This window comes from Equus asinus, chromosome 1 (genome assembly GCF_041296235.1).
Source record: "Equus asinus isolate D_3611 breed Donkey chromosome 1, EquAss-T2T_v2, whole genome shotgun sequence".
NCBI lineage: Eukaryota > Metazoa > Chordata > Mammalia > Perissodactyla > Equidae > Equus > Equus asinus.
The window spans coordinates 121,651,895-121,773,790 of NC_091790.1; the positions used below are offsets into that span (position 1 = coordinate 121,651,895).

A 121,896-nucleotide genomic window follows, 5' to 3' on the forward strand; every position below is an offset into this window, starting at 1 on the left:
AGCAGACAGAGGAAGGCCGTGTCTAGGCTAGACACATAGTAGACATTGAGAAAACTTACACCTTCCTTATTGACTGAGATCGCCGTTAACCTCTTCTCTCTGAAGAAGGCTTGACGGTCCTTTGTGTATTTGTTCATCCATTTTCATGACACCCACACCTGTTTGCCTGCCTGCTCCCCCTACTAGAATGAGAGCTCCTTGAGGTTAGAAGCTGTGTCGTACTCCTCTCCCAATCCCCAGCACATCTCACCATACTAGTACATGGTTTTCAAAGTATGTTGAAGGAATAAATGAATGAGCAATAATGTTTATTAAGCATATCCTCAGCATAGCAAGAAGAAAAGATCATTGAGTGACTATTTCACGTATTTCATTGATCTAAAATTCAAGAGGTAAAAACATAGAAATAATTATTTACTACCAGGAATAAAATGTAAATAGAAATTATTCACCACAAATGGTATTTTGTTTTCATTTCCAAGAAGCAGGTTTACTTCGTTTGTCAAGAGCACTTAGTCTCAGGAGGATGTCTTGCATTTAAAGGGAAATAGCTTACACAAGAATTAAGTTCACTTTGTAAATGTCTGGCTATCTCTCTCTTTTTTTTTTTTTAAATCCTTTTTCTACCTATTTTTCTCTGAAAGAAAAATAAAAGCCAGGAAAGTTTTCTGGGATGGTAGGTTTCAAGTTTCTTCTTCAAGTGTCTTGTGTCATTGTCAGCCCATGTGCCAGCCCAGGAGGCTCTGTTTGGGGTTCAGATTTTCTGGCCCCTAGAGAGCCCCCTGGGGCAGTCAGTGTCTGGGCTCCATTCTGCTGCAAGATTGCCCCTGGGCTGCGCACAGTGGTGGCTACTGAGCACTAAGGATCTATCCTTGATCAAAAAGAGAAAGTACATTCTAGTGGTGAAGCATATTGCCATATCCTTTCAAGTAAGATTTACAAAAAATACTTTGCATTTCCAAGTTCCAGAAACTCTTTCCTGACAATTTTCTGATTTCCTGACCATAAATCAAGCACACACTCTCTTATTTAGGTCAGAAGCAGGAAGTCTGAATGAGTCAATGTAACCTTTACCTACCGTATTTATCTACATCTCTGGTCCAAGGAATGAATTGGTGTGATTATTTTCCTAGAAGTGGTATCATCCAAAATGTAGGTCAGGACACCTGGGCAAAAGCTTGAGAGAATTAATTTCTCTATCTTTTTTACTATTTTAGGAAAGAATTCTGCTCTGTGTTACTAATTTCAAATAATGCTCCATGGGTGTTTTCCTTTTCTTTACATTACAATATACTCTCTCAGGTACAGATGCTTTCCTGCCTCTGACTGTTGTTAATTGGGCTTTAAAGGCACAAACAAGACCAAAGTAGCATTACAAAGGGACAGCGACCGTGAGAGACAATACCATGTGTCCACTGGGCTGGGCCACGGTACCCAGAGAATCAGCCAAACATTATTCTAGATGTTTCTGTGAAGGCATTTTTTTAGATGAGATTGACATTTAAATCTGTAAACTTTGAGGAAAGCAGATTAACTCTCCTTAGTGTGGGTGGGCCTCACCCAATCAGTGGAAGGCCTTGGTAGAAAAAGACTGACTTCTCTGGAAGAAAAGGGAATTCTGCCAGCAAATAGCCTTTGGACCTGAACTGCAGCTCCTTCCTGAGTCTCCAGCCTGCTGGCCTACTGTTCAGGTTTTGGACTTGCCACCCTCCACAGTTACGTGAGCCATTCCTTAAAATAAATCTCTCTCTCTCTCTGAGATATATATATATATATATCAGAAGAGATTTTATATATACATAAAACTTTATATATTACATATATTTATAATAAAAGTTATCTATCTATCTATCTATCTCCTGTTGGTTCTGCTTCCCTGGAGAAGCCTGACTAATACAGTGGCCTTTTATTCTATTTGGTCGATGGAATCTGAACAACCTCAAGGGGTGATGCCAGGTGGGCTTCTTTGTTTTATTTATCTGCTTTCACAATGTGTTACAGTGTATTAAACACCAGGGGAAGTAGTTTATTTAAAGCCAGGAATAATTTTTAATCTACTTATTCAAAAAATTGCACATTTCTGCTACGGAGCAGGTAACTGCATGTATACTGACCACTGTTCTTTCTTTTAGGTTCACAAGTGTTTATTAATTGCATGCTTTTCTTTCCACACTGCAATTCAAGTGATGATTATGGTTTTAAAAGTTCTCAGGTTTGAGTGTGACTATTCGTGTCCAAGTGCAATTTAGACAACAGACCAGATGCGCTGACGTAGCCATCATTCTAGCAGGACTGTGTCCCAGCATTCTCACCTACACACTGCACTCCAGGTCCCTCTACTCTTGGAAGTAAACAAATGGAGGGAGCAAGCTGGGGGACGTGAGGGGAGGTTTGTCCTGAGCAGTTGGTGTGATGGTGGGCAGCTTCTATTCCGAGCCTGGCTGAGGCAATGCAAGCCCCTCACCACAGGGCATGACAAAAGGGCAGGAGCAGAGCTGGGCAAAGGCGACTTTTGATTTCTTATCACCCCTTCCCCGCCCCTCCCCACTTATTACTTTTCTAATGACCTCTGTGTTCCAGAACATGCGAGCTCCTTCCAGGGGCTGATACTCTCCCTGTTCCTCTGGTTGGTGCAAGCTTTCCCCCTGGTTCCCAAGCAGAACTGGCATGCCCGAGGTCCCCTGTAGGGGCTCCAGGGAGCGAACATGCAGGTTAAGTGGAAAATCTAGAACTGGACAAGATAATGGGTCTAATTATTTCATATTAAGTTTTCATACTCCCGATTCATTGCAAGTCCACTACTCGTATCATCAAGGAGCTTTTGCTGTGTCATGGTATCTAACCATGTCTGCATACTGCAACAGTGCCTTTAGAAGTATAGGCTCTTTGTAGGGTGACTATCTATTTTATCACCCACACTGGAACTCCTTTGAGAGTTAAAAGGGGCACTATTGATAATTATTTAAGGCAAACCAGCACATGCAGACATCCAGTTATTATGCTCTTAATTTGCCTGCTTTCTCCACAGTCAGCCAAATTTCTGTTGGTAATACCATTAGCTGCTCTGTGATTGAGAAGGTATTATGGTTCTTTTATATCCAAGCAGCCAACTGTCTTTTGCTCAGAACTGTTCAAATAAAAGACAAAATGTCATCATCAAAGCCTGTATGTGCCAAACATCCCCCAGAGGACGAGTGGTCCGCACAGACCATGCTTCTGACGAGAGAAGCTCAGGTGGAGGGAAACAGCACTGGAACATGCTGAGGTCTCCCCAGCGGAGGTGGTGCTGGTGGACGGGAAAACCACCTTGCCCGAGTGGGCTCCTCCCTGCCTGCTCTCGTCTCCCAGCTGGAGGAAACTCACTTTCTGTTTGGGGAGAGTCCACAGTGTAGCCCAATTTAATCAAACAATGGAAGAAAATGTGTTAAGAATAAAATTCCCTTTAATTTCATAAGAAATAAATTTTAATCACAGTTCTAGAAGGAATGGGGGTTGGAGAGGATGCCACAGAATCAAGCTCATGATGAGATTGAGATCCAGCTTCAAAGATATGGGAATCTCTGCCTTATCCGATACTGAAAGAAGAAAGACCGCTTTCCTTTTTAGTCTCTGTCTCTTTCGCAACCTTGACGGTCGGGAGAATGTTTAACTTATGAAAAGCCTTGTATACAATCAGCTCTGGAAGGTATTTCGTTTACAGTCTGATACTGTGCCAGCTTTTACAAATGCCGTTTCTTTTTCTTTCTTTCTCTGGTCTAACATGAAATACTGACTGCTCTCCATCTTTGCAGTCTTTTCTCCCTCCTCCCACCACCCCTGCTTCTCCCCTGCCTCCATTCTCAGAGTTGACTACAAGAACAATCGATTAAGTTAACATCTCTTTCTTTTCTTTTTTGGTGAGGAAGATTGGCCTTGAGCTAACATCCGTTGCCAATCTTCCTCTTTTTGCTTGAGGACGATTGTCCCTGAACTAACATCTATGCCAATCTTCCTCTATTTTGTATGTGGGACACTGCCACGGCATGGCTTGATGAGCAGTGTGTAGGTCCGCATCTGGGATCTGAACAGGCGAACCCGGGGCCACTAAAGCAGAGTGTTCAAACTTAACCATTATGCTACTGGGCCAGCTACTATTTATTTTTTAACAGTAAGGGAATAAAAGCTTTCTTTCCTAAGTTAGGTATAAAGATATATTTGTCAATACTTTATTAAAAGTATTTTATGTAAAGAAAGTTCTGAATGATCCTAAGAATTTTCAGCAGTAAGCTAGGGGATTTTGGTCATACAGCACAATGTGTAAGTTTCAGAAACAGAGACTAGTCGGTTCCCCAAATGTCATTCTGATTCTTCCTTGCTTTGTTTTCTTTGCGTGCTGTGTCAGCCAATTAACTTCCATTAAGATATATTCTGAGCAAAGTTTTGTTTTTGTTTTCGCTGCAAATAAATGTCAACTGATATTTTAAATTTAAATTAACTAAGTCAATTTTAAAATGTTTTAATACTTATAGTGTCCTGGGAAATTCTCTTGTGTCATTTAAACAGTCTTTGTGGGTAAAAGGGAGACAAAAATAATCTTTTTCCTTCTAACAGCATTATAACATATTCTTCAAATATATGGCAAGTATTATGGAAGATTATTTTCTTTTTTTTGAGGAAGATTAGCCCTGAGCTAACTACTGCCAATCCTCCTCTTTTTGCTGAGGGAGACTGGCCCTGAGCTAACGTCCATGCCCATCTTCCTCTACTTTATATGTGGGACGCCTACCACAGCATGGCGTTTGCCAAGCGTTGCCATGTCCGCACCCAGGATCCAAACCTGCGAACCCCGGGTCGCCAAAAAGCAGAACGTGGGAACTTAACTACTGCGCCAACGGGCTGGCCCCAGGAAGATCATTTTCTAAAGATACTTATATATTTTAGCTGTCAATAAAGAAAGTTTTTTTCAATTTGGGTGCCTGTGTAGAGGACATTTGCATTTATTTTTTTCTCACTCTGTACTTTTCCCTTCTGGAGAACCAACCCATTTCCCACTCCCTGTCTATCCAAGTCCAAGGTGGTGTGTACCTAGGCCAGATCAGTCAAGGGTCCTTCACTGCTCTGCACACTGCCATCAGTTCAGGGAGGGGCAGGCAATTCAGGCTGGGTTATTGATTGTAATTCTAATTGTCAGGGAGAGAGGTGCTCCCTTTTACTGGCATCTGTAGCCCTAAGGATAATGGAGCCTAGAGTGGCCAGGTGCCATCTTTGCCAGCACTTGGAAGGAGCCTAAGAATGAGGACAACACAAAGGAAAGCACAGCTAGAAATGAAGAAAAGAACCTGATGACACTGCATGGTCTCCTGAATCTGTTTACAACTGACCTATGAAGGACTGTCCAGTTACTTAAGACAATAAATAAATCCCTTCCTTTTGGTTTTTCGCTTAAAATGGTTTAAGATAGATTTCTAGCCTAACTTTGAGAAAGTTCCAATATGTCCATTAATTTTTTTGTGTGTGTGTGAGGAAAATCGGCCCTGAGCTAACATCTGCTGCCAATCTTCCTCTTTCTGCTTGAGGAAGATTGGCCCTGAGCTACTATCTGTCCCAATCTTCCTCTATTTTGTATGTAGGATGCCACCACAGCATGGCTTGAGCAGTGGTGTGTAGGTCTGTGCCCGGGACCTAAACCTGCAAACCCCGGGCCTCCGAAGCACTGCAAGTGAAATTAACCACTATGCCGCCAGGTCAGCCCCATGCTCATTAATTTCTGATTGAAATGCAGTGTCACAGAGTCATATTAGTTCTAAGACAGAATATGATTTTTATTTCTTTTTGCACGCCCAACCCTAAACCTTTTCTAGACGGGAAGCTTACCAGTTTGCTAATAGCAGAACTGTGGTATATTTGAACTATGATGTGGAGTACAGATCACTATCAGAAATCTCAACAAAACTGAACATCTGGATTTGTTTTCTAGAGTTTTTTATTCATTATTTTCAGTAGTGTTTTATCCTTCCCAACTTAAGGGAGGCTAGAAAGGATTGAGAGGACATAAAGCCATGGATTATGCTTGATCGAAGATCAAGAATCCTGCTGCTGTCACATACTAACTTACAGTGTCTTAAGCATTGTTTCGTAAGGTTGAAGCAAGGACCCTTGAACAAATGAACAATAAATGTAAAGACCCAGAGTCCATATTAAGTTTATATTACTTAAAAGCCTCTTTTGACTGGCTTTAGCTTAGCATATGTCACACCTGGTGACCAGTCACTCATGTGGAGAGGACACCCGGGTCACCACATTACTCAACCATTGTACAAGCTTTCTCCTTACCTTGCCAAGTCGTTGTGACTGTGCAATTTACACTCCAGGGAAAATCTGGTTTGTCATTCTCACTCAGTTAACTTACCCATGAAGTCTGTCGTTATAACGTGAATTCTCTGGATCTAATACCTTTAAAAATAGAAGCAAGAATCCCAGGATCCTAATTCTGTCCAATGAGTCACTTTTTATTTCTGCCAACGACCCCCTAGGGAATCAGTCTAAGGTCTAAATCCCACAAGAGTCATGGATGAACTTCCTAATGGGTTATGCAGAAGGGCGTGGAAATCTGTGGCTTGGGAACAACTTGTGAGTTGCAGAATGAAAAGCAAAAAACACCTGCTATCCACATTCCTCCCACCACCACCTGACATTGTGGCATCAAGAAGACAGTCCACGAACAGAATATAGAGCACGTTTGTTAAACACATGTTAGCAAAATACTTTACTCTGAGCCTTAATTTCTCTTTTATAAAAATGACAATACATTTTCTAAGCACGTTTGTTGTGGAGGATAAATGAAGATCCAGTAGATATGTGGAAAGTGTTTAGAAATTAAGGCTCAACACTCCTGTCCTTCCTTCATGATTTGGTCCCACTTCCCTCTCTAGTCTTATCATTCACCATTATCTGCCCGCATCCCTTCAAACTTTATGCTTAATCCTAAATACTATCTGATCTCTTTTTGCCTCTGGAAGCTGTTTATTCTGACTGAGGATTCTCTCCTTTCTCCCAGTCTCTGCCAAAACCTAATTCCCACTCGTCATTTAGGTTTCAATTCATATCCTACTTTCTTAATCTCCCCAAACTGGATTTAGGTATTTCTTCTATTACAGAGCTTCATGAAGTATGTGGTACTTGTCTGTTTTCTCATTTGTTTTCTTCGCTAACAGGGTTTTGCATATGATATCAAACCTGGCATTATGTGAAGGATACTCCAGCAGTTTTCACATTGAATAATTATAGACCTAAAATTTGACTAAAAGAAAGAAAGAAATATGACATGAAAGTTAGATGTTGAATTCTTCATAAATAATATTTCATATCCTCAACTCTTTCTTGTGTAATGATCTGAACCCAGAAGAAGAATTTAACTTGAAAATAAAGAATGTACCTGAGTAGATGCCATATCAACTAAGATAGTAATGTGTCTTCCAGATTAGGTAAGGAATGCTATTGATATGGTCTTAAAAACTGAAAATTTCCACCTCATGTGTTTAAAATAATGGCTCAGAAGACAATAGCTCCGTTTAGTCAAATGGGCTAAATTTCTTTGATCATCATGTACATAAAAGTGTGTTGTGGAGGAAAAACCAGTTTTCTGTTGTAATCCCCAAGCACCTGATGTGTTAAAGGGCAGATCAAAGATTAGAAATGGCCCAAAGAACCCCATTTTTTGTTTGGCCTCTTGCCTCCAGGGACTCCAGCATTTAACCACACTTGCAGATCTTATGCCTAGTTAAATATCTTTTGGGTTGCACTTGACAATTTTCTCTAAATCAACCTTCCATGTGAATGTGGAAAAAAACTGGTTAGATTTTCTTTGTGCTCCAACTTTACACATTGGCCATTTTTATTGTCACCTCTGGTGCCTCTTGTAGAAGGGAAGAAGGGAAGTGGCCTTGCTAATCCCAGAGTGGACCTTAGACATCCTTGAGAGCTGCCTACTCACAAGACAGGTAATGAAAACTGAGGCCCAGAGAGGTCAAGGGGCTCCTCCAAGATGGCGGAGTCAGGGTTAGTATCCAGGTGTCCTGGGATCTTTCCCCAGACCCCCACTTTGGGTCTTAGTCTTTCACCACTTGATCTCGTCAGCCTGTGGAACAGCATGTCATCCAGGTGTGTCTTTGAGTTACATGTACCTAACGCATCATTCCCAAGGCTATCTAACCCGACAGTATTTATTTACAGCCTCTCCAGGGCAATAAGGACGTGACTGATATTTGTTCTTTGAGGAGGGATTTTACTTTAAAAAATAAACTAGGAGTAATTTGGAGTTAATTTGTGAGCAATCCAGGTAACCCCATTTTTCACTTTTTCCATAAAATGCTAAGAAATAGCTATAAACCAGTGAAGTCAGTGTGGATGGTGTTTTAAAAAACAATCTTGAAAAGTGCTATCAAAAGAGAAGTTGTAACCAGTTTAGACCAACATATTATTTATTTCAATAAGTGAGGAGAATCTCATCTAGCTTTATAAATTTTGTAATATGTCCAAAGCATTATGGTTTATCACCAAATATAATCTAAATTTCCACAAGATGGTCTGATTTAATAGAGGTATAGTCATTCTAAGAAGTCAAACTTTGAATATCACAATGTTCCAGCTGTGTCTACAACAGGCAAAGGAATCAGGAGAATTCTGCATTAGACAGTGAATTTAAGATTAAATCAGTCTAAGTATAAATAGATCGTAAATCCTTCCACTAAAGGATCAATTCCAGAATACTTTTTTCCCCTCCACATTTGTGTTTGGGCAAATGGAAAGCATATATTCTAAGAGACAGAATCATAGATCTGTTTCAGGCAGTAGAGAAATCCCCATACATGTTTGTATAAATTTCTGTTTGTGTGTTCTCCTATGAAAAAAAAAAATTAGCCTAATCTGTTCTGGTTGGCTAACGTGGTAATCCCACTTTGTCATTTGCAGTGACAAATAGTGACCTATCCCTTATTTACTTTATGGATCTGGTGGGAAAAATGTTCTTGGCAGTAATTGAACCTATCTCTATTTCAGGAAAACAGTTCCGTGAAAGACCGACTTTTCTAGTAAAAACAAGTGAGAAATAGTAGACAACAGGGGTTGGCCAGCTGGTATAGTGGTTAAGTTCGCATGCTCCACTTTGGCCATCCCAGACTCGTGTGTTCGGATCCCAGGCGTGGAGCTACACAGTGCTCATCAAGCCATACTGTGGCGGTGTCCCACATACAAAACAGAAGAAGATTGGCACAAATGTTAGCTCAGCAAAAATCTTCCTCAAGCAAAAAGAGGATGTTTGGCAACAGATGTTGGCTCAGGGCCAATCTTCCTCGCCCCGCCTCCCCCCAAAAACAGCGGAGAAAATATTTCTGTTTCTCTTGTTATTTTAATGTAGTTGTGGATGGGGAGGCCATGGAGGCACGCCCTATGCTTAAATGGGCCTGATTCCTGTTTCTACATTTGGAAGTGACTTATCTAATGGTATTAGTTCAGGTCTCCTGGGAAGAGGCACCAAGATGTAGTTGGAAGTGCAAGAAATTCATCAGGAGTAATGTTAGTGAAAGATAAAGGGAAAGGGAGCCTCAGGTCTGACATCTGGTGTGTCTGACCCATGTGAAAGGAGAGTAGGAAGGAAAGAGGGTTGGGCAGGAACAGCTCAAACAACTTACAGCTCTGGGAAAATCTTGGCCAGCCCGAAAGGGAGCTCTGGAGCAAAGACTGACCGAAATGCAGTCTGGCATTGGGAAGAGATGGCGAGGCCCTAGTGTGGCATCCCGAGTAGTGGCTGGGAGCTGTCCAGGCTCCTGAAGGCACTAGGCTGTCAGCCAACTGCACTCCTCCAGCTGGAGGGCAAATTCTTTGTGTGAGTGGCACATCTTGGCTGTCCTATTAGGAATGAGATATAGCTTAAGTTTTATGTTTAAAGTCCTTCAAAAATGTCCTTAAAGATGTCTCTTGTAGTCTGCACTATCCTTACCAACTACGGAGCACCCTGGGCTTATTGAATAGTAAAAGAGTACGTGCAGTTAGGCTCCTGAACTCAACCCACTCATGGATGTCATATCTGAGTACTCTGTGGGTCCTAGTTGTCTAGTGAAAAGCTTCAAACTGGCATTTCTGTGCTCTATGCAAGATAATGAGGTACATTTATGACACAATTTCTTATTGCTCAACTGAAGGAAATATAGCAACGCTGTCCAAAACAATAACATGTACTAAACCATCTTATGGATAGCTGGGGCAAAGCTAAGATTGTTAGGGAAAAAAAAATGTTTGATGTAATACCAGGGGCCTTCCATGCCCCCCTGCAGTTATGTGACATCAGTTTGGATTCTGGTCTTCCTGACGCCGGTCTCTCTCTCTTCGTCTTCCTTCCTCATCCATCCAGTCTCTGTGCACGACTTGATAGATAGATACCCCCTGTTACATCACAGAGGTGATCTATACCTAGGGACACAGGAACAATCAATTCTGTCCAGGGGAGCCAGGGGAGCAAGAAAGCAGGGTGGCATGTCGAGAAGGAGGGAGACATTTGCAAGACAAGAGGGGAGGGGCACTTCGGGCAGATAAAACAATAACGACAACATGGTCTGGGTACGGGCAACGTGGAAGTGCGGGATATACTCAGGAAACAGCTATTTGTCTAGTGTGATAGCTAAAGAGAGATTGAGTGTGTGTGTGTTTTATCCGAAGGGGAAGAGGGATGAGATAGAGTGAGTGGAAGGAAACCACAGAGCGTGGCTGGAAGAGCTTTAATTAGTTCTCATAGATTTGAATTAATATCTTACAAAGATTTTTTATGCTACCTCATGTGATAAATGAAACTTCTCCATGATAGATCTGCACTGCCCAATACATTAGCCTGTAGCCACATGTGGTCGTTTAATTTAAATTTAAATTAACTAAAATTAAAATAAATTTAAACCCTTGTTTCTTAGTGATATTAGCCACATTTCAAGCATTAATAGCCACATTGAGCTAGTGGTTAGTGTATTGGATGGTGCAGACATAAAACATTTCGGTCACTGCAGAACGTTCTATTGGACAGCACTGAATGGAAAATGTACAACTCAGCTTTCACTATATTACTTCTGCCCTGAAGAAGACAAAGAACCTTGGCAAGGAACTTAATCAGAAAATATTGGCCTACGCTCAGTAACTGGACGTGGGCACTGCTGCAAAATAAGGCAGAGACTGGCTTTGTGTCTTCCGAATAAAATCAAACTCCTGCCATGCGGGGAGCTGTGACAGTGCCTGGCTTTCACTTTGAAAACAAATGTAAAGGCTAATTGAAAGACGTTATAAAAGAAAGACTGCGGAGTCACACTCCTGGGCTCAGATTTGGCCTCGCCACTTATGAGGTGGGATGGCTTGGAAAAATAACTGAACCTCCTAATGCCTTAATTATTCTATCTGTAAAAGGAATATTTTCAAGGAAAAATTTTTCATGATACTTGTTAAAACAGTAGCGCAGACTTTATTCAGGATTATCGTGACAGGTATAGGGGCTATTGAGATGGGGTTTTGCAGTAGGGGAGAGAAATTGGGTTCAACTCTAAATATAAGAAAAAAGTGGGGATTTATAGCCAAGGATAGGGGGGCGGGGAGACGGATGGTGTTGGTGGATGGAAATTTCCTAAGAGGAAACATGAAGGTAAGAGGGGATTCTGGCTAAACCAACCTAACAGGATTCTTGCTGAAGGCAGGCAGGTTAATCGGATGTTGCCTTGTAGTGGACGATGAGGAACCCGATCAGATATCGAGGGTGATTAGCGATTGAGGGTGGGGGATTCTGGCTAATGCAACTTAGCAGAATTCTTGCTAAAACTGGGGGATGCAAAGATGAACATGGAAGTCTTAAAGTTGAAGGCTAGTTGGGAAGAGGATTCAGAGGAGCCTGACAAAAGTTTGGTCAAGGAGAGAGTCAACAGTCCCTTCCCATAAGGCTGTTAAAAAGTTCATATAAATAAATATATATGAGGAATTACAACAGTGCCTGGTGGATAATACAAGATTTTGGTACTAGTTAATAATATTACTAATCAGCTTGCCTTTTTTGTCGAATTGGCACTATGCAGCACTGGCTCAGAATCGTTTCTGAGCCTGGTCTGAGCTGGTATCCTGTTACATAGGAAGTCTTTAGTACCCATTTATCATTATTGTTGTTGTTGTTATTTTTCAAATGGCAGTATTACCAGAGGCAATTAATAGTATTTGCAAAAGATTGGTAAGTCAATTTATGAAATGCAATTTTTTATACAGAGACGGGTGGTGCTGGAAACTTCCAGCCCCACAAATTGCCTTATTCCTCAATATATACAGCACCAAACTGTAGAATATCCTTTGACTTTTTGTCTTTTTTGAAACTTTTAGTACACAGATTCTACAAGGAAAGGCAACTATGTGCCAGCATCCTCTTAAGGACAAGTTTGGCCAGGCAGAGGTCATGAGTAGTTACTTTCTTGTGTCCCCTGAGAGTGAACTGATGCTGCCTGACGTCATCCACTTTTTCGGTCATAGTAGAACATGTTATGTACAAGAATAATTTGTTAGGTAGAAATGTTTAAAAAATCTAGAAAGGGATAAATAGGCCTTCAACAACAATCCTTTTCTGCTGCAAAACTCGGTGACAAAGACTTCTGCTTTCTGGCAAGTTAAGAAAATAAGGATTAGATTTATGCTCCTATATGAAACAAATTAAAAAATAAAATAAAATATATGAAACAATTGCTTTTTAGACAGGAGACATCAGGCTGTGTAGGAGAGTGATCCCACAGAGATGGGAAACAAAGTGAACCCTATGACTGCCTCAGTTTACTACCTTGAGAGCATCGACAGGTCATGGCACAAAGATGGGGATCATTGGTGGGGTCCCGGAAGACACCCTGAGTTGATGACAGGGAATTAAGGGTCTGGGAGGACCAAGGTGGCTAGAGTTCACAGGACAGAGTACCAAAGAGAGGAGCACTGCTCCAAGAAAAACCCCCAGAGATAAGCAGAGTACTCCTTGGGTATTAAGCAGAGTACAGATCAGTGCTTACATGTAGCAAACTACCTTAGGCCAGGAGAAAAGTCTGGAAGAATTAGTGAGAACAGTTCCTGATACTCACAAGGGCTGAGAGTGGTGCACATTCCAACCAGCCGGAGTAGAAATTCTTATAATTCATGAGGCCTTGGGTAGGATACTCAGGAAAGTCTTGCCTCAGTGGTGAGAAATAATTAGCCCTCAGCCTAGCACCGCTTCAGATCTGCTTAACAAATCTTAAAGGCAAGACCCAAAAGGATCAAATGATTTCAAAGTAATTTATCTGCATCTCAGAACAAAGCTCAAGAACATTTGTAGGAATAAAACTCTATATTCAGAATGTGTGAGGTGCTGCATTTCTCTCTGAAACAGTGTTTTCATGTCTGTAGAAAAGTGATGAAGTAGCATAGAACATTTTGCCTTTATTTTCCTATTTTTTCCATCAAACCATTTCCATGTCTTAGGAAACCCCCTCTCACGTGCAGCCCAGGTGTGAGATTGTTCCTTTCTCCTGGATTGGAGTGCTGAGCAGGGACCATGTTGTGTTTGTTTCTGTATTTCCGTGTCTGGCCCATACTAGATGCTCAGCTAATTTTGGTTGAATGAATGGACATGAGAATAAGACCAAACTCCGTGTCATGTTAAATCTCATTAGACTGGTGTCTGACCCTAAGGATAGCAGGTGTTGAGCATCAAGTATACGTCTGACTCTGTATTAGTGCTGAGGATAGAAAGGTGCATATGGCAGACCCACTCAGCCAGAAGGAGGCAAATATGCAAATAGATCAATTATAATACCACAGTGTAAGTGCAACAGCTAAAGTGTGAAATAAGATCTATGGAAGCAGCGGTAAAGGGGTGAAGGTTTTCGAGATGAAGTGCTACTTGTGTTGGGACTTAAAAATAAGAGAAATTATTGCAGAAGTTCTAATTAAAGTTAACCAAGGAAGAAATCTTAAGAATACGTGTTTGAAATAACTTAACCAAGACTAGCTATACAAAAGTAGACACAGATAAGACCAAATTTCCAAAGAAATGCATGGATAAATGCAAATATATTGTAATGGATCTCCTGAGTTTAAATTGTGTAGCTCCTCCATAAGCAACGAATATTTTAAGGCACCTGGATGAAAATGACAGTCGGGAGTTTCATTTTGCAACAGTTGCCTGCTGTTACACAGACAGGGAAGGCAAAGGAGAGCATGCTGGCAAAGACAGCAGTATATGCAAAGGCACTCATGGGTTGAGTGAATAGGAGCTTAGTGTGACTAGAGTTTTGTCAGGAGAAAGTGGCTGTCTGGGTTGACTTGGGCTGCCATAACAACATGCCATAGACTGGTGGCTGGAACAACAGAAATTTATTTCTCAAAGTTCTGGAAGCTGGGAACTGCCTGATCAAGTTGGCAGCTGATTCAAGTTGTGGTGAGAGCTCTCTTCCTGCTTTGTGGGTGGCAGCCTTCTCACTATGTCCTCACCTGGCCTTTCCTCAGTGCAGGCTTTAGTGGGGTGGGGGCGGGTAGCAAGCCCCCTGGTGTCTCTTCTTATAAGGAAACTAATCCCATCATGAGAGCCTCAACCTTCTGACCTCATCTAACTCTACCTGCCTCCCAAAGGCTCCGTCTCCAAATGCCCTCGCACTGGAGGGGTTAGGGCTTCAATATATGTGAATTGGGGAGGGGGGCACAATTCCGTTCATAGCAGTGGCTGAGATGGGACTAGACATGTAGAGCTGGGCCAGCTAGTAAAGGACAAATTTTGTCTTGTTCAGGACATCTCCAATGTCACAAGGAGCCAGTAAAGGTCTTTAAGTAGCGAAGTGACATGATCAAAGTATTTTTAGAAAGGTTACTGACAAGCAGCATCTTCTGGCTGTTGCTGTCTGCTGCCTTTAGTGACTCATAAGTGGCTGGTTGTCAGGAAGCAGGACCCACACTCAGCAGGATGCAGGGTATTGAGGACTTACAGTTATTTGTGATGTATTATTGGAAAATTGTTGCTGAATGGATTGTGTTAAAATCTTCTGTGATAATCTTTTTTACCTGGTATTTATCCACATGAGTCATTTGAATCATAAGAGTGTCGGGCAGTGGTTCCACGAGTTACAAAGCATTGTTTACATGAGTGGTTTATCCTTTCATCTTGTGGACAAATAGATTGCTTCTCCTCTCCTTGTTGTGTGACTATAGTTTAAGACAAGCCCCTCTGGGCTATCTCCTCTAGTCTCATCTCCTTGTTTCACTACTCTCTTCATTTTTCATCTTTCCTTGCTTTGGACCTTAACTTGGGGGTCTTCACATTTATTCCTTAAGGATATTCATTACTGAATAACCTCCACTATTTTTACTCATGCCAAACATCGTAAGGCTGAAAAAGATCCTTGAAAAAGAAGTGGAAGATTTTTTTTAAGTAAAACCAACAGCAATAACACGAACAAAACAAAAACCAGAACAAACAACAAAGCCTCTTGCAAAGAGGTAGCATTTTGCTATCTGGTGCAAAGATAGGTGTGGGTTTTTAAAAATCATTTAGCTTATAAACAAGATTTTAAAAGGCTTGGAGCATAAAGGCAAGTATAAAAGAAAAAAGCACAGCTTTCTTTCCAAGTGAAAAGCCCAAAAGGAGCAAGGTTTGATGTGATGTCCTAGATTTTGGGGACAGTCTGCACTGAAATGATTGTTTGTTTCTTTTTGAGTTGCCACATTTTTTTAGGTCATTAGTGGTAGGCAAAGTTGTTAATGCCACTGTCTTTTTTTGTTAATGCCCTTTTGTTTAGCCTCATGAATCTAAAGAATCAAATAAAACTTAAAACACAAACACATATTTTGAGACTGTGGTGCCTTTCTATTTATTTCTAGGATGGAACGTTCAGAACAAGCTGTCGCATTTTCCTAAACTGAGATAGTTTTACTACCCTGGGCTGAATATTTTCTTCCCCGTGGTTCTGACCATCCCAGGCTTCCACGTAAGTCCCTGTTTGAGTTCACACGTTGAGGCTTTTGATCCCTCATGCTCTTCCCACCTGACTTTGGAAGGAAGCAGATGCTTATTTTTTATTCCAATTTAAGCTGCTGTTCCAACTGCAGTGAGAAGCAATACACACTAGAGCAAATCTCAAAGCTGGCTTCGTGTCAGGGGTTGCGCCTGGTACGAGGAGAGGTCTGGGCACTGTCCCCAAGAGCTGGGTTTGGCTGCATCTTGGTTTCTGGGCTGCTTCAATGAGCATTTCAAGACAAAGCAGAACTGACTGTGGAGAGCAGGCAGTCTTTAACTGGTTTACCTTTTATGATTTAATTTGCAATTTTTGGGGGGTATCTTTATTTCACCAAATCAAGGCGACAAAGGAGTACCTTGCCCAGAAGCTGGGACCACGCAGTAGAATAGAACAAACTCTGAATTTGGTGCCAGCGAGTCTAAGATTTCCCTTCAGGCCCTAAGTGGGAAGCCCTCTGTGTTGCCTCTGCATCTTCCCTTGAGTTCTTTGATTTTGATTCCATCAAGCCATTTTACAACTCTGTGCGCTGCAAGTAACAGGCACACAAATTGGGTCCTGCTTGGTGTGAGTTTTATTGCCAACCCTCTACCCCAACCTCCCTACCCCCCTGTGCCCAGTTTTGCTTCTATTTTCAATTCACTTCCTCCCTGAGTTTTGGGCATTGAATGAGTTATAATTAACTGGGTTGAAATGATGCCTCAGGGCTGAAAATGTATCTTATCTACTTTTGTATTCCTGTATCTGGGAAAGAGTCCTCTTTATTAGAAAATACTAGACTAATAGGAAGTATTGTTATTATTATGTATCAGGTATTATTATTATTGTCAGACATTACTGGGAGCACAGGAGCCGGCAACCTCTGACCTCATTCTGAAAGTGGCCAGCTGGTTCATCTTAGGTAGCATTCAAAGCGCCGAAAGCAAAACGGGGACATGGACACACCCAATGGTTTCTGATTCCGGTGAAGAGGCCCCTGGTGGCAGGAAGGGGTTAAAGGAGACTTTAAGAGTTGCCTCTTCCTCTCTGGGCCCCCTGCCACCAGGGATTCAGAGGTCAAAAGTGCTTTCTCTAGACAAACATCAGCTGCTCTAGCACACAATTACTTGTCACTTCTCCTGGCCTGTGCTTGTCCTGACTGAGGTGGGAGGATAGACAGAGAAGGGGTAGAGAGCAAGATTTCTGGTATGCAGAATCTTGCAGTGAATGTAACTGTTTGTTAAAACACTTAATGGTTGAATCCAAATCCTTCCTTTTACATTTAATTTACTTATTTCAGTTCCAAAATATAAAATCTAAAAGTTTAAAATAGGAAGCTAAAGCTCACAATAGAAGTCACTGGAGAAATAGGATTTTTAACAGTCTCTGCATTCTTAGCCTCACTTTTCCTCTCTTTGTCTCTCCCTGATCTCAAAGTAAATCGGTGTGCTGAAAATCTGGTTCATTAAACATTACTAACTCAAGGTGCACAGGAAGGCAACTTGTGTTCATGAGGTGAGTGTTCGAATGCACGGAATGCATCCGATACTGGAGTAGGCTGAAGGACAGCTCCCAAAGCCGTCAGGTCCAGATCCCTGGAATCTGTAAATGCTACCTTATATGGAAAAAGGGTCCTTATGAAAGTGATTAAGCGAAGGCTCATGACAAAGGGAGATTATCTGGATTAATCTGGTGGGCCTCGAATGCAATCACAGCATCATCGTAGAAGAGGCAGAGGGAGGTTTGACACAGAGAGAAGAGGAGAAGGCACTCTATCCACGTAGACCGGGAGTGATGTAGGCTTAGCCAGGAATGCTGGCAGCCCCAGAAGCTATAAGAGACAGGAAAGGATTTTCCCCTGAGCTTCCAGAGAGAGTGCAGCCCTGCTAGCACCTGACTTCACCCAGTGAAACTGACTTTGACCTTCTGGCCTCCAGACCGGAGAGAGTCAATTTCTTTTGTTTTAAGCCAATGAGTTTGTGGTCAGACTGGGTCACTTAACACAAATTTATTTTCTTGCAGGTTTAGAGGTTACAAATTCAAGATTGAGATGCTAACAGGGCTGATTTCTTCTGAGCCCTCTCTCCTTAGCTTATGGATGACTGTCTCTTCCCCACATCTTCATTTGGTCTTCCCTCTGTGTACACTCATGTCTCTGTCCTTTTTTGTTTTTTGAAGAAGAAGATTGTCTCTGAGCTAAAATCCATTGCCAGTCTTCCTCTTTTTTTTTTTTCTTGAGGAAGATTAGCCCTGAGCTAACATCTGTGCCAATCTTCCTCTATTTTGTATGTGGGATGCCACCACAGCATGGCTTGATGCGTGGTGTGTAGGTCCACGTCCTGGCTCCGAACCTGCAAAACCGGGGTCGCTGAAGCAGAGCATACAGGACTTAACTATTTATGCCACGGGGCCGGCCCCTCATGTCTGTGTCCTAATCTCCTCTTCTTATAAGGATGCCAGGCACATTGAATTAGGACCAACCCATATAACCTCATTGTACCTTAATTACCTCTTTAAAGATCCTGTCTCCAAATACAGTCACATTCTGAGATACTAGGGGTTAGCACTTTAACATATGAATTTTGAGGGGAAGACAATTCAGCCCAAAACACCAAGTAACACCATCGTTTCCATTTCTACTCATGAGGAAAGACTAAAGCCCAAAACTTTGCTTAATATAACACAACTGATAGGCTTGGACTTGAAATCAAGCCGCTTGATTTCATTACTGAGTTCTTAACAAGAAAAGAAAAACAGGAATAAATTATTTCAAGAAGAATTAACTTTTGCTGAATATTATTTCTTGTTAGAAAGTTTTGATAAGGTCACCCATTTTCAGTCAGGCTGAGATAAGGTCATCAGAGTTAAGTTAGGACACAGAGACAGTCAATGGAAATGAGAGAGCCCCCTGGTGTGTGTTATGAAATTAAAGGCAGACTGACATATCTGAACTTCTAATATTTGTACTTGAGAATATAAAGAGTAAATGAGAAGTAAAGAATCCGAAGGTAGGTGCCATAGCTGTCATAGAAGAGTCTTGCATTTTATCCCTTGTCCTAATTGTATGTAGATATGTGTGTCTAATTGGTTGACCATAACGGTTTGGAACCTCTTAGAGATTGATTGCTCTGGTTACACCTGTTAAAGAGGTGGTATCTACACAGGAGAAAAATCTGCACATTTATGTATTTCAAATAAGTCCATATTAATAAGACTGAGGAGTTTGTAAAAAACAAAAACAACAAACACTTCTTGGAATTTCTCCCTGAATCAAATCTTTGGTTCAGATGACGATTTCATGATTTCTGGGTGAGAGTTAACGTTGAAGGTCAGAATATGACCCACTAGTAAGTAGCGTGTGTTATTTTGCTGCTAATGTTATCAGAAATCTTTATACAAAATTATTAGGGCATAGCTAATTTTCTATCTTTCAACCATGTTTAAAGATTCAGTGTCATCCTGTTTCTTCTTACCCGGCTGTAAAGGAATTTGCATTAGGGCTCTCTGACATAAGTAGACTAACATCCACACTCAGTGTTTCTCCAGGCATGCCTTCACTTAAATTGCAAATGTATTTGCCCCAAGGCCTATGACAGTTATGTCACCCTTCCTTTCACTCCCTGTTTAAAGAGGGTTCCTCAGACCCTTTGAAGTTATACTTATTTCATTTGGTGGCAAGGGAAGATCAAAGCATTGATCCTTTTAAGTGGATGGTACACAAATGCAGCTTGTCTTTCTATTTCAATATCATTTAACATCATAGAGTATTAGAATGTTGACAAATCACAGTTCTGACCAACCTAAGGTCTTCACAATTAAAAAGGAGACACACCTTTGGAAGGTTTCTCTGCAGGCACTGTACTCACAGAGCAGGGGTTCTCCAAGCGTGATCCCTGGACCAGCAGGTTCAGCATCACCTGGGGACTTGTTAGAAATTATCAGGCCCCACCCAGAACTACTTAATCAGAAACTCTGGGGTGGGGCCCAGCAATCTGTGTGTTTTTTTTTTTAAGGAGGATTAGCCCTGAGCTAACATCTGCTGCCAATCCTCCTCTTTTTGCTGAGGAAGACTGGCCCTGAGCTAACAATCCAAGCCCAACTTCCTCTACTTTATATGTGGGATGCCTGCCACGGCATGGCTTGCCAAGCGGTGCCACGTCTGAACCTGCGAACCCCGGTGATTCATTTTGAGTTAATTTTTGTTAAGGGTATAAAGTCTGTGTTTAGATTTATTTTTTTGCATGTGAATGTCCAGTTGTTTTAGTATTGTTTTGTTGAAAAGACTATCTTTCCTCCGTTGTATTGCTTTTGCTCCTTTGTCAAAGATCAGTTGACTATATTATTTTTTAAATTTTAATTTACTTTAATTATTTTTATTTTGGTAACACTGGTTTATAACATTACATAAATTTCAGGTGTACATCATTATATTTTGATTTCGGTGTAGATTACATCATGTTCACCACCCAAAGACTAATTATAATCTGTCACCACACACATATGCCTAATCACCCCTTTTGCCCTTTGACTATATTATTTGAGTCTATTTCTGGGCCGTTTTCTGTTCCATTGATCTGTTTGTCTATTCTTTCACCAATACCACACTATCTTGATTGCTCTAGCTTTAGAGTAAGTTTTTTTTTTATTGCAGTAACATTGGATTATAACATATAGCTTTCAGATGTACATCACAATATATTTCAAATTCTGTATAGATTACATCATGTTCACCACCCAAAAACTAATTATAGTGCATCCCCTCACATGTGTGCCCAATCACCCCTTTTGTCCTCCCCCCTCCCCCCCTCCCCCATGGTAACCATCAGTCCAATCTCTGTTGCTATGTGTTTGTTTGTCATTGTTTTTATCTTCTACTTATGAGTGAGATCCTACGGTATTTGACTTTCTCCCTCTGACTTATTTCACTTCGCATAACACCCTCAAGGTCCATCCAGGTTGTCACAAATGGCCGGATTTCATCATTTCTTATGGCTGAGTAGTAGTCCATTGTGTATATATACCACATATTCTGTATCCATTTGTCCCTTGATGGGCACCTAGGTTGCTTCCAAGTCTTGGCTATCGTGAATAATGCTGCAATGAACATAGGGGTGCATGTACCCTTATGCCTTTGTGTTTTCAAGTTCTTTGGATAAATACCCAGCAGTGGGATAGCTGGATCATATGGTAGATCTATCCTTAATTTTCTGAGGATACTCCATACTGCTTTCCATAGTGGCTGCACCAGTTTGCACTCCTACCAGCAATGTACCAGGGTTCCCTTCTCTCCACATCCTCTCCAACACTTGTTGTTTCCTGTCTTGTTAATTATAGCCATTCTGACCGGAGTGAGGTGATACCTCATTGTAGTTTTGATTTGCATTTCCCTGATAGCTAATGATGTTGAGCGTCTTTTCATATGTCTGTTGGCCATCCGTATATCTTCTTTGGAGAAATCTCTGTTCAGACCTTTTGCCTACTTTTTGATTGGGTTGTTGGGTTTTTTGTTATTGAGATGTATGTGTTCTTTGTATAGTTTGGATATTAACCCCTTATCTGATATATGGTTTGCAAATATCTCCTCCCAATTGTTAGGTTGTCTTTTCATTTTGTTGATGGTTTCCTTTGCTGTGCAGAAGCTTTTTAGTTTGATGTAGTCCCATTTGTTCATTTTGTTTGTTTGTTTCCCTTGCCTGGTCAGACATGGTACTTGAAAATATGCTGCTCAGACCGATGTCAAAGAGCGTACTGCCTATGTTTTCTTCTAGAAGTTTCATGGTTTCGGGTCTTACATTCAAGTCTTTAATCCACTTTGAGTCGATTTTTGTGCATGGTGTAAGGAAATGGTCTACTTTCACTCTTTTGCGTGTGGCTGTTAGAGTATGTTTTGAAATTGAGTAACGTCAGTCCTCCAACTTTGTTCTCCTTCAACGTTATGTTGGCCGTTCTAGGCCCTTTACTTCTCCATTTAAACTTTAGAATTACTTTGTCAATATCCACAAAATAGCTTTCTGATGTTTTGATTGGGATTGCATTGAATCTACAGATCAAGTTGGAAAGAACTGAGATCTTGACAATACTGTGTCTTCCTATCTATGGACATGGAATATATTGCTACTTATTTAGTAGTTCTTCAATTTCATTCATCAGAGTTTTATAGTTTTCTTTATACATATAGATCTTTATTTCTATATATAGATCTTTAACATATTTTTTTTTGGATTTCTACCTAAATATGTATACATTTTTAACAAATTTTCTTGTCTTATTGCATTATCTAGGACTTCCAGTACGATGTTGAAAAGCAGTGGTGAGAGGGTATATCCTTGCCCTTGTTCCTGATCTTAGCAGCAAAGCTTTGAATTTCTCACTATTAAGTATGATGTTATCTTTAGGTTTTTTGTAGCTATTCTTCATCAAGTTGAAGAAGTTCCCTTCTGGTCCTAGTGTACTGAGAGTTTTTATCATGAGCGAGAGTTGGAATTTGTCAAATGCTTTTTATGCATCTCTTTATACAATCATGTGATTTTTCTTTAGCTTGTTGATGTGTTGGATTACATTAATTGATTTTTGAATGTTGAACCAGCCTTGCATACCTAGGATAATTCCCACTTGGTCATGGGCATAAGGATATTTTTACTCCATCTTAGGGAATGAACAGGGGCAAAGGTGCAAAGGCAGAGAGTGTTGCTTAGAGCTTGTTCCAGAAGAGCAGTCAGTTAAGCACCTAGAATGATCATGGTAGTTAAAATATAAGATGACAGAAAAGAACAGATAAGCGGATGCATCCCAGGGTCCCTGTAGGCACACTCAGACTGGGTAATCTGAGGAAGAATTAATAAAGGAGTGATTTAAAAATGGTTGGGCACAGTGGAGAGAAAGCACAAGGAATAATGAGCATTCTGATTCTAGTAAGAGCTGGGCAAGCTTACTACCTGAGGGGAGAGAAGAAGGAGCAGTTATAGGAAACTAGATAGAGCCATTGGATGAGAGATGTGATCGTTGGTAGAGGAAAGCAGCTAGTCCTTGTGGACTCTGCAGAGAGGCAGTTGGAGAAGAAATGTCTTGACCTCACTTCCTTCCTCCATCCAATCTCTTGTTCAGGCTCCCCATGGGCTAAGCCCAAAGTGAAATTAGAAGACCAGTGAGCTCTGATGAGAGTGGAGCTGGAGAATTAGATGGGATGTATTCAACACCACGGATTAACTGGTTGGAAGGGTAGCTTGGGAGCATATCACTGAGGACTTTGAACTCTAAACTGAGGAATTTTAACTTTATTCTACAGGCAAAGAGGAACTATTGATCATGTTTGGAGCTAAAATTCAGAAGGAGTCTGGTCATGGGAAGTTGAGATGAGAAGGAATGAAGATGTGTATTTGAATAATGATGATTATTTGAGAGACATCTTTTGTATACAAAATTAACAGAACTTATGTAGGAAGTGAGGAATAAAAAAGTTCATAAAGAGCCTTGGAGGCTTGATAAATGGTGAGAGAGGAAGAGAACTCTGAAAGCAAGCAGGATGAAGATTTTGTTTGGAAAGGAGGAGTCATGGAATGTTTGTGCTAGAATGGTTAGAGATGATCTACTCCAGTTACTTTTTTCCACTTGTGACTAATATTTGCACTCATCTGCAGCTTTAGACTGTCCAACTGGAGTATAGAAAATAAAGGCTTTGGTTAAGCATGATTCTCATCCCATCCCAGATCTCTCTCAAGTGATCAAAATACGCCAATATATTGTTGAGAGCTGCTGAGCTAACCCAATTCTCTATTTTACCCGTGAGGAAGCTGAGAGAATATATGTTTTGTTTGAGGAGACCCAGCTTGTTAGTGACAAATCAGATCAAGTCAAGAGCTCAGATGGCCTTACTCCAAACTTAGGTGCTGCTGGGTATATTCAAAGGTAAGTTAGAATGAAGGATCTGTGGCTGAAAAAAAGAGTTAAGGAGTGGAAATAAAAATTAGGGGATCATTTATAAATGTCATAGGTGACGCTGAAGCCAAGATTATGAGGCAAAGCCTCAAGTAGCAGCAACTAGTCCAAAAAACTGAAATCCATAGGTATCTAAAATATAGCCCACAGTCTACTTTATGGAAAATGAGAGAAATTATAAGCTTTTAATATTATTTTTTTTAAAGAAAAAACAATTTCTTTGGGAAGTTTTTAGAATAGTACTAGTTTTTACTCCATCTTATTCATTTATCCTTTCAACAGATATCTATTGAGCTCCTACTGTTTACCAGGTGTGGGGCTATAGCAGTAAAGAAAATAAAATTTCAGCTCTTATGGAGTTTGTTTTCATTGAGAAAGACAGAGAGAATTTTTTTTTTTTTTTTTGAGGAAGATTAGCCCTGAGCTAACTGCTGCCAATCTTCCTCTTTTTGCTGAGGAAGACTGGCCCTGAGCTAACATCTGTGACCATCTTCCTCTACTGTATATGTGGGACGCCTATCACAGCATGGCTTGACAAGCGGTGCCATGTCCACACCCGGGATCCGCACTGGCAAATCCTGGGCCGCCGAAGCGGAATGTGCGACCTTAACCGCTGTGCCCCCAGGCCGGCCCCAGAGAGAATTTTTTAAATGAATATACATCAAATGGCGATAAGAGCTTCGAGGAAATAATCGGGGATAGAACAACAGTGGTGGGAGGGAAGGGTGCAATCTTGAATAGATGCTCAAGAAGGCCTCACTGATAAGTTGACATTGGAGCAGAGGCTCAAAAGAAGCAGAGCAGTGGGCCACATGAGTATCTGGGGGATCCTGGAGCATACAGGCAGAGGGAACAGGCCCTGCGGAAGCATGCTTGGCATCTTCTAGTTACAGGAAGCTCCCTGAGAGGGGAACGGAGGGATAGTGGGGAGTGTGGATGATGAGGACACAGAAGCCACAGAGGCCCAGAATGGCCGGGGCCTTCCACCTTCTTGAGGATTTAGATTCAATTGTTCAATTCAATGTTTGAGTGCCTAAGGAAGATTGGCACTACAACACATTTCTAGGATGGAAAGAACATACTACTTTGAGGTTACATGTTATAGCTAGTCAATACTTGAGTTGGAAGACCCTTTGATTCTTTGTTAGAACCTGGGAAGTGTGCCTGATTAGGGCTTTGTGTAAGAATATCATGATTAATAAGTTTTTGAAAGAAAATTAGTCTCTTTTGTTTCACGACTAAGAACTTCATACATTATTTAGTACCCCTGTTGCATGGCTGTCTGTTCAACTGAGTGTCAATTACAGCCAGCAATTCTAGAAGCTACAACATTTTAACTGTGGATGCCAGATATCAATGAGATTCACAGGCCCCAAGTACAATATTCTTTACAATGTATGTCTCATATTTTGAAGACCATCTGTCTCATTTTAATCTAGAATAGGCTCTGCCAAAGCTTTGCATGCCAAATGACAAAAAAAATCTTTGTGCTATGTTAAAAATGTTTAAGAATATTTTTATTGATATAATTCACATACCACAAAATCTAGCCATTTAAAGTGTATGATTTAATGTTTTTTTTTAGCATGCTCACAGAACTGTGCAGCTATCACTACCATCTAAGTTTAGAACATTTTCATCATCCTATAAAGAAACCTCATACCCACTAGCAGTCACTCCACATACCCCAGCACCTCCCATAGGCCTAGGCAACTGTGAAATGTACTTTTTGACTCTATAGATTTTACTATTCTTGTGTAACACTTAATTACTGATATCAAAATCAACAAATAAGTACTTCTTACTATTAAATATGAAACATAGACATAGTGCAGTTAGAGGAGAAATGTTAAATGATTTCTTGGTGTTTATTAGCTGGGTCTCTACTGGGCGGGATGCTTGCAAATGTTTTAGTAACTCACAAAACTCTGATGTGAACCAAGTTTATCAGTTATGCCAACCAATCAAATTCAATGACTATTTACTGCACACCCAATGGAAGTGAATGCCTTTTCTACTGAACTCATTGAATTCCTTGATAATTTAAAAATAAATACTTGCATTTTCTATGTTTACTAACTTTGTAGAAAACGAAATCTTTTTTTTTTGTATTTATTATTCTTTTGGCTAAGGAGATTGTGGAACCTAACACCACACATTTTGGGAGAAAGAAAGAAACCCTAAAATGGGAAATACCATAGTTATTTCACTACAGGACTTAGCCTTAAAGTTCACTTGCACTTAAAAAAAATCCTGGCCTTTTCTTAAGATCTTTCAGAAACAATTTCACTATCTCCTTTGAGAACTCACTTTGCATTCTAAAATTGTTTTCTCATGGATAATTAAAATCGTACTGGATGCTTTAGGCCACTTCTGCTCTGCATTCAGTAGAAAAGGTGACTAGCTCCTCCCCACTGATGTCTTGATACAAGGATGAAATTCTTCAGCACGCCTTCTTTGCCTGATCCTACGAGTAGCTCCCAAATTCACTTATGAGTCACTGACATGTGACTGCCCTACAAAGTGGATGGGAATAAGGGTGTTAGTGTTGATCTGCATATGAAATAAGGGGAAGCTTAATTTCTGTCTTATAAATAATCCCCCACTCAATACAAGTTCCACTATCTTCTTTCCACACCTCAGTGATCTCCTTGCATTTCCTGGAATGTGTATATGCCAAACTGGAGGCCATAATGGACACCAGTGATATTTATTCCAAACGCTCTCTCTCTTTTTGTTGTTGTTGTTGCAACGTTTAGCCCACCGGGTTATCTAGGATAATCTCCCTTAAAGGCAGCTCATGGACTTTAATCATATCTACAAAACACTTCCACAAAGCACACAGGCTAGTGTTTGATTGAGTAACTGGCACTACAGCCTAGCCAATGTGACTCATAAAACTATCACAGGTGACAATTCTGTGGTCACAGAGCAGTCACAGACTATCACCATCTATTTTACATTCATATGGAGTGAGTGGTTTAAAAAGTCAGCTGCTATATGCAACGTCAACCATTTAATTTCTTTTTTAAACAAAGTGTAAGATGCAAAATGAAAAGGAACTTGTTATACAAAGTCCACCACGCCCGCAGATACTGTCGCTGCCGTGTGGGTAGATTCTCTCTAAACCAGGCCTTTGACAGTGGTCAATAAAAATGCACATACAGCAACTCACTAGGGCATGGCTAGGAAAAGTCTGCCCATTCCCTGCCTTGTTCTTGATGAGGAGACACTGAAGATAATTTACAAACAGGCTACTGTTGTTCTCAAAAATCTGGCCTCAGGACCTTTTTATGCATCAAAATTACTGAAGACCCTAAAGACCTTTTGTTTACAAGTTATGTCTTTGTCAGTTTGGGCTGCTAGAGACAGGCGGACCCTCTCCCGGGAGCGGCAGACTGTCCACAATCGGGGCGCTCACCTTCCGAGGCTCATCTGAGGAGCTGCGTCCTCCAGGGCCCACTGCCTCCAGGTTAGGAACATCTGTGCCCCTGCTGGCGCGGGGGTCTGAGACAACACTCCTTCGTGGAAAGGTGGATAAACTGCTTTTCCAATATCTAGACATACAGTTTAAAAAGCGAGGAGGAAAAGAACAGATAGGAAGAGAGAGAGAATTGAGAAGTGATTTACTGGGCCCGCCCGGTGGCACAGCAAAGTTTGCACGTTCTGCTTCTCAGCCACCCAGGGTTCGCCAGTTTGGATCCCTGCTGTGGACATGGCACTGCTTGGCACGCCATGCTGTGGTAGGCGTCCCACATATAAAGTAGAGGAAGACGGGCATGGATGTTAGCTCAGGGCCAGTCTTCCTCAGCAAAAAGAGGAGGATTGGCGGCAGATGTTAGCTCAGGGCTAATCTTTCTCAAAAAAAAAAAAAAAAGTGATTTAATCAGTAAAGATTTTTACCTTGATGCTTGAAAGGCCAAAGCCATCAAAGAAGGAAATGTGTTAATCTTTGCTGTGTGCATGGAGATTATGAGTAGAATAATCATCCCCTGGAAACTACTCGCTGCATTAATAGGCGTCTGCTCAACTGAGTTGTCCTTAACAACTTAAGAGGAAGACAGAAATGCCATGTGATGTCTTTACTTGAACCATCTCACGCGGGAGGCAATGCTCTGGGAAACTGAGCCTGAGTGCAGGGTAGAAATGGTCACCTGCAGATATAAGTAGTAATGTGATTATCAATTAAGGATTTAAAAAGTGAAAAGCGTTGAGGATGTGTAAAGGAAATACAATATTCTACAATGATGCTTTACCAGTTTAATAGCCAATCATTGATAAACATTCTGATACAATAAAGCAAGATCAGGAACTAAAATACATTCCCTTTTAAAACATAGGTTTGCATTTACCGAGAAAACATCATTCTGTGACAGTAAAAGGAAAAGCTATTCAACATGACCAAGAGGCAGCAATGCCCTCATCTTAGTCAATGGAAATTTTTATGAAGAGTCTGGAAAAACAACTGGATGTAGCACTGTGATTATGGGAAGCTGGGAAACAGAAGGGGCTTAGGGTGCCTTTACAGTTCTGAGTACAGAATTAGAGATGTGGTAAATACAAACTAAATTTAGGTCTTGAAAACAGCACAGGTAATCTCAGTAGATACACCCTAAATAAGTTATTAATGAAGTGAGGAGAAACTAGATTCCTAAGGAAATCTGGGTACAAATGTCAGCTCCTTAAGGCACTGGAGGGGTCAGGGGTCAGGGGTCAGAACTGTGAGGCACACAATTCACAGATCTGGAAGGATCCACACGTTGAAAACACATCCTTGGACACAACTGTTCCTTGAAGAGGCTCTGTGGGGGCATGGAGCATCAGGGCAGGTTTACAAAGACACCAAAGCGGTTTGGACAGGAAGACTTTTAAGAAAAGGCTGAAGGAATGGAATATCTGATAGGCAGAAAGAAAGTTAGTGAACAATTTCATAACAATAGCTACCTGTACAAAGGATTATGACAGAGAACGAAGGTTAAATCTGATTTCTCTTTTGCAACAAAAAAGCATAAGCTGCAGCACAAAGGGTTTGGTTTGAATATAACAAAGTCAGTTTTCACAAACAAACGAGTCACTGATATTAAACAATGGACTAGGATCCCAGGGATGGTGTGGGCCCTTCAAAGACTAGATATGCGTGGCTCTGAAAGGCTCACTGAAGGCCAGGGAAGGCTGGGGATGCCACCTTCGGTCCCTGCCAAGTTCTCATGCTGTTTTCTCTATGTGACATTATCTGTTCTATAACTCGGAGGCAACACCACAAACCTATTTATTGTGAGACCTGAATTCCCTTTGGGGTGATCAATTACTCACCCAGCCCTCCTCTAAAGGGAGGCTTGCAAGTGGGTCACATTCAACCCTATACGTGACAGCACTCATGTGGGCCTCACAACGTGACAGAGGTACACGGAGATTCTTGCAAATTTTATAAAACACAGAGTTAATTCATCTCGCTTTGAAGAAATATTATTGAAGATTTCCTTTATCAGAGTACATAGGCTTAAAATGCATTGCTTGTACTGTACTGTTTTAATGACTTCATTTTCACAGTGGTATGCCAGTTAAACCTTATGAAATGGCATATTATTGTGGGATTTTGTTTTAAATTCTAGAAAAATTGAAAGATTTTTTATTCAGTTTAACGAAGCCTGAGGTCCTTTAGCATAGGTGGTTTTGCATTTTCAAAGGTTATCCTGTAGTTTAATAAACATCAAGAACTCTAGCACACTAAATCTTGGGAGAACCAGCAAATGAGAGCAAGAGAAGTTTGTCCACTTGAAAGAGTAGCTTGAGTTGAGTAGCTTGAGTTGATGATGAACCTTGCATTGCTAAATTCAATTCCTAAGTATTTTGATAAGTATTACGTTTCATAATTATTTGTAAAGAATTTGTGGTTACATGTCGAATCATTTTGTCGAGAGTTTTTAGTTTGTTGTTATTAAGGTGATATGAAAGGGACTAAGGCTTGAAACTAAACGCATGGATCATTCTGTCTAGAGCACATCAAAGAGAAAAGCTGAAGCTGCAATTAGCATAGTAAAACTATCTGGGTTTGAGGCAAAAGACCATGGAGTTAGGTACATGTATTTTACATCGTCTATGAGTCAGTTCTCAGGCCAAGTAAGCTCACCTGGATTCATCAGCAGAGAGTGCGTCCCCAGGTCCAGACGAGCTCAAGCTCTCTAAGGACTGGGATTACGTCATTTTCCCTCGCTGGTTCGTCAGTCCAGCACCCACTGAAGAACAACTACTTGTGAGCACAGTGATATTTCAGAGAACATAAAGTGATGGAGGAAGAAAACAGAAAAGTTTTCTGTTTGCAGCCAAGGACATGTGGGGATTAGATCTGTATTTGTTTCCAACAATTATGTGGAAGAATAGTCACAACTGTTTTGAAGAAATAACAGAAGGCTGTGAAATATAAAATTCTGTAGAAACAATTTTTACATCTTTTGTTGAGAGACCAAAACAAAAAACCCACGCTGCACGTTCTACAGCTCAGAAATTAAATCAATCCCCAAATTTCAATTTCCACTAAAATATTTATTTAATTGATATCTTACAGAAATAAATAAGAACAGTTTTTCTCTAATACAGATAGCTATATTTTCATATTTATATATATACTTTTTTTTTTTACAAAATTGAAACATATCAAATTGTTTTCCCTAAAACTTGAGCTTAAAAAGGAATCCTAGGAAAAAAACAAAAAGAAATATTGAAATATGCTCATCATTAAATTATAACCATGGACCTTCTGAGTCTCAGCATGACATATGATTGAGAAAAGAACATGAGAGCTGGAGTCGGGGACCTGGGCTCCACCATTTACTTGCTACGTGTCAGAGGCACGTCTCTCAGTATTTCCGAACCTTAGTTCTCTACCTTTAAAACAGGAATGATATTAATTATACCAACTTCACAGGATTGTTAGGCAAATTAAACATGTGAATGTATAGGAAAGCTCTTTATAATATGTCAAGAGCTACAAAAATAATAGTTCTGTTTAATTTCCTATAAAAGAATCAATGCATATCTCCCTTTAACTGAAGAATAAGCACCAAAAAACATGTGTTTTCTTCAGTTGAATTATGTCACCCCATAAACCTAGATTAAGAAAATGCACCTTAACTGAGCACCAGAGCCTCTTGGACAGTGTGACCCAGGGATATTTCTACTACAGTGTTCTGGGCAGCTAAGTAGGAGCTAATGAGTCCTGAGGGCCATTTAAAACTCGGAAGCTCAAAGAGAACAAAACAAGCACATTTGTATTGCATCAAAGGGCTAGAACACAAGCTATTCCTTATTTAGCAATTTCAAAGTCCATTCATTCTTCACAGAAGAAGAAAACCTAGGTTATTATCATTTGCAATTATTTGCTTATGTGAATATGACATCTTCTGTTCCACACATCAAATACTAGGCCTTGAGGGAAGTCCTAGCGGAATAACATAACAAACCTCATCATCAACTTAGATGTTAGTAGTTTAAAGTCTAGTCACACAGGAATGTGGGAAAGGAAAAGAATCCAACACATCAGTATAATGATGACTAAAAACCCCCCGCCATATTTCCATGTTATAACGATAAGAACTAAAATTACAAAAATTGCAATATTTACAGATACGTCAATCTTAAGACATGTAAAAACTTAACAAAAGGAAAAATCAAAAGTAGAGGAAGCAGTTTAGATAATTTTAAGGTAAACATTAATACCCTTAAAAAAGCTACTTAAACTGCTTACATCAACACTCTTTACCATGTAATAGAAACAGGAAACTATTCAGTGGTTTGATTTTTAGTAGCAAGGTACAGAGAAAAGAACAAATTGCCTAATATGAACTTATTGTGAAGAGTTCTATTACTGTAAAGTTACTATGCGTGGAGCTACGGTCTAAACCTACTCAAATAACTAGGAGTTCATACAATTCACCATTTACTTAAAATATGACTAACGAAACATTGGTGAATCATGTGCTAAAGACACTGAAGGCCCTCCCCAAAGTGAGATCTATATTGGTTAAATATACCAGGTCATATAAAACTAGACTAGTTTACTTTCTTAGTCCAACCCTTTTAAAGACTGATCTTAGCAAAAGAAAAGTACACATTACCTCTCTTAATTCCCTCAGATATAGATATTCTTTGGAACAAAAATAAATGTTTTACTAGGAGAGTAAAATTAAAAATCTTTATAGATCTTTTGGAAACAGTATATTGAAAAGGACTCAACTACTAGAACATTATACAACTAAAAAAGAGAAATTCATTCAAATGAAAACGGCATTGACTCACATCTACTGGATTTTTTTCTTATAACTTTGCTCTAGAAGCTATGAATGTTTTGAGATACATAAAAGTCTGTGGATTGAATCAAGGGGACTTCATTCAAGTTCTTCAGTTTCTTTGGTAAACAGGTCTGCCAGATCAGCCACGGTCAAGACGGAGGCCTCCGAATGCTTCGCCGACGAGTTTGTGTGACTGCAGGATTTCCCAGGTGAGCAGAGTCAGAAAGAAACCCCAGGGAATAAATTACTATATTTGCCTTATCTATTGTTCTAGTCATATACCAATATAAGAATGCTATATTCTTATAAGAATGTAAGAACACATTTGTTCCTAAGTGGTGTGAGTGAGCCAGGAGAGACTCGCAGAAGAGAGGAGGGGATGGGATCATGATGACAGCCAGTTAAATTAGTGAAGACTTCTATGTATTATTTTTAGACTTTGTCGTAAAATGTTTTTTCTCTGCGCCATTAATGAAACAAAGAAACAAAACCCCTGCCAACTGCTACAAAGGCTCTCACCTTACAATTTACCTTCTTACTATCCAAAGTTAATTTGTTTCGAGAGAATTTCAACAGCTCTTCTGCTATTTTATCGAGGCAGTTTAAATATAATCACTGAATTCCATTACATATGGAAACATCAATAACAAAAAGCCTTCACGTTTGAGGCAAAAAGCTCTGTGGTAGCCTCCTTCCTTCCCAGACGCCACCCACGGAAGACAATTTCTGAATTCAAACTGCTTCTTGGCTGCGCGCAGTAGCTCTGCGGCAGCAGTCCCTTCTAAGGCCATGGTCCCCTGTGTGCATTTCCCAGTCGCATCCATCTCACAAGGAGGGAGTAAGACATTTGTTTATGTTTTCAAAATGACTTTAAAGAAAAATTATGGAATAAATACTAGGAAGTCTTATGATTCCAAAGTTAAGTTTTTAAAATAAATGCTGTTCTGGTCTCTCTGCTGCTCTTCTGCCTTTGGAATTAACACCAGGATGACCAGCCGAGTTTTACAGCCAGACCTTCCCATCCGCACGTGACTAAAAGAGTGATGTATAGAGCAGTGTAAGTTTGGTTTTATAGATATCAGACTAAGGCTTTTAGGTGGAGCATAAAGACAGACCTCATTTAAAAAGTAATTCAATGTGGCAAAGAAATGTAGGATAGTCTGGATACTTTTAAACATTACAATCCCTATTGATAAATTAACTCAAAAATTAAAATGTCCCGAGCACTGACTGGGAAGCACTGAATGGGTAAAATGTCATACCCTGCTTTCAGAAAGTACTGGTACTTATATCTATTGGTTTACTAAGTGGTGATGTGAGCGGAGAAGTTCCAAACGCTGACAGCATCTTACACACACTGAAAACCCCCCATGGACGTGCAGTCCCCTGCCACCTACCTCCTCTCAGCAGTTTTCAGCATGGCCTGCATTCTTTCTTCTATCGTTGCTTTAATTAAGAATCTGTGTACAATAGTAGGTCTAGAAGGTACGTAACAATGAGAAGTTTAAAAACATCGAGTTAGAACAAACAGACTTCATCTATTACATGCTGTATTTGTCAGTCAGGTGGTGCTCTCTGCGGCAGGTACTAATCAAGGTGCTGGGGGGCGATCAGCAGTGAATAAAACAAACTATTTAATCTCAATGAACTAACAGTCCAATGAGGGAGACACACAATGAACACATAAACAACTGAGACAGTGTCAGGTCCAGATAATGCCATGAGGAGGCTGACATGAGTTGAAACATGACTGATGGGAATGAGGACGCTAAGCAAGGTAGGAGTGGGAAGAGCACTGAAACAGAAGAAACAGTAAATACATGCCAAGTCCTGGGAAGGACTTGAAGAGAATATGCTGGGCACAAGCTGAAAATGGTCCGGGGACAGAAAGAAGGCGAGCATGGCAGCAGCCTATTGTAAATGAGGGGTAGAGAGGTGCCAATGAGAGTGGAGAGGGGGCAGAGGTCAGATCATGAGGATCTCGTAGGACACGGCAGGAATCTGGATTTTATTGTGGTTATAAGGGGAAGCCATCAGTGGGTTTTATGCATGACTGGAGCTGCACTTGGTTATACTTTCGAAATCCCTTTGGCTGCTGTGGGATGATGGACTGTGGGGCAGCAGGGGTGGAGGCAGAGAAGCCAGTTAGAAAGTTTCGTAGTCGTCCAGGCAAGAGGGTGGACTGCACCACGGCTGTCCCTGTGGAGACAGCAGGCAGTCAGCAGGTCTGGAATACCTTTTGGAGGTACAGCCAACAAGACTTAAATGATGGTTTGGATGTGACGTATGAAGAGAGAAACATGGAAGAGTCCTGGATTTCCGGTCTGAGAAACTATAGATGACAGTGCCACATTATAAGATGAGGAAGACTTGGGCTGCTCTTGTTAATCTCGAGTTTTCTATTAGATAGGTATGGAAAGGGAGGTGTAGAGTTCATAGATTCATGTGCAGAGACAGAACTGGATATATGAATCTGGGACAGGAGCTAAATGGGCATGTCTGGGCTGGGGGACATCCATTAGAGAAGCATCCACATATAAATGCTACTTAAAGCTCTGGACGTGGAGGAGTTCACCTAAAGAGTGTACAGAGGGAAAAAGAACCCTCAGGAACCACTGGCAAGAAGTAGGACATTAATAACACTGGGAGCCTCATTTTAGTGGCATGGTGGGGACAAAAACCCAACCAGAAAGGGTGAGAGAGAATGAGAGGTAAGGAAGTGGAGGTGGAGGCGGAATGGAGGGGAGTGACTTTATTTTAAAGATAGATATTAAGGCATATGAATATGGTAATGTATTACAAAAGGAACATCCTCGAGAAGATGAGAAGGGATGGGATCCAGGACAAGTGGAATGGCTGGCTTTTGAAAGAAAAGGGACACTTCTTCCACCACAATAAAAGGGAAGGAATACAGCGTGCCTTGCTGCCTATTGCTGCAGAAGGAAGATCCATGCTCCTGCCCAAAGCCAATCCCCAGCCCTGAGTTTCAGACCTCTCGCCTGCTCAAGGACACTGCGCCAGCATTCTCCCTCCTCTCTTGCTTCACTAGTTTCTCTGCCTCTAATGAATCATTCTCTTATTATTTCTCCCACATGAGAGGAAAAAAAGCCCCTCTCTTGATCCCACTCTCTTCCTTTCCTCTGTACTTTGCAGCAAAACTCCTCAAAATACTAGTCCTATAGTGACACAGAGGCAGCAGTGCATTGTGGGTAAAAGCATGGACTGTGGAGGCAGAATGGCTGTGTCTGAAGCCTGCCACGTTTACCAGCTATGTGACCTGGGGCAAGTTACTCTCTCTGTTACATAAGTGTCTGTTAATAAAGAAATAAAATCCTATTCTCTCTCACACTCAAATCAGGCTATCACCCCCACCACTCCACCAAAACTGGCTTTGACCCCCATGCTGCTAAATCTAATGATCACTTCTCAATTCTCACTTACTTGACATTTCGACAGGATGACACAGTGGATCACATCCTCCTCCTGAGTTACAGCCTTTACTTGGCTCCCGGGACACCTCTCTCTTCTGGTTTTCTTCCTAACTCACCGCATGATCTTTATCTGTCTCTTTTGCTGGTTCCTCCTCTTCTCCCAGAGCCTTTACCTTTGGTGGGCTCGGGAGTTTAGTCCTTGGTCCTCCTCTCTATCTACTCTCACTCTGCAGGAAATCTCATTCAGTCTCATGACTTAAAAATACCATTACTTGCTGGTGACTTCCAAATGCATCTCTATAGTCCAGATTTCTCTCCTGAACTCTGGACTTGTGTGTCCAATTACAGAAGAGAAATTTCCACTTGGACGTCTAATAAACATCTCAAACTTTTATCTAAAATAAACTCTGTTCTTCTCTCACCAAACCTGCTCCACCTTGCAGTCTTTCCCAGCTCAACTGAAAGCTACTTTATCCTCTAGTTGTCCAGGCCAAAAACCATGGTGTTAACCTTGACTCACACCCATGTCCAGCCTGTCAACAAATACTATTGGTTGTGTACCTTCAAACTCTATCCGGAACCTGACCACTTCTCACTCCATCCGCTGCTTCTAACGTGGTCCAGGTCACCTTCATCTCTCACCAGGACTACCGCAACAGCCTCCTAACCATTCTCCCTGCTTTTCCTCTTCCATGCTGCCCTTCCCCCAGGCCTCAACATCGCACTCAGAAGGATTCTTTCAGCACTTAGGTTAGATCACAGTCACCCCTCTGCTCCGAGCCTTCCAGGGACTCGCCATCTCACACGCAGCGAAAGCCTCCTGGGCCCATATAACAGCCCCATTCCAAGCCCTCTGACTTCACCTCCTACTTCTCCCCGCTTCGCTCACTCTCCTCCAGCGAGTCGGCGCTGTGCCAGTCCTCAGACACACCAGGCACACTCCTGCCTCAGGGCCTTTGCACCGAGCGTGCTGTCGACTTGAACGCTCTTCCCTAAGACCTCTGCGTGACTTCCTCTCTTTTCTTTATCTCATTTTTCATCTCCTTGTTCAGATGTCACCTTCCCCATACGACCTTCCATGCCTTCCTGCCCAGCCACCTGTGCTCTTAATCCCCTCACCTGCTCTACTTCTCCAACTCCTAACATGGCCTGTGTTTACTTATTATGTTTATTGTTTACCATCTGTCCGTCTTCCAACCCCTTACAACTAGAATTTGAGCTCCATGAAGGCATCTCAAGTACCTAGACCAGTGCCTGGCACACAGAAGCGCTCAACAAAAATGTACTGGATGAAGTACGTGAGCATTAATGCAGGCAGACTGTGCAAGGGGGTGATGAAAGATGAGGGCCTTCTAATCTGACGGCATGTTTCCCCGTATGAGGCAAGATCACCGTCAACGGGGAGGAGGAAGATACAAAGACTTCAGACAGTCTCCTCAGAAGGCAGAACAATCCACTGACTAGGGATGCACAGCGGTGCTGGGGGGCCGTGTGGAATGGCCTGTTTAGACTGTGGCCTCACAGCTGAGATCAGTCCAGTACATGCTTTAGAAACACTGATAAGACAAGAAGTCAGTGTTTAAAAATATAAGACAAAACAAACACACAAAAAACACAACCAGCTAAGACGTGACTGCATTTTCCATGACACTTGGCAATACTTTAGAACAAGCTTGCATTTACTACAATTATATTACTTTGCCATATGTGCTAAGGGTTTGTTTGAAGAACAGGTCTCTTTCCTGCTTAAAATGAAAACTCATCATTTGCTCTCCCGGCTATGGCTTACAGAGCAGTCTATATTGCTGATTAGGGCACACAAGACCTCATCTCCTGCCACTCCTCTCCTCATACTTTATACTCCAGCAGCTCCAAACTCCTCACAGCCCCTAGAAATACCACATTGCTCTCCCCGCTGTGTTTGTGCACATGCAACTCTCTTTGGCTGCATGAACCCCCTTCTCTAGCCCAACTTTGAAATAATTATTCCCTCAAGACTGAACCTAATGAAGCCCTTCTTGTTTCTCTGGCACACAACCCATCACTCCCTCCTTTTGTGACCACAGTACTTCTAGCCACATGTCTGAACACTCCGCAGTAACATGGTAAGTCATCTGTTTCCCATCCTACACACTAACCTCCTTGGGGCAACACATTACGTCTTATTCAGTTGAATGTTATCTAACATAATGCCTGTTATATAGGAGGTGCTCAGTCAATATTTATTTAATGAGTGCTCAGTATGGATGTATTTTTTTTTTAAACACTCAAGGTATCGCACATCCAGGAGGTAATACATCTGAAATGACTTATGAAAGATAATTGTCCATTCTGATACTTTAATAAAAGTAACATATACTATAAATACTCACCTTAGGTTTGCTCTGGGCCTTAAACTAAATCTAATTCTCTCTCAGAGTGGACCTGGGGGGCTGTCTTTTCCTAAAGGGAAGAATTTAAAATGGAGCTATTTGTTTCCAGTCGTGCCTGACATATGCCTTCTTGCAAATACGGGCTACGTTAGGTATTCAGACATCAACTCTTCTCAGAGTCATGATGGACGCCTTCCACCACACAGTTGTCTTAAGCATTTTAAGAACTGTTTTGATGAAGTGATCAGGGTAGTTTCTGAAGGAGGGAAGACAAAAATCTGGGAGAATGTGGGGTGTTTGCTGCTTGGAGGAGGGAGGGTTGGAGATCTCAAGATGTCTTTTGGTTATATAATACTTGAAAATTAAATAAGGAGGTAAGCAAAATGATTAGGTTATGATGAACATAAATGAAGAGTTTAAATGCTGATTCGTATCGGAGAAACGTGAAGCAAACGTGACTGACGTTAATTATAGTCCTTACTTTGTTTGTCCAATTCGGTGCACCCTTCCTATGGCCTGAAGCTCATGGGCAGGGTTCAGTATGGGCTCCACCAAGAGAACGTGAGTTGCTTCGATGATGGTTAATCCATTAGAACCTGTGTGCAGGGGCAGCAGCAAAATATTGATTTGGGGATCATATTTAAATGCTGAAAGGTTCTCCTAAAAAAGAAAGGTACATTTAAATTTTAGCTGGATCAGTTAAAAATAAGAGCAGTATATTATAGCTCATATTAAATATGCCTAATGGTATCCAGGTCATTGTGAAATGTAATAACTAAGAAAATAAAAAGTAAAATACCAATTTTATAAAATGTAAACTGTCTGCTGGACTTTATGAGGAAAAGTGTCACATAAGCTCTCTTGTCCTTTACAGTATATAGTGGCATCACAAGATATGTGTATGGGATGTATAAACATTAAACTATACAAGCTTAGAGGACAAAGAGAGCCAGAAAGCGAAAGAATGTGTTAGAATGAGTATGAGATAAAGACGTGGATCTGCTAAATTGTCACTTGGTCTTTCTGTGTTTGTCTCTTAGGGTGTGCACCTGTCACTGTGCTGGTGTCATGTAAGGACAACCTGAACTTAGGCAGTCTTGCCTGATACAGTGTCTTTAGAACCCAATCCCAGGGGCATGAGGCCCCTGTCCATTCAAAAGGCAGATCAGAGGCCATCTTTTCCTCTATTAAAGAAAAGCACCTCAAGTCAGGAGATCTTTAACAAATGGTCTTGCTGCTGGGTATAACCGAATAGAAGAAAATAACTACAGTTTCCCTACTTTGCTTTTGAATGTTAATTTTATAGTTACTCAAGAACTCAAATCCTGGAGTTTATGTCTATATATAACACAATACAATAAATTCAAGTAAGCTAGTTAACAGCAGCTTTAATCTGCAACTGAATCCACTCCGAAAATATGAGTAAAATCTCTGGACGTACCTGAAATGTCTTTACACGACTGATCTGTGCAAATTCCATGCTGTTGTCAGTGAGAGCTTTTGAAATAATATCTAATACATCTTGCCACTAAAAGCACAGAAAACAATAAGAAAACAAATATTTACACACAGCTTTCATATGAAGCGGATATGAAAAGGGATTAAATCAAAATGACTTTCTATCTCAGAACTAAACAAACACAAAAACAAAACCTTCAAATGAAGCACCATCAATATTATTTAGTTCAATCTTGAAACGGTTGTGGGTTTTTTTTTTGTTTTAAATTAAATGCTGGTTAAAGATAGAGTAAAAAACAGGACTGTCTTCAAGAAATGAATTAAGATAAACAAAAGTAGTAGAAAATAAATAATGAAGTGCTTAATGGATGTAGTTACTTATCTTTCAAAAATGAAAACTAGAATTTTTACTCAATACTTCATTCAGTAGATTTTCTTTTTTTTAAACAATCATGTTCATTTGTGAAATGAGACTTCCAAGGTTACAATTTTCAATTTTAAAAATATTAATATAAGAAAATCCCTAAGTAAAATTAATAGAAAAACATGAGATGCAGCTGTAGGAATTGCCTTGTGAAGCAGCATCAAATTTCTGTACAGATAATTCTGACCTATGAACATAGAAAAAAAGGTAACGTGGAAAAACCTATTAGTAATTCTGCGTCTCAAGTGTATTCTGGCAAACAGTAACAATTAGTTCTCAGATATAAACTGGTCAGAGACAGAAAGCCAGTCTGAGTTAAGACAGAATGCAAATGATTATACCGTTGAGAAAACGAGCGCTTTAGCCCCTGGATCTCTACGCTGGATTCTCTTCAGAGTTCTGACCACAGCTTCCACCTTGGTAGAATGGCTGCCCTTTGAACACAAGGGAGAAGACACATTACTATCAAATAAAATGTAGATAACAGTGGAATGGAAAACCAACATAAAACACTTTATTATCAAAAGTATAGGGCAGGTGCATATGTGTTTATCCTTTTTTATTTTGTATTTGCTGGAAATTTTCTTTTGTCTGAAATTGCAGAAGTTCCAAAATTTATACCCTGAGAGAATCAACTATAAAAGTACACCAGAAAGGCACACAGTGCTATGACCCTGAAGATATAATTTTTTAGTGAAGCGGTTAGGTTTTGTAGTTACAAAATTTCATTACTTTAGATAAGAAGATCTGATATTCAAAAACACTCTGTTCTTCAGCTATTATGGTGGTGGAAATGGTAAGAATACAATGAATCAAAACTCCTACATAAGCAAACAGCGCAGGATCTGATGCACAAAGAATCCTTTCTCACAGTGGCATGACAAAGGACAATGACAGAGGGACAAATGATGTCCCCGTGGACTGAAGCAGATGTATACAAAGCTAGATAAATATTTAAAGAGTGCTCTTGGCATTTTCAATAATCCATTTCCACTATGAGTGTGAAAATAAGAAAATGAATAAAGCTTTTTTTTTTTTTAAAGATTGGCACTTGAGCTAACATCTGTTGCTAATCTTTTTTGTTTTTCCCTTCTTCTTCCCCCTTAAAGGCCCCCAGTACACAGCTGTATATTCTGGTTGTAGGTCCTTCTGGTTGTGCTATGTGGGATGCCGCCTCAGCATGGCCTGACGAGTGGTGCCATGTCCGCTCCCAGGATCTGAACCGGCAAAACCCTGGGCCGCAGAAGCAGAGCGCATGAACTGAACCACTCGGCCACGGGCCGGCCCCAAGGCAAGCGTTTCTGTAGGCTTCACTGAGAAAGTGTCCCTCCTGGAAGGCTCTGGGAGATGGTATGACACGGAGATTAAGGCACGGACTTCTGAGTGAGACAAATCTGAATTCAACTGCCAGTTCTGCATCTCAAAGTCTTACAAATTCCAACTTTTTTAAGCCTTAGTTTCCGCAGCTGCCAAGCAGCATGATAATTATATTCATTTCCAACGGTTGTTGTGATGGTTAAATGAGAAAATGCATACAAACGTTGAGCCCAACACCCGGCAAATAGTAGAGAGCAACTTACAATCTTTCTGAGACCTTAAACATGAGCACTATAATGACACAGACTACTCACAAGGGGGCAGATCTAACCAGAAAGAAGCAGAAATATTCTCACAGCAGCACTACTCTTCTCCTCAAGCCCCAGCCCCATTACAGGAAGAGATACTCAAAGGTAAAAAGAGAAACAAACCAAGGAAGAGAGCTATACTAATTTTAAGTTCGCAAGATAGCATTATGGAAAAATTTAAAAATTCTCATACTAAAATCCTGAGTCTACACTTATTTCTCTGGATATGTAGACTTTCAATTATACTTGAAAAGTTAAAAAATATAAGGGACCTATTTCAGTCTAAAAATTACTTTAAATAAGAGCAAAACTGGGGCTGGCCCAGTGGTGCAGCGGTTAACTTCGCACGTTCCACTTCTTGGCGGCCTGGGGTTCGCCAGTTGGGATCCTGGGTGCGGACATGGCACCACTTGGCAAACGCCATGCTGTGGTGGGCGTCCCACATATAAAGTAGAGGAAGACGGGCATAGATGTTAGCTCAGGGCCAGTCTTCCTCAGCAAAAAGAGGAAGATTGCCAGTAGTTAGCTCAGGGCTAACCTTCCTCAAAAAAAAAAAAAAAAAAAAGAGCAAAACTATCTCAAGAGAAAACAGGAAATCATGGATAAAATGATCATTTAGGAGTTTAGACAGAAACATCCATGTTCTTTGCAAGGTCTCATTTTCAAAAATATTTTCAAGTGAAATACCAGGACAGCTATGAACCCTTCCATCTATTAAGCTACTTCTTACAAAAGTTGAAAAGAAAACAGAATAATCTTTTGTGGGGAAAATTCCCAGCTGGAATGCTAACTCTACAAAGAAAAAGACCAAAACATTCCCCTTTATCAAAGTCTGACCAGTTCAGTGGAAGTTCCCAATGATCTCATTTGGGCCCAGTCCAGTTACTTTCCACGATCACAGAAGAATAAGGAAGCCGAGGCACGGACAACTCTGCTTGGCAGGAGCTCTGTAAGGCAGTGAGCCGAGCTTAATACCCTTTTCTTCCAGATGGACAGAAAGTGGCTACTGAGAATGAGAACAATGGAGAAAGTGGGTGGCCCGTATATGTCCGTGGCTCTTGGTTTAAGCATGCATGCCCCGTACAATTTTTGAAAACAAAGCCAACAAATGCATAATCCTTATGTTAGACCAACGTGTTAAGGCAGTTTCTCCACGACAAAAGATTTCATGTTTTAGACTATTTGAAGACATTTAAATTATCATAAATTATCTTTAAAAATTGCTTCAAGTTACAAGATGCTATGTTGAAAATCCACTGCCTCTACGAGTCTATTTTAACAAGAATTCATAATTTGTTTCAAATGAAAAGAAAATGCTATAGACAACGAAGGATTATTGATCTAAAAAGGTAACACAGAAAGGTAGTAAACAGTAGGAAAAAAACTGAATAGAAGTTAGGTAAAGATCTGGTTTCTGTCCTATTTCCTAGATATATCACAAGAACTTTTTTGATAACTCTAAAAAAATTACAAAAAAAGCAATATATGTTTATTTGACAACGAAGCTAACAGAAGTATATAGGATTAAAAAATTTATATCTATTTTTTATGCCTTTCCTTATCTGAAAACCACTAAGAATTTGGCATTTATCCTGTTAGACCTTCTTATATATTTTAGAAGCCTACTACATAAAAATGCACACACACCCCACAAACATTCTTAAACATATTTTATAACGTGGCCTTTTCATTTAACCCTGTCTTTTAGCAATCTTTTCATGTAGGACCTTTTTATTTACCTCAGTTCAATGGTTGCACAATATTTAGGGTTCAACAATTTCATTAAATATTTGCTTATTAAAATATATCTAGATTGATTTCATTTTTTTTTTCTGAGGAAGATTTGCCCTCAGCTAACGTCTGTGCCAATCTTCCTGTATTTTGTATGTGGATCGCTTCCACAGCATGGCTGACAAGCAGTGTCGGTCCATACCAAGGATTTGAACCAGTGAACCTGGGCCACCAAAGCAGAGTGCATGGAACTTTAACCACTAGGCCACAGGTCTGGCCCCTGATTTCATTCTTTTTTGTGTACAAACAATACTTCGGTGACTATGGTTGTCCCTACAGCTTTGGGTACAAGTTGCAAATAGTTGTGTCGGATAGGCATGTCAAAATGGAATTGTTGGTCAAAGGTTAAAGGAACTTTTTAGATATCTGGATTTTGGTAGATTCCTTATCAAGCTGCCCTCTAAAAATGCTAGAACTTTTAACTATCAACAGTTAAATGTGCCTGCTTCTTTGCACACTTGTTGAAATTTAATTTTTTGCCAATCTGATAGGCAAAATGAGGAACCAAATTCTCTTTTAGTCTGCATTTTCCTGACAGTGAGTTTGAACATCATTTGTTGGCCATTTTCTATTCCTCTTCTGTGAACTGTCTATCCATATCCTTTGCCAATTAAAAAAAAAGGGGTTATTCTTTCTACTGATTTGTAGGACTTCTCATATACTGTTACATGTTAAATTTATGTTGTAAATATTTTCCTACCTCTCTGTATGTAGTTCACATTTAATTGTACTAAATGCAATAACGTAAGGAAAAGCGCTCTATTAATACATTATATTAGTTACAGAAATTCTCAACTGCTTAACAAATGACATCTGGATTTAAAAGTAAGTATTTTTTGACTTTACTATTTTATTAGATTTTTCTGTGCTTGAGATTTAACTTTGTCTTTCATAAGGGGAAAATCAAAGATTTTATTTGGAGAAGAACAGCTCTTTCCTCAATCAACTGCCCGGCCATAGTCCTGTCTAGTATGATTTCACATAATACCATACCTCAGAGTATAGTACACTTCTGTCACTCATCTGTCAATATAATGTTTGAAAACAAGGAGAAAATGGCATTTACTTTTATATCACCTAGAGCTTAGCATGGTCCTCTGTAAATAGTACACACACACTCAGTTTATTTAATGCAAAAAAATTTAATATTTACTTTTAGGCTTCTCAGTCCCAAACACACCTGAGTAAAACAAATGAATAAACAAAATAAAAATAAAAGAGGGTTAAAAGACAGTTTAAAATTCTCAACATATTTTTCATTCATTCAGAATGGTTAACAATAGATAAATCAAATCTTGTGATTAATCTCTAGCTTTCCCACTTATAAAAGCTGGAGAGACTCAGACAAGAGCAGCCATGAAAGACAACGGATGCGATCTAACACGAAGCAAGCTCCTGGTGGATTCTGTGCTGGGTAGTGTGTAAGGAAATCACTGGAACTGCTCTTAAAGGAAGCTGTCAGATGGAGGGCGGTGCCACCTCATTCATGCTGATCAACCATTTTGTCACCTACCCATCAGCAGCCATAGGACAGGTGAATAAAGTCAGCAGACTCGGTGGGCTTTTATTCTCAATCTTCAGAATCATGGATTCCTACCACGTAGGCCCTTACTCACGAAGTTTTTTTCTCTTTCCTGCTTGCGCTTTCTCACTTGCAAGTGAAAAGTGAGAGTCCCAAAATAATACTGAAAAGACCATGGTTGGTCTAAGGGCAGAGTCAATGAAAGTGAAGAGACGTAGGCAGACTTTCTTCCGCATTTCCCCCATCACTCAAGTCCCTCCAACGTCTCAGGAAGTTCATGTTTGATTATTCAAATCATTCATTTATCACTCAACAAAAACTTACTGTCCACCTAAATAACAAGAACTACATCAGGCACTGGACATCCAAAGATGAAAAGACACACCCCCTTGCTCCCAAACAGGTACAGCCGAATGCATGTTAGAGCACAGAAGAAAGCAAAGGATGGTTTGCACTGCTGGTTCGGCTTGGAAGCAATTGAAGTGCATGCTTGACTATACCATCTTAATGAGCACTACACACATTCTACAGCTTTTTCAACTGTTTCTCTCCATCTCAAATACATAAATGAACTTGGGCTCAAATCTGCCTGCTTCTGAGAAGACTATTCAATGTGGTCACTGCTACAGGAAAAAAATATTCACTTCATTAAAAAAGATTAAAACAGGAAGAAAGAGATGGGTTATATATAGACAGGCCTGGAGGGGATCACAGAAAAGGCAAACAAGAGAAGGATGAGGACATGTGGACATCAATTTATCCCTGTGCAAGGTGTTAGAGTAAGAATATTCTCAAGACAGGTAAATTGGTAGCCTCAGTCTAACTTAGCTTACTTTTTAGCTGTACCAGTAAAAACACAGATGCAAAGTTAAGCTGGAATGACATGTATCAGGAAGGAGGGTGCATGGGAATAGAAATCCCACAAAACTGCCAGATAATTTCACAATATATTAGGTTAATGAAGTTGCATTTAATTATAAGAACCTCTGTTCTCTTCTGAAGTTCTTGTCCCTTTCCTCATTCCCATCCTTTCTTGCGAATCTTATCAGTTCTTCCAGATATACATCCATCAACCCTGACTTCATGATCAACGCTTGGTTTTTCTTCATGTTTCTGAAACATCCATGACCAAGGCTCAGCTTTGCAGTGAAGACACATCGTCTGTCCTCTGCCCTGCCTTGACCATATCTTCGTAGATGTTCTCTCTGAGGCACTAGTTCTCTCTAAGGTCAACAAGGGAATCAGGAAGGGAGATACACAGTGTGACCACTCAGATCAAGTCAGTGCCTCTCCTGGTTTTCCACTCATGAGGTGAGCAGCCAAGAGCCCTATTATAGTCAACAAGGAAGAAAAAGGATGGAATGCTCCTTCCTTACAACAAAAGAATCACATAAAATTGTTCTTTATGAAGATCTTTGCTCCCTTGCTTTTAATTTAATCAACAAAAAACCAAACAAGGTTGTAAAGCTACACAAACCAGAGGTCTTTCACTTTCTGGAAAATTAAGTACAAACTTAAAAGCTCCAGACTTTTGGGTAGGAAGTCAAGACAATGAGAGAACAATTAAGAGCCATTAGCAACAAAGGCAAACAAAGAATATTACTCGTGAAGCTGGCCTAGAGGTTGTCCAGTAGCACAGCTAAAGATGAGAAATGTCATGTAAGCTCTTGTCTACTCTAAATAGGTAAACAAACTTATTTTCATCACCAAGTTAACCCTGATTGGAACAAGGCAGCTCTATAGTCTCAGGTTCCTGTTATAAAATTCTGAGAACCTAAACTTTGAGTGAAAAGTTGTTAAACATGTTAAAAGGATGGAAAACTCAGTTTTGTTTCCTTGACATATATTTAGTAGATTGGAAGAATTATAATAAAAAGCTATCAAGTAGTATCTAATTTAGACTTTATTCAACCCCTCCCCTCCAAATTGGGCCTAAACATTTTACCAATGCATTTTTAGAGTGAGGTACTGTTTTTCATTCCCTGAAGTCTTATTGGAGAAAGAGGAGAGAATAATATTGATAGGAAAAATCCTTGAGTAAGGCATAGAGGATACACCGTAGTTGACTTCACTCTATTCCTTTCCCTCCACCTCCTGTCTGCTGAGATTCCTCACTTAGGGAAGGAAGGAGAGGAAGGAGAGCAGATGTGAGATCTCCCTACTGCAAGAGCAAAGGCTACTTACACTTGATTTACACAAATAAAAGAAAAATGGTTCTCTACGACGGAAAAGCTATCGTTGCTTTGCATTTTTCTTTAATAACTTCTACAATAAAAGTGGAAACTAGGGCAGCTGGAAGGAGGGCGTGGCAGCCCATGAGCCTGAAGCTTGCTGCCGTACGTCCCTCATCCCTGGTCTAGTCCTTCGTCCTCCTTCCACCCCGTCTATCTTCCCTCTTTACCTAATGTGTCCACGCTCCCCTCCCAGCCCTTCCGCTTTGTAAAATCTGTGGATTCTGAGGGTCGTGCTTATTGAGCTCCACTGGTAGAATTAAGGGCGAAGGTGGCTGCTGTGTCCTGAGGAGCAGCAGAAAAAAGTCAACACAATGGAGTCCGTGAGTGTACTCAGTCACATTCTTCATCAAACATTGGAGAGACAGACGATTCATGCTCACAGACTATCTTACGTCAAGAGGCAGGCCATATCTTTAGAGAGTTTATGTATATTCCATACATATGAAATACACACACACTAATACACATATTCAACATGTCAAATAATGTCTTACATTAAGGGGGTTGTCAGTCACTTATGACTCCAAAATGAAGGCAGAAGGAAGTCATTTTCAGAAGTGTAAAAACTCTGAAATTTGCCATTTACATACTCAGCATGCTAAAATTTCTTGAAGCAGTATAACGTAGTGAAAAAAGAGCTGTAGAATGAGGATTACATGGATAACGGTGCCAGATGAAGCTGACACAGAAATGAGGGAAGCTGGCTAAAAAAATAACAAATTCTGTTAGACTGGGGGGCTTGGAAGAGTCTTCTTTGAAAAGCAAAGTTTAAATGACACAGGATTAGGATGACAGTCCCGTCTGCACGACTTCAATCACTTTACTTGGTTCTACAGTGAACAGTATTTATATTATAATGCTGTACACACCATTTACTGATGTTCTCTAGTCTGGAAGACACGTCTATAATTAGATAACCAAATGTGAATGTTATAAACATTATAATATAAAAATGATACTACAACACAGGTTAGGATGTGGAGGGGAGAAGAAAGAGTGAAGAAGGAACAGATGCATTAATTTCCTCATATTTTAAAGTGAGGCATCAGAAGATACTGTCTAAAGCTAGTATTTCAAGAAACAAAATTTACATATATTACTGAAAGTCATACACGATGTCTATAACTAAAAATAGAAATTGGTCACAGTGGCAAGGCAAAGAAGGGAGAACGGAGCAGAGCATTACTTTTGTGTGTTCTGTTTTATTTTGAATGAATTATTTCTACTAAAAAATAAACAATATGCTTTTTGTCTACCCTCATTTCTTATGGATAAACGAGGGTTTTAGGGGAATGGGTGGGAGGCCTGTAATTCTGGCCCCTTTTAAACTTATTATCTCAATGATACAATCGGAATTGTTCAGCACAAGTGAGCTGGTCTTCGGATTACGTCACTACCCTCGTGCTGCAAGCCATTGTACCTGCAGAGTCTCTCACTGCTCTAGGGTCAAACGGGTGCCTAATCTGTGCTACCTGTGCCACAGACGCCGAGTCTCAGCTTTGTCAGAGGTGGGGCAATCACATCTGAAACAGAGCACAAAGAATATTTGCATCTTTCCAGTTATTACTTGAGTTGATTTTTACAGTTTTTTAAACATACTATAAGAATCAAACGTTTTGAAGGGCCAGCCTGGTAGCATGAGCAGTTAAGTTCGTGCGCTCCACTTTAGCAGCCTGGGGTTTGTTGGTTTGGATCCCGGGTGCGGACCTATGCACTGCTTGTCAAGCCACACTGTGGCGGGCGTCCCACATGTAAAATGGAGGAAGATGGGTGTGGATGTTAGCTCAGGGCCAGTCTTCTTCAGCAAAAAGAGGAGGATTGGCAGCGGATGTTAGCTCAGGGCTAATCTTCCTTAAGAAAAGAATTAATTAAAAAAGAAAGAATCAAAGGTCTTGAGACTAGAGATTTTTTTGAAGATTCAGCTCACTGAGGACCAACACTTTAAAGAAGACAAAATTACACAACTTAGCTTTTCCCCTCCCCTCCCCCCAAAACAGACCCACGTTCTGTAATCAGTAATATGACCAACTGGGATTATAACTCGGTGATAGGTAGTAGATCTTTCTTTAGTTTTCCTTGGTGGTTTGTAACTTGCAAATAACTTGAATGTTTCCTATTATTGTTCGCCATAGAGGAAGTCATTTCCTGTCTTGGTATTTTCCCACTTTCACTACTTTTATTCTGGACATTTCTTTTTGAAGTAGAGCTAACTCTTTCAATGTGCCTGTGCTGTCCATAGTAGTTCCAGCTGAGTAAGATCAGTTAACATTGTTTTATTTCAGTCTGCACCTGTTCATCATGCTAAAAACCCATGTTGGTAGTGACAGATACAATTTAGCGCAGTGATGCAGCTTGTGTGATTGGTCTCACAAAGTAGGAATAATTTCCAAGCATACTCCTGGGGCAAGTGCTGGGTTTTTCAAGCATTCACATGTTACCTGAATAAAGTTCAATGGAAACTCTGCCTAGGGTGTGGGAAATCTTACGAGTGTGCTAGGCCACAAAATATTACCCTATTCTTTTAAACATTTTGCATATGATTTCAAAGAGATAAGCTAGCAATTGCAAAAAGGTTAAAAATTTTATTTGGACACAAAGCCCGTTAGGGATATTATATGGAAATACTATTCAATTATTTATGCATCCATCCATCATGCATCCACTTACTGAGTACCTGTTACATGCTACGCATTGTTCTAGATGCTGAGGATACAGTAGTGAATAAAACAAAGGCCCCATCTCATGAGTAATGTCCTTTCCACATTTTAATGGAATTTACACTCTACAAAGTATAAGTTTTCCACAAAGGTAATTTCATAAAGATAATTTATAGTTTTCATTTTAGAAGTCTCTATTGCAAGTTCAATTTATGGCAAGCTATTGCTAACTTCAACACAAGTTGACTCACTAAGTTCAGAATTACAAGTTTTGGCCAGTGAGTAGAAACTGTTTTCTACAATTATAATATTTACTCATGACATTTTCTGATAAAAACAATTGCATTCTAAATGTAGCAATGTTCACGTGCAAGCATCTTATATAAAAACATTTAGTTAAGTGTATTTAAATATAATTACTTGTGGGTTATATTTACCAAATTATTTTATGCCAACTTTAAACTCAGAATTTTGTAATCATTCTTTTTCCACCTAGAAGTTTATTTTAATTATATTTAGAAAGTACAAGACAGACTTCACAAGTCACCTTTGAATCAACTGAACAAAAACTTAAAAAAAAGAAAAGGAAGGAAACGATAGGATTCTATACATTGTAGAATTTGACACATGGCATTCCTAGGCTTCTCTGGGAACTTATAGAAGTAAATATAGAAATACAGTATTTTTTTTCTCTACAAAAGGACTGTATAAAACATCTCTATTATCAACAGATTTGCTCGTTAAAAATGCAGATTCCTGGACCAGATCCCAGATCTAATAAGTTAAAATTTATAGGAATGGGGCTTGAAAAAACTCTTTATTTTAAAAAGCATGCCAGTTATTAGTCACTCAAAAGTTTGAGAAGATGAAGCATTGCACTTGTGTGTGGCTGCTGTTTTGCTGTGGCTATAAATCCATATAGTCGATCTTCTCCTGGACAGAAACTTCTTATGACGTAACAATCTTGTCCATTATAGGGTCAGGGTTTCCAGTGACAAAAATGCTTTATATGAAACCCAGCCAACTTAGGACACAGAGAACATGCCACGTGGGGCCTATGTCCTGCCAGAAGGCCTACTTCACCATCCCAAATGCCTGGCAGTTGTCAGAACTTGCAAGGGGAATTTTGTTTACTTTGTGAAATGCCCAGTAGGTTCCAAGGGTCATTCAGGAATACTGTCACACTGCCGCTAGGCAGATACAGTCTGTAACGCAAATGTATCCACTGAAGGGCACACTGTGATCTCAGCATTCGGTTTATTTCTACGGTCAATCAGTAGGATTCCTCACATTGTGAAACACTAGCAGAAAAAAATGTCATATTATTTAATGCTATTTTTATGTTCTCCAAATAGCTTTTCTCTGAGATCAGCCATATGATGAAGCACTACGTATGATATTATATTATGCTGGTTGCTACGTCTGAGAGTCGACGTGACTGCTTAGAGTGAAATAAACATTTCAGATAAGACAAAAACTTTAATAAAATAAAAAATTACTTCTCAGGATTGTTTAATAAAGATCAGGGATTTGATAGTCAACCACAAAAGGAAAAACACCCTAAGTTTAGGAACAGTTTGAACTAATACATAAAACTTTCAAAGCTTTCATTATTCACACAGAGCTATCTTTACCTTACACATGATTACTCCCTCAGTTCTGAGATACATGATCTGACCATTTAGTGCGACAGTTTCAGAGAGTCAGAAGGGCGTCGTGAGACTCTGAGAAAACAACAAGCAGATGCTTCAAGGAGAAGGTGGCAGGTAGGGCAGAAATTTGACAGAAGTCAGAAAATGGAACAGGAGGCAGAAAGTAGAAGTGGCAGACACAAACAGTGACAGAAAAGGCAGTGAGAAGCAAAAGTAATGTGGCAAGAAGCACCATGAGAATGTGGAAGATGGATCAAACTTGCTTGCATAACAGGTGTAATATTCAGTCACGTATTTAATAAAAAGGAAATGCAAGTATATATGCATCTATGACAAAAGGGAAATTAACTTTAGTAATTCTGTACCTTACAAAATTTTTACAAGATGCTTCAATTAATTCATGTGTTCATCTATACCCATGAAAGACAGAAAGAAAGAGCATAATAAACAGATGACTGGTAATCCTGTCCCAACAGGACAACAAACGTAACTGTCCTGATCTCTCTCCTGGTGTCTAGGAAAGCTGCCATAAAATGAGCAGGTGTTTGGGTTTGATGGGCCCAGTGACTCAGTTTCACAGAGGCTGTGCTGTTTACCAGTAGCCAGAGCAATCGCTTCCTAAACCTCACTGCATCAACTGCATGAGCTGCATGAAGCCTGACACAGCAGTTCTTTCTTCTGCTCCGTCCCTGTGCGGGGATGAATGCTTTCACCTAAGGGTCAGCAGCCCTTCCTAGCCAAGGACGCCATCTGTGGTCCTTGGGGTGCCTGAGGACAGAGGAAGAGATAGAAGAGAAGGAAGAAAGGGCGAAGAAAGACTATTTTTGTGGGAAGGAAAGAGAGAAACTACAGAAGTGGGAAGAAAGGGGGAGGGGGCACTGAGAAGGAAAGCAGTTCTTCGTGTGGGGAGTAGCATAAAGTATAACTAACTCTGCACGTTATGCACTTGTCCACCTGGACAACCCATTCAACACGCAGGTCTCACCACTGCATCTGCCAGCATCTTTCCTCCTCCACCTTCACTGGACCACCCATTCCCACAGTCACATCTGGAGTCCTGAATACCTGTCCTCTCTGAAGAGGACTAATTAAGGTCTCCTGTTCTCTGGTACGGACGCCTACCCTTACAGTCTGTTTGCTCAACAGCCCAATCTGCACCTGCTCCTTGATTTCAATGAGATCTCGACTTTCTCTCTGTCCACCGACACCCTTCCCGTTTTCTCAAGAAAACTTTATTACAGATTATCTCTTCTCTCCCCTATATCTTCAGTCCATTCTTCTTTCCTGGAGATTAAACATACTCAAGAATTTTTTATTTTAAACAAAATAAAACTGAAAAAACAACACAGGGACTTTCTGCACTTCCTATCTCCTTCTGGCTACAATTCTCACTTTTCTACTTCACAGCTAAATTTATACAATAGTTGGGCATTTCTTCTCTCTGCTTATTCACTTTCTGGTCACTCCTCATTCCTTCCCAATCTGCTTTTTGCCTGTACATTTCCACTGAGAGCGGTCCTTCTGAAGTCACCAGTGACCCTCATTAGCCAAACCAGTCCACACTGTAGTGACACCACCTTCAGCCTCACTGGTCACAGCTGGTAAGTGGCCCCTGGCTGAAGCAGAGTTTTCTTGGGGCCTCTGTGGACAGCATGCCCTCCTGGGCTGCCTATGTCTCCAGCTGCACTTTCTTGGTCTGCTTTTGCAGCTCCTCTCCCTTTATTCCACCTTTAAAAACTGTGGACTTCAGCAGGACCTCATCTGAGCTAACTGCTATGTTTCTCTCCTTAAGTAATCTCATTCACTCTTATGGCTTCACAGACCACTTATGCAATGACTCTGAATTTTCTACCTCCAGCTCCACATATTAACACTTTGCTGGATTGTTCTACCGGGATGTTTGAGGCTCTTCAAATATAGTATGTCTAAATGTACCCTTCTTCCAAATACCTTATATCAGTAACTGCACCATGATCCATCCGGTTCTTCACGTCAGAAACCATGGGGTCATTCACGAAATCTCCTTCTTCCTCAAGCCCTCCAACCTTCTATCTTACTAATCAACTTTACTCCAAATATCTCTTGACTGCATCCACTTCTTTATATCTCCACCGCCACCAACCTAATCCAAGCCACCACTGCTACTGCTGTAGCCTCCTACACCGAGCTCTCCAATTGCTTCTACTCTATTCTTTTCTGTCCCTGCTAATCTCATTTCCACACTGCAGCAAGAGGGATCTTTTAAAAATCCCAATGTGATCACGAAGCTTCTCTGCTTCTAACATGTAACGGCTTTCTGTTTATCTGAAACAAAAATTCTCAAATATCCAGGTGGCCCTTTACCACGTGGCCCCTCTTCAGGTTCCAGGCTCATTTCATTCCTTTCTCCTCTGTGTTTTCTACACCACAGCCATTCCGTTCCATTTGAGTTCCTTCTTGTCTCAGACCTTTGCACATACTGAGCTCTTGTTTGTTTTTTTCTGCCTGGCAGCCTCCTCTCCATCAGATCACTTCTACCCTCTCCCCAGGCGGGATCATCCATTCATCCTTTGGACACCTGCTTAACTGTCATTCTCTCAGAGAGGCTAGGTCTGATTTTCTTTTGTAGTGCTTACAACCATCATACCACATTAATTATTTGTTTAATGTCTGTGCTTTCTGCCTCAACTCAAACTCTTTCCCTCCACTGCCAACCTGTAAAATCCATGAGAGCAGCAGTCATGTCTGTTTTATTCATGACTGTATGTTGCAGCCATGAGGCCTGAACACTGCCTGGCACACAGTGTGTGTCCAATAAACACGTATGCAAAGAATGAATGAATGAAAGTTCATTTCAACTTTGAGATTCTGTTTGTCTCAACACACTAAAGAGCAACGTGACTGAGATTTTCAGGTTTTATTAAAATAACAGCGAGAATAAACAGCAATTAGATATTCTTTAGTTCAACTGTAGTTTTCTTGGGAGAGGGGCATCCTAATAACTGCCTAACTCTTGGCAGTTTCAACTTGTAGTTAATTCTACTCATCAAATACAATCCTCAAAAATAAGTGAGAAGAGGGGCCAGCCCTATGGCCTAGTGGTTGAGTTCAGTGCACTCTGCTTCAGCAGCCTGAGTTTGTGGGTTTGGATCCAGGGCATGGCCCTACACCACTCGTCGGTGGCCATGCTGTGGCGGTGACCCACACACAAAATAGAGGAAGACTGGCACAGATGTTAGCTCAGGGCCAATCTTCCTCAAGCCAAAAAAAAAAAGAGGAAGACTGGCAACAGATGTTAGCTCAGGGTGATTCTTCCTCACCAAGGAAAAAATAAATAACTAAGTGAGAAGAGAGCATCAAGAAGCCAGAAGAAGAAATTAATGAAAAAGATTCTACTACCTATTGCTTAAGAGCCAGCTCCACCATTCTCTCAACTGCTCCTTACATTCCCTATGTTCCCTCTACATTCATATATCGATTTGTCCTTTGTCTAAGTTTGCTTAGAAAAAAGAGCATGTTTAAGGAAAACAAAGAACAAAAAATGTCTAGTAAAGGCTTTTCATTAAATAAATGGCCCTTAAATAGAAAGTCCAGTTACGGATCCTGTTTTGATTTCAAATTATAGTCACTTTCTTAACATTGTGAATGAAGCAGGGGAAAAAATTAGGAAAATCAAGCCAAGTTTGGGCTGTACCCTGAAACGTCCATCCACGCCATTACAAAGCGCACTACACCTTTCTTGTGTTGTTGAGGCCACCTTCACTAATTCAGGAACCCATCTGGCTGTGCACACCCTTTTCCCTTTACATCCAGGGCTGAATGAAAGAATGAGGAAGAAGCTTTCTTTACATACATCTCTAATTCAACCAGAGCTCTATGTATTTGTAGCGGACAGAGATGCTACAGAACGTGACAGGGAACTGGAATTCTAGGACGGCGCTTTTTACCACAGTGGGCCTGACTAGTGCTACCTATGTCTGAGAGAGTACCCTTGGGCTCCTCCCAGCGGAAAGGCAGATGGTGAAGCCAAGGCTTTCAGCTCAGATCTATGGACCGACCAGAGAGGTCTCTACACGTTCACCGTGCCAGCCTGTTCTGATGCCGATGCTCTCATTGCCAGATACCGACTCCTGTTACACTGCCCTGACTAGGTGTCTACACGTTCTTAACCTACTTTACCTTCACAGGGATGTCCTCTTCCTGGTTGGCTTTCTCTGAGGTGAAGACGTACGAGATTTCCTTGTGAGACGTGTTCTGGCGGCAGATGGCACACTTAATGGAGCTTCTGTGAGACCCCACGCTGTACTGCTCGATAATAATTGAGACGCACTCATTGCAGAAACAGTGCCCACATGTCAGGACTGCCCACTAAAAAAAAAAAAACACAGAGAACATGCCTCAGTGAGATGCGCTCAAAGATGCCTTCCAGTCTAGAAATATGCTAAAAGGAGAAGAGTGTCATAATTCCACTTCCCAAATATTTCATGACATTAATATTCTTTAAGTCATAAAAGCTTAAAAAGTCATAAGTTGTACTTTTAAATTAACTGTTTTTTAGCCCAATCAGAGTAAGCTCTCTTAGTCTTTAGCCCTGCTCACCCTCATAGTCAGTCAGTCACCATTATTTTGTAAGAAGCTGGTGTTCTCACTTCAGTATTTAGGAAAAATGCAAATTACTCCTCAGCACTCTAACAGCAAATACAACAGAGAGACTGAGAACAATATTAATTTGGAGATAATATCATATTCAATATATTCTATACAATTTATTAAACAGATTTACATTTTCACATGTTAAAGCATTTATGATATACAAAATGAGATGGGCTAATATCTCAGGTTTATTTTAAAAGTGGTTCTGAATACATTAAAAAACTCCCAAATAAACTGATAAAAATATATTTTAAAACCTCCTTGTCTTATTTCAAGAAAAGTCCAATAATCTTCTGAATCTCTGGAGCATATGACGGAGATGTCTCCCCTTTTTGGCAACAGAGGGGTGTAGAAGCATATTAGATTTAGTCTCCATGTCAGTTCTAAAAGCTATGGCATCTTATGCTCATAATTTAACCTTTTTTACGTGGTAAAAACCACCACCACCAACAAGAACTGAGTGGTGTTGTGAGTGACAAGTCTCCTAAGCTGTGAGCTATTGTTTTTTCTAGGATTTGGACATGCATGGACTTGCATGGAAAGAAGGTGTGCAGCTGGGCCTACCCGAGGTACTTCGCAGGACAGACTAAGAAGCCCCTTGGAAAAGAATTCACACTAAGGGAAGAGAAAGATATGCTTTTAGAACAATTATTGGGAAGGGGGAGGGTTATTTGGGGTTCTACTGGCTGATGTCGGTCAGGCTGTTCTCTAGCTGCATCTCTGCTCTCAAGGATTTGTGCCGGAGTCCTCATGAGTTGCAGCTGCAAGAGAAGTACCTCTGGCATTTTCGTAGCAGCACTGATCTGTACTCAGTGTACCTCTAGTGCTCCGGGGGAGGAGGGCACTTCCTCTACTTGAGAGGACTTGTGCAGCTCTCGAAAGCTCAGAATGGACAAGCTGAACAGCAAGATGGGTCCATCTACATCTGTGATGGAGGAGAAACCAAAGAGAAATTGGGCACCAGAGCGCACTAGAGTGACAGGAAGTTGAATAAAATGGCCTAAATAGAAGAAGAGACAAACGGCAATGCCTCCCAGGGCATTAGCCAGGATATGTGAGTTAACTCCGAGACAGTCTCTAAATTAGGAACAGAGGAGGAGAATTGGGAAGCTAAAGGGAAAGGATCTAGAGTTCCTACAGACTATAGTTATGAAGAGTTAGGGCCAGGCCCGTGGCCGAGTGGTTAAGTTCGCACGTTCCGCTTCCCGCGGCCCAGGGTTTCGCTGGTTTGGATCCTGGGCGCGGACATGGCACCGCTCGTCAAGCCACGCTGAGGCAGCATCCCACATGCCACAACTAGAAGGACCTACAACTAAAAACACACAACTATGTGCTGGGGGTATACGGGGAGAAAAAAGCAGGGAAAAACAAAAAGAAAAGAAGATAGGCAACAGTTGTTAGCTCAGGTGCCAATCTTTAAAAAAAAAAGAAAAAAAAGAGTTAGAAAAGTAAAATTTTGTTACTCTTATTGTAATCCATGTTCCCCTAAGTGTGGGAGACTTGGGTTATGCTAGAATTACATGAAATAATGTATATGAAAGAAATTTAAAAACAAAGTGTTTAAGACAAAAATTAGATAAAATTTCTGAGACAATCAATCCAGTTGCAGGCATCTCATCAAAACAAAAAGCAAATTAGAAACTACCTATATCATGATCTTTTCCACTTTTTCATAAGTTTTCTCACAAAATTTTTATCACTTTTATCAGAAATCACCAGTATCTGTACATTACTATTCTTCTGCTCGGTTTCCAATTTAATACCTATCCTTTTAATATTTATTACCAATAAAGTGTCCTTTAAAATCTCACCTTTTTCATAAACTGTGGAAACTAAAAGGTACTTTCTTTCTGATTATGAGAGGACAGAATGTGGAATTCATCTATTTAATTTTCTGTACTTGGTTCCATACAAAAAAAACAGCTGAGAAGATTCTTATTCATTTAACAGTAATAGGCTTATTTTTCAAATTTTGAAAAGCAATGAATATTCTGATATTGTATATATTTATCATATAAAGTAGGAATTTATAGTTTCATAAATCAGCTAGCAGGATAAAAATAAGAATCTCTTTGAGGAGAACTAATACCATCAAGCTCATAGACATTTGTATACTAATATTCACAAAGAAATATATGCAATTGATAAAATGGTCTTCTAAAAATCACATTTAAATTCCCTTAGAATTGCTGTTATTTGTACTTTACAGGCTGGTATTATTATTATTATTTTTTTTTTTTGAGGAAGATCAGCCCTGAGCTAACTCTTGCCAATCCTCCTCTTTTTGCTGAGGAAGACTAGCCCTGAGCTAACATCCATGCCCATCTTCCTCTACTTTATATGTGGGACGCCTACCACAGCATGGCTTTTTGCCAAGCGGTGCCATGTCCGCACCCGGGATCTGAACCGGTGAACCCCGGGCCGCCAAGAAGCGAAACATGCACACTTAACCGCTGCGCCACCGGGCCGGCCCCTACAGCCTGGTATTATTAGATATTAATAATGCTAAGTAAGAGCTATGTTACTGTACCTTTGTAATACTTTCTTAAGTAAATCCATGTGTACTGTATTATATTTCTGTACAATTACCAAATAAGCATGTTAAACCAACAAAGTTAAATTACTTAGACTCAATCTTACAACTACAAACAATATTCAAAACCATGCATCTTTAACGAAAAAAATACGATTATTCTAGAAATATGTTTCACCTATCACTTAAGGAAAAACACTGCTCAAACATATGTGGCACTAAGCATGTCAGCTAACCTTTGGCCCATCTTTAGGATGGAGATAATATTTGCCTTGCATACAAAGTTGTCGAGAGAGAGAAGGAAATATTGATTGATTGTCTATAGAAGCCTTTGAAAACTGTAAAGCGTTTTATAAATGCATGTGATGTTTATTCCAATCTCACCTGTTTTCCCAGCTGCCGAGCACAGATTGGACAAGGTTCTGGATTAACACCTCCTGATGTTTTGTCTTGAGACTATCCAAAAAAGAATTCAAGCGTACATTAGTTACATTTTAAAACCTGATGCATGTTTTATAACTCATTTATAGAAGTAAATGCTGGCAATTGCAATTTAAATAACCTAATAATTGAGATGATCGAATAATTTATCTATTATCTAATACTATCATTCCTGGGATTTAGAAATAACATTTATTCAAGAAGAGAACAAAAAAGTGGAAACAATTTTTATTACAGTTTGTTAAAGTTATCATATTACTGCATTTGTGATTATCACAGAAGGCAAAATGAAAAGCAAAATGTGATATAACTTAGATAAATTTTACTTTCAAGCTAGATTTTGTTGCAAAGAAATACATATTCTGCATGTCCCCTTGGCATGGGATTACGGACATGAGAAGAAGCAGCGTTTATCTACCGAACTCCTTATTAATACTGGTTTCTTCTCAGTATCCTTGGTCTAATCTCATTAAAGCAAAGCAAATAACTTGAAAGCAGAAATATTATTGATCTGAGACCTATCTATGCCCGGAAATTACAGTGAAGTATAACAGCTTTTCAAAATCTCTTTAAAACTATTTTAAAAATTGAAACAGCTTCAAAAAAGTCATCAAATAGGTTTTAAAACTGAAGAAAACGTAAAGAAAAGTAAATTAGACTTGTAGATCACTAAAGATTTTAAGCCTGTGGTTTCACTAACCAAACAGTTAAACATTAAAAAAAAATGGTTCTTGATTATCCTTTGACGTTTTTAAGTAGGAAAAAAAAAAGCTAAATTGTACATGGATTCAGCAACTCTAAGGGTTCAAAAACAATTCCATTAACTAAAATGTAAGTATGCAGGCATTTTAAAAAATTGGGGGCCAGCCCCATGGCCGAGTGGCTGAGTGTGTGCTCTCTGCTTTGGCGGCCCAGGGTTTCACAGGTTCGGATCCTGGACGTGGACCTATTGTCCACTTGTTCCTCTTTAATTATTGGTCACATTTTCCTGCCCTTCACATTTCTTATAATTTTTAAATTATATGCCAGATTTGCTAGTTTGTTTATACAAACAACTGCAGAGACAAAATTAGATGTTATTTTCTTCCCGAGAGGATTATCCTTACCCTTCACAGGCAGTTAGGTTAAGGTATGAGTGGCTGATCACCTCGTTCCAGTAAAAAATTGAGCTGGTTTTGGGGATTGTTGCAAATTTAGTTCAAAATTAGTCTACCTGTGCTTTCAAACGTCTTAAGGGTAAGACCTGTTATGTGTTTGTTGAGGTCCCTTGCTCTTGTGGGGAGAAACTGTCTCCTAAACGCTGCGCGAGACTGAGAAAAATTTCACTCTGTATTCCCAGTTCAGGCCCAGCTGTCAAGCAACCCTATCACTTAGCAACTGAGTAAAATTTGTTGTGCATTGAAGCTCCTCTAGGTCTCAAAATGTAACACCAACTCACCTGGCCATTAAAAGTTCTACTGATTTCTCTTTCCCCTATTTGAGTCCCTCTGCAAAGCCAGCCTTAATCTCAGCCCGCATTCACTCAGCAAATGCTTTCAGGCAGGACAATGGCCAGCAATCTCAGCTCACCTGGAAAGGGCTCTTCCTTCTCTGGAATGTCATTTCATCTCAACCTTTTGCTTGCACAAGTCTCCACTGTCTTTAAAAATAGGAGGCTTTTATAATCATTTTCCCTCCCTAGTTATTGGAGCAGTGATGGCTTGCCATTGCCTGCTGTTCCTATAAAGAAGCAGCAGTCCCCAGTAAGTGGTAGACTCTTTATGAAAGATCCTCTTGGTTGCCTAGTATTATTCAGAACATTTCTTCTGCAGACATTCTTTGTGCTTTGGACTCTCACTGGAAATTTATCAGCTTCTTGGCGCCTGACACTGAAAAATGCTGATCGACAATAGAACACGTTCATCTTTGAATTTCTGCAGCATTCTCAAATGATTAATTTACATTTAATCTGTCAAGTCTGGTTGAATCACTAACGTCTTATTAATCACTATTTGATCTAGTGCCTATGATATGTCCACATCAAATTACTCAAAGTTGCTTGAAGCCAGGGACCAAGTCTGCCTATTTCAAACTCCCAGTATAATGAGTGCACATAGGTGGTGCCCAATAAACATTTGTTGACTGTCAGAAAAATTAATTATTTAAAGAAGTTTAGTTCATTATCTTTTATTTATTTTGAATAAACATAATCACAAAAAATTGGGATAATATTCCACTTATAATTTTAGTTATTTCTTTCTCTGAACTTCCTAACATGAGCATTTTCTTAGCTCAATTTATTCACTGAAAACACCATTTAAAGTATTTATATCATAATCTCATTGTAATAACCCATAATTTATATAAACATTGTACTTTTTGTTGGACCTTTAGTATTTCCAGTTTATTATCAATATTATTATAAATACGACTGCAATAAATATCCTTAATACCTAATTCACTTCCCAAATCTCTATCTATTTAGAATATTTAGGAAAACTTCCAAGAATTACTGAGTCAAAGGATACAAAGTATATAAAATTGTTAATACATCGTTAAAGTGATTTCAGGGAAAGGCCATATAAATTTCTATTTTCTTCTTCTTTTTTGTCACTGAAGAAGATTTGCCCTGAGCTAACATCTGCTGCCAATCTTCCTCTCTTTGTAGGTGAGCCGTCACCACAGCATGGCCACTGATGGATGAGCGGTGTAGGTCCATACTCAGGAACCGAACCTGGGCCACCGAAGTGGAACACACCAAACTTAACCACTAGGCCACTAGGGCTGGCCCATATATTTTCATCATAATGCATAAAATACCATTCACTGCCCCTTCACCACTGTGGAGTGTTTTTAAAAAATCCTTGCCTACTTGTTGGCAGAAAATGACACCTGCTTAATTTGATTTTCCTTCATTTACAGATTAAACATTTTTTCTTATATTATTGGCCAAATTGGGTTTTCCTAGGCAGATATTTAGATCCTTAAAATTTTAATTTTTTAAAAAACAATTCAACATATAGAGAATATCAACTTCTGTCCTATAACTAAGACATGATTAACTATCTTAATTTTGACTCACATTTAAAGTATAAGAATCTTATATTTAAAAGCTCATGTTCAGGAATGTCAAGACTTTTTGTTTCCCAACTATTATTTTTCTTTCTTTTTTTATTGAGGAACATTGGCCCTGACCTAACATCCATTGCCAATTTTTCCTGTTTTTTTTTTCTCCCCAATGCCCCAGTACATAGCTGTATCTCCTAGCTGCGAGTCATTCTAGTTCCTCCATGTGGGATGCTGCCACAGCATGGCTTGATGAGCGGTGTGTAGGTCCACACCCAGGATCCAAACCTGTGAACCCTGGCCCGCCAAAGTGGAGCATGTGAACTTATCCACTCAGTCATGGGGCTGGCTCCTCAAATATTTTTCCAGTGCGAGCATTTTGCATGATACTGACTTCTAAAAAGTTTTTATTCTGCCAGAATAACAGTAGTAGTCATCATAGTAATAATACGATAATAATATTAATAGCGAACATCTAGAAAATGCTGAATAAGCCAGGAATTACTTCAGCACTTTACATATATTAATTCATATAAACCTCAAGAGAGCCTTGCCAAGACGTGTTATTATTCTCATTTTACAGATAGGGCAAGAGGTAAATAACTTGAATAAAGTCCTCTATCTAGAAAATAGTGGCATCACGATTCAAACTTGAACTGTCTGGGTCCAAAGTCGATCTTCTTAACCGCCACGCTATTTTACCTATGATGAACTGTAACCTTTGCATTTTGTCATCATTGGGATTTAATGATTCACTTCACTGTATTTTGGACCAGTGCTCAGGACAAACGCTAGTCTACCGCTTTCCTCTGTTTGCCCCATCCAAAGATCTACTATTACCTCTTGTTCTAATAAGGCATTCTGCCAACTGCCTCTTATTCTCACCATAAAATGGCACTAGATTCATCAATGTCCAATATAATACTTTGCTCACAACTCAGAAAATGTGTTGTGAATTACATTAAATAATTTATTACCATGTCCTGTGATTTAGTAACTTTCCAAATACCTTTTACGGTTTCAAGTAACAAATTAAAAAAAATCTATGTATGCATTAACGAATGCATGTATGTACATTAAATACTGCAGTCTTTGCCCAGAGGTAAGCTGTGATACTTCCACTATTCAAGGCTTTGAACTTTAGTCTATTGACACTGTTCTGTACTATATAGTGCACACCCTTTATATTATCTATGTAATATTTTCTAAACATACCATCTTCTTTTGTGATTTGTGTAGCTATTGCAGACGTAGCTAGTGTTCTGACTCATATAACTAACACATACAAATATAAGATTGATTAAAAAAAAAACCCCTGTAGCATTAATTATAGGACTAATAGATTAAATGGAAGGAGTCGCCAAAGTGGTTTACTGATAATATGGCATGGGAAAAAGTAGTATCTGTTAAAAATATTACCTTCTCTAGGTTAGTTAGGTAGAGAAGCTGCCCAAGCTTTTTCTGAAGCTGTGATGTGGCAACGGCTTTATCGTTCAGTAGTTTTATACGATTTTGTTCTACCTAAAAAACAAAACAAAATAATTTCTTTACTCTCTCAGAAAGATAAAATTATATTAAATATGCATAATTCTTCCTCAATAATATAAATGTGTCCTACTTTAAAAAAAACCCATCTACGTGTGAAAACTTAAATTTTCAAAATGGATACTAGAAAATATACTTTAAAGGAAATATATATATTTTTGCTTTATAAAAGATAAAATTCAACACAGAGTTCTCAAATAGGAAGCTTCTCTATACAGCTGAAGTCAAATAAAAATCAACCCACATTCTACTTCTGTACCATTTTTAGTAATATATCCAAGGGCTAAAGAAAAACAAAATGATATGCTACTTTGGTCAAAGTGATTTTAAGAAATGCAGTAAACAATTTCCCTGCCCACCTCCTCTCCATGGTCCCCATTAGTAGAATATAGTAGACAGAAAGGAGTATAAAAATAAGATGAATTTGTTTCCAAAGAAAAAAATTATTGAGAATTCTATTTTAAAAGTGAAATAGTATATAATAAATATTTGTAAGTTTTTCTAAGTTACAGTCTCCAAGCTTTATAGGAAGAAAAAGATTTAAAAATTAGACATACACAGGAATAAAAATAAATTATAAAAGAAATAATATTTTTAATGTGAAAGAGAAAAAGTTGGTGGAGTTATTTTTTAATCCTGAGATACAAAAAGGGATTTATTAGAAGATAAGTCATCAATATCTGTTCATTATTAGCAAAGGAAACACTGGAAAAAAAGTTTTTGGTTGTTCTTAGGGAAGGTTTTTCTGGTTATGAAAAAGCTGAGGTAATAGGATATACATCTAAAAACTAACCAAGAATATCTTTAGGTTTTGGTACATAGAGGGTGCTCAAAAATAAATGAATATGCAATCGGGAGAGAAACAAACAAATGCACCAAGATAGTGAATGCTAAGCATGTAGTAGATATGAAATTGCTCATCTTTGACCTTTTTTTTTTTTTTAAAGATTTTATTTTTTCCTTTTTCTCCCCAAAGCCCCCCAGTACATAGTTGTATATTTCTCGTTTTGGTTTCTTCTAGTTGTGGTATGTGGGACGCTGCCTCAGTGTGGTCTGACGAGCAGTGCCATGTCCGCGCCCAGGATTCGAACCAACGAAACACTGGGACACCTGCAGCGGAGCGCGCGAACTTAACCACTCGGCCACGGGGCCAGCCCCCATCTTTGACCATTTTTTGACCTATAAAAGCAAGCTTCTTATGGCTCAAACTAAGAATAAAGATTAAATACATGCTTATTGAAGAGACCACTGCCCTGACTCTCTCTCTTCTATGGATCTAGGATTTCTGTGACATCTACTTGCTGGGCTCTTTTCTGAGATCTACTTGCAAATTAATTACCTCGTGCGGTTCAATGATGTGAAGCACAGGCGGGCTGGGCTTTGGCTCCCTAGGATGACGTACTCTAAATCGTTCTGTGGCCATTGCGAGTTCATCCACAGCAGACACACGATTCCTCAGAGCCATCCAATACTCATGAAGCAACTGGAGGAACAGCAAAGACAAAGACAGCGGTAAAACATCTAATTAAAATTGCTTAAAATTACCAAGATGTACCTTGGTCAAAAGTCTTCAGTGACAACTTACGACATAGACATTTTCTTCATTAACTGTCTAAGGTATCAGCAATTCTTGGGCCATTTTTAGGATGAGGAAGTGCGACTGAACAATCTCCACAGGACACTGCAGAGGACTGCCTCTTCAGACTCTTAGGAACCGAATACCCCAAGATTTCTTGGTGGGCTAAAGATATTTTATATATTAATACTAGGCTGGTGGAATCTCAGCTTTCATTTTTAAAGAAATATTTTTTATTATAAAATATTTCAAATATTCAAAATAATATGTATATATGATAATGAGGATACTAAAATACATAACTGAGTCCCCATCATCCAATTTAAGAAAGAGAACAATACCAACTCCTTATAACGCCTCAGTGTTCTTTCTCAGCCGACTCACCCTCCTTCCTCACGCATTCTTCCTTCAGCTCCCAATAATGGGGCAACCGCTCTTCTGAATTGGACTTATTATTCCATACTTTTCCTTGGAGTTATACTAATCTATACATCCTTAATAACCTGGTTGTATATATTTCTAAAATTTACTGAAATGGTATTAATTGGTATAAATTTTTTGTGTGTGAGGAAGATTCACCCTGAGCTAACTTCCATTGCCAATCTTCCTCTTTTTTGGCTTGAGGAAGGTTAGCCCTGAGCTAACATCTGTGCCCATCTTCCTCTACTTCCATGTGGGATGCCTCCACAACATGGCTGATGAGTGAAGCAGGTCTGTGCCTGGGATCTGAACCCAGGAACCCAGACCGCTGAAGCAGAGCGCGTGGAACTTTAACTGCTAGGCCACGGGGCCGCCCCCAGTATAAAAGTTTTGATATGCTTTCTTCACTAACATTATGCTTTGAGGCGGATCCTGATTCTTGTGTGTAGCAGTAGCTCATTCATTTGCTTTGCTGTAAAAGGGGACAGTCTACCACGTTATAGAGAACAGATGCACAAAGACCTGGGAGAACTGACGATGAGCACTCCTCTGACACAGAACACGTGGCCAAACTGAGCCCAAAGGAAGAATGCAGGGGCAAATGGACCGCGTATGTAGTGCTGTCTTCCTATATGGCTTGCTGTAACTAACTGTGGTAATGTGCTTTTGCATTTAGAATAGCAATGTGAAAAGAAAAAAAATTATCAACAAATGATTTTGAATCTATAAAAGTATCATTTCCCAATTTATCAAATGTGTGAGCTGATATTACAGATAGCATATCTTCTTTCTGGATAGAAACTTTTACCCTGCTCTAAAAGGCAAGAACTTCAGATTAAAAAAAAAAAAAGACATAAAATGTAATTATAACATGATAAATAAAACACTTCTTTCATTCCCTTACTCATCTCACTTGCAAAGGAGGATAATGGACTAACAAATCTAAATATAAAGAATAATTCAAAATTAAAGAATTCTGGAATCTTATCTCAAGTACAGAGTTATAATTTGATGAAATTATTAAAGTATAAGTATGAAAGGTTATTTTGTGCACTATTGATTTCAATGGTTTCCAGTCTTGTATGTTGAGAAATATTTACCGTATTCTCCAATCTTCAAAGCTGTTGATGTTTGGTTGTTATTCACAGAGCACAAGCAAAACAAAACCAAACTCGAAACAAAATGGTACTCTAATTTCACAAAATAACAGTGTAAGATCAAGCTAAGAATAGAATGACACAATTTCACAGCTAAATAAAAGGTTTCATGTAAATTTCATTTTAATGATTTTCTTCTAGCAATTTAATAAATAGAAGTTCCTTATTTGTTCAGTATTATTGTATTTATTATTCATCATTACAATCATTATATTTTAGGGAAAGAAATTATGATACCTGAAGTCTCTTAAGTAGATTTTTAAAAACTAAAGAGAGAAAAAGGAAAGTAGCAATTAAAATTAATGTAGCGGAGGAGAATTTTTAATACTGGAAGGAAGTTTTAAAATACTGTACCTTATATTCCTTCTTCCAAGCTTCAAAGAGATCCATGGAAGTACTTCCTTCATCAATGAATTCAACATCAAATCGATGGGATTTTGCAAACGACAGCAGAGCTTTCATGGATCGCTCTGTCTCACTTATTGCCCACAGACCCCGGCTGGTGGTCGGTATCCGATCATCCACCAGTCCTTCTTCATCTTCTATCATCTCCTCAAATATTGCAGTCTGGCCTTTGACTCTGAAGACACACGAGAACAAAACAGGAACTACTGTGAGTGGCTAACAAGCACTATGAAAGTCACAGTGGCAGAGCCAACAGGGAAGCAAGGTCAGTGACAAAAATTTCATCAACAACTTTCAACGTCACGTCTCCAAGATCACGCCTACAAGTCTTTGGAAAAACCACAGCAACTCTGAAAATGTTTGAGGCACCATAAATTTGACCAGTGTTTCTTGAGCGCACTCTAGTATAATGAAAGATGGCTATAAATTCCACACTATAAATTTATTTATAAAAATAAATTCTCACTCTGAGAATTAAAACAATACAAAACACAAACCACCATCATCAATCATACAAAAACACAACAAAACAAAAAACCACCAGATGATCTTTAAGTATACTGTCAATCTCCTTTTTTTGGAGACAATCAGAACTTAGCCCTTTCTCAATTTCCACTTTGTAAATTAGGGATAATCTTGCTAATGCTATGGCTATACGCACTCACTAAGTAGCTTAATCTCCAACACAGGGATGAAGACCTCAAATTTCTGTTGGAGAAAGTGCATCCATAATGAGAGCTAACATTTTATAGGACACTTACCATGTATCATACACTAAACTAAGCAATTATGTGCATTTTCTTATTTACTACTCATAAAGAACTCAATGAGGGCATGTTGTTATCTCCATTTCACGAATGAGGACTCTGAGGCTTAGAGAGGCCATCTGCCTGCCAGTGGGGCAGGGATTTGAGTTCAAACGTGATGGACTGGAGAGTGTTACTCCCCTCGACAGTCTCTCAATGACACAGAACTATGTGACATGAGCATTTGGGGTGAACTTCCACACAGGTGAAACTGAGCATGCTGAACGACCAAACGCTGAAGTTGACCGAATTGATTTAGTAAGAGAAAAAATATGAGAAAGGTTACTATGAGGAAAACACAGTCTTATAAATTAAAACACCAAGTCTTGTAAAATGTTTCATTTTCTTGATGAGAAATAATCAGAGAACTTACGTCTGAGAAAACAGCTTCGATTCATACTCTGTGAACAACTCATCAGCCTTACAAAAGACACAGCTGGAAAAGAAGAAATTATCAGAGAAATATTCACAAACATAACCAGCAATTAGGATTTCCTAAGAGAGGCTTAGCATTTTATACTTCACTTTTTCTTTACAAAAATATGCCATTTTAGAAAAAAAGTTACATGGTTTTCAGTATGTGGTCCTTGAGAGTTTCTTTTTTCTAAGTTAGATTAATAACACATGTCTACTTCTGTCTGAATTCAGATGAAAAAAGTTTCTTATATGAGCCACTGTCTCTTCTCTCTGAAGAACTCTCGCAGAGTGGAACAATGCCCTCTCACTGTGATGTCTCCCACTACCTACCAGTTGAGAGGAAGTCTGGCTGGTCGCAGGTGGCAGATTGTTGCAGACTCAATAACATTTCGAGACGGAGGTCCCTCCAGTTTTTTCACAGACTCTCTTACCAGCTTCTGGAATTTACTGAGCTCTTCCATTTGCGTTGTAAGTAAGAACTGAAGACCTCTGCAGTCATGGAACCTGATGCCCATCACCAGCACCACACACAACGCAAAGAAAAGGACAGTAGGTCAACTTCCTCAAACTCAGAAAATGGCTGCAAATAAAGTGTTAAAGAAACTGCAACATTTTACCTACTCACACTTGAGTGAGTTTGCCTTAGGAGTGTATTCAATTGGTTTCTACTAGTAGACAAGGAGTAATAACTTTGGGTTGTCTACTATAAAAGACAACGAAAAGTCTGATAGCTCCTGGGGACTGAAAAACAGGATGCAAAATCTCTGTCTCAGATGTCTTTGAAAGACCAGGAGTGCCACATTCTTTCTTCTTAATGCTGACTAACTACAGATGTCCCGCTTGATATACTTGTTCTATGTGGAGAAGTGACAGCAGGATGAAAAATAAAGAATATTGGGAAGAAAGAAGAAAAATAGCCAAGAATTATATTCCTTGTTACAAGGAGATTATATATATGTGAGAAATATACATAAACATGTATATATATTTCTTTTTTTTTTATTAAGCATTTACTATATGCCAGGAATTTTGTCAAGTAGTTCTCCTGTACAATCTCAATAGATATTACTGTGCTCACATTATGGATAAAGCTTAATGAACTGAAGTAATTTAACTAAAGTTACAAAGTTATTTTGTGGCAGAGTTAGGAGTTAAACTCAAACACAATGCTCTTAATCAATTTTTTTGTTTCGTTTTGCTGAGGAAGATTAGCCCTGAGCTCACATCTGTTGTCACTCTTCCTCTTTTTTAACTTGAGGAAGATTAGCCCTATGCTAACATCTGTGCCAATCTTCCTCCAGTTTGTATGTGGGTTGCTGCTACAGCATGGCCAATGAGTGGTGGGTCTGCACCTGGAATCTGAACTCGTAAACCCAGGCCACCAAAGTCAAGCATGCCGAACTTAACCACTATGCCACGGGGCCAGACCCCCTTTAACCATTTTGATAAACTGAATGAAATGAGCTAAGAAAAAAATGTATGAATGTGTGTTAGGAGTTTATGAAAGGAAAATGAAAGTCTAGAATAATAAGAAATTAAAAAATGGAAAATACAAACAGGATTTGTTTGCTTTTTAAGTTGAGCATGTTCCTCTCCTTCCTAAAATGCCACACGCCTTTCTCTCCAAAGTGTTCCAGAGCCCACGCTCCTTCCTGAAGGCTTCCCCAATGCTTCACAACACCGATCTCTGTTTCTTTCTGTACATGGAGTTTATTAAAAATATCATTTGAGTCCTTTGGGTTCAGTTTTTGCACACATTCCTATTTCTCAAATCACTCATGGGTCTCGTCTTCTCATTGCGCTAACTTTCAGAAGCTAAGAATCAGATCATGTCCTTTTTGAGAACCTATGTAACAGACACAGAATAGCTACTCAGTAACTTCTAAAGCAATCTGCACAGATGCTTGCACAAAATTAGGGTAGGTATCAAATATTACCCAGGAAAACAAAAAGTTTTTTACTTCTAACTTATTAGAAATTTAAATTGCTCTTCAGAAGTTAAGTTTTGAACCACAGGGAAGAAGCGGCTTTGGGAAAATTTTCTCCACTAACTCAAGTCTGAGCCACGTGACGAGGGGCTGAAAAATATTGTCACAGACAAGCATCTAACAAGTCTTAGCAATGGTCTCTCTTGCAGGTCCTATAAATGAAAGGGAAGAAAACATACTAATAGAAGGTAATTCTTAAACATCATACTAAATGGTAGCACTACTTTAAGTAAGCACTTTACAAATATTAATCTATTAACCCTCACAACAAGGCTGTGTGGTTTTATAGATGAAGAAACTAAGGCAGAGAGCTTATGTAACTGTCCCATGGTCCAGAGCTGGCGAGTGGTAGAGCTGGGACACAGCGTAGGCGGTCTGACTGCAGAACCTGCCTGTGCTCTTACCCACTGAGCTACACAGCCTTTCCCAAGAATCAATAACAAGCCCATGCGAGCAATTTGCCTTTTGAAATGGCAATCTCATTAAAAACATGGCAGCGCTGTGTCAAAATGATCTCTGAATATATATGTAATACAAAAAACATTAACTCACCTATAGTTAACTTACACATTTGAAAATGCGTTTTGTTACCTTCTATTTATTCCTAATGTTTTTAAAAGAACACGTGTGTAATGAATGGACGTTTTGCATTTCCTATTGGTCGTTTTACAGCCCTGGGACCTCAAAACATTTAATAAGGGATATGTCCTAATATGGGGATGTACAACTTTTTTTTTTTTTTTTTTAAAGATTTTATTTTTTCCTTTTTCTCCCCAAAGCCCCCCGGTACATAGTTGTGTATTCTTCGTTGTGGGTTCCTCTAGTTGTGGCATGTGGGATGCTGCCTCAGCGTGGTCTGACGAGCAGTGCCATGTCCGCGCCCAGGATTCGAACCGACGAAACACTGGGCCGCCTGCAGCGGAGCGCGCGAACTTAACCACTCGGCCACGGGGCCAGCCCCGGGGATGTACAACTTTTAAGTAGTTTGTGTGTGACTTAAGAAAAACAAGCTCAAGATATTGTAAATATTTTATCAACTGATTCCACGAGATGACACAACACATTAGGGTACACCTTCAAACTGGATAAAATGAATCACGACTTAAATGACAACTTCTTCTGGAACGGTGACTCTTGGGCTTACCAGGGACAAAGGAAGTGCATTCAAGAGCAGAATATACCGCATACATCTCAGAAATGAGAAGCTCATCAGGTATTGTATGGTGAAAAAGATGATGATTGTAATAAGGTACCTCCAAGATAACAATGACACATGGAAATTTAGCATATCTCTTTAGGGTTTTCGCAGACATTTAGAAAAGTTTTTAGAAGGGTAAATGAAAATATTCTGCAACACTTCAAAAATATTCTTATGCTGAATATTCACTGAAAACTAACACTAATCCAAGGCTGACCGCACACTGAGATGTGATCTGAGAAGCAATAAAAGATCCTCTTTCTGTTCCCCTTCCTAGAACCAACAGTTCTGCCACAACATCTAAAATTCCCATACTAGACAGACATTCCTTTGGGTTAAATCACCGAGGACACTTTTGATAAAGAGTACACTTGTTCTTTGGGACGAATTATTCACCATTTATACAACAAGAGTAATAATCCAACTTACCTATGAAGACACTGAAGAACGGTTGGTGTTGAAGAGAAGAAAGATGGGGAAGAGAGAGCAGGTAACTCTACAGTATAAAACCGGGCCACCAGGGCACTATGCTCAGCTCTTAGGGAACATCCCACAGGAAGTATAAATGCCTTACCCCAAGGACGAACTTCTCCAAAACAAAGTCTACCTCAAAACTGTGCTTACAAAAATCAACTTAAAATGGATTAAAGACTTGAATGTAAGACCTGAAACCATGAAACTGCTAGAAGAAAACATAGGCAGTACACTCTTTGACATTGGTCTGAGCAGCATATTTTCAAATACCATGTCTGACCAGGCAAGGGAAACAAAACAAAAAATGAACAAATGGGACTACATCAAACTAAAAAGCTTCTGCACAGCAAAGGAAACCAACAACAAAACAAAAAGACAACCTAACAATTGGGAGAAGATATTTACAAACCATATATCAGATAAGGGGTTAATATCCAAAATATACAAAGAACTCATACATCTCAACGACAAAAAAATCAACAACCCAATTAAAAAAGGGGCAAAAGATCTGAACAGAGATTTCTCCAAAAAAGATATACAGATGGCCAACAGGCATATGAAAAGATGCTCAACATTATTAGTTACTAGGGAAATGTAAATTAAAACTACAATGAGGTATCACCTCACTCCGGTCAGAATGGCTATAATTAACAAGACAGGAAACAACAAATGCTGGAGAGGATGTGGAGAGAAGGGAACCCTCATACACTGCTGGTGGGAGTGCAAACTGGTGCAACCACTATGGAAAACAGTATGGAGTATCCTCAGAAAATTAAGAATAGATCTACCATACGATCCAGCTATCCCACTGCTGGGTATTTATCCAAAGAACTTGAAAACACAAAGACATAAAGATACATGCACCCCTATGATCACTGCAGCATTATTCACAATAGCCAGGACAACCTAGATGCCCGTCAAGGGACGAATGGATAAAAATGATGTGGTGTATATATACACAATGGACTACTATTTAGCCATAAGAAGTGATGAAATCCAGCCATTTGTGACAACATGGATGGACCTTGAGGGTATTATGTGAAGTGAAATAAGTTACAGGGAGAAAGTCAAAAACCGTATGATCTCACTCATAAGTAGAAGATAAAAACAATGACAAACAAACACACAGCAACAGAGATTGGATTGGTGGTTACCATGGGGGAGAGGGGAGAGGGGAGGGCAAAAGGGGTGATTAGGGTCACGTGTGAGGGGACCGGACTATTAATTAGTTTTTGGGTGGTGAACATGATGTAATCTACACAGAATTCAAAATATATTACGACGTACATCTGAAAGCTATATAATGTTATAATCCAATGTTACTGCAATAAAATAAAAAAATAAACTAAAAGCCCCCCTGAGGAAAAAAAAAACCACAAACAAAAAACCGTGCTTAAAGTTGGCTTTAAGCAACTTAGTCCAACAAAAGTAAAAGAAAATACTTAAAGCAGACAAAAAAACCAACAATAAAAAGAGAACGTTTAAAAATGGCTAAGACATAGAGAAAGAGATTTTTCTTTTAGATTTATACTTAATATTTTGGTTTGAAATGTACTCTTAACAATATGTAAAATCCAGATGGTCATAACCACGACGAGTTCTTATATTTAATTGCACCTCTTAATGCCAAACGACCTAAATATTTGGGGTGACTACTCATATAATTATTCTATTTTGTAGAATTTTCTTACTTTTCTGACATAGAAAGCTTGCCCGTTTGGTGCTTGTAGTTGCTGGTTATTTCATTTCGCACTCGTTGAACCAGCTCCTCATCAATAGCAAATTCTATTGCTCTGTGGATCACATTCAGCCACCAAGGAGAATTAGAATGTATCTGTAAAAAACACAACCGCTGATGAATTAATTTTTTTTAGTACTCACTATGTTTCTATCACTGGGAAAGATGCTGTGAAAACTTCAAAGGAAGTAATAAATGCAACTCTCAAGGGAATTAGAATAGTGAGGAGACAAATATACATACTCTACATACATGAGTGAGTAACTTTTGCATGTATAATTAAAGAGAACACCTGTTTTCTGACTACTCTGGATAAATCTGAATTTACTGTATACACTTGTATAACAAAGCTCTGCTAAGTACTTTATCAAAATGAAAATTCAGTACTCACTCTATATATTTGAAAAGATAATAGTTTTCTTTCTCAGAATAAAGACAGACCTCATACTAATGTTCAACTGACTGAACTAGATTCTACTCAATGAATAACCTATGATAACTAACAAAATTATATGCCTGAATATTAAGTAATTAATGGATTAGGAAGAATAAAATGCAGAGTAACTCACTAAAATGAAAAAGCAAAAGACAGCATACTGTGTAGCCTCCTCTTTAGCTTTTGCTATTGATTTCATAAAAGAGAAATTTTAGAAATGACAAACGGCATGCATTCCAGAAGAAAAATACCCGTGTTCTAACGTTTTGATATCTTAAGAGCAAAGATTTTGGAAATATGTACCTCTAAGATCAAACGGAGGTTATGGAAGTCTTTACTTTCTTCAAAGGACAATTTGTTATATAACCAAGGTAAGGAAACCCATTATAGCTTACAAGAGATGAAAGAGAATAACCTCAAAATAGGTGATTTGTCTGTGCATCTGTTCATTCAATCAATACCACTGCTAATGGAAAATAAATTTTTCTTGTGGGCCTGGTATTGTACCAGGTGCTAAGAATTCCAAGATGAATAAGAAAGTTCAATTTTCTCCCCAAACTAAAATGTTACGTGGAAACAAACACAAGAAAAGTCATTTTGGGGCCATACCTTTCTTTGGAGCTCACGTATGGTCTGCTGTACAGGTAGCAAAGCCTGCTGGGCTTCAGCAACTTCCGTATTACACTTGCTCATATAATGCTCTCGCAGTTGCTTGGCCTGTGTTGAAACAGGAAACAAGTATAAACCTTCACTCCAGGTCTAGAAAATAATTTAGTACGCTTCAAGAAAGTGATTATTTTATAAATTTAAAGTTACTTAATTCGATGTAAACATAAAACTCTACAAGTACACTGTAGAGAATATAAAAGCCATGCAAGAAATTCCTAAGACATACATTGAAGAGAATATAGTTGCCTGTAAGTCACAAAATTTAAGAAATCCCAAGGGTTTCCCCTCCAAATTTCTATCATTTTTAAATTTAAAAAAAAGGGAGGGGGAAAAATACTAATATTTTAAATTATGAGGCAAAGCAAGGATATCTTTTAGAATTTCTCGTTTATTACGATTTCTTGGAATTACTTTAGTTTAGAAATAATACTTGAGAATTTACAGTAACACCAACATTATGGACTAAACTGTGTTCCCCCAAAACCCATGTGGTAAAGCCCTAACCCCCAATGTGACCGTATTTGGAGACAGAGCTCTAAGGAGGTACAGTCACGCTGCATAAGATTTTGGCCAATGACAGACTGCATATATGACAGAGGTCCCATAAGATTAGTACCATAGAGCCCAGGTGTGTAGTGGGCTGTACCATCTAGGTTTGTGTAAGTGCACTCCATGATGTTTGCACAACGACCAAATAGCCTAAGGATGCATTTCTTAGAACATATCCCTGTCATTAAGCAACACATGACTGTAATTAAATGAGTAAATCCAGTTAAATGAGATCATAAGGGCAGAGCCCTAATCCAGTATGACTGGTGTCCTTAAATGAAAAGAGAGACACCAGGAATTCAAGTGCATAGAGAAAACGCCATGTGAAGACAGAGAGAGAAGGCAGCCATCCACAAGCCAAAGAGAGGAGAAACCAAACCTGCCCACACCCTGATCTTGGACTTCCAGCCTCCAGAACTGTGAGAAATAAACGTCTGTCGTTTAAGCCACCCAGTCTGTGGAATTTGTTATGGCAGCCCTAGCAGATTAGTACAATGATTTAAAAATTCTTCCCCTTTCAATTTTTCAAGACAAGAAGGATTGCATTTGCAAGCAACAGAAATACTGAAAAATGTTATTCTTATAAATTCCCATTAAGAAGCTTATGAAAATTCTTCACTTTCTTCCATTTAACTGAAATACTTAACTGGCTCTTGAAACTATTTTATGAATGAAGAGAGGGGATCCGAGGCTGTGGAAGAAAACGTGGAAAGACTACTGAACTGGAAATCCTAACGCTTCCACTTAGCAGCGGGTTGAGTCGTATGAAACTGCCAATACTAGACCACTTTGACCTACAAAAATGGCACTGTCACGATGTTCAACGGAACAGATACAACTCTTTAGACCAGCCAGTCCACTTCTCTGGGCTTCCACTACTTCATTTGCAAAAGGAGGGGTTGAAATAGATGATTTCTCAGATCTTGTCCAGCTTTGAAATACTGTGGCTTCATATTCTATGAGACCTGGGAAAAAGTGCTAATGAGGCCTCCTCAGAAATACATCTATATAGTATGAACCCTCCTCTCTATGATGCATTTTTCCTTTTCCTGTCACAAGCTTCCAATTAATTTCTATTAAAATTCCTTGGCTATAATTGTTTGGTTATTAGAGCTGCCTACTAACAGATCGGACTGTCTCCTAGAGAGTTCCTATCACTGAAGGTATTTAAACAAAGAGTAACTAATTATGCAAGGATGAGGCGCCTACACTGGGAATAAAATTTCACTCAAAAGTTTCCAACACTTAGACTGTCATCTAACATCAAGAAAGGGCTGGACATATGTATGCAATCTCATTTATTTTAAAGATTGGCACCTGAGCTAACAACTGTTGCCAATTTTCTTTTTTGCTTTTTTTTTCTGCTTTTTCTCCCCAAATATCCCCAGTACATAGTTGTATATTTTAGTTGTGGGTCCTTCTAGTTGTGGCATGTGGGACACCGCCTCAACATGGCCTGATGATCAGTGCCACATCTGCGCCCAGGATCTGAACCAGTGAAACCCTGGGCTGAGGAAGCACAGCGCGCGAACTTAACCACTCGGCCACAGGGCTGGGCCCTACAATCTCATTTTTTATCTTGTTGATTCAAATAAAGGCTCCATTTGTAGGTTCAACACATGTCAAACACGTCTACTACTTTTGCTATCTCTCTTTGATCTTTAAAAAGGCAAAAATCCATGGGGGAATTAGCATAATAAACATTAACAATTTATAATGAAATATTTAAATATCACTCTTTCCTTCCAATGAGAGTCAATACTCATTGCAGAGGGAACTTCTTTGGGAGGACATAAGAAACACCACTGAAAATTTGAGTTTATTTACTGCCTTAAATAATACACAGAAAGATGGAGAAAGTACAAAACTTTTTATTTTTACTAAACTACACCCTTTGCAGATCTGTCTCATGAGATCAGCAAGGTCTCCTTTTTTCATTTGTTGCTTATTTACATTCTGTGCTGTTGGCTACCAACAGCCATATCTACAACGAGCAGTTACCATATAACACAAGCAGATCACCAGAGAATCAAAATAATATGGAGCATTGCCATTCTCTGCCACCCAAAATCACCAGAGCAAAGTCTGGAAGGTCAAAGCAGGAGGAAAACACGGTTATCTTTAAATGTTGTAGGCCCTAGGAAACATCAATTCGATGGAGCATGAAGTCTGAAAAAAATATTCTTTTACAGACAGAATGAAAAAATAATAATTACCTCTTCCTCAAGTCTGCCATCTCGCAAGGTAGGAGGTATCCCTGGGTGCTTGGCTACCAACAACTCCATCAAGTTATGGGTAGCATGAAGTCTCTACAAACACACAGAAGGCAATAATTATGACGGCCAATGCAGGGGACACTAAAGGGAGAAACTACTATTAATCTGCCATACACAGCACTAACACTACATTTAAGATCAGATCACTGAATACTTTTCCTCTAAACCAATCTGAGTACCAACTTTCTCAGAGAAAACCAAAGTCAATTTTAGAGTAAAGGTCTTAATTCATGACATAAATTTTCTTCACTTAAAAATATACAGTCTCATGAAATATGTCTGTTTATTTTGCAGAACATATAATATAGGTATACTTCTAATATGCATGCATTTGTCTAGATGAGGAACTCTAAGTATGCTAGGTAAGTGCAGTACAGTAGAAAGGTTGACTGCACAGCCTTGAGTCCTCTTCTCCTGGGAAATGAGTCCGGATGAGCCGAGCAACTACCTTATGATAAAAATAAGGATGAGGAAATATGTAAGAAATCAGGGCTATGACCTGAATCTGTTGAACTTAGGGCTGAAAAGGGGAGGAGCTAGAGGTGAAGATGATGTAGGAAGAAAGACAAAACTCCATCTTCTATCTCTGCATTCAACGTAAGGCAGGCTTCTCACTGTGATACTGAGTCTGTGGCTGGTTAGAGGCTCCCTCTGGAGTCAAGGGCTATGAGAAGACATAAACTGAAAGTATTTTCTATCTAACTTGAGTCTTTCCTTGGGAAGATAGTTAAGGCTAAAGGCTGATCAGGAGAGTCCTGGTAAGATCTGATTTGCTGCCAGTGACTTGAGAGCATAAAGGTTTACTCTGTTTGGCAACTGTACGGATCTTTGTGGAGTCAACCTTTGAAGAGCTACCTCAACTGTCTTAGGTCTCTCCAACACAGCTTCATAGATAATATAATCAGCAAGACTACCAGATTCAACAGCAACAAGAGAAAGTATGAATACAACTGGAGAAACAACACAGCAGAACCGTGTTCCTCTGCTCGATGTGCACTCTTGGGCAAGAGAACTTCTGCCTCTTTACGCACAAGAGGGAAGAATACACTGTGAGGAATACTTGCCTCCCTCCACCCCCTCACACGCTTTATCCAGAAGGAAGAGAGCGGCTCACCTGACTGGACAAGGCAAGACGTTCAGGAGGCCACGCTTGACCAGTAGGTGTGACTCCAAAGCCAGAACCAGGCTGACTGCTTACTCCTCACTCTTGAGCTCAGGAATAGTGGACCTATCTGTCTTCTTGCCAACACCTCTATTTGTGTTTGCTTTATTCAGGGGCATGGCATCTTTGCGCTTCCTGCTTCTCCCACAAGGTAAGCACACTTGCCTAAGGTCCAGGGCCCGCCTTCTGTAATCCTTACCCATGCAGAATATAAGTAGACTCGTGTTTAATTTTCTCTCCTCTCCTCTCTTGCAGACACATCTCCTCACACTCGATGAAGCACACGTGAACTCGGAGGTCCCAAGGTCTAGATTCTGAATGGTAAAAAAGCCTCCCCTGGGACTCAGGCCTAACCTCACCAAGATCAATAAAAGTGGTCCTTATTTGCCACTTAGCAAGAAAGCCTTATCTAAATGATCCACTGGACAGAGCCAAGGAGGGGAAGATATTTCACACTTAAGTAAGCGTTATAATTCAAACATCCAAATCTCCCTAAAAGACCTCCAGAAGTTCAATAGAAGATCATTGGATAAGTTTTATTACTATTCCATTGCTGAGTTTAACTCATTTTCTTTTCTTTTTGGTGAATATCATTGAATAAATATGTTGATATGCAAAAGTGATAAAACTGACCTCAATCTTCAAAGTACAAATACCTTGAGCCGTTTTTCCAGTGTAGGTGAGACATATCTAGCCCGTCTCGTGGCCAATACTGGCCTGTGCAGATGGAACAGCTGTGATTCTCAAACTCTTGTGTACACACAGATCACCTTGGGTGCTTTTTACCAGAACTGAATCCCAAGCTTCATCCTTAGAGATTATGACTCAGTCCATTTGTTATCCTTTATCCTCTTAAATATTCAGAAAAGTTATTTTGTAAAAAACAAATAGAACATATACCTGAAAGTGTTTACTTTTTACTCACTTGCAGTGAATCGGTTTTGAGTTTTCCCTTGTGTTCCTCAGATGAACGCAGCACTTCTCTGTACAGTTCTGCGGCCAAGGCATACTCACCTGAGGAATTAAAACGTATTTAAAGCCCAAGAAAGTCATGTGTTTAGCTCCCCATGTCCTCTAGTAATCTATTACCTAAAAACATCTATCTTAAAAACGTCACAATGATTACAACTCACTATTTTTTTTAAGAAAAGGAATTTAACTTAGTATTAATAAGACTGCTCTAGTAAAAAAGCTGATGATAGCTCCTTTTGTTTCCCTATTCCACAGAATAGAACACCAAACAAATAAATTTATAATGTTTAAAAATTATAATGAAAAATTCTGGATTAACTTTTAATTTAGATAAATGATTTCCTCTTACTGAAGTTAAAGGGCGCCAATTAGGAATCATTACGATGTTTGAAATTAAGGACAAATTTGGGGTAATTATAGATATTTATAAACAAATATGCAAAACATTATGACCAACCTACACATAATTCTCAGAAAAATAATTTACTCTTCTTGATAGGTACTATACTTCTTGGTATTAGGCCAACATGATTTACAATTAAAAACTGCATTTCAAAAATTTAGAGACTCTAGGGGTCGGCACGGTGGCATAGTGGTTAAGTTCACACACACTGCTTCAGTGGCCGGGGGTTCACAGGTTTGGATCCCGGGTGCAGACCTACACAATGCTCATCAAGCCATGCTGTAGCTGCGTCCCACATAAAATAGAGGAGGACTGGCACAGATGTTGGCTCAGCGACAGTCTTCCTCACCTCCCCCCCCACAAAAAAAAACTTCGGGATTCTTCTTTCTATTTCTGGTCACACGAATCACAATTAGTCTGAGATTTATGCTGTTTTTTATTGTTCACAATTAATAGTTCATTCAAATAAAATAGTTCAAAAAGTATCAACTGAAACACAGGTTGGCAAACTATGGTCCATGGATCCTATCTGACCCTCTGCATTCTGTAGGGTCTAGAAGCTAAGAATAGTTGTTAGATTTTTTTTTTTTTGAGGAAGATCAGACATTAGCTAATATCTGCTGCTGAGGAAGATTGGCCCTGAGCTAACATCTGCCAATCGTCCTCTTTTTTGCTGAGGAAGACTGACCCTGAGCTAACATCCATGCCCATATTTCTCTACTTTATATGTGGGATGCCTTCCACAGCAGGGCTTCATAAGTGGTGTATAGGTCCATGCCTGGGATCTGAACCGGTGAACCCCAGGCCGCTGAAGCAGAACGTGCAAACTTAACCGCTGCACCACAGGGCCAGCCCCTAGATTTTTAATAGCTGAAAAAAAATTCAAAAGAATAATAATAATCTGTGACATGTGAAAATTATACAAGATTAAATTTCAGGGTCCATGAATAAGTTTTACTGAAACTCAGCTACGTTCCTTTGTTTATGTACTGTCTGTGGCTGCTCTGGCATTAGAATAAGAGCCGAGCAGTTGCGACGGATCTTATGGCTTTCAAAGACTAAAATATTTATTATCTTGTTCTTTTGGAAAAAGTCTGATGACACTGCAATGAAAGGAGAGGTGAAACATTTTTAATAAGGAAGCTATCTTATTTGCCACCTGGGGAAAAACTCAAAACTGGTAATTTATAAATACAACTAACATAAAAATCTAACGGTGGCAAAATCATGAAATACAAAAAAAGAAATGGTATAGAGATGTTCTAGTTTCAGTTTACTAAGAAAGCTTTTGTCCTGATCCTCACACACTTGGTTTTCTTTTTAAATTTCATACTGGTTTCATTAATATCATGGATTTAGGACTTTGTTCACAGCCGTATGAGTTTTCTATATATACTTTTGCAAATTTTGTTATTGGTTCTCTCTCTTCCTTTTGTTAAAGCCAATTACATATATTTTATTGTGGTAAAATATACATAAAATTTACCATTTCAATCGCTTTTATGTGTAGTTCAGTGGCATTAACATTCACATTCTTGTGCAAATACTTGCTTATATACCATTGCTTTATATATAGCTTCTAAAGCACACATTTTCACATACTTTATAGTCAGCCAAATTCTATTCACATTGATAAGGGAGAAGACTATTTTCATGAGAATAAAGTTACATGATAATGTAGGAGTAACACAATTATCTTCACACAATGAGCTCTTTTATTAGTTTTGAAGATTCTTGTAAAGCTTTTCAAAAGACATGGATTCTATTATTTATTTCTAGTATTTATACTATCATTTATAGAGAATAATTCATTTAACAATTCTCCCTTCATAATTACTTTACCTTTTGAAGGAAGTCCAATGACTAGACTATAATATAAGCAGTTGAATCTGAACTATTCATTATAATATGTTTTTTTATGCTCATTAAAAAAAGACATGCTTGGGGCGAGCCCCATGGCTGAGTGGTTAAGTTCACGCTCTCTGCTTCGGCAGCCTGGGGCTCACAGGTTTGCATCCCACGCGCAGACCTACACACCGCTCACCAAGCCACGCTAAGGCAGCATCCCACATAGAGGAAGTAGAATGACCTACAACTAGGACATACCACCATGTATGGGCTTTGGGGAGGAAAAAAAGAGGAAGATGGGCAACAGATGTTAGCTCAGGGCCAATCTTCCTCACCAAAAAGCATACTTGAAAACAAACAAACAAAAAAAGACACGCTTTCTGAGAAAGACAAAAATAGGCATATTGAATAAAGTTATGCAAGTTTCAGCCAAATTTGGAAATACTCATTCTTTGCCACTTGAGGGCACTAACATCTCCAAATAAACAAATCATACTGGATTTGATACTGCCAGGCAAATCTTCACCAAACAATATGTACAAAAAACATTGTACAAAATTGGAATAATACCACGTTTTAACACCATAATCAGTGAGGACCTTAGAGTGTATATTGTCTATCATATATATACATTTGCACATAATATAAGCAAATTCTTCTAGAGTTTAAAATTAATCTTAGATTTCTTTTAGAAATTAGATCTTCACTGCCTGATCTCACTTTGGGAGAGTTTGAACTATGTAAGTTAAATATGCAATGTTACTTTAAAAACTGTTTATTGTTTAACATACCACTATGAAATTAAGCAATGGAAACTAAAAGCAGTAAATCCGTCACAATTAAGTTTATAATTACAGTTAAACTAAGAATGCACATATCCCTTATTAGGACTTGCTGACAAGGATTTCTTTTAACAAAGAGCAGTAGTTTCCAAGCACAGCAAGACAAAGAACTACAGTGGGAATGCAGTGACGGACATGCCACACACGGGGTTTTGCCACGCAGAAGCCACCTACACACTGAGCCTGCTACAGCGCTCCGGTGTTTGGAAATGACCAGATGAATAACCTTTTCTCCCCAATCCCCACATCATGCATAACTTCACAGCAGGGAAAAGGGGTCAAGAAATCCAAAAAGGAGAGTAGAAAACAGGGCAAGTGAAGAAATTCCTTCACTGTCTAAGCTTCTGAGTGATAACAACATAGAATAAATGAGGGATGCATTTTTAGAAGATGGAAAATCTGAAATTTGTTTTTATTAATGTGACAATCTACAAGTAATATATTACTCTATTTTAGAAATTTTTTTTCTTTTGAGGAAGATTAGCCCTGACCTAACATGTGCTGCCAATCCTCCTCTTTTTGCTGAGGAAGATTTGCCCTGAGCTAACATCTGTGCTCCATTTTCTACGCAGGATGCTGCCACAGAATGGCTTGCTAAGTGGTGCGTAGGCCCACACCCAGGATCTGAACCAGCGAACCCGGGCTGCTGAAGCAGAGCATGCCAACTTAACTGCTACGCCACTGCGCCAGCCCCTATTTTAGGAATTTTTGATGGAGGGTTTCAACTTACTAAAGACAGCATAATATTGAGGTTTATAAATGTCTATTTGATAAAGAAGCATAGTATAATAAAAAAAGATTGATTTGAAATTAAAAGGCCCAATGCAAATTCTGTCACTTATTAGCTATAATCTTGAGAAAACAACTAAGCCTTCTCAGCTCTAGTTTTCTTATGTATAATGAGGATGATAATACCTCAATCATTGGGTAATTATGAGGATAAAACAATATATACGTGAAAGTGTTATGTATAATATAAAACGCTTGTAGAAAAATGATCATTTCTCAGATACGATGCTAGATTTTACTGACCTGAAAATATTTTAATTAGTATATTCATTATTCAAGTATTTTAAAGACCAAGCACACATTCTTTCTTATCTGTATTAGCCAAGTATTCTGTAGATTTTAATCACAATTATTCCACTCAATTAATTTGGGACTGTGAGAAACTGGTATCAGATATGACACATAATTTCCTACTTTTTGCCTCATTATTTCTAAGTTGAAATAAAGGAAAGTGTAACTTTAAAAAAATTTTCTATTGAAAAGTTGCCTTACTTAGTCTTTCACTGTGGATTGTAAAGCACAGATCATTTCAGATTGTAGATTGATGCCTGGAATACTAGTGTCACAGGCGCACTTAGCAACTGAGATTAAGAATTATTAGAGAATCCGAACTTGCAAACACTGCTAGCTAAATTGCAGAATTCCTAGGGAATGCCCCAGGGGGGAGATTTGCTCACAAAGTTGCCCGTGCCATATTTGAACAATTTATCAGGAATATTATGTAATAATATGCCCTTTCTCCTCTTATTGGGTACTGATAATAAAATTTGTGTTGTCAGCAGGTTGAAAAGTGGTAAGACTCTAAGGTCACTTCATATTACCATAATCAATAACATCCTTCCTCATCTATATGTTTCTATAGGGTTTTTTCAATGTGTATACACATTCACATTAAGAGCAATACTTCAAGGGAGGCTAAGCATGCAGTATTATCTGCATTTTATTGATAAAGAAACTGAGATTCAGAAATGCTGAAAATGCACTCAAGTTCACAGGGCTACAACGACAGCAAGTAAGAAGCCGCATCTTTTCCAGTTCTTGTCTAGAGTGACTTCTACGTGGCCTCTGTGAGTCAAACTCTATCCACTTATCCAGGACAGGAAGACACTTTCTAGTTCTGGTTCTGTTATGCTGAAGAGCTAATAACTAAAGACAGGCCACTCAGTTCCAAGAGGCTTAGAACACCTCCTCATATTCTACAAAAGCACACATTTTCCTGGGCAACTGATTTCTTTTAGGTCTTAGGTAAATGAGAATAATGCTAAATTCTCTCCATGATTGTGTACCCAAGTAGACTAATGGATCAGTAATCTTTGTGGGAAGGTGAAAGGAAGTGGAATTTATCATGAAATGCCTTTCCAGCTGTAACACTGTAACGATGAGCTCATTCCACAGATTTTGTGAGGAAAGTAGAAATAGAGCAGCCCTTGTATACCCTAAGTTATCAAAGTGCAGGAAAATGTACAAATTTCACCATTAAGAAATACATAATGATTTCAAGGACTATATTCTACTTAGTTTTGGAGAGCTAAGATCAAATTATCTAAACCAAAGCTATTAGACAAGGTTTTAAAGTAGCTTTATAAAAAGGTACATTTACATCAGTAATTTCCTCATTACTATAAGAAAGCACCTAAGAGTTTCTATGGTATAAAAACTACAAAACTCTTATTATATTACAAATGCAATAAGAGATTGAAACAGTTATTGAAAAGAGTACTAATGATTCATTCAAGTTGCAAAAAAGTAACATGAGTTCAGATAGCCAGGAAAGTTATCAGGAAGAAAATCTAGAATAAGTTTCTGCAAAGAATGAACGATTCTAACACAAAGGTAGAGGCAGTGAGTTAATTCCAAGTTACAAAAGTAAATTGAGTCATAGAAATGAAGCTAATGAGCAAATGAAATAATAGAAAGCTGGCTGTACAATTTTATATTCTCATCATCAGTGCATGAATGAGAATTCCTATTGTTTCTACATCCTTGCCAACATCTGATCTGTTTATTCTGAGCTATTCTAACAGGGCATAGTAGCATCCTTATGGTTTGAATTTGCATAAACCTAATGACTAATGATGTTGAATATCTATCTTTTCATGTGCTTTTTGCTATCTCTATATATTCACCGAAGTCTCTGTTCAAATATTTTGCCTATTCTCATTGGGTTGTTTTCTTATTGGTTTTTAATAGCTCTTTTTATATTCTAGATACAAGTCCTTTCTCAGATATGTGATTTGCAAATATTTTCTCTATTCCATGCTTTATCTTTTTCTTTTTCTCGTGCTTTTTGCAGGGAAAGATTTGCCCTAAGCTAACATCTGTTGCCAAACTTCCTGCTTTTTTCCTTCCTGAAAGCTCCAGTACATAGTTGTGGATAGCTCTGAGTTCTTCTGGTTCTTCTATGTGAGCCGCTGCCACAGCAGGGCTGCTGACAGATGAGTGGTGTGGTTCTGTGCCCGGAACTAAACCTGGGCTGCCAAAGCAGAGTGCATCAAACTTTAACTGTTAGGTCATCAGGGCTGGCTCTATCTTTTTATTTTCTTAAGAGTGGCTTTTGAACAGCAGAGGTTAATAATTTAGCTGGAATCAAATTTATCACTTTTTCTTTTATGGGTTGTACTTGTGGTGTCATAGCTAAGAAGTCTTTGCCTAATCCAAAATCCCAAATATTTATCTTCTGTTTTCTTCTAGAAATTTCATCGTTTTAATTTCAGTTTAATATTCTCTTTATCTTGAGATTTTTATGTAGTACAAGGTTGAAATTTACTTTTTGAACTTGGATAACTAATTATTCCAGCACCATTTACTGAAAACATTAACCTCTCCACTGAAATGCCTTTACATCTTTGTTAAAAAATAAACTGATCATGGGGCTGGCCCCGTGGCCGAGTGGTTAAGTTTGCGCGCTCCGCTGCAGGTGGCCCAGTGTTTCGTTAGTTCAAATCCTGGGCGCGGACATGGCACTGCTCATCAGACCACGCTGAGGCAGCGTCCCATATGCCACAACTAGAAGAACCCACAACGAAGAATACACAACTATGTACCGGGGGGCTTTGGGGAGAAAAAGGAAAAAATAAAATCTTAAAAAAAATAAATAAATAAATAAACTGATCATAAATAAGTGCGACTATTTCTGGACTCCAGTTTGTCCCACCGGTCTTCTTGCCTATCTTTATGGCTATGTCTCACACTGTCTTAATTACTGTAGCTTTAAAGTAAGTCTTGATTCAGGTAGTATAAATCTTTCAACTGTTTTGTTCTTTTCCAAAGTTGTTTTGGCTGTTCTAGGTGAATTTTAGAATCAGCTTGTCAACTTCCAGGAAACAGCTGCAGAAATTGTGACTGGGAGATTTTGACTGCATTGACTCTATTTATCAATTTGGGATGAATCAGCACCTTAATTATACTAAGTCTTCTGATCCATGAACATGAAACAATTAGGTATTCTTTAATTTCTTTCAACAATGTAATTTTCAATGCTTTTGTGATTTTTGTATAGGTATTATACATCTCTTTTTCAAGTTGATGCCTGTTATTCATATTTTTTGATACTACTATGAATGATATTCTTGCTAGAATTTCTAATTGTTCATTCCTAACATACAGGAATTAACTAGATTTTTATATATTTACCTTGTATCATGCAACCTTGCAAAACTCACTTATTAGTTCTAGGAGTTTTCCTACATAGACAATCATATTGCAGCTAATAAAGATAGTTTTATTTTTTTTCCCATTCAATCTGATAACTCTTATTCTTTTAGCTGTCTTACAGCACTGGAGAGAACTCTGGTACAATGTTGAATAGAGGTGGTAACAGAAGATTCTTGACTTGTTCATGATCTTAGAGGGAAAACATTCAGTTTTCAACTATTAAGTGTAACATTAGCTGTAGGTTTTTTATAGACACCTTTTATAGAGTGAGAAAATTCTTTTTGATACCTAGATTGCTGAAAGTGTTTATCAGGAATGAATGTTGGATTCTGCCAAACACTTTTCCTACATTTATTGAGTAGATCACAAAGTTTTCCTTTTTAGTTGTTAATTTGGTGAATCATATTAATTGATTTTTGAATATGAAGCCAATCTTGCAATCCCCAGATAAACTTCACTCGGTCATAAGGTATTATCCCTTTTATATGTTGTTGGATTAATTTTGTTTAACATTTTTAAAGAATTTTGCATTTATGTTCTTGAGTGTTACTGGTCTGTAGTTTTGTTTTCTTGAAATGTCTCTGGTTTTGGAATCAGGATAATGTTGCCATAATATAAGTTGGGAAGTATTCCTTCCTTTTCTGTTTTCTGGATGTTTATAGAGATTTAATATTATTTCTTCCTTAAATGTGTGGTAGAATCCACCAATGAAGTCATCTGGGCCTAGAATTTTCTTTGGGGTAAGCTTTTTAATTATAAAATTAACTTCTTGACTAGACAGAGGGCTATGCAGGTTATCTATTTCCTCCTGAGTCAGTTTTGGTGGTTTGACTTCCTGAGTGAGTTTTAGTAGCTTCTGTCTTCCAAAGCATTTGTCCATTTATCTAAGTTGTCAAATTTTTGGCATAAAGTTGCTCATAATATTCCTTTATGATACTTTTAAACATCTGTAGAATCTGTAGTGATGTCGCCTCTCTTATTCTTGATTCCTGATAACGGTAATCTGTGTCTTCTTTTTTTCTGAACAGTTTGACTGGAGGTTTATAAATTTTTATTGATCTTCTCCAGGAATATCAGCTGTTCATTTCATTGTTTTTCTCCTCTGTTTTTCTGTTTTCCTTTTAATTGACTCCTGTACTGATCTTTACTATTTCCTGTCTTTTGCTGACTTGGTATTTTTTTGCTCTTCTTTTGACCTGAATCCATTTAAATTTAGTGACTGGTTTTACAGGTTAGAATATGCCGTCTTGGTAAACATTGCATGTGCATTTGAAAAGAACGCGTATTCTTCATTGGTTGGCTAAAATGTTCTTTAACTATTGATCATGTCACTTAGTTGACAGTGTTGAGTTTTCTACATCCTTACTTATTTTCTGCTTTCCTGTTCTATCAATAACTGAGAGGGGGATATTGAAATTCTAACTACAATTACGGATTTGCCTATTTCTCATTGCAGTTCTGTCACTTTTTGTTTTATTTATTCTGGAGCCCTGATTTTAAGTGCATAAACATTTAGGATTGCTATTTTCCAGTGATGAAATAACACTCTCTATCCTTGGCAATATTCTTTGCCTAACAGTAACATAGTCACTCCACTTTCTTTTGATTAGAGTTAACATGGTATTATCTTCTTTCATTCTCTTATATCCGCATCTTTAAATATAAAGTAGGTTTCTTGTAGACAGTATATTATTGGATATTGTTTTTTGTTTTTTTATCCATTCTAAAAATCTCTGCTTTCTAATTAGGATATTTAGACCATTACATCTAATGTGATCACTGATATGCCTGGGTTTAAATCTACTGTCTTGCTATTTGTTTTATATTTGCCTCATCTGTCTTTTGTTCTCTTTTCTTTTTTCTGCCTGTTGTCTTAGATTGAGGATTTTTTATTATTCCTCTTTATCTCCTCTTTTAGATTATTACCTCTAACTCTTTCCTGTGTTGCTTTAGGATGTAGAGCACATATTTTGACTTGTCACAGTCTATTGTCATGTGATATTATGCCACTTCATATACAGTATAAACACTTTACATTACATATCCATTTGTCCCCTCCCAGACTTTGTGCCACTGTTACTGTACGTTTTACATTTACATGTTATAAATTCCACAATACACATTTCTTCACATATTTTTCTTCTTCAGAGACTCCAATTCATTTATATTACACCACGTCAAGTTGTCCACAATCTCACTGATGCTCTTTTCAAATTTTTCAGTCTTTATTCTATTTGTTTTTCATGTTGGATAGTTACTACTCTATTCTTCAACTTTACTAATTTTTTTTCCGCAGTGTCTAAATTGTTATTTATTAAGCATAATTTCCATATCAGGCTCTGAAATGTGCATCTCTAGAAGTCTGAATTTGTGTTTCAATGTCTCTACTTAACATGTTCAATCTTCATTCTTGAACCTATGTAATACAGTTATAATGATTCTCATATTTATATGAAAGGTGTTTACTAAATGGTGCTCATTGGAAAAGCCAGTTATATAACTTCTGCTTCTGGCCAATAACACACAATGGATTTACCCTCCTTCCTGAAACAACTAAAATAGCAGACAAAATATATATGAAACAACAGTCTGTAAGATCCTGGACATCAGGCCACGAAAAACAGTGATCAATAAGAGATGGGAAACACCAAGTAAACATCTTTCTGTGAAACATAAGGTTATCTTTCCAACCAGCTTAAATTTTGTGCATTGTATATAACACTATATCTATACCCATACACATTATGTGTGTATGTGTATTTGTCTGTCTTCCTCTGTTAAGAATCTCAAGTCCACAAATGAGAGACTTGACTTTGTTTTACTGTATCATCTTCACTACCGAGATCATGCCCAGCACACAGCAGACACTCTTAATATTAGTTGAAAGAATGAATTTACAAACAATACTATTTTGTAAATCAATGACCAACATATTCCCCTGAATGTCAAAATTTAACCATTCTTCTACTTCTAGACATTTTGGTTGTTTTCAGTTGTTCACTGTTACAGACTAAGATTAATAATTTATAGCCAAATCTTTGTTCAAATCCCAATTTCTCTAAAAAAATAAATTCTAAAAGTGGAAGTTGATGAAGGCATATATAAACGTGGAAGGTTTGAAATGGTCTGCATAACTGCTCTCCATTAAGTGGAAGCCATCTAAATTACGCTCAGTAGTAAGCGTGTCTTTCTTGGGGGGGGGTTTTGATTTCTGTTATAAGTAATCTTCCTCATTAAGTATTTAGAAGAATCAGAGCTAACAAAGCAATCACCTTCTACCTTTAATGATGTGGATGCCTGCTAAGCCATTGAGAGCACAAACTAGTTGCCGATGGGCTTCTTCACACTCAGTTCCACACTTCTTCTGCAGAGATGTCAGCAGCTCTTCCATTGTCATGGTGCTAAAAGAAAAGGCAGACTGTTTAGAACTAGAAAGAAAACTCTAAGTGTTATTTCAGTGAGAGTATTATATCACATAAGATCAAGACTATCATGGGCTGGCCTGGTGGCATAGTGGTTAAGTTCACATGCTCTGCTTCAGCAGTCAGGGGTTCGTGGGTTCGGATCCCAGGCATGGATCTACACACTGCTCATCAAGCCATGCTGTGGTGGTGTCCCACATACAAAACAGAGGAAGACTGGAATAGATGTTAGCTCAGTGACAATCTTCCTCAAGCAAAAAGAGGAAGATTGGCAACAGATGTTAGCTCAGGGCCAATCTTCCTGACCAGAAAAAAAAAAAAAAAGAGTGCCAGACTCTTACAGACTCTGTGATATCTTCAACATCTTTCTCTTCACCTCCATTTTACCACTATCAATTTTAACTGAATTATCTCTTACTATTCTAGCAAGAATCTTCTGTCTGATCCCATCATTCTTTAACTTTTTCCCATTTCAGTCAATGGAGAATGGAACTAGAAAAATCTTCCTAAAGCACAAAGTACAACATATTTGAAGCAGTATGCATGTTAGAATGTAAGACTGAGTCTGAATCTCAGCATCAAAACTTAATTAACCTTCACAAGCCTGAATTTTTTTTATCTTTAAAAATGAAGATTCTCCAAAGATCTGAACAAATGACATTTCTACAGGAGGCTAACATTAGCCATTTATATAGAAATTGTTTCCATACTCTAATTGTCCACAGCAATTTATATGTACCTCTTGTGAAATATATCATGTTTGCCTTATATTATAGAAATCTATAATCTTTGTTATCTCCTTTATTTGTCTATGAACTGCTTAAAGGCAAGGACAAAAATATAATTTCTCTTACAGCACCTGAAAGGGTATCTTTTTAATATCAGGTGCTAAAAAAAATGGTTAGTTCCTGAGTCACAATCTGATGAACCAAAAAAAATTTCTGGGACAACAGAGTATTGTGGACATAAATACCTTAACACATTAGGAAGAAATAATCGAAGAGACAAAGTTAGCACATTATAAAGAAAATATTCAATGAATATCTAATCCATCTAATTACCTGATGTGGGAACAAAAAAATACAATAAGAACAAAAGCCTTTCATATCTGGAGTGCAGCAAAAACATAAAGCAAAACAACAAATCCCATAATACTCTTAATTTTAAAACCAACGTTCAAAACCAAAAAGAAGATTTGGATGATGTGATTCTCTTTCACAAATGGGGTTCCATACCAAAGAAAAACCACCACCTTGCTAAAAATGACAACTCAGTTATAAGACTCTGAATCCAACTGTGGGCTAGGAAGCTAATTGCTCAAATATTGTTTATTACTACCATATGATCAATCGCAGCATAAGGAAATTATAAGAAAACCTTTTTTGGAGTGGCAAGAACTCCCCACGAACGGCCTGTGGGTGGCAGCAGGCCTGCCTGAGCCTCAGCAATGGGTACAGGATGGAAGTGACAGTCCTTCTGTCCAGGCTGCTGAGCTTCAGAGCCCAGTCGGAAATCTTCCTGAGTTTTACTACTGCATCCTGGCAGCACACCTCATGCTGACGGTGATAGAAATGTCTTTCCACTGGAGAAAAGTGGAGCCAGTGTATTTCTTCTGTCTGAGGGGGTATCTGGATCTGTAAGAAGAGAAAAAAAAAATGATTTCACCTGGAAATGTAACTTCCCATCCCAACGCTGCTTCTCTTTTTCTTATAGTACCCTTAATCAATAAAAACTTATCCTACTGACTTGGTCAATCACATCTTTCTTTGCGGACCTCCAGAGTATCTTGGCAATAAAGCTGTAGAGGTGCTGAGGGTTCTTCTTGCAGTAAGGGCGATAGAGAAGTCGAACCCACCAGTGTTTGACACAGTAAGGTTCAATACCAAGAAAGACCACCAACCCAAAAAGATCTGAAAAGAAAAAAAGAAAAAAGCACACTGAGAATAACTGTTTCTATATGTCTTTATCACTATTTTGAATAAACACTTTCATAGACATTACACAGCACACAGAACTTTCCATGAATTAAAATGCAGATTGTATAGGCTCTTACTTACATCCTTTGAGTATTTATTTTGTTGTATGTTTTGTGCTATGACCCTATCTACAGCATTTATTCTGAAGACAATTAACAAATATTTAGGTTGAATTAAATGACTTTGATGGTTCCTGAGAGTTATTAACATCTGAAAGGACCATTGCCTATACGCAGATATCCACAGATTTATATTTTCTGTTCAAATCAATCCAATTGCCTATGTGCTACCTCTTCTTTGAGGTTCAAAGTTGCTTCAAACTCAACTTGCAAAAATCAAATTCATAATCTTTCTGCCACACCTGCTTCTCTTCTAGTGCTACTCACTGGTGAATTCTGTAACCATCCATGAAGCCACGAAGTCAGAAGTCCTGGACATCTACTGATCATTCTACAAGCCTTGTTAATTTTTCCTTAACCACTTTCCCATTTCCTCAGGACAATCCTAGTCCAACAAAAGTGCTGGCATGGGCCTAGATAACTTACTGTAGCCAACAACTGATGTCCTAGGATCCACTCTGCCCACTTAAACCATCCTCCACACTGCCAGAGAGTGATCTTTGAAATATAACTCTAACCACAAGATGATTCCCAACCATTTAAAATCCTTTCGATAACTCCTACTATTCTTAAGAAAATAAATAAAATTCTCTATCATGGCCTACAACGTGTCCACGGTCTGGTCTACATCCACCTGTTCAGTCTCTCAGTCCACCATGCTTTCCCCAGCAGTCTGAACTCTAGCCACCCTGACATTCTTTGGGTCTCCTCCTGCCACATGATCTTCACATTTTCTGTTTCCTCTATAATAGAGAATTTTTCCCCTCCTCTTTACCTAGCTCATGTTAATGTTTCAGATCTTGGTTCAGTTGTCACTTCCTTCTGCATCCCTCTTATGTGACATCACAGAACTAGACCTCTTTCTTTGAAACCTGTTATAGTTAGAATTTTATATTTATCTCATACATGAAAGTTATCTTCATTGCAATCTCGTATTTGTTTAAGTATTTAATAAATAGATCTTCCCCTCCAAGCTGTAAGCTCAATGAGGTCAGGGACCTTGTCTATTTTTCGCTCGCTATTATACGTCACAAAGAATAAATGAACCAATAAATGCACCACAAAGTACTTAAGTTTTTTAAAGTCAACGCTTTCAAAGAAACTAAACATGAATACGTAAATAGAAAATAAGAACAGCAGCAGCAGCAGTGGAAGCAGCTATCACTCAGTGAATATTTAACATCTGCCAGGTACTGTGCTAAACACTTTGCACACTTTGTTATAATGAATCTTTAAAACATCTTATTTTACAAATAAGGAAATTAAGGATTTGAATGTTTAAATAATTTGTTTATGGATATATAGCTAGTAAGTCAGAATGTGAATCCAGGTTCATATAGCCCCCAAAGCCAATGCTCTGTTTACTATACAAACAAGTATATTATACAGACATTGGGTGTGGAGGGTGAGAGGAGCAGTGTCCTTGCCTATTTGACTTTCCAAGTGGATGGACATTATTTCAGCCTGACGGGAGAAACATACTAAGGCCTGGCAAACTATGGAATGAAAACATCCTAGCCTCACTTCCTTGCTCAATATGTGGCCAACCTGGGATTCACCAGATCTCTACGTTGTTGCTAATTAATAAATCATCAAATCTGATTTATCTCTATCAGTCTAGCACAGTGGTTCTCAACTGAGGTGGGGGTGCAGGGCTGTGACTTTGCCCCCCAGGGGCCATTTGCAACGTCTGCAGACATTTGTGGGTGTCACAATTGCGGGAGTGCTGCTAGCACCTAGTGGGTAGAAGCCAATATGCAACATTTACAGGACAACTCCCAGCAAAAAAGATTTCTCTGGCTCTAAATGTCAATGAGGCTAAGAAACCCTGGTCTAACACAAAAGGAAAACAAATGAGACTTCCACTTCCAAATACAACATAGTAAGTCCTGGCAGGCTAACTTCGCACCGCAGCAACTACACAAAGAACAGATACATCGCAAGAATCAGAGTGTTAAAGACATCAGAAAGGAAAGAGAAACCCAAATTCCAGAAAGTTTGGGAAGCTCTTTTGTAAGTAACTAAGGCGTGAGGAAACTTTTTTTTTTCCTTCCTTTTTTTTGTTTTTGAGGAGGATTAGCCCTGAGCTAACATCTGCTGCCAATCCTCCTCTTTTTGCTGAGGAAGACTGGCCCTGAGCTAACATCCATGCCCATCTTCCTCTAGTTTATACGTGGGACACCTGCCACAGCATGGCTTGCCAAGCGGTGCCATGTCCACACCTGGGATCCGAACCAGTGAACCCCGGGCCGCTGAAGCGGAAGGTGCGCACTTAACTACTGTGCCACCGGGCCAGCCCCGGGCATGAGGAAACTTTGGAGGGTCATTGTCTTGATTGTGGAAAGAGATTCATGGGTATACAAATATGCCCAAAGTTTGTAGATTTTACACTTTAAATATTTACAGTTTTATTACACGTCATTTATACCTCAATAAAGCTATTTTAAAAAAAATTACTCAAGAATTTGTTGAATGATTATAAGTGCTCCAAACATCTGCCAACATCCTATATATCCAAAATAACCTACCCAGGGAACTGAGGAATTATTGCTCATATTCTTTCAACATTAAAACTAGGTAAAAGTAACTCTGATAGGCATTTTCCTTTTTTCTGTACCCTCTCAGCTAACTTTTGAGCTGAATGAGATCTTATTAACTCCTAAATATTTACAAACTGCCCAAATTCGGCAGTTTCCAAATGTAACAGCAGATCACTAAACGTGGCTTTTTAATTAGCCTGGTATTATTCTATAAATATGTATCAATGTAACTTACTAACATTATGCAAATATTTAAATATATACTTAAAATCTTCTTAGAAAACCGTTTTTCCCCTAAAAATAATCATCAAAAAATGTACTGTTTTTCAGGTCACAGTAATGGATGTTGATATTTTTATTGTAGCAGAATAAGTCACCCCGCTGAAAACAATATATGAAAACTTGAATTTTCAGAAAAATAAGTTTTGAGGATGAATGCTTGCCAGAGGACTCCAAGAATATTTATAATTTAACTACGTTTTAATGACAGCTTTTCAGGGAATTTATTATACAAAACAACATTTACTTAAACTTTTAGTTTTAAATATTCAAAGCTTGAATAAAAGTTTTAAAAATGCAGTGTCTGCTCTACAGAAAAAGTAAGTTATATGAGTGAGATAATGTGGAAGCAGGAGTCCAATGTGTGCGTGGGAGCGAGCGGGCACTAGACACGATCTAAATGCCCAAGAGGAATGGGTGAAGGAGTAACGGCTTACGCGTAAGGTATGACATTATAAAGCTGTTAATATTTTATAACTTTCACAATAAGTAAAATTATGGTCTCACTATTTATGGATTCAGCCAATAAAAACTATGGTCCTTATTTTTGTAGACATAGCCAATTCAAACTCATTCTGTTTTCCTCTCTCATTCTCTCTCTCTTTGTTTTCTCCCTACCACTTTGGAACTCTGAGTTCGGTCCAGACGTGTATGTACACTGCTTGGGCAGGCACAAGAACCCTTCAACTTAGAAGAATGAGACTACTCACTGCACAGCTGTCCTCAGACATACAAACAAAAATCATCTGAATCCATTTAAAAAGACAAATGCTTAAAATCATTAGGAGTCAAATATAAATTTTTACATGTATAAACACTTAAGCATTTCAGCAAACGTTAAACATAACAATACATTTTCTTCAAAAAAATTAAGCTTTTCAAACATATGCAATATGGGAGGAAACCACAGATTACCCTCCAATCCTCTCTGTACTGGAGTGCCACTGATGCACCAGCGATTAATCCCACTCAAGCGCTGAGCCATTTCTGCAGCCTGATGAGAGAGAAACATGAAATAAAACAGAAAGGAGAAAAAGACAGAAAAAAGGAGAAGTCAGGAATTTACTCATGAAAATAGCCTACAAAAAGCCCTACTTCAGGTCAGATGCACTTGCTCTTATTTCAGTGTTATCGCACTCAGTGTTGAATGCCATATTCAATGGGCCATCTTCTAGTACAGTGGTTCTCATGAGAAGGGGGCTGCCACGTGTCTCCCCAAAGAGAAAAGGTAGTTCAGTATGAGTAGAATGAAATGGCTCCCTGAATGACTGCTACATCCTCCCAACAGCCCATCCTCCCAACAGCCCATCCTCCGATATCAACCACTGTGACAATAGATACGATTCATAAATTCAGTTCAGGTTACAGACTGGCCAAGGAGGACAGAATAAAGACATATGACAGACAAAGACTGAATCAAAATTCTATGCTCTAAAGGAGTATTTTCCTGTCACCATTTGGTCTCTGATAAAAAAACTGCTAAAGTCAACTCTGGCCCAAAGCTATCAGAGCCTATATGATGAGCTTTCAATTTGGCAGAAATGCTTAGAAAAGTCCCTAAATAGAGTTTACTTTGATCTGCATCACACACAAACTGCCATCTTATTCATATGTACATGAGCATTGCATATAAAGCAACAATTCACAGAGTACCAAGATAATTCCTGAGGGTATGTAGTTTAACTACAAGAGAAAAGTGAATGTAGAGTGTTTCATAGCCATCTTCTGGCCAATATCAATACTATGGATTAACTACCCCATAATTATTAAATTCTCCATGGACAGCTTCCCTCAACCCCTTTCCCCTTGTGTCTTCTCCAGCCCACAAAAGATTCTGCAGAAATTCTCACTTTGACAGCAGGGCACTCAACCATCTGGGCTTCATCGAGGCAGATCCTCCACCACTCCACAGCGACCAGGGGGCTGGGAATGGCCATATAGCGCTTCTGCTTCCGAAAGCGACGCCCATCCTCACTGTTGCTGTGTGGGATATCCACGTAGTTTAGTTCTGAACGAAGGACATCATAGGTAATGATAACTATATCCTGTTCTGCCAAAAAATGAGGCTGTAAAAAGCCATCTTTCTTCACTCCTTGATATACCTAGGAAACAGTCAGCACAGACATAGTCACTGCGGAAAGGCTCATCAAAGATAACTGAAGCATTTATTCATCTATACCCTGACTGGGCCCTTTCTATTTGGTTAGGACCAAACATGCTATGAGATACATCCTACACCTGTCTAGATAAAGACACATTTTAGCGTGGAGACTAGTAACATAAGCAATGTGAAAGGAATGGTAACAGAAGTAACTGTGACAGCATCACAGGGAGAGACCAATTCTATGGTTGAGAAGGTACATCAGAGAGGAGTTAACATTTGAGGTGGACCTCGAAAAATATTTAGGAGTTCTTGCAGGTGGAGAAAAGGCGAAAAGGACTTGCAGGCAGGTAAGAAGCTGGAAGAAACAGCATGTGCAAAAGCACAATGGTATGAAAAAGAACAGTGAGAACTAGTATTTACTGAATGCCTTTCACGTTTCAGACACTGGGCTACGCTTTATCTCCTTCAACAACAACCCTGTGAGTAGCTATTATTCCTATCCCACACATGAGAAACATGAAGGGACTTGCTCAAAACTGGTAGAGTTAAGAGTCAAACCAAGGTTTGCCTGCCCCACAGAACAGAGTTCCCCAACAGCAAAGAAGGTGTTTTGCTTATTACTATATTCTCCAGGCCTATTATAGTGGCTGAAATACAGAAAACCCCCAACGACGTATGTGTGGAAAGAACTGAGGGAGCGAAGAGTACTATTAGTAAACAGTAACATCAAATGACCATTAATAAGTGCCAGCATTTTACCACATCATTTAATCTTCACAGTTAAGTCTGTGAGAGGTACTATTTTTAGAACTTAGCAACGTTGCTGGCACATAACAGGTGCTCAATAAATACTTGGTGAATGACTAAATTATTTTATAGATGAGGTAGTTGATGCTTCAGAGGATGATTCTGGAGCTAAGAGGTGGCAAATCAGACAAGCAGCTACTGTTACACAACGCTGCCTTTGGATTGTATTCCTCTCTAAGCGTATAAATGCTTATACAAAGTTTTTCAAAAGCTTTCACATCTTTCCACTTAAAATGCTTTAACTTCTGATGTCAGAAAAGAATAAACAGTCTACTGTTCTACTTCTTATTCTCAATTTCCTCTTCAAGTTCTCATTTACTATTATTATCTCATTGAGTTAATTAGGGGATAAACAACAAAGCAATGAAGAGTATAAAAACTATCATAAAGAAGTAAAAATTTACATTTACATTTTCCTATCCTCTTAAAGAGCCCAAACCGCCTTACCAAGACTCGAAGAGATGACGACCTCACATGCCTGTTGATTTCATCCACCCACTGATGACAGATGGAACTGGGGGAGATGATCAGAGTTGCTCTTGTTGATACTGGCTCCATTGCAACAAGGCAGTGGGGGCAATAAAACGGCTTAATCTTCAGATTCTTCTCTTCATAATTCACACACTTTGCATGTTGCCACAGGTGGCATTTCAGGCACTGAACACGAGGTTTCTGGTCTATCTGGTCAAGTTCACCACATATGCACTCAAAGCGATAATCTGAGGAATTATAGGGACTCATGATATTAGTAAATGGGACATCACCACCTGCTGGGTTTAGAGATTCAGTTTGGTCCTTTGCTTCATGTTCTTGCTTGACGTCAAATACACATGTACTATTAGCTGTGGTAACATCAATAATTCCACAGTCACTGGTAGCTGGACAGTGATCTTGTGAGTTGAGATTGATGTCATGCTGACTTTTTCCCTTTTTTGTGGGTGGAACAGGCTTTTTCCTCAATTTACTACGATTTCTCCTGGCCTTATAGTAATAATAGTAAGGATCATCATCATCATCAGAGGTGTTTGATGGCAAGTATTCAGAATCTGTGTCCTTGCTCCCCGATTTTCTTGACTCTCTCTGAATTTTCCTTGGACTCCCTATTGCCTATGAAAAATATTATTTATTGAGTTTATTTCAACAAAGTTAGATTTCTGAAATTAAATTCCCAACTTTATGCGCTTTACATAAAAATCCAGTAGCCAGTGTTTGCTGCCCTCTTCCCTGAGGAGGATCACTCCTGATCGGTGGCTTTCATTCTCATCTCTGTAAGAACCCTCCCTGCAGTCTGCAGGTCCAAAAGAAAAAGGAGGCTCTACTATTGTATACTTAAAATTTGGAGAGAATAAAAATTAGAAAGATAAAAGGAGCTACTAATATTTTGCTACCAACTTCTTATAATTTATTGTCTGCCTAAATCAATAAAAGACTAGCAGTTTATAATACACAAATACACAAAGTAGGGCAATTATAAAAATACCAAGTACTAAAATATAGCATTAAAAAAAGTGAAAGTTAATCTACTAGTTACTGCAATTAGCAAACAAATTTCTTCTTTCTTTCTTCTTTCTACCTGTGCCCACTCTTGCAAATTATTTATTGAATGCTATTTCTGTGCCAGGCACAGTATTAGGTGCTGGGGATACAAATATGAGGAATATTTAGCTCCTGGTCTCAAAGGGGTCTGTTGGAAAAGAGAAAACGATAAAAAATAAAATGACACTATAGATGCATGAGAGGGGTATATAAGAGAGAGAGGTAGGTACCAGCATAACTTCCCAGAAGTGATGTCAGAGCCAAGGTGGAACAGAGGAGTTGGGACACTGAGCATGGAATGAATAGCATCAACTGAAGGAGATTTTCTTTTCTTGGTGGGAAAAGGATTACGGAGAGCACACAAGTTCGCTGCAGTCTTCCACCCTGGCCGGGGATAAAATCTTAGACCCCCTTCTCTAGGAAATGAACTTTCTTGTCTGCCATCTCTTTCACAGCAGCCAAGCCAGTAGCTCCACACTTTGACTTGTTGTCATTAGTCTTTTCTAGATTTATGTTTACAAATTTATAACTATATTCTTAAAAGCAAATTGAAATTACTAGCCCAAAAAAAGCCGTTTCATAACAAAATGTAAAAATTTTATAAGATGATGACATGAGAAAAATGAAAGTTTATAGATAAAAGATTCAAAATGTATATAAAGAGCTAGGCAAATATAAGGTATCATTAACATTTTTAAGTATGGACCAAACTTTTTAACTGCTGACAACAAACAGCATGATGAGGATAGAAAAGTTGTTTTAAATTATAATATGCTTAACTAATTTTCTAATTCACTCAATAAATATTTATTGAGTACGTGCTATGTACCAAGCCCTCTTCTCTGGGATGGAACTTACATTCAGGAAGTAGAAAACCAAAGTCACAGCCACAAGTGCTTTTCCTAACTAGTTTGTTTTTATCTTCGGACTGTGAGAGCTTCAGGGTCAAGGTGGGAACTGTCAACTCATTCTGTAAGGTATCAGATATAGCTACTTAATAAATGCTCTGTTACCTGCTTTTTTGTTTTATCATATATATCCTCTTCCTTGTAATTCTTCCCCAATGTAAAAGTCCCAGAAAAACCATGGCCTTTGATTTGTTTCACAAGACCTTCAAAGATTAAACACTTCAGCATCCGTTTCAGAAGACTCCTGTTCCGCTGAACATCATATCTATATATAGAACTGACATACTTATAGATGGAAAGGATAGAAACTCCTTTTTTTCCATTCATTTCTTTCACAGCTGTCAGGATCATCACACGTGTAGCTAAATGCAAAAACGATACACTAACTCAGTCAAAATAATTAAAATTCAAAGAAAATAAAACGCAGTTAATCTTAATGTGCATTCAGGACCAAGTTAAGAAAAAAATAAATCAAAGATTTATTGAAGATACATTGCCTGTATATTGTCATTTAGAAGACAACGTAATAAAAATTTATCTCAACACATTAAGAAATAAATTATTGTAATGGAAACAATTTAAGGAAGAATTACACCTTGTTATTCTTACAAAACAACTACCATTTAAAATTATTTAAAAAAAAGCTCTCACAATTATCTATGTATATGCTACCATTAGCAAGGGTAATATACATTTGCTAGCAGACATTGAAGTAGCAACACTCAAGAATAAACAAAGCCTGCTTTAAATTGTAAGTTAAAGAAACTGAAATATAATGGATTGAGCAAGAACTACCTGGACCAAGTCAAATGAAAGAATAAATCTTTACTTTTGTTAAGATAATATGGCTTGCAATGGAATCAATTTATGCAAAGTATAAACAACTGTAAAAACAATTATTCATAATAATTACAAGATTTCTCCATACAAAGATCACAAGAACTGTAACAAAGATCACTGTAAAAAGGTATTTTCTTTAAGAGCTTTCATACTTACGGGGGCACTGAACTTTTTCTTTTGGTTCAAATTCCATATTCTGGGTTTCTGTGTTTTTCACTTTTCCTCCAGAATGATGTGATGGAATGAAGTAATTCACCACTTTTCCCTGACATAAACAACATTCAGAGGTCACACAGTGTTTTGCTTTCAGTATTCTGAGTTGCTTATTAAAATGAATCCTCCTTCTATTAAGGAGATGCAAAAGAGTTGTAAAAAATCACGAACAAAAGGGCTAAATATGCTATCATACACACAAAACTTATTTTTCATTTCAGGGGTTATAGCTAGCCACCACTTTTCAAAATTGTGCATATTATCTGGAATTACCTAAATGTTAAGTGTGGAACTTCTGAAGTTAACTTTTTAAGGTTTGTTTAAATACTGAATTAACCTAGTGAACTTATAATAATATTGAAAATAACTTAGAGTTAAAACATCTAATGAGCAGAAAATCCCAAAAGAAGTTAATGAGAGTTAAAACTGCATACTTCAACTCATCTTTCTGCAAAGGAAATAGCTATTTTCTATTCCCTACTCAAATTGGAAAGGCTACTTCTGCAAACTTGACCCTATCAAAAGATCACAGGTCACATAATTACTAAGGTTGCGAGGATGGTAGGCACTACAGGTAACTAGTTATACCCTTAACTAGTGGCCTCATTTCAGCAGGATTTAATGTGCTGATTTTAGATTTTATTATTGGAAAATATGTGCTATGAGCTATCCTTGCTTCAGTGGAGTTTTTTTTTTTGTAAACTCTACAATTTATATTTTTAAACACAATTATACATATTTTGGAACAAGGACCTAGAGTTTGTTTCATCTAGCAATCTAATTACTAACAACGTTCTAATTATTAGATTCTAGGATTTATGTATCTGAGATATGTACAATTTTTTTAAAACTAGCTCTCAAAAATATTTAGTGGTAATACGGAGACTTGCAGTAGTGACAAAATATTTGACGAAATAATAGTACTTTCCTAAGGGAGTTTCTCTGCCAACCAGAAGGAAGCTTGGTGACAGCCTATCTTCTTCCTAGTTGGCCAACATCACTTAAAAAAACCCTGCCGGGTCACAAACATCCCATTCTCTGTGCCCACTTGAAGTTAACTAATGACTAATATAAATCATTAGCTGCAGAGTAAACGGAAAGTGTTGGCTTAACTGCCAAGCAAATGTTCGACATATGATGCTTTTTGAGAACATATGTCTCCTGCTTTCCCAACCCTACAGTACTCTTCCTACCTCCGGAAGAGCGAGAGCATCTTGTTTGACATCTTGTCGAGTATGTGTCAGAATCAGAGCCAACACCTCTACTGTCTTTCCAAGACCCATCTCATCTGCTAAGATTCCTCCAAGCAGCTGGGGCCCAGCACTTGGGTACTCGCGGATGATGCTAAAGGAATAAACAAGAAAAACACATCATAGGAATGCAAATCAAAATGATACTGTTCCAAAGAGATCTGGAAGAAATGCATAAAAGTTTAAGTTTTTTGAGACTACATTTTAAACAATTCAAATCCCTCAGTCATGAGTATTAAGAACTGCGATAATCAAAAAACTGCCCAAACTGGGGGCTGGCCTGGTGGCACAGCAGTTAAGTTCGCACATTCTGCTTCAGCGGCCCGGGGTTCGCCGGTTCGGATCCCGGGTGTGGACATGGCACTGCTTGGTAAGCCATGCTGTGGTAGGCGTCCCACATATAAAGTAGAGGAAGATGGGCACGGATGTTAGCTCAGGGCCAGGCTTCCTCAGCAAAACGAGGAGGATTGGCAGTAGTTAGCTCAGGGCTAATCTTCCTCAAAACAAAAAATTAAAAAACAATTGCCCGAGTTGACAACTAAGTCTGCAGAAAGAGGAGTGGTATTGGTAAACACCCATCATTTTTTTCTCTTCTATAAATCAAAGGAAACATGTCTGCCTTCTTTCTGTGACCTTTATGAATCTGTGAATAAAAAAATAAGAAGGGCAATACCTACTGACTCACTAATTACGGTTAATGATCCGAAAACTTTGTTAGAATAGAAGTTGACCAACTTAATGAAAAATACAAACACTGGCCCATAGTAATATCACGACATTTTTACAAAGACCCATAATCTCTTTAATTATCAATAACTAAGCATCTGAAGTCTACTATATTGCATTCATTTACTGAAAAATGACAAGTGCTATTAATCCTATATCTATGCTATCTATAAAAATGGCTAAAGAGACTTTAACTTAGTATTCCTTCTCGAGGGACTGCCAAGGTTAAAGACCCGTCACCAATCTCATACAGGTTTTCATAACATTTATTTTTACTATCAAGCACATAAATAAAGTTTCATCTTACCAGCCTGTATATGGATTGTAGTAGAGTTTCACACCCTCAGATGTAACAATCTCTCGCCACAAGAAGTGCAGGGCATTTTCTAAAGAAGAATATAACTGTAAGCACAAGTTTTTGTTTGTTTCCCTTTCTGCCAGATAATCACATTAAAACAAAAATAAGTTAACAGTCAGGATACCCTGCAAAGCCACATACACGTGGGAAAAAGGCTAGGATTCTTCTCATTCTTTTCTTCAGATAGTATTCTTTAGCGTCCTTTGCTTTGGGCACAAATATTTTCCATATAAGCAAGTGATAAGACAGAAAACAAAGCAGAGTGAACTACAGAGGATTAAGAAGAAAACTAACACATATCACAAACTCTTAACGGTAAAGGAAAGTAGCTTCTCTTTTATAAATCCTTCAGAAAGTTACGTGAGGTCTTTAGATAACTCAAGAGACCTAGGCCAGTGGGCTAAGACATCAACGCAGATCAGACCTAACCTTTTGCATGAGTCTGAGAGCAAGAGGGAAGGCTTATTAACCGAGGAAAAAATAGGTAAAACTCTAACACTCAAGAACTAAGTTTGTTTCAGTCAGAATTTTCCACTGTCCTTTCTCTTAACATTTCACGTTGTTTAAAGCAACTGCCAAATGGGAAGTATGTCTCCACCCGTCAGTGAAACAGCAAGTAATTTCTTGTTGCCTTCTTTAGGGATTAACAGATGAAGTAGGAACACAGATACATAGGATTCATAAAATGACAAAATTAAAGAGAAAAAGCTTCAATTTATGGGAACTATAGGAGACAGAAGAACTACCACACGACACACGGGATTTCATCAAAAAAATCCAGTCTGTGGAAAAACAGATGAATTACTGATCCACACGGCATGGACTGGATTTCAAAACATTATGTTTTGACATGAAAAATCAGTTCAAACTTTTATGGACAAGGAACTCACAAATGAATTTCTCCAGATTTCAATGATGAAGGATTTCTTAGAAAATAATTTTATTCATAGTAACACCCATTCTAAATCAATCTTTTCAATATGATTTAATAATCAATCCCCCCCACCCTTTCTCTCATATAATCCATCTGATCAATTTGCCTTTCTTTAAGCATCTTATACTTGCCACTAGCAGGAGTGCTTTTGAAACGCTCTTGTTGTAGCATCCAATTGACAGCCTCTCTTTGGTATGGTCTCAACACAGGAGTCAATGCAGGATGCTGGACATCCACTTGGATGGACTGTGTTTCTTCCTGATGTGTTTGCTTCACAAAGTGATAGAGCTCATCGATGTCCTGTCCCTCTGGTTCACTCTCTGAATCTTCCTCATCCTCTTCCAACACATCTGTACACCCAACAACAAATGTACTCAAAATAACCCAATCCACCTTTTATAACTACAAGTCATTCTTATTCCTACAAGTCATTCTTATTCCAAGAGCATACATGCACTCTCCCACCTCTGGGGTCTTGCTGAGTGGGTTGTGTGTCTGGAAGGCCCTACCCTTAATTCTTCCCTGATTAATCTACCCATCCATCCAGCAAGATAGTTCAACTGCTACTTTTTCCATGGCATTTTCTTTTGTTTTCCTCGGTTAGAATTAATGTTCTCCTGTGTTCCTGTAATACTCACACTTTGGATACAGCAATAAGTCACAGTCTGTCTGGCAGCACAATCATTTACGTGTATTCATCCCTTCCGCACTGAACGGTAATGCTCTGAAAGCAAATGGCGTCTTCTGTTTTTATAGCTCCTCAGAGCAACTGGCACACGCTCTGCCCATTGTACATATTTAATAAACATTTGAGGAACTTAATGTGAATATCCTTTGCAGTTTATAAAAGCATAATTTATTTCACTTTTAAATCTTAACATAAAAAAATCCCTATGCAGACATAATTTTTCTATGTCTAATAAGACGAGGATTCCCATTCTATTTCCTGTGCTAAAAAAGAATAGGGGATAGCAGCATCAGCCAATTAGCAGATAAGTGTTCTGCCATTAATACAAATTTGTAAGAATATCAGATTCACTTGTTGGACACAACTGCCCTGTGGAAGATTTGTGCCTATATAACATGAAAAAACTCAGAATCTTGTATTTACAAACCCTCTTTAGCTAATGATTTACTCCTGAATTGCTTCAAAAAGGCCTATACACTTTTATAGGACATACCTCATAGGCCCTAGAATGAAAAGATTATTCCATATAAAAGATTATGCACAGCCACAAAATACATAACTTACTTTTTCAATAAAAAATATGCCATGTTAAGATTCTTAAAACTTTACAATTGATGTGTAAATGCTTGGTTATTTCAAACTGTTACTGTAGTTGCATAATCTAGCATTGATAACTAAATTTGAAGTTTTCCTTCAAAATTCTTTGAAGTTTTCCTTTGAAAAGTTCAAACTGTTTCATTTTTAAAAGGCAGAATAATGGAGTTCTTACCATAACTTTAAAAGCTCTAGACGTACTTAAAAGCATTTCATCCAATTCTGAAACCAGAGATGTTCCTCCTTTTAAGTCTTTATGCACGCAAAAACACACACAAATGACTTACTATTATTAGTATATTATGAAGCTTTGCAAAGAACGTACTGCAGAAACAATTCGACAAGCAAGCTTAGAAGCTCATTTCCCGAATATTCCAGTATGAAATGTTCTATAACTTGCACCTGAAATAATGCTGACTGACCATAAGCAGGACCTGGATAATTTAAACCATTTCCCAGCAGTGTTGATGAGCTGCGCCAAGCCATCCACACTCTCCCTTGGGAAGCAATGGCAGACAACTCTGAACCTGCAGTCATGAGCAAGGATGCAACTTCTTGCCAAGGAACAGTAGCAAAATGAACTGGTCTTTATGGGAAGCACACTCTTGAGATGAGTTGTCAGAATGCAAAGGAGAGGTGGAATAAAGGCCAGCCAAGAATCTCTGGCCATGGCCAAATAAAAGCACAGGAATAATGCAAAAATTCCAACCACTCAGATTCCTTTAGACTCTGCCTACTGACTCTGCAAATATTTCTTGACTACTTACTATAAGCTAAGCACAATATTAAGTAAATAAAGACAATATATTAGTGGGAACATTTCAGATAAACATAATTTTGTCATATAGTGATTTTACAGAGGTTTTTTTTTTTTTTTAATTTTTGCTGAGGAAGATTCGCCCTGAACTAACATCTGTGCCCATCTTCCTCTATTTTTTAGTATGTGGGCCACCAGCACAGCATGGCTGCTAACAGAGCAGTAGAGGTCTGCACCCAGGCCACCGAAGTGGAGTATGCTGAACTCAACCACGTGGCCACTGGGGCTGGCCCCGGTTGTTTAATTTTTATTATGGTTTTATTAGCTGTTTTTCTGTTTGTTATCTATAGGAGTTAGGGAAAAACCCACAACTCTTAAGTAATAGTAATTTCAAAGTTTACTTTAAAAATTACCTGGAATAATGAAATTGTATAACTTTTCCATCACTCTCTTCATGAGTTGATTGAACTTTTTCATTCTCGAATTTGCATCACTCAAGAAGTCTAGTTTTGCTAGGCCATCTTCCAAAAGATAAATTCCAACCTAGAAAGAATTAATCAACATAAAAATAGTTTTAATGGTATTATACCATTCTTTATGAGGATATAAGAAAAACATTTTTTACCATCACCATTTTTAAAAGTATTCAGAGTACTTGCCCCACAAACACTAAATATATACCTACCAAATCTCCCTCACACATTTTCACTTGCAATAACAAATTCAGTCTACAAATGTAGGGTCTGCTAGGGTCGATGCACCATTCAAGTTGCCAGAAAAAAATACTTCCCTAACTGGAACCGAACCTGGGAGAATGTGATGAGAACACCAATTCTATCTAGCAAGTCAATGATTTCCAAACTTGATGAGGATCAGAATAATCAGTGAAGTTGGTTAAAAATGCAGATTCTCCCAGGAGGTTTTGACATATGCTAGGATTCTTAAGCACAATTAGGCTTGGGAATCCCTATTATCAGATCAAACACTAAAATGGTTAGGAAAACAGACCTTGATTAATGTTATATATCTTGATTCTGGTGAAGCAATGCAGTATGAAGTATTTCAGTTAAAACATTTGAATTTAAATACTGGCATTGATATTTAGGAGCTAAATAAACAGGAAACATAACATTTACTTCGACCCTAGAGAGAAGTTCTCATTTGCAAAATGGAGAGAAGCCTATATGAGACAGCCTAGATAATACAATTTTAACATTTCCTAATTGCAGATACTCAATAAACAGAGTTCCCTTCATTTCTCTGTATTATCAGGGACCTAAAGCCCTAATCACTGAGATGCTCATTCTTTCCCTAAAGAACAAGAATCGAACAGCTTCCTATAGGAGTGAGTAGTACAGATTATATTCCATTATTATCTGTACTCTACTTTGCGTTCACCTAGAGAGGCCTTACTACAGCAGCAATAAATGTTGCAATATTTATAAAAATCAAGATCAGAGAACACAGAAGAGATCACGACGTGGTGTGTGTGTGTTCTATCCACCTGCCGTGGTGTGTGGGGCAGGTGGATAGAACACACGCACACAAGCCATTACAGACTTATTATCTTTGGGCCACAATTTTGGCACTCACAATCAGCAAAGTGAGGGAATATTTGGCTGCACAGTTTCATTATCCAGGGAAGAATTAATTACAATCTAATACTTCTAAAATTTCTCCTTTCCTCCTGTCAATTCTGAAACTATAAACATGGCTATTGATGTAATTATTTTTAATGTGAGAAATGTATAGGACAGTTTTCAATTGAACAAAGGTGAATTTAACATTTTAGAATTTCTTTTCAAGTTTTAGCATGAAAGCATATTAACCTGCTTCATAGTTTATAAGGTACATTTACTTACATTCTCTTACCTGATTCTCAACACAATTGTATGAGGCAAAAATAATGGGTATGATTTACATCTCATACAGAAAGAAGCTGAAATTAGAGCATTTAAATGATTTACATAAAGTTACTTGGCTACTACACAGCAGAGCCTGAAATGAATTATAAATCTATTCATTCATTTACTGAAAATCTTTTCAGTATCAAGCGCTTTACTAGGCTGTGAAGACAAAAGACTTCACAGTGTAGTGAGGGAGAAAGATCTAAAATCTAAGTATGCTACAAGTGACCACGGCAAAAACAACATGCGCATCAGGTATGACGGGGGAAGGGCATGTAACAGCATCCAGAGTTTAAGAAAAGCCCTCCCTAGATGAGGCAAACTCTGAGCTGAATATTACAGAATGAGCAGGCGTCAGCAGGGAAGAGGAGGGGACAACCCAGGCAGAGAGAACTGTGAGAGCAAAAGAACAAAGATGCAGAAAGATGGCAGGGAACGTGCAGGAAACATATCAATCTGGAATTTCTGGGACAGAAAACAAAGCAGAATGACATAAGATGAGGCTGGAGAAGCTGACAAGCGCTACTTGTCTACTACTAAAGGAGGAATTTATGTGCCAGACTATACTCAATTCTGCAGGCAGTAAAGAAGAGAATTCTATTTGCATTCATATGCCATTCCAGAGACAAAGTAGAGGGAGGAACTGAAAAGGCAAACAGGGAAATGGTTAAAGGACTGCCACAGGAAGAGGAGGAGATAATGAAGACTAAAATAAGTCACTGAGGGCAGAGCTGGAAAGGAGGAATCAGGAAGACCTCCTTGAAGGAGTACAGCCTGGAAGTGATTAGCTATAAAAAAATATTTTTTACTGGTTACTGAAAGCCCAAAATAAAGTGTACTTTGAAACTTGATAATGAGAGACTTATTTCTGGCTTTTCAGACCTTCCTTCTAAGTTAACTTCAAAATGGACTGCCCAACGCAGAAGAGCCTTAAAAGACATCACAGAAATCGAGTACCTTGATTATGCGATTTCCTTCTGGTTTTTGGTAAAGTTTTATTCTTTTCTTCTTTTGCAGCCACCCCAAATCTTCTAACATTTCTCCACTGAAGGATGCTTCCACTCGAATACCTTTGTCATAAACACTGACTGGCTCATTGAGGCCTTTTTCCTGTTTCTCTACATCTTCGCATTCTGAATGAACACAGATCAGGAACTGATTGCTGGACTCGGAACTCATCAAGGTAAAACTCCTTTCAGAAAAATTTTCAACTAAATTCTGTTCAGGAAGAAGCTGAAGAGTTAATTCTCCTAGAAATGCTTTCCAAGAATTATCAAAGTGATAGGGAGAAATCACAATATTCAGCTTTACAGAGAGAGGGGAAAAAGTGCCACCAGTCTCTTCTCTGTCGATTGATTTTGAGACTCTCACCACTTCCGAACACCTCTTCTTATCTCTGGGAGCCACTTCTTCCTTCAGACTATCATCTAGGATGATGCAATGAGCAGAAGAGGAATCTGAACCAGGGCAGGAGTGCTCGTCATCAGTTAAGAGGAGGGGCTCATTTCTTCTGTCCTCATGCATATTCCAACGGAGCTGCTGTTGCTTTTCTTCATCTATCCTCACCGGAGGAGCACGTTTCCGTCGGCTGCTCATTTTCAAGTTTTCTTGGTTGGTAAACGTGAATTCTAGAAGGTAAAAAACAGTAGGCATTCCAAGAGAGGATTTTAGTATCAAAGTGTTCCTGACAAATTTCCCAAGGAGAAAATCAGCATAAACTTATAGTCCATATCCATAGTATGAAATCTTCAGAGAGATACACAAAACAATGGATAGTATTTTTTAATAAGTCAAATATAGCTAAAGAACATACTGACCTTAATCTCATGCATGATATAAATTCTAATGGTCTTACTGCTGTTCAATGGATAAATTTTTTTTTTTTTTTTTAAGATTTTATTTTTTCCTTTTTCTCCCCAAAGCCCCCCGGTACATAGTTGTGTATTCTTCGTTGTGAGTTCCTCTAGTTGTGGCATGTGGGACGCTGCCTCAGCGTGGTCTGACGAGCAGTGCCATGTCCGCGCCCAGGATTCGAACTGACGAAACACTGGGCCGCCTGCAGCGGAGCGCGCGAACTTAACCACTCGGCCACGGGGCCAGCCCCTGTTCAATGGATAAATTTAATAAAAACAATTTATCTAAAATAAATTCTAAAAATACATTTAATGAGCAGCATGACAGTAAGGTGAATCTCTCAAATATCCCGGAAATGCATATTTGAAGAGTTTTAGTACCATTTAAACTCATGTCTGCATCACTGCAGAATTTCAATTTTATTTTATAATCCTAAAGAGTTAACAAAACTTCACTTGACCCTTACATAGTTTAAAAAATCCCTACAAATGTATCTTTTCTTTCAAAAAAGGATGATGAAAATACCAAAATGTATTTCTTTTTGTGGATTAGCAGATAAAAAAGATAAGAGGGCTAGCTGGGCCAAGAATAAGGTAATGATGGCAACCAGAAGAAATGGGGCAGAGATAATAAAAGAAAAAGAAAAGAAAAAGTGCAGGAAAAAAAGAAAAAAAAGATTTGTGATCTCAAAAGAGAAAATCAGGCTGAAAGAAGCCTATATAAAGTAGGGCCCAAACTACACCTTTGCTAAAATAATAGCCAATTCCTATATGAAATCTAGAACAATTCAAAGAGATTAAATCATAAAGTCATAATGATGGTTGCTGCCTATTCCTACCATGTAGCTGAAAAAAAATGAATGTGTAGACAATTAAAATTTGACTTCAACTAGAGTTTAAGAAATATTCTCAATAATCCCATTTTTCAGTAGAATCCAATCAGGTATTTGCTGAGTCCCCATTAAGTACTCAGTACTGTGCTGTATTTTAGGGGAGGATACAAAAGACGTATAGATCAAATCGCTATCTCTAATTGAGTACAGACTGATGTACTGAGCACAGGACATGATGTACTGATGTCTGATGACAAACTGAGCACACAGAGCAGCTGACACCCCTCTACCCCTACAGACTCCCCCCATCCTGAACCACTCTGCTGCAAATCTAGGAGAGAACGGGAAATGTGCCGCAAAGAAACAATTCAGAAATATACAGCCCTGTTTAAAACAGAACAAAACCACTAGGAGAAATCTCAGTTGAGGAGAAACTGTGAGGAATTCCTAAACAACAATACAGAGGGAATCAATCTGAAAAGCGAAGTGACAGGTGAATGTATTAGCACAAAAGATGGGAGCACCATCAAGAGGGCTTCCAAGCTCAATGGTGGCGGACCTGGTAGTGGAAACCAAAGTGGGTCCAGGGCTACAAACACAGATAATATTGGAGCAATAAAGTGAGAACTGGCAGGTCTCTGCCTGTCCTACCTCTCCTAAAGGCAAGGTAGCTGTGATGCGAGTATCTATTTCCTGGGGAGAGCAGTCCCTAAACTGGAAAGATGCCCTTTCTTACTGACTACAGAAGAAAAAAAGCAGATGACAATGAATTCTGCCTATAGAGAGTTCTCACCAATTCCCCATTCTCACTCAACACAATGGAAAACAAGTCCCAGCAGCTGCTTCTGACCCTCTCCTTCAGCAAACTGTACAAGCAGAGACAATGGAAGGTGAAGCAGGGAAACCCAACTACAAAGATGAGCTCACAAGCAACAATCAAACATTAAGGGATCTCCAACAGGAGAATAAATCAACAAAGACAAACTTTCACCCAAGGAAACAGGTAGAGTAATCTGAATAGGACTTTATATCACATACAATTGACATCATCACATTCTCAAGAAGATAAAATACTGTTTTCATGAAATAGAAGCAGGAAGTCAGAATGCAAAAAAGATGGTTATTAAAAAAAATTAGCAATTTTAGAAAAGTAATCTATTACTGAAATTTAAAAGAAAAAAATAACTTGGCCAATGACTCAATAGCAGAATGGGTATAACTACAGAGCAGTTGCTACAGTGATCCCTCAAAGAAATGAAACAAATGAAGGAAGTTCTACCACAGCCCCAGTTAGGGTAACCAACTCTTCCCAGTCTGCCTGGGACTTTCTTGGTTTTAGCAATGAAAGTCCCAAATCCTGGGAAACCCCTTACTTCCAGGCAAACCAGAATGGTTGGTCTTCCCCACCCTATCTTACCCCTAGCAGACACTTTCCAGGCACAGCACAGGGAGAAGAAACTCAAACAGGGTCCAGTGGTCTCTCTTGAGTTAAGGGGACAGAACTTAGAATTTGTGGGGCAAAAATACCAGAGAGGCAGGAGCTGCTCATAGAGGAGGCTCTGGAGATACGCAGAGGAGTCCCTTGAGTCTCTGAGAGGGCCATGACCTGGATCTTTGTGTGAGGGCAATATTCAAAGCTGCAGGAAGAACCACTAGCAGAAGTAGGTGGAGCAATCCCTGGAACTCGTACATGGCTAGAACTGCTTGTGGAAAGACTCCTAATAAACAAAGCATCATGTAGAGTTCTCAAACAGCCATTGTACACAATTTGAATATCTTCAAGAAGGTAGAGGAAAACATGAAGATGACGAAGAAATATGGAAGATATACAAGAGACCCAAATGGAATTTATGCAGATGGAAAACACAATATCTGAAATGAAAAATATCCTGTATGAGATTAACAGCAGATGAGACATGGCAGAAAAAACGCAGAGTGAGTTTAAACACAGTAACAACAGAACTATCAAAAATGCAGTAGAGGGGGCTGGCCCAGTGGTGAAGTGGTTAAGTTTGGACGCTCCGCTTCAGCAGCCAGGGGTTCGTGGGTTTGGATCCTGGATGTGGACCTACAAACCACTCATCAAGCCATGCTGTGGCAGCGACCCACATACAAAATGGAGGAAGACTGGAACAGATGTTAGCTCAGGGACAATCTTCCTCACCAAAAAGAAGCAGGGAAAGAAACTAAGACTGGAAAAACAAAAACAGAAAATCAGAGACCTACTGGACAACATCAAACAGTCCAGCATGCATGGAACCGGAATCTCAGGAGGAAATGGGAAAGGAGAAGAAAAAAATGAAGCAAAAATTTTTTCCAAATTTGCTAAAACCTATCAACCTGGAGAACCAAGAAGCTTAAAGAAACCTAATCAGGGTAAACACAAGGACAACCACAGAAAGGTATACAATTTAATTAAATTGCTGAAAAGCAAGACCATCTCTTCAGGTTAGCCCCATCTTCCTGGTTTAGGCATTTCTCTCAACATAAACTTCTAAATCTAGCAATATATCTTTAAAAAATTCAGGCAAAAAAAATGACACACAAAAGCCAAGAGAATTTATCACCTATAGACCCACACTACAAGAAATGTTAAAAGAAGTTCTCAAGCAGAAGAAAAATGATATTACATGGAAACACGGATCTACACAAAGGAATAAAAACATCATAAATGAAAAATATGTGTATAAATATATATGTTTTCTCGTTTTTACATTTCTTTATAATTGATTTTTTTAAATTTTTAAAAGTTTTTATTCTGAAAATTGTCAAGCCTATGTAAAAAGAGAGAAAACAGTATGGTAATATAATCATAGAGACATCCTATGTACTATGTTTATGGGCTGGAAGACTCAAGATACCAAGTCCTTGATATTGATCTAGAGTCAAAGAAATCTCATTCAAAATCCCAACAGGATTTTTTCTTTTTTTAGAAACTGACAAGCTGATTCTAAAATTTATATTGAAATGCCTAAGTTCTAGAAAAGTCAAACAACTTTGAAAAATAAGAATAGGTTGAAAGACTTACACTGACTCCAGCACTTACATTGACAGTAATCAAAGCAGTGTGGTCACAGTATAGAGACAGACATGTAAATCAATGGAACACAATAGTGTGTCCTGAAATAGACCCACCTAAGTATGGTCAATCGATTTTTGAAAGAAATTGAAAGGTAATCAATGGGGAAAGAATATTCTTTTCGATAAACAGATATCCATATGCAAAAAAAAAAAACTTTGACCTTTACCTCACACCACATATAAAAATTAACTTGAAATGGATCATAAACTGAAACATAAAAGTTAAAACTATAAAACTGGAAGAAAACAGAGGAGAAAATCTAAGTAACAGTGGATTAGGCAAAAAAAGTAATTAAATAGGACACAAAAAGCAGAGACTATAAGAAAATGATAAATTAAGCTTCATCAAAATTAAACACTTTGGTTCTTCAAAAGATACTGTTATGGAAATGAGAGGGGAAGTCACAGATGGGAGACACTATTAGTAAAACAAATATCTGATGAAAGATTTGTATGTGGAATATATAAAGAACTCTCAGAAATCAACAGTAAGACAAATAACCTTATTAAAAAAATGGACAAAAATTTTGAACAGATATTTCACCAAAGATGATCTCTAAGTGGCAAATAAGCACATGAAAATATCTTCACCATCATCAGTCAATAAGTCAAGGCAAATACAACCCACAAACTGCAGTGACAAACTACATATCCACTAGAATGGTTAAAATTCACAAACCTGAGACTATAGAGCAACTGGAACTGAACTCTCCAACACCCCAACAGGAAATGTTTGTCAGTTTCTTATAAAAGTAAATACATACCTTCTGCGAAGCCTAGTAATCCCATTCCCAGGTATTACCAAAGAGAAATAAAAACACAGATTCACAAAAAAAGACAAACTTGAATGTTAACAGCAGTTTTACTAATAAAAGCCTCAAACTGGAAACAACCCAAATGTCCATCTCCTGGTGAATGGATAAACAAATGGAACACTACTCCATGATAAACTGCTGATATATACAACACAGATGAATTATTAAGGCATTACACTAAGTGAAGGAAGCCAGATGTGCAAGGCTACATACTGTGATTCCATTTACACGAAACTCTAGAAAAGGCAAAAACCTAGTGACAGAAAGCAGATTCGTGGTTACCAGGCGCCAGGAAGTGGTAAGAGGTGACTGACAGTAAAGGACCTGGAGGGAGAGCTGTGGGGTGACAGAAACGTTCTAAGCATCGTAACGAAAGTGTCATAAAGCCTGTATTGTATACATTTGTCAAATGGTGATTACATGATTGCATACATTTGTCAAAACTCATCAAACTGTACACTTAAAATTGTTCGATTTTATTATATGTAAATTATACCTTGATAAAGCTGATTTAAAAAGCAAAAACAAAAAGTAGATACAGGAGGGATTTAAAAATTATAAGGGAATATTAAGAACAGCTTTATTCTAATAAACTTGAAATATCTAGATAAAATGGGTAATTTACTAACAAAATATAAATGAATGACATTGGCCCAAAAAATAGAAAATCTGAATAGAACGACAACCATAAAAGAAAGCGAAGTAACATTACTTATCTAGCGAAGATCTACCCTGCTTCCTTGCTGATAGAACTTCCCTTTCATTGAGGAACATGGTGGCCTTGTGACTTATAAGGAGGGTGGTTTTCTCAGCAGCCCCAAGGAAGTTGTTTGTCTCTGCTGTCCAGTAAGGTTGCCACAAGCTGCATGTAGTTATTTAACTTTAAATAAGATTAAACAATAATATAAACTCAGCTCCTGAGCTCACCACACTTGAAGGTCTCAAAAACCGTATGTGACTAGTGGCTAGTGTACTGGACAGCGCAGACAGAGAACATTCTCATAATTGCAAAACGTCTATGAAACAGTGCTGGTCTAGACAGAGAGACAAACACCGTATGATTTCACTTACATGTGGAATGTAAACAAACCTGTGGACGGAGATAAATTAGTGGTTACCGGGGGAAGGGATGCAGAGGGTGGAACAAGGGGTGAAGGGGCATACTTACATGGTGTCTGACAAACAATAATGTACAACTGAAATCTCACTATGTTATACGCTGTTATGACCACAATAAAAAAAATTAATGAGGAAAAAACAAACAAACAAACACACACACCAGGGCTGGTCTACGCCAATCATGAGAATTCCATTCCCTTAGCCAGCGCTTGGTTACCAATGTGCAGGTGATGGTCTATAATCCATCTGACTACGGTTAATCACTTTTCAAGCATCTTACCTCCTCTCTTATCTTGATAAGAGATCAGAATAGCATAGGAAGCCCCTAATAACCTAAGTGTTCTCCTCAAAGCACAGGGTGGAATACTGGAATTAGGTCACTCAGCTGGAATGTTGAGAAGTTAGGCTCTACCAGCTTATCGGTTAACTACTGCCACAAATATGCTCTGTAACACACCACCCTAGAGCTCAATGCCTTGAGACAACTACCATTTATTTTCACAGATGAGCAGGTTAGCTGACGACTGGCTGATCTAGGCTAGGTTTCTGGAGAGGCAGTTTGGCTCTGTTTAACGTAGTTCTCATCCTCCTCCGGGGACCAGCAAAGTAACCCAGGCATGTTCTTACGGCAATGGCTCAGGTGTGAAAGTGCAAATCCAATTACACAAGTACTTTTCAAAGTGCTTGGTCATGGCAAAACCACTAAGGTTCCAGGAGCCAAAGGAAAAGTGACACAGATGGACTTTAGTCAAGAGGTGAGGAAATATACTACACTTCTTTACTGGGTACAACTGGTCATGGCAAAGAGTGTGGATATGAGGTAGGGGGTGGGGAGGGAATAGGGCCAGTTACACAATCCATCACACCAACCACAGTAGTATTAATCACATGGTAATTATGGAATCATTAACTCTTAACGCCCCCAAAGCAACCAGCTATAGAGTCTCACATCTGCAGAGTGATGCGGCGGACAGGTGAGAATGTGGACTTTGAAGCCCTAGGTTCTAATTCTAGCTTTGGCATTTACTAACTGTGTGGCACTGGACTAGTTATCTAGCCTCTCTCTGACAGTTTTCTCTTCTCTAAAATAGGAATGATAGTGGGACTATGGTTAGAGACAATGAAATACAACAGCACAGTAACAGAAATTTAGCACATATTCAGTAAGTGGCAGTTGCTATCATCATCAACCTGAGAACAATATAAACTCCAGTTTACAATATCCAAACTTTAATGTAGTGGGATGGGGGACCCTAGATCAGTGTGTTTCAAATTTAACTGCACCTTAGAATCACCGGAGGGGGACTTTTAAAAATCCTGAGGCCCAGGTACCTCACGGCCAATTAAGCCAGAATCTCTGGGGATAGGACCCAGGCATTAGCCCCCTGATTTTTTAGGCTCCCTAGGTGATTCCTGTGTGCAGCCAAGTTTGGATAACCTGCTGCCTACTAAAATCCATTTCTTTCCTTACAAAGTATAGTATAGAAGGGATATGTCTGCCCAACTGGTGCTGCATAGTCCCAAGACCAGTTCTAGCCAATGAATTGTAAGTGGAGGTAACGTGTGACATTTCTCTTATAACAATCTTGTAATAGATATATTGAACCAGAACACATTTCTTTAACTGTTTATTCTGTGCTCTGGTAACACTCATCCAGTATCTTTTAGAATTACCTATATCACTATAATTTGCACACTCCTTCTGATGTTTGCCTCCAACCTGATTCTTTCAACATTACAGGCTGAAAGTGCTTATCAATTATAATGATAAGTTGGAGAAACATAAATACCAGGATTTCCAGCAAGGCTCTCCTTTTGTTCAGTTCTCAACTGAGCAAACATTCATGATCCGCCCTGCCCCTCTCTCCAATCTTGTTTTGGTTAACTCTTTTTCTAAGAGATCTCTATCTAGGAATAACTTCATGAACCAAAGAAGATATCATTTAATCAACTCTACTTATCACCATAATGTTAACTGGCAGCTAGTAAGTCAAGTACTAATAAAATTCTATATATCTCTAATCATATTCCAATTCCAAATCATTCTCCTGGTTTTCTTCATACCACATGAATCACACCTTTGATGGTTCCACTTCTTCTTCCTCCCCCTTAAGTATCAGTGTTTGCGTAAAACACAATTATATGCAGTTTTCTATATGGACCACACTTTTCCTGTCCCACATTTAAATGTAAAAAGCTTTATACTTGAAAAGCCCTTTCACATTTTTCTGCCTATCACTGTCCCAATCTCCCCATGAAACCTTCCATGACCAGGTATGCTGAATTACAGGCCTCTTCCCCTTGATCTCAACTGCTACAGTGCTCTTAACTGTTTGACTTTGAACTTCTTGAAAGCTGGGCAGGAATAGTACCCTATTAAGCATTGTACCCCCAATACCAGGTTAGTGCCAGGATGAAAAAGATATACAAAATAAGGCGAAACAAAGATCTCTAACTCCCTGAATATTCTCTCTCTTTCTAAGGACCTAACAGTACTTTACTCACATTTCTTTTTGGACAAGTGTCTCTCAATCACATTCTAGAAGACTATAGGTAATATGAAACTATTCCTTACTATTTCTGGCACAGAATCAGACAGAGAAAACTGACTTCTATCTTTACAAGAAAACAAAGACAGATTGCTAGAAAAATAAACACAAAATGTTAAGCTACTAAGACAATACAACAAATAAATTGATTTTTTTTCTCCAAATTATTCTCTCTTCATTAAAAGACACAAACCAGTCCTGAATTACAGCAAATGCATGACAGATCTGGTTTTAGGCTATCAAAGGCAACAAGGAGTATGCATTTGCCACACTGCTGTCCAGGGTGAACCTTATGCAAATGAAGCCTAATCATTATTGATGACTGAAAAGCTCCTGACGACCTGGCATGCCCACAATCTTTTTCTGTAGTGATAACTCCAGTAGGGTGAGAGTATTTACATCTGTTGAACTCTAAAATATGTGTTAACTGCATGAGCTTGAAAAATGCCCTCATAAGACGCATTTTCACCAGTAGATTCTGTTTCCCCCAAATTGTTCTAGCCTGAACTCTTCACAAAAGATTTAATAATTCTACAAGTACAATTCTTTTAGGCTGGGTAAAAAGAGGATATATACAACAGCATCTTTCAAAAGTAAACTATTCTATTCTCAATCTGCCAGCCTGTTAGCTAACTGGTCCTTCCAGGCTCTGCTTCCTGCACGGTTACTGATCATAAACCAACCAGTCTTTTCGGTGACAGTACAGATCTCACGGGTCACTTCTATCCATGGGAGTTTCATCATTTTTTCTATCAAAAAAATAGGTATAATGACTTTAAAATTATTTTATTTTGTTCAGTTAAAGCCTCAAGTTAATTTAAATACAAGCAAGAAAACATCAAACACCGAGGACTTCTACCTCGTGGCTAATGTCAAGTTACCTAGAAAAAAGGCACAAGCCTAATGGTCATTATTTAGTAATAGTGTATATCAGACACTGACTGTCAATCATCAGCTAACACAGCTTCGTTCATAAACCTAGCAACTACGTTGGAGTCAAAATGTACAACGTGCAAGGGAGGCTTTGAATGCGAATGTAATGAATCAGACCCCGAAGGTAACTGAGAACTTTCGGACTAACTTGGAAGCCTCGGCCTCCCCTCTCGCTGCGTTACGATCCCGCGCACCCAGAAGCTCGGCGGCTGCCCAGCTGCAGCCTCCAGAGGCATCTCTGCAGCGAACGGTGATCCCCACTCCGTTTTCTTCCGAAAGGCTGCAGAGCGGTTCGGGAATCGAAGCAGGGTGCTGGCGCCGGATCGCTGCAGCAAGCCGGGCAAACAAGCCACCGCGAGCCCAAGGGGCGCGACGACAGGCCCTCGGACCCCCGAACAAAACTCCGCAGGCCCCGGCCCCCGGGAGAAGTACAACCCGCTTTCCCACGGCCTCACCTTCTCCCGAGGGAGCCTGGCCGTCCCGAGGCCCGCGCGTCCGGGATGGGGAAGGGTCGGGGAGACTCGCGCAGCGGCTGCCTCTCAGCCCTTCAACTTCCCGGGCTCCACAGCAACCGAGTCCTCCCTCCCTCCCTGTCTCCGTCCAGAGACCTTTCCCGTCCCCGACCTCTGACCCCTGACCCTCTATCACCCAAGCGCCTACCAAGACTGGCTCTCCAAGCCTCTTGAGCCTCTGTGCAGCACGGCCCGGGGCCCTCTAATGCCCCCGCAGATCACGGGCCACCCACCGAACATCCGCCTGAGGTGGGCGCGCGCTTTATGCTGGTTTATGTTGGGGTTCGGTGGGGACCCAGAAACCACAGCTCCTAGCTGCCGGGCGCGCGCTGGAGCGTGGGGTCAAGGTGAACGCGCACGTCGGGGCGCCCCGCCCCTTTCCTCCCGCAATAGCTTCACGAGTCTTTTCTGCGCAAGTCCACACAATTAAAGACTATCAAAGGCTACAGCTAAAGTCTCGCGATAGCTCTGCCCGACGCTATTAAAGAATTTGTACAGGATTGGCTGGACCCCTAAGGAGGAGGCGGGGCTCTAAGCCTGTATGGGCGGGGCTCCCTGCTGAAGGGGCGGGGCTCGCCTTGAAGCAAGTGACGGGTGTAAATGATTTATAGCTTTAGTAAAAAGGCAGAAAAGAATTGTGCAAACGCATCTTTTTTATTGATTCTAGAAAGCAACCACTAATTAGGTACCGATGAGGCTTATCTCCCTCAAAAAAGTTTTTTGAAAAAGACTTTCCAGGGAAATGTGAGTAAATATTTTAAGGTGAGTGAAAAACTACATGTATTGTGCTGAAGTTGGCCTTCCAATATCTTAGCCTTTTTTTCCTTCTCTTCACTGAGAGATAGCCTCTTTCTCACGAAGGTGGACATGCTGAAAGCTATGCCACC

General features: G+C 38.9%; 1 protein-coding gene across 7 annotated transcripts; it reads right to left on the bottom strand.

Moving 5' to 3' along the window:
* Positions 1-31,943: 31,943 nt before the first annotated feature.
* SHPRH (SNF2 histone linker PHD RING helicase) lies at positions 31,944-121,423 on the bottom strand. 7 transcript variants are annotated; one of them, XR_006526743.2, is made up of 30 exons: positions 121,158-121,423; positions 110,272-110,942; positions 107,821-107,950; positions 105,500-105,718; positions 104,384-104,462; positions 103,294-103,444; positions 102,044-102,152; positions 101,153-101,409; positions 99,051-99,710; positions 97,543-97,794; positions 96,608-96,686; positions 92,525-92,688; positions 92,156-92,412; positions 90,636-90,757; positions 79,774-79,862; positions 77,627-77,719; positions 74,802-74,909; positions 73,710-73,852; positions 68,689-68,862; positions 68,315-68,377; positions 67,085-67,310; positions 64,917-65,060; positions 63,452-63,553; positions 58,931-59,002; positions 55,540-55,728; positions 40,242-40,329; positions 39,460-39,546; positions 38,500-38,678; positions 33,613-33,693; positions 31,944-32,408 (listed from the first exon to the last, which is right to left on the bottom strand). XR_006526743.2 is itself a non-coding variant. In XM_014850653.3 (30 exons), the coding sequence occupies exons 2-30, from the start codon at positions 110,908-110,910 to the stop codon at positions 32,312-32,314; spliced, it is 5,058 nt and encodes a 1,685-aa protein (XP_014706139.2). In that variant the 5' UTR covers positions 110,911-110,942; positions 121,158-121,423; the 3' UTR covers positions 31,944-32,311. The 7 variants fall into 7 exon arrangements, 4 of the variants coding, with proteins under 4 accessions (XP_014706139.2, XP_014706140.2, XP_044624519.1 ...); XM_014850653.3 differs by having other exon boundaries at positions 40,242-40,334; XM_014850654.3 differs by lacking the exon at positions 121,158-121,423 and adding an exon at positions 120,953-121,126 and having other exon boundaries at positions 40,242-40,334.
* Positions 121,424-121,896: the final 473 nt, after the last annotated feature.

Coding starts and splice junctions, on each gene's coding strand:
- SHPRH (XM_014850653.3), bottom strand. CDS start 110,910: ATGAGCAGCCGACGGAAACGTGCTCCTCCGGTGAGGATAGATGAAGAA. Junction 65,061..67,084: donor CTTGGAAGAAGGAATATAAG/GTACAGTATTTT, acceptor CTGTTCCTCCAG/TTGCTTCATGAGTATTGGAT. Junction 59,003..63,451: donor ACCTAACTAACCTAGAGAAG/GTAATATTTTTA, acceptor TTTTTTGGATAG/TCTCAAGACAAAACATCAGG.